Below are 144,179 nucleotides of genomic sequence, written 5' to 3'. Positions count from 1 at the left end.
TAATTATTTCCGGAAATCTATAAATGCATATGAAATGCATTAAGGAAAAATTAGAAATATTTCAGAAATATCGAAAATATTTGGAAATCAGAAATCTGGTGTACAACTTTTCTTCAAGTGGCTAACCCCTCGGGTGGACTAGACATATTCTTTCCATAATGACCCAAATGCATAGAGTGGAACAGAACTATCAACGTAAGTGCACGAATCTAGCCAATCAATATCTCGAACATTACTGTAAGGTGATATAATCATTATCACAATTATTGAACTAAAACAGAGGTACGTACACCTGTGATTCTTTAGTTCGAAATATTAAAAGTAAAACCTAATTTTAGTTCGACATACATCAAATATAAGCAACATTACTGATATTTTTTATAAAAAAAACTAGCACCGTGGCCTAAGTCATCGAGCGACTATTAAAGCCTTTAATTCAGGTGGCCGGGTTACAATGCGTAGTAGGGTGATGGCAAGCCCTGCAATCCACGCGAGCCAACAACTCCCTACACTAACGAGGAGACGACCCGAGGTGGTTCTCACCGATTTGGTTCAAAGTTGGAGGATTGTTAGACCTAGATGTAACATGAAACCCGTTAAAGGGAAAAGTTACGCTGGGCTTCCGTTTTGCCATGGCAACCAAAAATGTTTTTGACAACATAAAATGAGAAAAAGTCTATGTAAAATAACATGCAAAACTCCAATAATTCAAAAAAAAAAAAATTAAAAAAATTGAAAATTTTACATTTTTGGATTACTTTGTAAAAAAAGGGGGGAATAAAAACCATTTAGGGTGAGCTCGAGCTAATTTAAATAATTAGGTTGAAATTTTAGATATAATACAAAATATTTGTAAAACTTATGCCGGGATAACTGCCATATATTTTCGCCGATAAATCTTAAAATTTCTAAATTACATTATCTGAATGATGTAAACAGATTTTTAGATTTCGATAGAAAAACGACGCCATTTTATAAAATGGCGGATACAAATATAAATCATGGTGCAATAAGTTAGGTAATATATATCCGATTAACTTAAGATTTTACGTTACATTAACTGCCCGAATGAATTTGTACTATAGATTTTTATAGTAATCCGACACCATTTTGGAAAATGGCGGATATCAATAAAACTCATCGTGCGATAAGTTCCGTAAATATTCGTCGATTAATCAGAAATTTTCTACGTTTCATTATCTGCCCGAGTTAATTAGACCTATGGGTTTTCCAATAATAATCCGACGCCTTTTTGGAATATGGTGGATATAAATATACCTTATGATGCGATAACTGCCGAGATTATTTGTCGATTTACGTGAAATTTTCTACATTACATTATCTGACCGAATAAATAAGCCCCTTACATTGTGATAGAAATCTAACGTCATTTTACAAAATGGCAGATATCAATATCTCATAATGCGATAACTGCCGAAATTATTTGTCCAATTACTTTTTCTACTTTACATTACCTATTAAAGATAATCCTATTAATTTTAATAAGTTCCGTAATTATTCGACGGTAAATCAGAATTTTTCTGTTTCATTAAATGATCGAATAAAAAAGTGCTTTCTATTATGAAAGAATTCCGAAGCCATTTTGCCAAATGGCGCATGTCTGAGAAGTTCCGTAATTATTCGTCAACTATTCTGAAATTTTCTATTACTGACCGAGTAAATTAGTCCTATTTCTTTTGAGAGAAATAGTCCGTTTTTAAAAATAACGCACATAAATGTAACCCTTGGTGCGATAAATTCTGTATTGTTATTGTTAAAAAAATTATAGGAAACTTCAGATAAAATGGGTAAATTTTAATACATTTCGGCAAAATCCAATAATATTGGGTAAGTTCTTATATCATTGGATTAATAGAAAATAATTATGGTTAAATATATCATTTAGGCATAATTTGGGTAAATTGAAATATTATTAAATTAGTTCAATTGGCATTGTAGAATTATTGGTAATTCGGGAAATTATTGGTAAAGCAGAAAATGGTTGTAATTCCGGAAATTTTGGGTAATTTGGAAAATTATTAATAATTTGGGAAATAATTTGTAATTTGGAAAATTATTAGTTATTTGGGAAATAATTGGTAATTTGGGAAATATTTTGTTATTCTGGAAATTATTGGTAATTCTTGAAACTAATAGTAATTCTTGAAACTAATGGTAATTCTGGAAATTATTGGTAACTCGGGAAATTATTGGTAACTCGGGAAATTATTGGTAACTCGGGAAATTATTATCGCATTATGAGATATTGATATCTGCCATTTTGTAAAATGGCGTCATATTTCTATCACAGTGTAAGGGGCTTATTTATTCGATTAGATAATGTAATGTAGAAAATTACACGTAAATCGACAAATAATCTCGGCAGTTATCGCATCATAAGGTATATTTATATCCACCATATTTCAAAATGGTGTCGGATTATTATTGGAAAACCCATAGGTCTAATTAACTCGGGCAGATAATGAAACGTAGAAAATTTCTGATTAATCGACGAATATTTACGGAACTTATCGCACGATGAGTTTTATTGATATCCGCCATTTTCCAAAATGGTGTCGGATTTCTATAAAAATCTATAGTACGAATTCATTCGGGTAGATAATGTAACGTAGAAAATCTTAGGTTAATCGGATACAAATTTCCTAACTTATTGCACCATGATTTATATTTGTATCCGCCATTTTATAAAATGGCGTCGTTTTTCTATCGAAATCTAAAAATCTGTATACATCGTTCAGATAATGTAATGTAGCAATTTTAAGATTTATCGGCGAAAATATATGGCAGTTATAAGTTTTACCAATATTTTGTATTATACCTAAAATTTTGACCTATTTATTCAAATTAGCTCGAGCTCACCCTAAATGGTTTTTATTCCCCCCTATTTCTACAAAGTAATCCAAAAATGTTAAATTTACAATTTTTTTAAAAATATATATTTTTTTGAATTATTGGAGTTTTGCAAAGGGGGGACCCTTAGAATTTGTAATTTTCACATGTTATTTTACATAGACTTTTTCTCATTTTATGTTGTCAAAAACATTTTTGGTTGCCATGGCAAAACGGAAGCCCAGCGTAACTTTTCCCTTTAACGTGTATCATGTTACATCTAGGTCTAACAATCCTCCAACTTTGAACCAAATCGGTGAGAACCACCTCGGGTCGTCTCCTCGTAAGTATTACCGTTAAACTCAACCAGTTTTTAAAGAATGGGAAACCGAAGAACTCGGGAGGAAACCCCTTTAACCAGTGGGGAGTGAACTTGCACACTCAACGTGAAAGGAGTAGTTCTGAGTTTTCACCAGTGCCACAAGCTGGAATCGAACCCGGCTCCTCTTGCAGCGAGGCGAAAGTGCTAACCACTCCGCCACCCCAAGCTTAATGAGAATGCCTATCTGAATAATTACACGACTTTTAAGCCGGTTTAATCGCGTTACGAATAAATCAGAATATAAATTGAAATTTGGAATTTCTCGCTGGAATATTATATTTTCCAATTTGCTTTAATCTTTTTAAAGTAATTTTTAGAAAACAAAGAAAACTTTACGAGTTTAATATTTAAATGAAATTAAAAATACGAAAACTATCCAATCGCGAATTTACTATGGAAATGGAAAAATATGTATAATATTCTATCGTCAGAACAAGAATTTTCTCGAAGTACGCGCACGGTATAGTCTCGCCAACTTTTCGAGGTCCTTTAAAACTTTGTTAAACGGGGGAGCCCTTCATCCGTCATAGAGCCCATTTATCATCTTTGCCTCTCTCTCTCTTCGACTCTCTTCCTATACACGGTCGCTCCTCCACCTCCGATATTCTTCCTCCTTGAGAAAACGGTGGGATTCAATCTCCTTTAGCTCTCTAGCGTGGCTGGCCACCCTCCGCCATACGCCAGCCCAATGAAGGATGGTAGTAAGTCGGCCGTGTTTTCTCGAACGGGGTGGCCGCGCGCGCGGGGCCGTTCACCTTTAAACGCGTAAGCCCGCTTGTAGAAAATGCCCTCTTTCTAAACATATATTTATATATAGGTCTTCCCTCTTTTCTCGTTGTTTGTACTCCGGTCGGAGGGAGGCGCGTGTTTCGGCTGATGTCCGTTTCGAGTAAAGTCGATTCGCACGCTTGATTAATACACGATCCATCAAAATATGCCATACCCACTTCCGAACAGCATTATCAATTAACGCTGCCTTGTTGAAATCCAGAAACGGAGATTACGAGAGCCGCGCGCGAGTTTCCAAAGATTTATAGCCACGCGCCCCTCCCCCGCGCTTCAACGCGCCGCCCACAAGCCACCCCTACTCCTCCATCTTCCTTCTCTTCGACAGAGTTCCTTTTTGGAAAAGCAGCGACTTTAAAGTCCATCCTCTAACCTCCGGCGCGTGGTGTTCCCTTTTAATAATATGTACTTAGCGCAACGTCTTGGCCTAAATCGAGACTGGTAATGATCCTATCTCGGATCCTATAAACGTATTGACCCGATCGGCGACTGAAAGCTGCTGTGTCTGAAAAATTAATGGAACCTCGCGCGATATTCATTATAATATTCCTTATTATCTCGAGTCGCTCTACGCGTATACAATAAGGTGAACGTTACGCATTAAGACATGGCTATAGTGTACTCATCAAGGTCGTTTTCGAGAAGTAAATCACTTCCTTGGTTATCAAAACAGCCTCGGATGATTTAATCGTGATTAAAATGTTATCTGTAGATTAAAACTAAGTAAATCAGGAACACGCCAGGCTATTAGCTTTTCGGCAACTATCTTTACACGTATATTCCCAACGAAACTCTTTCCCCCCATCTAACGAGAGAAGGATCGATTTAGTCCATAAAATTGAGACATGTTTGTGATGGACACTATCTTTACGCCAAACCCGTGAAGCGTACCTTTACCGTGCGTATCACCGCGCTGACTACGTAAAATGTACACTGCTTAGGGATATTTATTTAGTTATAACCACATTACACCAATGTAAAGTTTGCTAAGTAATATGATTTCTTTCAAAGCATATTTCAAAAATAAAACTGAAGCATGCGATTGTAAATGTTTTCAGGAAGTATCATGAGCAATAGGCCTATATGAACACCTCTTTCGTAAAAGTCTAAAAGATATATTAGACTTCTTATTTTTAGATGTAATTTCTTATAATTTCCCGATGCGTAATATTCTACCGTAAATATAAACAGGACCACCTAAAAATAGTCTTTAAATATTGTGACATACCAGAATACTAAAAAATAGGTCTTATAAAAATTGCTCGCTACACTGCGTCGGATTATGAAACAGGCAATAAAATAAGAAATATACCTACTGGTTTCAAGCACAGGATCGCGTCAAAAAGGGGTTGCCAATCGCCAAAAAAAGTGACATAAGCTGCATCGTGAGATAAGCCTCATTTTTTAAAACTTTTTAGTACCATATAAACCGTGGCGAACCTACGAGAAACAAAATAAAAAGGAAATGAATTTTTGTGGAATTTATAGTGTAGCTGTCTCGGCTATACTGAAAGTTTTACTAGCAAACGTAGGTATTATTTGATCTCTCTTTTTGGCCATAATGAATAGTTTCGCTTTCTTTCCATAATTAAGGTAAATAGGCTACTCCCTTTGAGGCGGAAATAAGTGGTTTTGTGTTTCTAGGAAAAAAATAAGAGATGGCGCTGAAACAGGTCTCTTGCTGGTGTTGTCAATTTCACGTGATTTCATAGTACTTTACCAAGGGGACCTACTGAACCAAATAAATTGTCATTGGCTAGCTGCATAAGCAGCCGATGCCGGGATGGTGACGTCAGTGGGAAGCCAGAAGCTCAGATTTCCGCATTGAAATCCATGCTGTAGTATTGTCTTATCGCCGTATCTTTGTTATATTTTAGTAATTAAATGAAATTAGTATCCATTAAGACCATTTTATGATCACTAAATTATGTAAACTAAAGTAAGTAACCCAAAAATTCATTTAAATAAATGCAATATATATTTTTATTTGGTTTAAAGATCTTAGCCGGTAGTAAGCCTAGGCCAAAACAGTGACGATTTCACGATTCGAGGAGCTGAAGAAATTAGGAATAGTTAATCATTAAGTGATTGACTCGATTGAATAAAGTAAATTAAGCCAGTAAACGGATTAGAAAATTTAATCAAGATTTTTAAAACAAAAGCATGTTAAAATATTACTGTGAATCTCTATTTCAGATATAATAAAGATAATAATGGTAAACGTGTGTACTTAGGCCGCTCTTTAGCTCAAAATTCGTGCTTAAAAATTTTTCTCGTTCAGGTAGACTAACTTCCCTTAATTAGTCTCCAGTAAGAGATAGTCGTCTCTATCTTGATCTGGTTACCCTCTACAAGCTCCTCCATTATCCGAATCAATCTTATTTTTCATATTTGGTATCTACCTTCAGAACGAGAGGCAGTAGAGAAGGACTAAATATAAACCATTTTATTTCCAAGATGGCCGCCAAGATGGCCGCCATAACACCCCCCCAAAACACCCCCAAAATATTTTCCAAAAACAAAAATTTTTGGAAAAATCGAAAAACATATTTTTGTTTTCAATCTCAAATTTCACCTTGAAGATGGTCTTTGACCTCGACGCTCGAACACTGTCTACCACCCCTAAGCCTCGGTCTATCACCCCAACAAGTTGGGACACGATCGGACAAGGTCGGCCCGAGATATGGTTAGTAATATGTGACCCCACCGATTACATCAACTTTTTTACTTTTGGTGTCACTTTTTTCGTTTTTTCGTTTTTTCGCCATTTAAAATGCTAATTAGTAAATTGCGAGATGGGGAAACCTTCGCTTTATATCCTTGGCAACTTTTGGCCACACCCAATCACGTGATATCCAACTTACCCCTGTTGAAAATTAAACTTTATTTACTTTTTGGAAATAAATAAATAAACAATCAATACATAGTTTGCATCCCTACGTCATCAATGACGCAGTTCCAAGTATAGATATAAGAACCAAGAATAAATATTTAATTTGAGCTAGAATGAACGATTCTATGCCGCCATTTTGCCGGTGTAAATTTCTTAGTAAAACGGGAGGGTTAACAGTTTCAATCGTCTGTTTGCGGATTTTAATTATTTTCAAATGATTAAGAAATTAGTTTCACGTTAAAAATGGTTATCTGCCTGGTTAAAAATTGTTCGAGTAGTTCAATTACCAAGGGAGAGCGAAAATTGTTTATTTTATTCGATAGCGAAGGTAATTGTAAAAAGGATGACTGCAAAGGCCTAACTTTGATAAGCTTTGTCAACTTCTTTTCGTAGATATTTCTGTCGTAATTTGATATTTTATTTAAATAACCCGGCCTTAGAATCTTATCTGACTTTGTTTAGGGCCCATTTAAAATTTGAAAGCATAAATCTAATTAGTTTTGTAGCTTTGACGAGATTACCAACAAAATGGCTACCTATTTAGTAGCTACGCGCGAAATGGTTTGAATTTTTGATCGCCCTCCCAGTTTCCTTGGAGACCATAGGCCCCTCCCTTCGGTGCAAACTATGTATACACATTTTAAAACAAATTACAATGGGGCTGGTCAATATCCGCCCGAGATATAGCCCCTTATGTATAACCCCGGTCGAAATAAAATACAATTTAACTTACCCTGTCGAAATAAAATACATATTTTAAAACACAACAAATTGCAAAGGCCTGATTGGTCAATATCCGACCAATAACTTATGTTTTACCCCTGTTGAAATGAAACTTTATTTACTTTTGGAGATAAATAAATAATACAATAACGACATAATAAACAATCAATACATATTTTAAAAACACAACAAATTACAATGAATAAAAGCGGTATTTATTTAAGTAATTGTTTGTTTTATTTAAATAATAGGCTTATTCACTTTCAATTATTTAAACATTTTGCAATTTCTATTAAACTATTAGTTATTTAAATAAATATTGAAATATAGCCGAGCTTATTTTATTCATGGAAAAAAATTAATCGACTGCCTAACACTAACTTTTGCAACTCGAAAGACTATAATTTTACACAAATGGATGGCTGGTTAATTTTTAATAGTAAAATAATATATTCTAAAGTTGGAAAAACATTTTTAAATTACATAATCAATAAGAATTCCAAAACCATTTATTTAAAATAAATAAAAAATAATAATAATTAAATTAAAAATAGCAACATTGTAAATAGAATTTTCTCTGACTATACACAGTGAACGAACGGGTGTTTAACGGTGGCTAAATTAAAACAACATTAAGTTTAATAATTTTAATTATTTTCAAAATTACACATTACTTACTTTGATTTATAAGTTTATTTTTCTGCTGAACAGCGTTACCAGAAACACGCAAAGCTATCGATCGTACAAGACACGGTATATGAAATTCGGCCGGATTGCGAGCTATATCTTTAAATTCATAAATTATAATTACCTCTAGGATATAACTGGTTCAACATTCTATTGTATTAGCCTTGTAAAACTGATTTTATAACCACACCCTAATTATCGTCATGCGTAGAATTTATCAACTCATTACAACCTTGTAAAACTAGTTTGGATTTTTCAACAATTTTCTAACAAACGATAAAATTATAAACGCAGATCACGTTTCACAAGGAAACATTCAACAAAGCCAGTGAGAAGAAAAAACTGGTTTTTACAAACAAATGTTAGATATTAATAAAATATCAATTTATAAATCCTCTAATTTGAAAAAAAAATTGTAAATAAAAATGAATTGTTTTAAAAACAAAGCTGATTAACAATTTACTTTTTGAAGATACAATCGTTTATAATACTTAACAACTATTAGTAATAATAATAATAATAATACTTCTTTTGCAAAAGACTAACTGTATTGGCTACCAGGATATTTCAATAAATTAAATTTAATTATTAAAAAACGTAAAAATAAATAAAAAAGTATCATTTTTGTATTTTTATATTGTCAGCGTAGTTTCTATAAATCAATTATCTGTAAGAGCTTTTATTATAAATTAAGATAAAAAATATAAGAATCATTATGAAAAAATAGCAAGATTTGGAATGCCTCACTAGAATTAAGTGAATTTTCTCAAAAATACTTTTATCTTATATTAATAAATAATAAGTGTAACCTGGTACACTATCAAATGTTAATTATAAAACAATTTAATTTTATCGTATATGTTTTTATATAGAGGGAATTATTTACGTGTTTAAACAGGCAACGTAATTTGTTGAACTTGTGTGCTTTTTCGAACGTAGGGGCGCAACGGTCTTAGATTTTGTTATTCTAATAAAAAGATAAAACTAAACATTAATTAACACTAATTATATTCTGTTTTCAATCCAAGTTATCAGATTTCGAACAATTTAGCTTAAATTATTATTTACTAATTAGACGACATGTTCTACAACCTGTGTCATATAACCGTTTTATTTATGGATTTCAGTTTAAACAGCAGAACAGTTATCATATTCCCAATCACAAAGACAATTCAACTGTTAAGTACATAGAATTCAAAATAGAAATATTAATTGCAGAAGCATGTTCCTTAAAAAAGAGGATATTTAAATCGATTATTTTTTTTATTTTAAACCTTAATTACCGTGTCATTATTAATTCTGTTACATTCACAATGCGCTTCTGATTTCACCTGTCTGTTATTAAAATTTAAATATTCGGTTTTTATGTTTGCAAAGCGAATTTTACATTTTCAACTAATGTTAAATATGTTAGGAATTCTATTTATAAAAATATTTTAAAAATTAATTTAAATTTTATTTTTAATATTTGTTAAAAAAAATTCAAAACAACCATTTACTTTCATTGAAGATATTCAATAATAATTATAATTTATATTAACCAAAACGAACTTTGCAGATAAAAAAAGGATGTTTATATATGTTGGTAAACAAGACAGCACAAACAAATATACTAAATTAATATTGAGTTAATTAAAAAATAAAATTAAATTAAACCAAAAACAAAAATAAGAATAATAATTTAATAGAAAAAATAATCAAAAGATTCATTAAAAATAAGTTTGAGCTCTATTAAAAGAAAAATTAATTAGTTTATAACAATTTAAATAACAATGTTATAAATTCCTCTATCCGTAAATAATATTTGTATCTGTTGTCAAGTAGTTGAGATTTAAATTAAAAAAAAAATAAGTTTGATATTTTGAAACAAATGTTAGGTTGATGTTCTAAATAAAATAGCCTTTGTTGAATATTTCAATTTGAATTGATTATGATTTTGTTGTTTTTGATGTATAATAATCATTGAACAATCGCTTATAAACCCAATATCATTTTTCTTTATATATGTGCACGGTAACTTTCCACCAACTATTTTAAGTTCTATTACAAACATTGAAGATTTAAACAACATTAGCAATTGGTGGCTCAAGGTTTTAACATAAATAAATAAATAAATAATAATCAGCTAGGCTAATACCCAAGGCACCACCCTAGGCCTAAGTCATCGAGCGACTTTTAAAGCCTTTAATGCAGGTGGCCGGGTTACAATGCGTAGGAGGGTGGTGGCCAGCCCTTCACGCGAGCCAACAGCTCCCTACACTAACTATTACCGTTAACCTCAACATTACAACCATTTTTCGTTCCGAATACAAGATCTTTACGACGTTCTAATTCTATAATAAAGAAAATCTACAATTAACGTGGAAATTGTAGATATCCTTTCCAGTACCAAGATCCACATTTGGAAAAATTATAATTTTATTTAAAATCTATTTTTTTTGGACAAATATTTCCGTCATAGTCCTACAAAACTGTTAAATGTACACATAAGACAAGAAAATTTACACTTATACGAAATGTTTATTATATTTTCTACAAAAGCATGTTTGGATGTATTATGCAATAACCGTATGATTAAATCTTATAAGAATTATCGCGATGTTTAGTGTTATTTAAAACTTTGAATGCTTGAATTAGTAAAATATTTCAAACCAGGCAAGAATAAGTTCCACTTAACCGAGATAAGAGTATATGAATCGCAAAACACATTCTAGCCGGGGGCCACACTATTAATGGATAGGTAATTAACTTCTAGTCGTTTTACCTGTGGGTAAAAGTGATGAAAATGGAGTCAATCGAACCTCTGGTAATACTGTGATGTTATCATGTTGCCGAGCTTGTTCACCTTGGTATTAGGTATTATTTTTACGGTCTGTTATTGAACGTTTACAATTCACTTATCTGTGATTCAATAGGATTTATTGACCATCGCCTTGATTAATGTGTATTGTATGTTACAATTATTACAATCAGTTAAATTTATTCCGATAGTTGGATTTACCACATACTATACAAATAATCCTTTAAAGTTGATCATAGCAAATTTAACATATTAATAATGGTGTCCTAGGTAAAATATTTACATGCCAAAAGAACATTATTAGATAAATAGACCAAGCTTAAAGACCATTTTCAATATAATAATATATCAAATGGGCTTTGAATTTTAAAATGTAAAATATATTATAACAGATTTGACATACTATGAATTACATTATTTTTGCGGTATTTATTAAGATTATAGTAGAATATCGCATTAGGAAACATTTCCATAATTTTAGTTTTAATGTAGTATGAGATTGTCAATTTAAAAGTAACAGTCCATCAGTTTGATATTTAAGAACATTTTGCAAATTATGTGATTATTAAATTTTAGAGTCATTCCAGGTGAGATAATATTAAATTATTTTAGAATAAAGTCTTTATCTTTCAAGATTTACTGGTTCTATTAAATAACATGGAACAATGACAACATTTTTATCATCAGAGTAAATCAATCCTATTTCTTTTGAAAGAAATTGTGCACCCTTTTGCAAAATAGCGCAAATTAATGTATCTTTGTAGCGATAAATTCTATATTATTAGTGATTTGAAGAAAAAACCCATGGACAATTTCATATAAAATGGGTAAATTTGAATACATTTCGGCTAAATCAAATTAAATTGGGTAAGTTCTTATATTATTGGATTAACTGAAATTATTATGATTGACTTGATAATAAATTGAAAACTTTCGAATACATTTTGGTAAATTTTTGTATCTTGGGTTAATTGAAATAAATAAATTTAGTAGAAACAACATTGTCTACATTTATATAAATTTTAAGAAATTCAAATGTTATTTTTTATTTGAATAATTTTTGGTAAATTCCAATGATATTGCGTAATTAATATCATTTTGTTTACAGTCTATTAGTTTTGACTAAGTTCAATTTACAAAGTGTAAGTTCATTTACCATTGGGTGGTGCCTCAGGTATTAACTAAGGTGATTATTATTATTAATGGGAATAATATCGATACATTTATTATCTAATTAAAATATGAGTGCTTGCAACGAACAAATAGACCGAATTATTGAAGAATAACTACGGATTTTATCGGAACATGAGGTATTTGGTGGCAGGTGTTTTGAAAACAAATGGCATAATTAAGAACTAGCTCAAAAACAGGTAGCTGATTTAAACAGCCCTATAATATTACAAATCTTTGTAAAACTTTAGTTTTGGGAAATACCGCTAGAAGACACCAGTCACATTTAACCATCATGTGACTACAGCAACTTTTTCTTGATTTTTATAATCATCCAGCATTTATCAACGAATCTTTTCCGATGACTGACAGTCAGTAAAATACGTAAGAAATGCATTTTGAAAGTAAAAGGATAAAGAGTTTCAACTCAAATTTTAAGGCAACCCTTTTTAAATGTAAACGAGTTGGCAGTTGTAGAAAGGGTGATCATCCTTTACTAATTCATATACAGCGGTATCCGAATTGCAAATTTGTTCAGGATGAATCTACAGAAAATGTTCCCGTGCTACGCATAACGAACAATCCTTGGAATTTAAGCCCAATGCGATCTGAATTGGTACGAATACAATCGTTTAAAAATTTCCCGATCGATCACATAGACGTAAGAGATTTGGCACAAGCCGGTTTTTACTACACAGATTTCAAAGACTGTGTCAAATGTTTCTCCTGCAATGGAAAGCTGCTATGCTGGAAAAAGAACGATATTCCTTTCGAAGAACATGCAAAATATTACCCGAGATGTAAATTTGTTTTAAAGCAGAACTGTGGTAATATACCGTGCGAGTATCGTTCAAATCAAAAACCCTATTCTAGCTTAAGCGAGAAGGTTTTGGTCTATTGTTTAATTAATAATTTAATTAACAGTCTAGATCGAAAGAAATCTAAACCATTTTGTAGCATTTTATAATTAATTTTTTAGCAAAATATCGGTCGATCGAGTACTATAAAAAATATTATTTAGTTAACATTTAAATTAAAACAAAAGATAAAATAAATATTAAATTGTTTGTAATTTAGACTAAAAATATTACGTTGAATAATAAAAAAAGGTAGTATGAGTTTGAAAGACTTTTATTTTTGAACATGTTTTCAATACTTATAATTGTGTCTAAAAGAAAAGTTAACTACCGAAAAACTCCTAAAATTAAAACAGTAAAAATGTTTCAAAGTTAAAAAACCAATGTTTCAAACTTTAAAAAAATGTGTGTGGAATATATAAACCTTACGAACCACCATACAAGTTAAAGCAAGTGTTTTGATAGGTCACAAAACGTCAAACATCAAAGAAATTGGTAAATTATATAAACGGCAAAACTGACAATCAAATATAGAATTATACAAATAATTTCAATCCTTATGTGCAAAGATTTATTGAAAAGTTACTCCATCGGATGATATTACTGAAAGCACCCGAATCCAATTTCTACAGGGTTAACATCCAAGGAAAAATTGAACGAATTTTTTACACAACGCTATCAACATAATGAAAAATTGAAATTATTTAGAAGTTTGTAAACTTTTGAAATTACTTTGAATAATTTTTTTTTAAACCTTATCAAGCTGGCTTATTTCATATTTACTAAACATTTTGGCTGAGGCAAGGAGGTTTGTACTTTTTTACAGACAAAAATACATTTAAAAAATCGAGATTGTTAATTTTGTGCGACATTATCATTCGTCTAACTTGTTTTCCTCGAGAACGGTGTAAATGACTAGAACTATGCAAAATTGGTAGTTTGAAATGTTTTTCGTGACAGTGTGCTCAATTCGTGTAAGACTGTTTTATAAAACTTGAAACTATTGCGAAAATATAAAATTTGTTAAGTAGTAAATTTATGAAATTTTGTTTTAATAAATATTTATTTAAATGTGATGACAGAGAATACATTATTTATTTACAAGCTGAAAACACTTTTTAAATATTGTACGTCATTTAAACAATGATCCATTAATTCCCTTACGTCAAATGGGCAATAACCTATAAATTGATCCAAAAAATCTTCTTTCACTTGATAATCCTGTGAAATACGAAAGGCAGCGTAGATTTCTACGAAATCACAGAGTGCGTCTCGCTTTTCCAGTGGTTTATAAAACTCTTGAAATTTCGAAAAATTATCAACCTATACAGAAAACATTTGATTTACAGCAAACATGCTATTTCTTAACAGATTTAACTGTTCATCTATACGCAGTTTAAATTCGTCTAAAGCTATCACTTGCACTCTACTAAGTGAAAAACTGGTTGAATAGTTCATTTCGTATTCAAGATACTTTTGCGTAAAAGGTAATAATGACCACATAAATTTTCCACCATCGGAAGACACTTCAAAACTGTGATGGAAAGTACAATCGGAATAAGGATCAACGATCGGAATTGGCAGGTTAACTTTTTTTTTTGATGTAGAGCTTAGATTTTCAATAATTGAAGACCATGATTTTGTGAGGGCGTCCCATGTTTGCAAGGAAATGATAGTGCTTTGGTTCCCATTGGAAATGTAAATTCCGGGCTCTTTCCGAAAAATTGATACTGTTACAACTAGTCGACTGTCCGACCTAAATTTTAAAGATACTACAACAACAAAAAACAATTTTAAAACAATATAAGTTATTTTAAAAATACAAGTTTTAACGTACCCTTTTTAAAAACCATTGTGTATTTAATGAATTCTTCAAGAGAAATAGTACCAAAAATCCACTTTTTTGTGATCAAAATACACAATTTTTGCCGAGTTAATTAGAAATTCCACGAAACGGTTATAAAACACAGTAAATTTAGTTCTAGCTAGATCGAATAAAACGTGCAGGAATGGTTTAATAGAGCGCGGCGCGTTTCTCACCGTTCTTCCTTATCGTAAGGCTTTTTCTCCCGGTATACCCTGGAGTTGATGCGCGTAACGTTTTCCCTCACGCTAAGATACCCCGCCGGCTAAGACAGTTGGGGAAACTCCACCTTGATGAGGGTTGTTTTATCTGATTGTTTAGTATGTAATAGTATTATGTAAATTTATAACGCTACCAAGTAAAAACGGTTTTAAATGTGCGGTAGATGGCCAAGTCAAATAGCGATTTAAAATCCTCCTGTATTCATCCATATAACATATTATAAATATAACTATTAAAATATAACTTAACATTTTTAAAGACAATACAAAAGTAAATTAATTAAAATTTAAAAAATGCAGCCGATACATTTAAGCGATCGTACAAAATAGTAAGAAATCAATTACACGAAACATCGTTAATTTGTTTGATTTATAATACATTTTTAAGACTCGCTTTTACTGTCTGCTACGTTTTACAGTCTGTGAGGTTGATATGTTAATTTTTGGGTTTTAGTTCTTTAACAATTAATCTAGTTTACATCTAAAAAGACTAACTTATACCGCCAATGTCTTGCTTATTTGAATAAAATTGATAATAGAACTTTTTTTTGCAAAACTTTATTTTTAACATAAAACTCAAAAATGAATAATACAATGTTATAAAATAATTTTCAACTCTGAACCTGAAATTAAATATGTTTGTAAAAAATTGTTATAATTTGTTTTTAAATTATCTTACATCCTTCTACCTATCACACTCTAAAATTAAAAACTCTGATTTAAAATTTAAAACTTTATAAATATTTTACAACATTTTTTATTGACACAAAGGAACTATCGTTAATAACATTTAACACGCTTTCAATAAAAACCACTAAATCGTCTATCGCCTTTAAGAACCCAGTTTTTGGGGCTCCTTCCAAAAGCATTTCGTGAGAATTATGCTCTTTTTAGAAATATCTCATTCTTTGTGCAATCAAATCCATTTCAAGTCTTCGATTTAGATTTTTCAATTCTTTATTTAAATGTTTAATCAGTTCATAGTCCTTAAACGGTTCCTTATTTTCTTTATAAGTCATTATTCGCCAACAAAAATCAAAGCGAAACTAGTTTGTATAGAAAGCGATGTGGTTTGTTTTTTCTAACAGACCACGTAATATAAACTACATTAACAACCCGATTTTAAACAGGTTAGACAAAAATATTTTATCGTTACACCTTGAAATAAAAATTATAAATAAAAATTTTTTTAAAACTTTTTTTGTGATATTATTTTACATTTCCAATTTGGCAAGAATAAATGGACACAAATGAATCTGATTCACGCGAACTATTAATGGTACATCACAATCTTTCCGTCTTTCAACAATTAAACCGTAGAAAGGGCGAAAATAGCCCCAGGTGGATAATTCATCTTAACTCAATAATCTTTTTTCTTCCGAAATCCTTTGCAAATATTCGTTAGATAGGTTCCATTCGTATGAAAGGTAACAAAATTTCAAGGAGTATTCTCTCTGCTATATATTCCGCTTGAAGTTTTCGTTTCTGTTTTTTTCAATTCTATAATTGTATGCTGTAGTGACAACAATTCATTCTCCTTACACAATTCTTTATTTTGTTCAGCACTCATTTTTTTCGACTGTCGTCAACAGATTTTATTCTGTTATGTGTCAAAAGTAATGAAATAGGCAAAATCCATAAAAATCAAAATTTTTGGTATTTGTTCATAGAGTGCCGGTTTTAAATAAAATTCTTCTTTTAATTTCGTTTTCCATGAAACCTAACGATCGATTTGTCGTTATAAAATACCAACGAGCTTGTGAAAATGATAAATTGACTAATCTAAGTTATATATATTATATTTCCTGTTGCCAATAACTAAGTCTTTAAACAATCTTGTGACGTATACGCTAAAATGTAAAATAATAATAGATGGCTGTATGTATTAAAAATGCAATATACCTACATACATTTTTGTAACGAAATTTTCCATTATTTAATATTTGTACCCAATTAAATTAATTATAAATATAATTAAAATGAAGCATAAGCAAGCGACAATAAAAACCATTAACTGTACGCTTAATAAAGAAACCATTCAAATTAAAAATACAGCCTTCTAGAAATTATAATAGTGGTAATAATAAATGTAATTATAAATGTATTTCATAGTTTACACATAATATAGGTTGTTTACATTAAAAGACGGGAGATAAATAACTCCATATGTCATCTTCAAAACTTATTGTAGCCTATTGAACCAGAAAACGTACAAATACAATAAACAGACCAAGATACGATAAGAACGATTTATTCTTAATTTGTTACGTTTATTCAATACACGAAGAGAAACGTTCACGAATGCAAATTTTTTCACGCGGACAAATACATGAAATTAAGTTTTAATACGCTTATACTAGTTAAGATGCCTAAAAATTCCAGATAATAAGACGTACGTAAATTCTGGTACCTTACAATATTCATTTACCTAATTTTAAGTTTAATTTACGCTTAGATTTATCTTTGTTGTCAACTTATTTCAGAAAATTCAAACTGATCCCAGTTTTTTACAAACTCAGTGAAATATTTCATGCTTCACATTTATAATTTTTAAAGCTTTTAAATAATTTTGTGTGGCAATATAAATTTAGTTTGAGGTCGATGCTATCAATTGTTAATAAAAAATTATGCGTTATTGAGTTTTTATTACTAAACTTGGAGAGACTTATTTTATCAATAATTATATTCATCAAACAATCATAGAAGGGATGATCTGATTTAGAAAGAATTGGTCATATATACCCAGTTAATGTTTTAATCGGAATTGTATTTCTACATTGTTGTTTTCTTGTAATAAAATTATATTAACTCTATTTTAACAAATTCTATATATAATCATATATACCAACATTTTTTAACTGTTGGTTAAATATTTATTTAATTACTTTACATAAATTAAATTATAAACATTAAGTTGTGTTAGTTGGTTGAACCGAACCCATGACATCCTCTTTCCGTTTCTTTAAATTTCTGTTTAATAACAAGAAATAGTATATTATGTCAAAACTTTAGGTAAAGTCTTGGTTAAACATACTTCACACTCTACTACTGATGGATAAAATATTATCTCACAAATCAATTGCGCTATTTTATCACCTCTTAAAATTTTATAATCAACTTTCCCATGATTGATTAAAACAATACCAATTGGTCCAGTATAGTCTATGTCAATAACTCCGGCTAAAACATCAATTCCGTAATGAAGGGCCAAACCACTGCGAGGAGCTTTTTAAACATGGTAAATTAAGAACTGATTTCTTAAATTTTTACAACATTATGAAAAATTTTACCAATACGACCATAGGTGTTTTCGGGAAGTAAAATTTTTAAATCTGTTTCTATTAACAATCTGGCTCCAGAAACCAATATATAATCATATGCAGATTTTAAATCTAAGCCTGCTGAAAATTTGGTTGCGCGAACTGGATCGAAAGCATTCTTTGATATTTTTACAAATTTTATTTCCATTTAAATCTAGTTCACTTTTATGTAAGAAAAATGTTCAAACACTTGTCTTATTTGAACTACGTCCCCGGAACGAAACAAATTTGTCAGTCAGTGTGCTTTCCTACCATGGAAATGTCACCTTTTTATACAGAATGTTACTGTATGTGTAATACTATTAACCGTAATTTTTTTAATCTGGCAACGCCCTATTTTTATACAAAAGAATACGCATGTCTAAAAAAGATAATTAACATTTAACTATACTTAATGTTTAATATATCCAAGGTTAGGTTTATAATTTTAAAAATAAATATAGTTCGTTTTTGTTTTAAATTTGAAATCACCCTTTTAATATGTTTAAAGGATATGTATTTACGAGAATGATGTATTATAATTTACGTTTGATATTAAGTTAGAAGGTTACACCTATTATTTATAATTATAAGAAATTAATTTTTTTTGAGACATAGTTATTTGATTAATCATTTCTAGAAATGTTTTTTAAATATGTGACAGTATTAAAAAACTGTACCTTGACACAAATTTGATCAATATTTTTAACTCTCAGCATTCTAATTTAAATTCTTTACTAATTTATATATTTATATTTATCTCACAAAATAAATAAAAACTTGAGAATTTATCTTCAATTAGTTAATAGCAAGATATTTTTGGTTAAAACAGTTATAAGTAAATAGATATATTACCTCATTTTTTAGTTAAGAAGAAAAACTTCTACGAAATAATGTAATTATAATTATTTTTAATTATATCGTTATAATATTTCTAGTTTTTTACAACCATTATTTTTTTCATATTCCTAATAATATCTTTATTGGATGGTTTATTTTGTACAGATTTTTGGAATTGATTTATTATTAAAATCTTTATAAATTGTATAATTTATTTTGTAATTCTTCGCAAAAATGATTTTATTCGAGTAAAATTTTATTTATTTTAATCTTATTGAGTGGTTTGTACTAGGATGGTATTCGTTACCTATAGACTTTCTGTGGTCGCCTACAAATTTTGTCTTTGGCAAAATAAATATTATTAAATATTATAAAAATTGTATCTTCAAAAGTAAATTGTTATTGAATTTTGTTTGAAAGAAATCTTACGTAGGAAAATAATAACAGTGGATTTTATAGAAAAAAGATTTATTTACATGTTTTAAATCATTTTACAAGTTTTTTCAAGATTTTGCAATACTTCAATAGAAGTTTCCGCATTGTTGGGGATTAAAATTTGATTATTTTTACAATATTCTTCAAAATAAATAAGTGCTTCCAGCTGATTATCGCTCGGCATTTTCAAATCGTTTGTAAGCACAGGGTTAGACTCCATTAAAGAATTCAACGTTTCTTCAGCCATGTTAAGAATATTCGAATCTATACTTTCTTCTTTACTAGTTGGTTCAACATTTGAGTTCGAAGGTTGAATCTTACCGTCGATTACTAAATCATCGTACCATTCTTGATTTTTTACGTTAAACTCGTTCAAATAATCAATAATTTGATCGTCTAATAGTTCATCTTCAAGTGTGTATTTCTGGTGTTTTGAATTTAAACAATCACACACTCTTTTATTAGTGAGTGTTTTATTCGAAAAACTACATGTTAAATGGTTCATTAAATGTTGCTTAAAAATTCTCCTGTCTAGAAATAGATCTTGACAAATCCAAAATTTTTCCTTAAAGGTAAATCCCTCCATACTTTTAAACGCGGGTTTTAGACATGGCATGTCAAAATAACACGAATTATCAACGAGTGAATCGCATTTAAATTCTGGTTTCCCCATAAATAACTTCATTTTTTAACTTTTAAAGAGGGCGATTTTTGAGACATTTTGCGTTTTCACATTTCAACTGTGATATAATAAAAAAATTTACTCGCAATTAGGTTTTACAGTGATATTATACAACTCAACAAATAATTTATATTTTGAAAAATATTAAATTCCTCAAGGTTAGCAGGTTTGTGTATTGATGGGGGAAAGTACATTCCAACGATACGAACACCCTTTTTAATATATAAAAAGTACATGTATTTACGATAAATTTGTATTATAATTATCGTTTAATAAGGTTGAAAATAATTACACAATATAAATTATTTTTGAAACATAATTATTTGATTAATTATTTCTAAAGGTGATTTTAAATATACTATATTATGAAAAAAGATTTTACCTTGACTTATTTTTATATAACTTAAAATCTTCGGGTTTTTTAATTTATGATAATAGTAATATCTACACATACAGCATTTGTATAAAAACTTGAATTTTACCTTTAATCATTAGAAATATATTCGCCGTGTAAACGAGAGAGTTGAATATTAAGAAATACAGTTTTTCTTCAATTTTGGAGATAAAAGTATGTTATTTAGTAATTTTAATATTCTTTAATTATATTATTTTAATTATTTCTTCATTTTATATAGTGGACGAGAGTTCTTGCAAAAATTTGTTAGAAAGAGGTTCTGTTAAAGTACAAAAAGATGGTTTTATTTGTTGTCCTTATTGTTTTGGATATACTGAGTCGTTAGAAACCTATGGTGGACTCCTATATTATTGTTGGAATAAACAATGTCGATTTTACTACCAACCTGTTGTTTTTAGACAAGGCAATTGTTTATCAATGAGAATTCCATCGGATGCATTATTAATCTTTCCTCAACATTTAATTTGTATAATATGTGGTGTAAGAGGAAATAGAAGACGTTCGAGAGATACAGATTGTATAGAATCCGAATATAGTTCGGTATGTATTTATCCTCAATCTAAAAAAAACACTGTGTATAAAATGAAATAAATCTTTTTTTATAAATATTTCTTGTATTATATAGAGAAAAGTTACATAAACAACAGAGCAATACAAAATAAAATTGAATTTTTTGAAAAAAAACCGTTTTTTAATTCACATTAAATATATACAACGTTTGTTAGAGCAACCAGTTTTTTTTCTCTTTATAACGGGGCTCTGTGGAATGTCTCCTGGCAAAACGTGATTTGCGTTTATAATTTTATTGATTAATTCAATCTGGCGCGGAGATGCGAAAGTTGGGAAAAAATAGAGTAGGATCAATGATGCCAGATGTTAATAAACATTTTTGCGTTTAATTGATATAATTAGTCAATTGTTGAAAAATCCAAACTAGTTTTACAAGGCTGTAACTGTAGTTGATAGCGTTTACACGTGACGATAATTAAGGGTGGGTATCAAATTACTTCTACCAGGCTAATGCAATTGAACCTGTTCTATCCTAGAGGTAATTATAATTTATGAATTTAAAGATATAGCTCGCAATCCGGCAGAATTTCATAGAGCGTGTTTCTGGTAACGTGTTTCAGCAGAAAGTTAAAATTATCAATCAATGTAAGTAATGTTTAATTTTGAAAATAATTCAAATTAATAAACTTAATTTTGTTTTAATATAGTCACCAATAATCGGCCGTTCGTTCACTGTGTATAGTCAGAGAAAATTCTATTTACAATGTTGCTATTTTTAATTTAAAAAAGTTAATTATTTTTTATTTATTTTAAATAAATGGGTTTTGGAATTCTTAGTGATTACGTAACTTAAAAATGTTTTTCCAACTTTAGAATATATTATTTTACTATTAAAAATTAACCAGACATCCCTTTGGGTAAAATTATAGTCTTTTGAGTTGCAAAAGTTAGTGTTCGGCAGTCGATTAATTTTTATCCATGAATAAAATAAGCTCGGCTATATTTCAATATTTATTTAAATAACCAATAGTTTAATAAAAATTGCAAAATGTTTAAATAATTGAAAATGAATAAGCCAATTATTTAAATAAATACCACTTTTATTCAAATTAATGCATTGTCGCGTAAAAACATAAGTTAAAATGATATTCTTTTTCCCAACGTTTAAAAATAAATCGGAAAATTTGTGGATAATGAATAAACAATTGCGAACACTAGTAAAAAGTATCAATAAAAACAACATTGTATCTTCAAAAATGTAAGAATTATTTTTATATTGGTAAAGTAATACGTTTTATTGTAGGTGGATAACATTATACTTTTGAATGGCTAAATAAATTGAATTTTTTCATAATACATTAGCGACTATATCTCTGGCGGATATCGTTCGATTAAGCTCATTGTAATGTTTTTAAAATGTTTGTTGGTTGTTTATGTAATTAATTTATTATTTTAAAATAATTGCAAATGTTAAAAACAATGTATCTCCAAAAGTAAATACATTTTATTTTATTTATTATAAACAAAATTGGCTATATCTCGGGCGAATATTGACCAATCAGCACCATTGTAATTTGTTGTGTTTTTAAAATATGTATTGATTGTTTATTATGTCGTTATTGTATTATTTATTTATCTCCAAAAGTAAATAAAGTTTCATTTCAACGGGGGTAAAACATAAGTTATTGGTCGGATATTGACCAATCAGGCCTATTGCAATTTGTTGTGTTTTAAAATATGTATTTTATTTCGACAGGGTAAGTTAAATTGTATTTTATTTCGACCGGGGTTATACATAAGGGGCTATATCTCGGGCGGATATTGACCAGCGCCATTGTAATTTGTTGTGTTTTTAAAATATGTATTGATTGTTTATTATGTCGTTATTGTATTATTTATTTATCTCCAAAAGTAAATAAAGTTACATTTCAACAGGGGTAAAACATAAGTTATTGGGCGGATATTGACCAATCAGGCCTATTGCAATTTGTTGTGTTTTAAAATATGTATTTTATTTCGACAGGGGTAAGTTAAATTGTATTTTATTTCGACCGGGGTTATACATAAGGGGCTATATCTCGGGCGGATATTGACCAGCCCCATTGTAATTTGTTTTAAAATGTGTATACATAGTTTGCACCGAAGGGAGGGGCCTATGGTCTCCAAGGAAACTGGGAGGGCGATCAAAAATTCAAACCATTTCGCGCGTAGCTACTAAATAGGTAGCCATTTTGTTGGTAATCTCGTCAAAGCTACAAAACTAATTAGATTTATGCTTTCAAATTTTAAATGGGCCCTAAACAAAGTCAGATAAGATTCTAAGGCCGGGTTATTTAAATAAAATATCAAATTACGACAGAAATATCTACGAAAAGAAGTTGACAAAGCTTATCAAAGTTAGGCCTTTGCGGTCATCCTTTTTACAATTACCTTCGCTATCGAATAAAATAAACAATTTTCGCTCTCCCTTGGTAATTGAACTACTCGAACAATTTTTAACCAGGCAGATAACCATTTTTAATGTGAAACTAATTTCTTAATCATTTGAAAATAGTTAAAATCCGCAAACAGACGATTGAAACTGTTAACCCTCCCGTTTTACTAAGAAATCTACACCGGCAAAATGGCGGCATAGAACCGTTCATTCTAGCTCAAATTAAATATTTATTCTTGGTTCTTATATCTATACTTGGAACTGCGTCATTGATGACGTAGGGATGCAAACTAAGTATTGATTGTTTATTTATTTATTTCCAAAAAGTAAATAAAGTTTAATTTTCAACAGGGGTAAGTTGGATATCACGTGATTGGGTGGGGCCAAAAGTTGCCAAGGATATAAAGCGAAGGTTTCCCCATCTCGCAATTCACTAATTAGCATTTTAAATGGCGAAAAAACGAAAAAACAAAAAAAGTGACACCAAAAGTAAATAAGTTGAAGTATTTGGTGGGGTCACATATTACCAACCATATTTCGGGCCGACCTTGTCCGATCGTGACCAAACTTGTTGGGGTGATAGACCGAGGCTTAGGGGTGGTAGACAGTGCTCGAACGTCGAGGTCAAAGATCATCTTCAAGGTGAAATTTGAAAACAAAAATATGTTTTTCCAAGGACAAAAGTTTTGTTTTTGGAAAATATTTTGGGGGTGTTTTTGGGGGGGTTATGGCGGCCATCTTGGCGGCCATCTTGGAAAAAATGGTTCATATTTAGTCCTTCTCTACTAGAGGCAACAGTCGTAAGCTATGACTCCGGCACTCTAAATGTAACTCGTTAAAATTATCCTTTTTTCCTCGGGTTATTATTCCCTGGAACTACTTCCCAGATGACATTGTGTGCGCGGGCACTCTGGATGTCTTCAAGAAAAAATTGTCAAATGTCACTTTTTGTAATTTAATTTAACCACCCATGTGGTTTTCTATTTATATCTTAACTCTCGGGTTCTTCGGTCTTCTGACCCTAGCCCCCACCTGGACTCTTGAGAAAAAAGGATTTATTTATTGTTTTGATCTCAATCTTTATATTTAACTACATATAATTAGTAGTTACAACTCTACTGAAATTGAAGTTTGATCAATAGTTATTTGTAATATTTATATAATTAAGTGATTTCTAATAACTTTGTGAATAAATTTTCCTTTTATATTCTTAAAACGGAAATATTTTATTTAAGTTTAATAAACAATTATAATTAAATACTTTGATAAATGAGATATTGCTCGTTTTACATTGAATGGAATTATTAATACCGAGTTTTTCCCAAAAACAAAAATAGACCTTCCTCTTTTAGCCACCTTTAAATAATGAAAACTTCAGAGCATTTGTACTTTAAATAGTGCAAATCATTTAACAGACTATTCAGTTTATTAATTAGCATATGTAAAGGTAATTTTAATTGAAAACGATGCTTTAAAAAACCATTAAAGAAAGCAATGTCTACACACAGTAAAGGTTACAACAGGTCTTTAGGCTTCCCACTGACGTCATAGCTGGCGTAGAAGACCGAAGAGCAGACGACGGCAAAATGAAAACCCCGCTAAGTAGGCAACCTTTATTAGCGTATTTATGTTTTATGAACCTTGGTACTGTACGGTTAAAGTTGAGAGCAGCGCGCGCGCATTTATAAAACCTACTCGCGCTGAAATATTAGCTCGCGGAATAAACGATACTTCAGCGCGTTAAGCCCCATTTTCAATCACGATTTTTCCGAACAAAAATAACTCTTTGGCGTCAAAACCAACTGGGAGAAGCTTCTCTATCGGCTTTTTTGTCACGAGAAGCAGATATCTAAATGGATTTGATATAGGCTTATTTTTAAATAAAAGCGCGTCAAAAAAGCAAAAGCGAAAAGCCTGAAATTTATCGTAATTGAAAACGGGGCTTTACATTTGAATTTTGCTATTTTTTAAGGAAGTCGCTCATCAAGACCGTATCGAATTCACGCGTCAGTTAGCCTAACTAACTCAAAAATGCGGTTTCAACTGAATATAAAATTAGTTCCTTGGGCTAGCGGTGTCATTTTCAATCGCAAACTAGATTTATGTCAAACCAATTAAGAGCAGTTTTAATTTTAAAAATCGGTCCAGTTCTGATTATTTCAAGACAGCCAGTTTCCAAATACTATAGTTTATAATATATTTAAAAATAAATATTGAAATGCAATTCGAATATAAATCTTCAATTATTGAACGGCTAAGGTTTCTAAAAACCGAGGTTTAATATCCTAATTATATTATATATATTATATATATTATATTTATTATATATATTATATATATTATATATATTATATATATTATATATATTATATATATTATATATATTATATATATTATATATATTATATATATTATATATATTATATATATTATATATATTATATATATTTTTATATATATTATATAAATATTTATTACCATTTTAGATAAGTATTTTCAAGACCCGTCCATTACCTGAATTTGTATAACGTTTCTTTTTCGATATTTCTGTCAGAAGAGTAACTTTGGTGTTTATTTCTTTAAGTTAGCCAACACTCTGCCCCGAGTTCAGTTTGTGCTTCTTGAATTAAGAATCCTAGCTACTCGGAAGGTGGTTTTACGAAAGTTGTTAAGTTGCAACGGCTGAAACGAGATCGTTTAAGCCAAAAGGCGGTAACGTATGTAGAGAGAATGGGGCCTCTTTCCTCTTAAAGCCGAGTAATTTCCCCAAGGTCCGAACCTAAATCCACCCAAATGTATTTATTTTAATCTCGAGTTTTGTTTTTTCATCCGCGAAGAAATGGAGGGTGAATTGTATAATGTCTTCCGCGGCCTCTTTTCTTAAAACGAATCCCGAGTAGTCTCGCTTCCGGAATCTTAGGTAAGCTCATTAAGATAATCCAGAGTCGCTGAGTGCCTCGAGCGTAATGCTCTAAACATTGGCGTCATCTCGCTTTTTTGTTGGTTTTTGTTTAATGAGATGTGAGAAATTAACTAGTTTATTAACTGCGAAGGCAAAATACTCCTCGCCTCGTTTAATAAACCGGAGTTTTCGGTGTTCCGAAAAAGGTTTTCTAATTTTCCAACTCTAAAGAATGGTCGCCGGGACGTCTTTGGTGAAGTTTGGGGTCAGCGCGACTTTCTAATCCCGCGAAGAGCCGTGTCGGGTTAAGATTTCTGTCCTTCAAACGCCCGCGGAGTCTTCCGGACGCGGTGAACCCATTCCTAAAGACGGGGTTTAAGGAAGGCCAATTTCGGAAAGACATTGAGACTGACACGTGGCTCGGACATCTCCTCAAGGCGCGAAGATAAAAGCAACTAGGTCGTCTCTTCGTTCGAACTGACGCCGCGTAAAACAAGAGAGAGTTTAAATGTTCTTCGCGCGGAAATTAATAACAGCTTACGTCTTCTCCATATGGGCGGCGAAGGCTACGAGGGTGGGGTAGCTAACCCTTACCGACGATGGGGAGACGCCGCTTTCGTAGACGGAGACCATGTAACTTTGGGCGAAAGGACTCGTTTCGCTGCTTAGGAGATCATTCGTAGAGAAATCGTTCATCTTCATTGCTGTCATGTTTTGCAGAAGAAGTTTCTCCCTTCGTTCCATCCGCGGTAGTAAAAAAAGAGCGAAAAGCCAAACCGAGGGGTTTCTTTATATTATAGTCGAGTTCGCCTCACACTATACAACCCGCGGTGAACTGTACCCCTCGCTCTTTGACTTCCGATGGTGGTAAGTGCACCATACACATTTAAACCGAAGCGGGAGATAGGTAAAGTTTGGAGAGTACTCATTTTTGAAAGTTGGTTCTTATCTGAACCCAATAGTAAACTGGTGGTTATATCACCGACTACTATTACGGATACGGAGTCTTAAGATGGGTTGTAAAAAAGCATTTGGAGGTCGATATTGAGGGGTGCCGTGCCCCGTAGGTCGACCTTACCCAGGCCATTCAATTTTATTTATCCCATTTTTTTATTTAGGGACTGTCTTAAGCCACTTACGACAAAGACGGACAATTACCCTATTTTCTGGTGGAACGTCTCGCGCGTGTCTTCAAATTGGATTACGCGGAACTGTAAAAGCGGCGATCGTACAATGAGGTGGTTCCAAGCAATGAGTGAGGTCCACCGCGTGGGGGTTATGTTACGGAAGAAGCCGAATTCCATATTTGGTAATCTGCCCGCTCCCACTGGTAATGGAAGGCCATCCCACGCCCCGATAGTGGCCACCCGATATTCTCCGCGGCGGAGCGAGCGGGGTTTAGCGGTTCGCTTCACGGCCTCTTCTTATCCACTCCAGGCCCCCTCGACAAGTTCGGAAGCGAAAGAAGACCCCCTCGCTATCGATTCACTCCTGTTTCTTTTAATGTAAACGACGACCGAAAAAAAGGCATCCAGAGTGGGCTTATAGAAAGGGGGATTCGTTTTCACGGAGTCACGTCGGGATCGTTGCCAAAACCCGCTTAGGGGGGGGGGAGGGCCCCGTCGGCCAATTCGCCTAATACGCCCTCCTCGGGGCCCCTACTTCCTCCGTCGATGCTCGGGCTTCGTTACCCGGCGTATATCTTCCACGGCGCTTCTTAAGGAGAAAAGGAAATGGCCTCTCTTTTTTGTCGGCCTCGTCCCAATACCGAACTGGATGCTAGCGAATCGCTGGCGGCTGATATTGACTTCGCGCCGAATATATAGACAAGGTGCGATCATCGAGCCTGCCCTAAAAGAGTTAGAATGATCCGTCTTAAGCTCGCCTCCCGCCGCATCGTCCCAACTTTATCCTTTCCAGCTTCCCGAGGGCTTAGCCTCCGTATGTAGGTAAATGCCTCGACGAAAGTCAAACCTTGACGGTTAGAAGTTTGCCCTCCTAAGGACTATAGTTTACTTCAAACACTTTTTTCTTCCTTTTTTGTTGTTGTCGAGTTAACGCCTTTACTCACTCAGGGCACATACACTCCGGATAGTTGTATATTTTAAAATTCAGTCGGGAAACTTGGTCGTTTATTTAAGTGTATTGTCCATGATATACCTCGCGCGCGTTGTTATGGTTGCCAATTTTCCGAATAAAAAACAATTTCGTATATACAGAAGTGATAACGATAATGTTGCCCAATAGGGGCCGTTTCCAATTTTATTTCATTTTTTTTGATCTGGCTAAATATATATATATATATATATATATATATATATATATATATATATGTTTTTCAACCGCATTGCGTATTGTACTGCAGCCTTTTTAAAAAAAAACTAGCTTCATTTTTTTAAACGGAAAAACCACGTAATTAATTTACTTCCAAGAGAAAGTTCAGATTTTTCTATTTCCGGGACGGTTTGTTTGTATAGTTTTCCCATGGTCTTAGTTTTGGCCTACTTTTAATTACTTTTATCCAAGATTTATATAACGACTGTCTTATTAATCTTTTATAGCGGTGGAAAAAAATTAATTCAAATTTTTCCAAAAATCTAGGCAATCAGTTTCTCTCACGCTGCTAAATTTTCTATTTTTTTGGCATTAGAAATAAACGCGAAACAAAAATATTTGACCGGTAAAGAGCAATTTCCGTCGTGTCAACCAGGTTAGACAACAGTCTGAGGATGAAAAATCCCGCCTGCCAGACTAGTCAGAGGCAGCGCTGGCTGAGAGCCGAAATTAAAACGGACGAACGCGTTTCATTTGCATTCGAACGCGAAGAGAAATCCTAATTAACTGAGAAAAAGGGGCTTTGGTGGTAGTTTGTCTCTCTCTCGGAGTGGCAGAAGTCTTCCTTAACACCCCCGCCTCTTCCGTTTCCTTTCTTTCGAAGCTCGCCCAAAGTTCGCCTACCCCGCGGTAGGCGCAGTTCGAGATGATACGAGTGGCTGCCCGGAAAAAGGGCGATGTAAGGAAGAAAACTGCGCTGGAATTTCCAACAACCCGGTATAGGCGTAGCGGATGTAAAAAATGAATTTAATTATCCTTGTCAGAGTAGAGAGGAAAGGGAAGAAGTCGGGATAAGAAAAAAGGTCCCTCCTCGCGGCTGATACTAAACTAAAGAGAGAATAAGAGGGGGGAGGAACTCCCGATCCCCGCTTCCCTCTTCTAATGGATATCTTAATTTCGAGTTCGTGTCCCACCAACTCCGCGAGCCGTAAGCCCGCAGTCGATAACGGCAACTCCCCGACGTCTTTGACAGCGCGAGATGATGGCTCAGTAGGAAGGTGTTGGAGGTTACGTTACGGAGTCGCGTCGAGTGGCGGCCTTAGATCTTTGTACAGTATACCGAGTGACGATAAAAAATCCGCGTCTAAGCCTCGTATCTTGTTCTAACACTGATTACCTCGTAAATAGAAAAGACGATAGGCTCATTTGCTATACCGGGTTTGTGTATGGAGGTGACTATAGCCACGTTCACACGTACCCTCGAAAACGTTTTACCTCGATTCGATCTCGCTGAGGCTCGTAGCGTTTGGAAATTATCTGTTTTTTCACACGTTAGATTTCCAGTGAGATTTGAAGAAAATTGGTCATGCGTAGTATAGCTATATAATTAGGAGTTCGTCTGCTCACGCATTTGAGTGACGTTTCAAAACATTCTAATTAAAAATGAATGCACTCAGAAGAAAATTATTGTACAAATAGACAAAAGGTTGCGAGACATTTTCTTCTAAAAGGCATAAAAATTTTATTAGGCGAAAACAAATTCACTCATGGTTCGCAAAAACCGACTCAATGACGTCACGAATCGCTGCCAAAATGGTCAACGAAGCGGTTCAGCCGAAGCGATCTGAAACGCTGGGACGCGCGATGGTAACTGTTCACACGACGGGATACAAACGTTGCAGAGGGTATGTGTGAACGCGGCTTATACGTCGAGGGTTTTTTTCGCTTCAGCTCGGCGCGGGTTGGTTCGAGGATTGTACGGCTAATGAAGCTATTTTCGGGATATTGGAGATAAAATTCTACATTATACCCCTATTATTAGATTTTCAGAGGATAATTTTATAGCAGGGACTATAATTATTTATTTACAGAGTTAAAATCGTTACAGTTAATGAATGAAACGTTAATGGATGTATTATTCTTGATCCGTATTAAATGTCTGATTAAAATTTAATTTTAACCGTTTTGTTATTTAAGAAAACATTTTTCTTTGACCTTTTAGAGTACATACCGAAGCGAATTAATTAAAGCTTTCAACTTAAATGAATCGCGCCAATTTAAAATACGGCTTCTTCCGTGGAAAATAAAATTGTAGGCTAGAACCCTGGTAGTCGGCTCGTCCTTGGACAAGGGTGTCGCGCGAGAGTAACACTTCTACAGGGGCGTTTGGCCTACTTTTTTCCGAACTCCCGATTGACTCGTAATATTGACTTATCCTTTTGACGAGAGTTTATTACGAAGAGTTCTTTATAGGCGTTTCGAGGTACCCACCGGATTATTAAGGTTTCCTTTTCTTTGAATTGGGGGTAATCGATTTAAAAGGTCCTTAGCGGGTTTCACGTTTAAAGGCGCTCGCGATCCCGTTAAAGGGGCATAATGTCTCCTTTTTATCGTCGCCGGAGGAATGATAATTACGGGACTGGGCCGGCTAACAATGTGCGAAAAACAAAGTTGGATGTATTTTGACACTTGAATTGAAAAAGTTTTTGGAGGTTTGGTCGGGAAGGTTTTGCGGATAAGGGCTTTCACTCCGCCTTTCCCGTGTTTCGGTCGGGCCGGGTCGGGGCGGAGGCGGAGAGAACGCGGCCCAAAGAATGAATTGAATCTGTCCACATAATTGCTGGCCGCTTTTCCCTTTTCTCCTAAACACGCGGGCAGCCTCGGGCACCGGGGCATTTTTCCGCCAGGATCCCCCTCTCTCTTTTATTACCATTTCACTCACTTTTAATTTATACGAAAATCCCTCCCGTTCTTTAGCGTAACGTCCGCCACTCGCTAAAGAACGAGAATATTTCTTTCCCTTCCGGGTATTCTCAGCTTCTATTCAAGCTAGCCGCTTTTCGAATAAACCTTGATTATAAAATACGCTTCTTTGAATCATCGTTCACTCTACGAATTTAAGCGTTTATATTTTATTCGTTAATGCGCGTACGGACAGCGAGCTTAATGGCGAAGTACATTTTTTTCCTTTTCGAGCTGTGAAATCTGGTTTCTGGCATATATAGAGAGGCCACCTGCGATTTGTTCAACGCGTCTAACACAAAGTAACAAGCGTTAATGGTGTTGTTGCCTCCATTTATACCGAAAGCCTTTTCCCCGTTGTTAACCCAGTTAACCATTTTATAATATTTTTACTGACTTTGGAAATACAGGGCTGTTTTTAAACAACAACGTTTAACAGAGTAACACAAAATTTGGTTTCTAATTAACCTCTAACATATTTGAGCTTTAAATTTCCATATGTATAAGAATAAACAACTTATATATTTGTAAAATATTGTTTGGTTTGAATTAAATACTTTCTAAATTTGGTTTGTTGAATTTTGAAGTTTTGTGAGTCACATTAGTGCTTTAAACCCAGTTTAGGTTGGTTTGAATGCAAGTTTCGACCGCCGACGATAATTCTTTGTTCACACGTGAGAAATCGCTTCACCCGGGTTCGCTTTTAACCAAGGCTTAACGTCAATTCCAATTATGACAATACTAAAAGGTATTCTAAAACCGTTAGTTAATTATGTTTACTATATAAACAGTAATATTATCTGACATTAGAATTTTATTCGTCGTTTTGAAAGCGATTCTAAGCGAACCGACTTGAACGAGTTGCTTCCCGAACAAACACGAAGCGATTTTTCACTATTTATCAAAAACCAAGCGATTTTAGGGGTAAGTGTGAACCTGGCTTTAGTAACCTCCCTAAATAGGCTTTACCAAAGTGGTTTCTATGAAAGCTTATTAACCTCTTTTGAATATATTATACCATTTCAAACTAGGTCAAATACTAAATACGCGTAAATTGTCAAATTAACCAGGAATTTGGACGTTGTCGCTGGGAATATCTGAGCTGGACCATCAGTGTTCCTCGGAGCTGAAGGCTTTCACCTTGACATCCGTCTTCCAGGACGTTTCGGCGGTATTCGCGAACGTGTGACTCTCTTCGAGCGGTCTATCTCCGTCGTCATCGAAGGATCGCTATCGCCACGCGTGCGTTGCTATGGACGCGAATTTCTTGAAGTTCTAGATTAGAGAAGCATTTGTTATCGCAGTCGTCCATTACTCTCGTGATATCTTAAAACCGGGGTACAGCGGGGCCCTTTCCCGATTCGAGCGAATCCATTCGCGTCTTCAAACCCTTTGTATAAACCATACCCGCCAGCGATTACCTAGATATCACCGCGCTTCTAACGTTCCCGCCAGTGTCGCGTATCGCTCCATTCCGTAGCGCCGCCGTATTGAGTCAACTACGTTAACCCTCACTGGCGTGTACTATGGTCGAAATCACGACTAGCCTGATCCGATTAACTATTGAATTGCAGTAACCAACTGGAGTGGGTTTAGTGCGCTGCGGATAATTTTCGAGGAATTCGAGCCCTTCCTTACATCGCGATCAACCGATTTCTACAGTAAGCCGATAAACTATCGCCCGTATGTGTACGCTAAAGGGCGACTAAAACACCTCCGTGTTTGGCCCTCTTCGACTTCCAATTTCGAACAATTGAAAGCCGCGCTCGCCGCTTCATCGGTTTCATCCGTATACTATTAGTACCTTACAATCAAAAAGATTCGATTTTTCCGTTTCCGGGTTAAGACCGCGATTATTTCAGAAAATGAGCGGCTGAATTCGCTAGATAGCGTATTTCTCTTTATTTATGAGAGTATTTCTCTTTATTTACGATCGTATGCAAATTTTTAGGTTTGCTTGGTTGAGCGCGCTTTCCGAAGACTCCCTAATTCCGGCGCGTATCTATTGTTGAGGTGTTGTAAGACGATTATGATCCCGAGATATAGCGCGTTGCCGCGTTTATTTGTCCGTGAAACGGGCGGATGAATAATCGAAAGGGATCCGCGAAGCTTAAGTAATGGCCGGAGCCAATCCATTTTGGACGTAAATGCCGGCGGCTAAATCCAAGTGCACCCCTCGCCTACTCGCTCCGTCTCTCTGCCGAATGTTACTTTTCTCTTCGGCTCCTCTCTCTCTCTCTCTCTCTCTCTCTCTCGGCGCTAAAGTGGAGAGTCGAGCGTCGGGGTCGGCGGGCGCTCGTTAAGATTGCCCAGAGTCAAGAGACAAAAAAGGCTGGAAAGGGAAATCAGTTCAAAATAGGCCTTCTTCGCGACCTTAACTGCGGGACTGGGTTGCCTGACTAATTAACCTCTGTACCTGTCAAGTAGGATGCTACTTTCCTCCTGGCAGGGATTAATTATCGAGCAATCAATTACGTATCTCGCTTCGTGGGTCCTTCTTTCGCCTCTTCGCCAACTGCTCTTTTTGCTTGGTCTCTTTCCATCCCGCTCGATCCCTCCGGCGATTCCGCAATACTCTGAATAAAAACCGGGCAATTAGAATTCGCCTTTACGTCTCCGAGCGTCACTCCGTTTTCATCCTTCCACGGATACGTAGTTTTTGGACTGTCTAATTGCGTAGGACATTTAGTCCGTCCCTCCCGTGAGCTAAATCGTCGCTTGTTTCTTTGCTAGGTTTTTTTCTCCTTCGAATCGATCGTCTCGAGCGGAGAGTACCTTGTTACGGACGTTTCTTTGGCGAGGGGAACTTAATTTAGAAATTCATCCCTTTCGCGAGGGCTCTCATTTTTCTCGGTTAGAAGATTAGGGCTTTGAGAGCTTTTCTTAGAGTCTCGATTGTGCGCTTTCGTAAATTGGCTCATTAGCGAAGTATTCTCCGCCACCGTGATCCAGATTTTGTTAAATTTTAGATAATTTAAATCTTATTTTTAATTTTCGCTAGCGGTAACGAGCTTGCCTTTTTAACTACTTAAGAGAATCTTGCTTAGATGTCAACGTTTTGTGGCGATTTGCGTTAAAAGCGCTTGGCCAAATACTGAAGATTCCGAGAAAATGGGACCAAAAAGGTTTGGATTCCACCCAAGCTGGGTATTCATTTTTGGCTAATAGTAATAGTCTTTTGAAATTTAAGATTTAAATTTCATTAGCGTGTTTGACTTTCCGGCACTCGGCCGCTCTTTTATTTACCTTGAATATTTGAATGCTTATAATAGGAGTCGTATTCTAGATATACTTTTATTTATATATATATCGGTCCACGGAGAAAGTTTTACCAATTTACGTTTGCTGAAACTATTTAAACTTTTTAATGGAAAAATTCCCGAGTCAATATCGAAGTTGCAATGATGAGAACGATCCCCCCTCGATTAGCGAAATCCGAGCGGCAGTGGGACCTCAAAAAAAAACCCGATAAATTTTCACACGCGGGTATAATCACCTGGAAATGAAGTCGGAAACGTCGGGAATGCTAATATTTTCTACTTGAGATTCATGACTACCTTTTACTTTTTCCCGCGGGGTTCACGGGGAATGCGAAAATTTATTACCTAACCGAGAGTGGCTTTCGGCTCGCTTGACGAAGGTGCACGCGTGAAGGCGGGATGGGCACTCTATATATATATTCCTGACGGAATTTATGTAAGGGATTCCGGGCCAGCACGTTCTCCTAATCTCCGGTCCTCACTGACCTAATGATTAACTCCATCGGCCGTTTTCCAATTCGCGCTGGTTTATACGACGAGAGTGGGAAGGCGGCGCTTTGCCTTTATAGCGTTATAGATCGGAAAAGGCCCCTTCGATTCATCCTCAATATTAACTCTTCGGCGTTCCGCGCGTTCGTGGCCCGGCTGCCCCTTATAACTCGTTATATACAATATATATAAAAAAGAGACGTGCGTGGTCCGCCATACCAACTAGAAGCGAGGTGACGCGCGCGGCTATCAACCATCTCGATCTAATGAGCCGTATGATATCGTAGGCCAGCGCGTCTTCGAGGACCACTCTCGAAAGATTCTTCTCCTTCTCTAGATACGTTTTCTCGCGGAGAACTACTTTTTTCGGAACCCCTCGGGTGCGCGCTACTCGCTCGTCGCTGACGCTCGTAGTTCTCTGACCTTACGAACGAGCTGGTCTTGTCGAAAGAAAAATGGTTCGTGGAAGGGTTAAAGGGGGTCTTCCTGTATTCGTACCCAAGGTTGATCGGCCGTACGAATAATCACCGATCTCTCTCGATGAGGTAACCGCGGAACGGTAGACTATAGATGTCGTGGCGTAATGTACCCCAAATCAGGGAATGGATAACGGGCAGTAAGTCAAAGAACAAAACTGTTTCGACGCGATTCTACGTATTTTTTGATCATACCCTTTTGTTTTATAACCTCCTTTTCATGGGTTTTATTTTATATATAGGTGCTGCTAGATATTTCGGGAAACGTACGTCATAGAACGGATCAGTACGCTTTACCTGATAATCCCGTTTCTAATGGCCGGTCACTTTTTCGTTCCACCTTATTCCCTTAGACGCATTTGGTAAGAAGGATGGGGGATGGGGGATGGAGTCCGCGTTTTTTAGCCAGATGCGGCGCTCGTCGGCCATTCCTCTCAATGGAAAGCGATTACTCACCGAGGCAGGCGCCGTAAGGTTATAAACAGATAAAACTTTTATCGTCACCAAAAAATACATAAAGGAGCCCCCGTCCATTTTTTATATTGGTGGAAAAGGGGTACCAGTGATACGACGAGAAAGACCAGCTCCTCTATCACCGAGTACTCAAAAAATGGGTAGGGAACGACTCTCGTATAGCGAAGGGGTCGAAGGGGGCTGGAAGAGGGTGTCGGCTGACGGCGAAAGTTACATCGAACAAAAGACGATGGAAGCTTTCCGTTTTCTTTTAACTGTATTGCCTATATCATTATCCGGCGCCGAATGAAAGTACATAGGCTCTCTCCCGACTTCCTCGTCATCCACCCGTCTATTGCCAAAAATTCCTTATAAGACGACAAGCGATTTGTCACGCGCCTTAAAACTTCCTCTCGCAACCATCGCGTACGTACCCGGTTCCTTAAGACCCGACTTACGTTGACTCTCTCTCCCCGTAGTTCCATCGGAGCAATACGGTAAAACCCAAATCCTTTGATGGTAAAACCGAATTGCAACGGATAACGTCGCGTAAAGAGGGGTGGCTGGTAAAGTCTATTCTAACCAAAGACATCTCACTTTTACCGGGCTTTATAGCGAATTTAAACTCATAAGGGGGAAGAATTCTCGTATATGGCGTAATATAAAGAAACTGCGCTCGAATATATCGAAAAAGTCAATGTGGCGATTTTTGCAGCACTCCTTTTGCATTAGCTCGATTTCAGCCATGGATAGTTTCCATTCGCATATATCCGAAACTTTAATTTCGAAAGAAGTTTTTTCCTTCATTCTTATACCCTTTAGTACCCTTTTTTCTTGCCATCTTTTTTTGGCTAGAAAACTCGGCCAGATATCTGTTTCATAGAAAAAAAAACCCCTCGCGGAACTTGGAAAGACGGCGAATCTGTTTAAAGTGGATGTATCTTATTTGTAGCTCTAGGCAAAGGGTTGGGGGGAAAGTTCTTTCCCGTTCTTAAAAAAAATCTTTATCGATCTTGGAAGGTCTAAGATTTACATATCTTAGAGTGATAAAGTAATTTTTTTCTGAACTTTTCTCGAACGATATTCTCGGGGCTTCCCCGTATAGCGCTTGCCGTTTTGGGAGGATGATATTCACTCCCACTTTTTTCGGAAATAAGAAGAAAAACTATGTACGTATCTCGGTGATTTATTACGGATTTAGAAAGTTAGAGGAGAATAACGGGATACCGAATGAGAAGTGGTGTTAGTTGCGCTCGTCTTAGAGGCAATTTCTGGAGGAAATAAAGCGCCTTCAATTGGCCGACTGCGTGCCTTTTTTCACGGAATAATTCTTTTACCGTTTATGCCCGGCCTCCAGTTGTTTTTATTGTTTTCGCTGTATTATTAAAGCGGCAACCACCGCGGTGACCTCTTTCGCCCCGAACAACCGACGCCCACAGGTTCTAGCTGTTATAAAATTCTTATATTAAGGTCAGTCGCGATGGAAATAGCTACCGTTAAAAATAAATGAAATAGAAGGCTTTTCTTTCCAATTCTCCTTTTAAACAATAAACGTTAAAATAGTCTCCTCCTTTGGGCCCTCTCGTTTCTCAAACGGACGCTTTCTTCTCTTATCTTCCGGTAAATGAGTTTTCTTCCTTCCACGTTTTTAGGAGAATAGATCCGGTTCGGGATAGGGTTGCGGTATAAAAAAAGTTGACTTCGGATATATCTTCCGAAGAGTCTCGGTCCTTCTCCGCTACGATAACCGAAGAGTGGTAATGCTCTAATTAGTAGGCTCCGCACGACCGTCTTGGAAAAACATTGAAGCTTTTACACTTTTGATTGCTTTCACAATTCTCTCCTCTCGTGTCGCTCTCTTACCTCAGCCAGTGGCCCTCCTCTCCCCTTTTTCTTTCTCTCACAGTCTCTCCGGTCGTCTATTTACGGATGCAGTCACGTGTTTTCCCAATAAAAACGCCAGTCGCCGTGGGATATACGTCGTCCACTTGGCGAGTTCCCTCGTCGATCTTAGCTCCCAGCCGCTCCCCACTCGGATATCTTCCGGGATTAGCCCTTTTTCGCGCCACTGTCCCCGCGAGCGCTATATTAGCCGAAGCGCCCTCGCTAAGAGGAAAAAAGTGAAATAAGAAATCTCTTCGTCCTTAGAGAAAGGCGATCTAGCCACGTCGAGATGGTCGCGAGTGAGCTTAAGAGAGCTCCGCCTCTTCGCACCCCCGCTTTCTTCCATTTCTCCATTCTTCTTAGTTTTTCCCCTTTAAAACAAGATCTTATTTCTAGGAACGCGAGGGTAGACTTAAACTACGCGGTAGAGTGACTATTTGGTTCACCAGAGATTCCGCGTACAACTAATTTACCACTAATGAGTTTATAGATTCGGGGACTGATGTTTACGCGTCCCAGTTTCATTTTACGCAAACTTCAAATAAAATAAGCTTCGCCATTCTATTTACCATAAGCGCCTGGAAGAGCTGGTGCATCGAAGCCTATTTGTGGCTAATGCAATTTCTAGGTTAGCTCGTTTCGATCTGTTCGCGACAGCCTTACTAATTGTCACCTTTCGGTGACGGCATTGCTAAATTATACCAGTCTCCGCCGTAAATCCACTTGTTTTGAAGTTCGAGTCTCTTCCGAGTGAAATTAGGTCAACCAAAACGGTGCTTGTCGTAAGCACTCGCCGTTAAAAGTGGATATATTCGTCTAATCATCACGTTTCTATTAAAAAATAACTTCTAAAGTTACTGGTATATAATTATACTTTGTCGAATGTTTAGATAATGTACGTTTTATATTTGTCTTTATCGAACATGTAAATAAGGGCGTACCTTTATTTTTTAAATTTGAGTGATAAGTGTTGATTCTTTTTACGGAACCACCCCACTCCTATTTTTGTATCCCCCCTGATTAAAATTAGTAGTAACAACTCAATTAAAATTATTAAATTAAATAAATCCTAACCAATAATAAATCTAAAACCTAAATACCCTAAATATACATTGTAAGCCCAATTTAAAATTAAAAAACCATATTTCTTGGAAAATAAATATAGATCCAAAGGGCCAAAATCTAACAATGTAAAAAGAAGGAGAACATCCAGATATTGGGATGACACCGCCAAAATTTTCCAGCGAGCTCTGTTATTTCCACTTATTGAAAGCATATTGGTCATCGCTCGTTCATCGCCAATATCCTGCTCTCCTCCTTTCCCAACAACGATTCCACCAGTCTCTCAAACTAAACTTTAAAACTTCGACCAAAAAATAAAAACTTTAAACTTTATAAACTGTGTGTTATTTAATTTTTAATTATACACAACTGCCCAGATAATTATACTTGGTCGAATGTTTCGATAATATACTTTTTAGATTTGTCTTTATCGACCGTGTAAATAAGGGCGTACCTTTATTTTTTAAATTTGCTAGAGAAATTGTATCAAGTTGGGTGATAAATGACGTCATTATGCTCTTGATGGCATAGCAATGACTCTTTAGGAAGGGGGGGGGGATAAATAGTGTTTTTATTCCTTTAGTAAAACGTCGTCTTAACACTTTTTTGAATTTTCAACGTCGCCGCGTCGCCCCCCCCCATTCAACTGTATTTTTCTTTTAAAAAGTTCCGCTCGTGAAACCTTTCCGAGGGTACTTAAACAAAAGGGTAAAAAAATAAGCGCCGACTGGATAACGTTTTCCGAGGAACCCTGGTAGCAGCCTCTCGCGATTTTAGCATTCGCCCCCATCTCTTCCCCCCCGGTGCGTGGTGACATATTTAGCCGATGCTCTCGTCTCCAAACTTCTTCATCGAAAAAAAACGTCTATCTTTATCAGGCGCGCACTAAGTCGAAAGAAGGCGCAAAAATATGTTGAGGCAGAGGAGAAAGCCGACCCTAAAAGCTGTTTCTTGGCACTTTCGCGTATCTCAGTTCACTTCTTACTTGAGTTGATAATAACGCGAGCGTTTAAAGTGGCGCTTTAAGATGTGCCTGAAAAATCAGTTGGCTCCATGAAAAACGTTTTAACGAAAACATTTCAGCCCACCTTGACTGACTCTGCCACTTTGTGATGTATTAGTGGCGCCTGGTGAAAGGCAACGTACATACGTTACGGATTTCCGTATCGAGCGTAGGCCGCTGGGAGGGGAGGTTTTAGGTAATATTGGACTCTGCTCCGAATTTTATTTTAACGGCCTTTTAAATTTTGCCCTTGTTTTTCAACTCCATTAGGATCTCCCTTCCAAATATTTACTTTCTGAAATTTTCAGCTTTTTTACTTTTATTTAAATGTTTAACCTTCTTTACGATATATATTCCAATTTAGACAGTACGATTTTGCGCTCTAAAAATTTCTTCTCCTGGAGATGGTGTTACTAGGCCCCTTTTAAAGTTAAACTTCTCCTCGAACACCGGCGTGCTGCGGGTTGAGCGCTTCTACAGGCGTTTTAGTCTATTTCTCTCGGTCGCCTTTATTATTTTATTCCGCTTTAAGAATTTACAATTTAGGCTAATTTAAGGGGCCTTTTTTCGCGGTTTGGACGATAGTTAAAAGTGTCAGCTAATAACTTATCCCGAAGACAGATACGCTCTAGCTTTCTTTATCCGTAATTTCATAAAGGCGATTGCCACAGCCTGAGACATGGAATCGCGGGTGTCACATAATTTACGCGCCGAGAAAGAATGTCCCCCTTATAATACGGCAGCGGGGTTAGAAGAACTATTCCTTTCTCTTCTTTACAACATGTAGGAGCGGTGTCGTTTCCGACTCGTAATGCGGTAATATTTTGCATAGTGATGCGCGCGTGTTCCTGCTGTATTTCGGTGTCAAACGCGGTTTACTCCCTCATTTTTCAAGAAGATTGAAGGCTTCCCAGCCGCGTCATATAATACTTCTATCGGAGCCATATATATTACCGAGCGCTAGCCGGGCCACTCCATCTTCGAAATTCTCTCTAGCTCTTATTTTCGCTGCTGGCCAATAAGCTCCCAGAAATTAAAGCGAGAAACGCGATGTTCCAGCCCTGAGAAGAATCCATCTACGTGTCGCTCTCCGTGGCGTTTTGATTAAGGATATATCCGAAAATCTCGAAACAAATACGTCCATCGAGGCCATATCTGTTGAATATGAGTGAGAACTGCTTTTTCCAACCATTCTCAATACATTAAGGAGAAAAATTAGCCCAGTTAGCGTGGATTGTTTGAAAGGTGGAAGAAGTTAACCTGTACTTATGAAAAGGCTTTATCGAGCGCCTGGTTTTCTTTTGGTAATCGCTCAAAATCTGAACAGTCGGCTTGTCGAAAAACTTTACGCTCATCGCGTCTGTTGAAGATTATTGGTTTTGACAATAATTTATATTAATTCTCAGGTGGTAAAGAGGTTACGCTAGGGCTGTGCGAGTACTCGAACATCATCGAGTACTCGGCCTTTTTTGAGGTCGAGTGCTTGAACTCGACCTCGAATAAGTAATCGGAGAATACTCGTCGATTACCGAGTACCAAAAAATTGCATATTCGGGTACCCGATTACTCGAATAAGCTGCTCTCTAAACTCATCGAGTATTAGTTTTTTCTGTCTTCGATGCTTCAAAGTTCGAAGAGGGGTTTTTTTTTAACTTTTTGGGGGCAATAAACGGAACCTACAAAGTTGTAGAAACTGTGGTTCATTTAAATTAAAAGAATGTTTTTCAGCATTGAAAGTTACTTTATACTCCTTTTAAATTTAATTTCATAATTACTTGAATACAACCAGCTCCGAATCAAGAACTCGATAACCCGACTCGTTAAAAATGATTGTCGATGTTTTTTTTAGTTACTCGGCTCGAATAAGGGAAATTTTCCCCTTAACCAGGTACTCGATTACTCGACTCGACTTCAATATTACTCGACTCGAATACTCAATGAAAAAGAATTTGGTACTCGATACCCGACTCGAGTGCCTGAAACCACTACTCGCACAGCCCTAGGTTACGCTTATCAAAGCTAAGTAAGATAAATGTGTATTAACTTTGAATACCATAAATAGATAAACCTTTTTAGATTTTCCCGTTTAAAATCGAACTTAGCGATCATTATGAATATTTTGAAAATTGAGGTAAGTCGTTCTATCTTATTAACAACGGTTGTATACCAATACTATTTACACTTCCCGTAAGTATCACATATAATTTTATCGTATCACAATCGAAGTATATAATTTTTAATCGTTATTTTGAAAAAAATTTGACTGATGAGTTGCCCCCCGTGCTGATCAACTTGCAACGTACAACATTCTCTTTGACGAAATATATTGATTTTGAAACGGTAAAAACCCTTTCTTAACTTAATTTGGTAAATCGTGGCTCTCGTTTGGCATGCCACGCGGGCAGTCTTCGGGATCAAAAGCGAAGGACGTGTTTTCCCTTACGGTCGGCTCCGCGCAACCAAGGGCCGTCTAAATCCGTTCGGGGGCGGCTCGGACGAAAATTCTCCGGCTTAGCCAAATCAGAGTGTATGGGAAAGCGAAAAGGGGTAGCCGCTTTGGAAGGGGGAGGGTCCGGTCATATCATAAATCTGATTTGATAAATGTCTGGAATCGTTTTGTAATAATCGCCCCAAGGATTTTGGAAAGGTCTCGGTGATATTTTTGATACGAGAAGACATATTTGGTCCCCCGACAGTCTCCGAGGCCGACTTTCTCTTTTAAAATATCTATCCCATTCCACCGGCTTCATCCTAGCTTTCCACCTCCGCCCGGGAAAAAGAACGAAGAGAAGGTATTAAAGTAGTTCTAGGCCGTCGCTCGATCGGCGACATCCGCTGAAATGAGATTTCGTTTGCCCAATCGTTTATCATACTTCCTTAAGAAGGCTAAACGCGTCCCGTTGCTCCGGACCTCCCTGAACCGACTAAGAAAGAGAGTCGTAGCTCGAAATTCCCCCGAGATCCGAAAGGGAAAAATTCGAGAGACGGAAAAGTGAGCGAACGTGCGCCGTGGTGTTGCTTAATTGATGAAGTTGTTATTGCCATCAGACTTCGCGTTTTCAAAAAGAAAGGGTTTTGGAATAGGTAGAACGAGAATCAATCCGCCAATACGGTGTCCACGGGGGACTGGCTTTGAAATTTTCGATAATATAAAAGGAAATTTGGCGATGCGTAAAATTCAAGTTAGGTTTTTAGAAGTTTAGTATATGGCGGAGAGATTAATCACCGGCGTATCGAAACGAACAGCTCGTGTACTACTTGGCCAGCGCTTCCATTTATACGAATTTATATATATTAATAATTTCTTCCCGGCTAGCTTTATAACTCGGAATTAATCATATTTCCCAATTCTTCGAAGACAAACCGATATTTTTTAGTTTTATTAGCGGATTTCGTCGAAAACCCATTTACGATTTTAGAATGTTTTTAAAATTGCTACTTACGCAAAATGTAATACATTTGATTAACTTTTAAGTTTCCTTTCGCCGAATAAGGCTCTTACAGTTCTAAGTAAACTGACTTTCGCTATATTACTTTGTGCCAAATAGGTATTCAACGTTTCTTGGTACGAATTGGGGTTCTTAGGAAAACATAACCTATTTACATTTTGGCCAATTTATTTTACTTAAGCGTCAGGTTTTTTTTGCGGGCTACCTGAACCCGGAATTCACGCGAAATATCAAAAACTAAAGGTGAGATTGGATCGGATGAGTTTGTACATACAGCCCACAATTTAGTGTTTTTTTTTTCCGAGAAATGCAAACGTAGAAAAATATTCAGTGATTTCGCTGTTCGAGTTAAGAGCTGGTCCGAATTTTTCTTTCGCGGCACCGGGGTTCGTCTTCCGAGTGTTCTTCTTATTCCTCGCCGAAGAGTCTCGGCTTCGAGTGACTGCGGGGGAAGGAGCAGAGGGGAGCTTCTTGCTAGAGTGACTCCGTGACAACGTTTACGCTCGAATCGCTCTCAGGGGAGTGTTCAACACAGCCATCGCCAAACTTAAGTACTAGGAAGAGTCGCGGCTAGTGATTGCGCACCCGTTCCAGCCCCCCTACTCGCCTCCGCGCTAGACCCCAAAACATTAGTCGGGAGTTGGCCCATTATCACCCTGCCTCGAAAATATACTTAATGTATATAGTCGAGGGCCCGTGTATTATACCGCCAGGGTACGGGCTACGTATATAGATCCGCGGGGGTATAGCCAAATTTCAAGACGGTTTTTTGTTCGCTCAATCTGTCTGGAGTGAAATCGCGTAAAATGATACTCTCAAGGCGCCGATTAATTTTCCAGCCGATTTTTAAAGGCCTTTAAGCGCCACTGGCGGAACTTTATCGCCGCTTTAAAGATTTCTAGCCCGAGAATAACGAGTTATATCTGCCGCTCTTATAAAACGGTGGAATCCCTCGCATTGTGATAAATTACGACATCGGTTCCCAGTCGGTTTACGGCCGCGCCGGCGGGGAACGAAATAACAAAGTATACTAGCGCTACTGGTTTTTTTATAGATGCAAAAACTATCGGCGCGGATAAAACGAATCAAGTCGACGATTGCCCAATATATTAGCGTTTATTTGCTTTTCAAATACTCCCCCGCTAGATATAGGCCAGCGACGCTCTAGTAATCGTATAAAGTTAGCTCTCTTAATGATGTTTGCGAATATATTCTCTCGTGGGAGGTTTCCGATGTGAATATTAACCCCAGTTAATTTCCACACGCTTAAGAGCTTCGTATAACCAAAGAATTTACATCCCCGGAATGGAACTCGTAAAGCGCAAATTGTTGATCTCTCTTCACCAAAGGCCGAACGCTGTTGACTCGCTAATATCCGGTTCATTGGATTTGCTTTGCCGGAAGAGCTCGAGTCAACCCGAGAACCGCGAACAATCAAGTTCATCTTTCCATTTCTGGGTTTTAAACTTATCACCATTATCCGATTCGATATTGTACTAAGGTTTAACCGTATTAGCGCCAAAGTATTAGATGAATATGGATTGAAGCGCGTCGATCAAAGGAGAAAAATGTTTTTTTTTGGTTCCTATTGTATATTTTTTTGATCAGATATCATTGGTATCGATCCATTCGATTCTTGGGCCAGTTGCGCGGGTGGATAGATTGCTCGAGGGAATGAACAAGGAGCTTTTCCATCGCCGGCTCCCTAATCTTGTAGCGGGGTTATGTAGGAACCGATAGGTGGTATATATATATATCTATATATATCCTGGGAGCGGGGAAATACAACGGCTAGAGTCGGCGGAGACACAGATATTTTTATTCTTTCGCTTTTGACAAATTTATAGGGTTTTTTGCTCGGTACGTGAAGGCCCCCAGAGGTCTCCCCGAACGGCGGCGGCATCGGCCCAGCATCGCTTATCGATTGGCGGGCGTCGATCTTGCGGTGAGAACGTGTCAATATCGCGCTAGAACATCGGTTACGTTGAAAAATGAGGCCGTATAGACGGAGTCCTTCGCGGCTCTGCTCGGGATCTCCTCTGATCCTGGCGGCCAGATAGTAGAGAAAATCGCCCCCACCCAATTCTTCGCTTACGCGAGATCCATCCCTTCTCGTCTAGCCGAGGCCCGGTAACGAAAACTGTATAATACAGACGACATCAGACGCTGATGTATGGTATTATTGAAAAGACTGGAAAATCACCACCCATCAGTCCAAGAAATCGAATTACCCCGAACCCGTTTCTTCTCTTTCTCCTTCAACCGAATCTCTTCACGTGTCTAATCTCAAATCTCCCCCAACCAACATCCGGGCGCCTCTCCATCTCTCCTCGTGTCTGTCCGTCCGTCCGTCCGTCTATTACCGCTTACATTTCTCTCTCTCTCTCCTTCATCGACGCGAAACGATGGATCTCAATAGACGTAGAGGGAAGATCCGATTTGATTTTACCATCCTCCCGCCGCTGCGGCGTATCATCGCCATTATAATATCGTTAATGTTTCTTATATCGTTTGACGTCTAATCGGCTTCGCCTACTAATATGTAAATTTTTGGCGATTAAGGTGATCGGCGCGTAGATCAATTAAATACGACTCAGTGGCTCTTTGATAAATTGATAACCGTTTTCGCGCTGTTTATATCCTCGTCGATAAAAGATTTTTAAAGGTTTTATTCCTGACTATAAGGAAACCGAAGCCACTAGCTCCCTCGTTTTAACACTCGCCGCCCTTAGATAAATTTTACATATTTGAACTCGAGTTTTCCTAATAGCTTTCGACCTTTCCTCCTCCCAAACTCGGGTTTTTTTAACCGAGGAAGAATATTTTATCCCCAAACCAGCAGTACCGACGAGTCGGGACCAGCTATATAACGAGCCAAGCAAAGGGAAAAGTTTCCGGGAGTTTTATTGAAAACTTTGTGTCGCGTTTTTTCGATATCTGATAGCTTTTTTAGGCGTCTTTATGACGGTGTCAGAAACATAGGTGTATACCCAGTCTTGGCAAACTATATACCCGTACTGTAGTGCCCTCACTTCGCGACCAATATAAAAAATATCTTTTGCCATTTCCTTCAGAAACCAATAGCGTTTTCTTCGAGTCCCGGCGTTAAGCTACGTCGTTGAAGAAAAAACATTTTTTTTTTTGCGGGGGCACGTGTATGTGTGTCGGCTGTGCCATCTATCCGTTACTAAAAATATAAAAAATGGAAGGGTGAGAAAGATTGTCAATATTTTTTCTCGCCCGGCGAAAAGTCCGTCCACTTCTTGACAAAGAAAAACAACGAAATAGGCCTTCTTCGGTATCGTTTTTTCCAACTCGCGAGATTATATGGCTCTTGTTTTACAGTTTGTAGACTTTGAGTGGACCCCTCCGAAAGAAAGCCGAACCGTCGGGGAAACGGAGACTTTCTCGAAGATTTCCTTTTATCTTTGTAAACTTTATACATCCGCTACAATTTTTAATTTTTTCTTGGTAAGGTCCGGTTAGTTAAGTCCAGAAACTTTCTTTTTAGTACATTATAAATGGGGGTCAACGTAATAGATAGAATCCCTTATTGTAAGAACTGAAAAATGTGTATTCTTACTCGAGTCGATTTGAATCGCGCGACTGACTAAGTAGACTGCGCGCGTACGTACGGATGTTTGTATTTGATCATCGATGAACTCTAGTCTCTCGAGGATGTAAAAAAAAATATCGAATTAAATTTCAAGTTGCGGAGTTGGTAAACAATGGAACTTTTAGTACCGAAATCTTTTCGCGGAAAAGAACGGATAGAGAAAAACGAGGGAGGCCGGATCGTGATGTATCGAAGCTTTCGGGGCACCCCTTTTTGTTCGGATCGCCGTCGTATGTTTTTTCTAGGTTTTTTCCAGCCCGGGGAGACGTCTGCCCAACGTGATAGGCGACGGTGAGACAGGCTCTGTCGGGGAACCTCCATGAAGACGAAACTGAAAGTTACAGGCCGATTGTTTCGGAGCAGCGAAGCGCGCCAAATATATGGATCGCTTTCTCGAACCCGCTGGTTCGATGAGGCGACCTCTTCTGCATTGCTGTCCTTGTAATACCGGCGTCGGCTGCGCGCGGCGGGGGTGGCGGGGACGATGACAGCGCCTCTTAGGAGGAAAATTCTTTATCCACTTTGCTGGAATTGTAATCCATCCGTACTTGGGGACTAAGAGAGAAAATGCTACGAGAAAAAAGGCGCGCTACGTGGGTTAAAATATATATTTTACTTTTTGTGATCTAAACCCCTAGCGCTCTCGTATATAGGACAAAAAAGTATCTAAGTATTCCTCTTAGGGAACGAACATAAATTGAAAAAAGGCACTCCCTCGTAAAATGTTTCCTAGTCTCTTGGTAAACGACGATGGAATCCTAGTTTAGCCCGAGGAATAGAGAAAAAAGATTGGATGCTTTCAGTATGCATGGCTGATCTGGTTCCCGACCCATAATATTCTAAATCAGCTTTTGAAGGTTTTAAGGCGATTTTTTTCCCCACCCGACCGTCAGGTTCTCCTCCGGCCCCTTTATCTTCTCTTCTCCTTCTAATACCGCGGCCACCGGCCCCTCAGCACCCTCTGTTGAAATTCCTGGAATTTCTTCGGGACTTAGATAATGAGCTTAATTTTTTCCCTCCGAATAGTCTCTCTCGTAAATAAGATCTGCACCCGCAATTTTCACGCCGCTATAGTTACGCCCGTATATAAACCAAACTTCGGTCTGAGGGCGAGCGTTCGACCACCCGTTTGCCCGTGATACGCCCTTCATTTCCTGCTTAAATACACCAATATTCTAAAATGAAACGAAGCGTTATTTTAACGGATGAAATCTATAGATTCTTAAAATAAAAGTCAAAATTTTGATCCCCGTTCATATAAATTATAAATAAGGAATTTTTTGTTTCTATTGCCATCTCGACGCTTTATTTAAATATTAGCCGCTAATATAAGTTGCCTCTCAGGAGGGTTTAATTCTTCTACTTCCAAAAATGTACGCTCCAATAAACAAATTACCCGAGTCCCGTCCAGGGGTGGGTTTTGCCAACCTCTCCATTAGCCCACCCCGGACATTTGGCCGGCTCCTCTCCGCATTGCCCCCCCCCCGTCGGTTTCCTCCTTCCGTTGCCGGTCACTTAATCATCTTCTTAAGCTTTCTCTGTCAGAATATAACGAGCTTGGCAGGCACCTTTTCTATGGCTTTGCAACCGAAATAATCTCAGATAAAGCGGCTATTTTTACTCGTCACGAGGTAATCCGCTGTCCGCTATTCATTATGTGCGCATTAAAGAGGAGTTTGCCCTCCCTTTAAAGCCCCGCGACTCCCCGAGGTATCAGCCTTATTCCGCTCGTAGCCGATAACTTACGTAGTTTCCAGAATATATCGCCAAACTTGACCCGGATCTTCCATCACCATCTAACATCTCTGCTCTGTTTTAAAATGTATTAGCTTAGGTGTATGAAAAATATTTAGGACCGGATCCAATATCCGGAATATACTAAGAATAAATGGAAGCGAGAATTATTTTTCCCGTCGCTTGTGTCTGGGAAAGATTAAAAGTGCCTCTGTTTGTCCTATATTCGTTCTATTTTCGGCCAGATAGGATATGAAATATCGAACTGTCTACCATTTACGGAATAAATCCAGCCGAGCTGAATTCAACTTGAGAAATTTAAAGACGATGTATCGAATTCTCACGAGTCGAAATAACTCGATTCAAAATTTGATTATTTTTAGTTCAAGATAAGACTTAATTGTAAATTTTATTAACTGCGAATTAAAGTTATAGGCGAGCCTTAAATTAATAAATAAATTGACCATTTCCACGGGCCTCGATTTAAATTGTTTAAATCATTTTGAAATAATTAATAAATCACGATTGAATGTCTTTATATTAGAAGAACGTTACTTTGGTTTGAGATCAAAGGATAGCGGCTCATTCCGCGGTCAGCCGGGCGCCCCGTTGCTCTAACAGACGTTTTTTACAAATCTCTTTCCGGGCTAATGTTGCGGAAAGAATTTTCCATCGAACACCTGCTCGCGTTTATTTCCAGAAATCGATATACAGTTATAGAATAAAAACTTTTCTCGCTTTCTCCTTTAACGGCGGAGGCATATGCCCCACTCCCCCCGACTTTACTATCGACGTTTCTTTCTACTTACCTCTCTATCGACTACGCCATTTTTTCATCGGAATATTAAATTTTCTCAACGGGAAAAGAAAAAATTTCCGCTTGTTTCTCGTTTATTTGAACTAGAATAAGCAGTCGTTAGTTTCGACTCCCCCCCTTTTTTTTCCTACCACCAACTTTCACCGAATCAAACTCAATCGCGGCACCGTGAAAAATATATTTATGTTTTACGGTTTGGCGACGTATTCGCGTTTGGAAAGGTTCTTTTTCGCGATGACCCCGCTGACATTCCGCGACCATCCGTGGTCAGTTGGCGACTTTTCGGCCATATCGATTAGTCTTCCTTCCACCCCGTCGAGGTCAATCTTTTTTATCGAAATAAATGGAAAACGGAAAAGGGTTTGCTGGACCTTTTCCTCATTTCTCCGATTCCGTTTCGTCTCAAACCCGACCCGTCCAATTCAGAGTCCGACGTTGTAGCGCGTCATTATATTCGTAGAGGTTAAACGGGGTCTATGAATTCCTGGCGCCAACCGATTTATCGGGGTTAAATTTGCCAGACGGTTTTCCCTTCTCCGTGTCACCATTCTTATTTCTTTCCGCCTAACAAACTATCGCGTGTGGCTCGGCTAGTCCGAGCTAGCCCGCTCGTCGTATACTTTTGAGACGTCAGCCTCCTTCCCGGGACTTTTGATTTCGCATTAACGTTCGCCAATTTTTTCTTTAAACCTCGTTCGTTTCTCCCCTCTATCAAAGTCGAGATAAAACGAATTCTCGACAAAGTTTTTTTTTTTTTACTTTCGGGTCTTATTTTTTCGGAATTCGAAATCCGAAGCGAATAAAACAAAGCTTAAGCGAGTACATCGGGCCGAGCTGTGTTCTACACAACCGAGAAAATGCTCTGAATCGAGAGCTCTCGGCTAAATCTATCGAGAAGTACGCGAACATAGGTTTTGCCGGAGAGAGAGAGATGGCGAAATCGTTTCTTTTCTTACTATTTATTTCTATCTGGACCCAGTTCGAAAAGAGAAATCGAACCACCCTTCCCACTTTACCGAGTTTTATTTTTCTTATACGCGCCCCCTTTTAAAGTATCCGGCGCGCGCGGAGGCCTAAAGTTGTTTTTAAAGATGTTGACGTTCGGAAAATATTCTTTTCTTCGACGGATGCCGATTTCGGATTGTTTTTTAAGTCGTTCAGCCAGCAGCGAGACAAAAGCGTAGAGCGACAAACGGGCTGTTGTTCCGCATCTAGATTAAATATTTTAACGCGCGAGAGGTTCGGTATCGCCGTTGGTGTAGCTCGCCCCGAAGAGATTGTTTTTCCATTTCGGCCAACCTAACCGGCTCGTTGTCGCGCGCAAACAGGCTTTTCATCTTTCGCTTACTCGCTCGCTCCATCTTTTCCTTTCTCTGTCTTTGACAATTTCGAACAAAAGAAGCGTCGAAAAGAAAGGCTGCGGGAAAGTTTGCAAATTGAGCCTCGTTTCATTGTCGTGGTCGCCACTCGAGACAATCGAGTAAATATATATCGTTGGGCGGTAAATGTAAACCGCGGTTCTTGGTATAGTTGAACATTTTTGCGGAAAGAATTAGGTCTTCCTAGAAACGCGAGGACGTCGCGAAATGAAATTCAAGGTAGATAAAGGAGGAACGTCGCGACTGGAACTTCCGCGACGGTTTCTATCGCGCGTGGACAGGCGGAAAAGGTTTTTGGCCGTTGATAGTTGGCAGCTGCCGCTTTTATTTACAAGTTAATGAGGTCGTTAAGGAATACAAGCTGTTGTTTTCTTCTGGAAGAACATAACCGCGGCCGCGGTATCGCCCTTAATACACCTCTAGCTTTATCTTCCGTCTCTCGCTCTCTTTTCTTTCACAGTCACCAACTGTTTCGCCGTGTAGAAATTGCCCGTTAATGCTAATCGGAAGAGGAAACGCGCGGGGGGGATACGTTTCGCGCCTCCCCTCTCTTCCTCGAAAGCTTTAAGCTCCTGAAAGTCCTCCTTTATTCGACTCGGCTCGAAATCGTTCCCCCAAACCCTGGAGAACCAAAGCGACAATTTTTCTCTCAAATATGCACCTTCCTCCCGTCTCACTCTCGCCTCCTCGTCTTGATAAGCGGCCCCTTTAGGTTGTCTTCTTCCGAAGACAGTAGCCTTCCGTTTCGTTGGTACGACGAGCCCGGCCCCCGATGACCCGACGGCGTTCCGGCTCTAAACTTAAAACGTCGAGATCTTGAAAGAAACGGCCTAACGTTATAAGTTTCCGGGGAACTGAGATAAAGAATTGGCGGACGGAAAACCTTCCTTAGCTGTGGGCGTAAGTAAGGTGGTTTAGCTCGAAGGGGCTGGAGAGCTTTCGGAAACTTTTGTTTTGTCGCATTTCTCTCGCGACACTTAAACCCGAAGAGTGGCGGAGTCTCGAAACGTATGCACCAACGCTTTTGCTCATCATGCTAAAAAGGGGGCGCCTTTTTCCGTCGCTTCGCGGGTCTTCTTGGCCCCCACGGAAGAAAAGAAGCGCGTAAAAGTTCGTCCGTTTCCTGTTCCACCGCCTGCCGCGCTGTGTTTTTTATTCAAATTCGAGCGACTGGAAAGAAAAGGGAGACGACGGATAACTTCGAGAGAAAGAGTAAAACTAGAGGAGTCTGTGTACGCGCGGGTGTCCTTGTTGGCTCCAGATAGAGGCCGTACAAAACGACGACTCCCGAGAAGATATGATTAAGAAAGTAAAAAGTTCCAGAAAAGGGAAGGGGAGAAATATGTTAAACAAAATATCTACTCTCGTCCGACCGTGGTCTTTTTTTTTTACGTTTCTTACTCGCTTTCAAGACGGAATGTATTAAGATGGTGCAAAGTGTGACATTGAATATCTCAACAATGTTTAAATATATTCTTGTCACAGGCCAGCGCTCTTTCATTTTATTTATTCGTAAAACATTGTCCGACACATTCCACTCCGTAGCCCAACATTATATTTTTCCGCCATATTAGGCCTATACGGTTTGTTGTTACTTTGTAAAGTTTGGATGGGTTTTGGGGGCGTACGTGGCTTTGAATCTTCTTGACCACGTAATTAGATTCTCTGTTGAATTTCGGATAACACTCTTTGTTCCGTAGCCTCCGTTTCTGTCACTTTTCTTCGATATTCGACCCGTATCCCGCTGTCGAAATTATTCTTATATCTTCTCGATATAGAACGTCCATCCCGTCTACCTCTCTCGAAGCGGTTTCCTTTCTTTCCAACGATAAAGCGCATATTCGGGCGTTGAAACTCATCCCAGCTAGAGACGCGGTCTAGCTCTAAGCCCGGGCGAATACTGTTCAATAAAAATCTCCATAAAATATGCAACACGGTATAAAGAAAAATGAAAATAGAAAGGGGGTGAGTTAAAGGGAGAAGGGCCGAGGGACAGGGTATGTCACGCCGTGGTGTGGAGCCTTGTTTCCCACACCCCACACTCCTCCGCGCAATCCACTCCGATCTCCTTTCAATTTTTCCGGTGAAATTTCGCGAAAAGGAAAATAATATTTGGGGCGATACGACCTTTATATATTATAAGCCATCGCGAGGGATACCGCGCCAGAAAGCCGGCTGGACGGCGTAAAATGTTTGCGAAACTGTAATATCGATGTATCGTTTTCCGGTTTAGGGTCGCGTAAAAACATACTCGCGAATAATACTTTTCTGGTCCGCGCGGGTGCTATTTTATGTCTCGTATCTTCGAGACCTCCCAGTTGGGTGATACGCCAGATATACACGAAGAGGAAATGTTTAGATATGTATATCAAAACTTGGCACCGGTAGGCCTCCTATATAGTTAGGTTGTTTGTGAGCGGAGAAGCCCCTCTTGAAATTTCCGAGGGAGTCCCTTTTGCAGAAATCATTTCTTATTTCGCAGTTTTTCACTATCTCGCGTTGCCGCCGCTGCTGAATACTCTCCTCCGCTGGGATCGGCGACTCCGGGGCTCGCATGAGCGGTCAACCCGAAAACTGAGCTCATATTTCCATATTCTTGTAGCGGCGGCGTCGCCTCCCGGGGTTTTTTCCTCCGTTTCGAAACTATCGCTATTCGCTCTTCATACTACAACTGCGCCGGTCCCTCCACGCGCTCTTGTATCTCGGAAAACTCCCGCAACAATGCATTGTATAATTCCTCCTGGAAATAAAAAAAAATTCGACAACTTCCGCGAATGCTCTTTTCTTTAATACATTTTCGTCTCGGCTATCGTTCGTTTCTGCCAGAAGTTTTCGGACGACTTAAATCAGTTTCTACGACTATTATCATCGCAACGTGCCGGGCGTTTCAAATCTTTGGCGGCGAATTTCGCTTTTAAACTATCCCGCTGGCAAGATCGGAGCTTCCGCGCTGAGCTACGATTTCTAATTAGAGTTAAATCGGATAAACTCTCAGTAAGGCTTTATCTCTCTTCCGAGTATTGCTTAGCTGGTTATTTTCCAATTGATCCGTTTAGCGTTTGATCGGTCAGCGAATTGCCTCATCCTCTAACTTCATTATTAGTTTACTCGTTTCCGACTCGAATTTTAATCCGGATTTTTGCTTAATTTCGTCTCTCGTCGTAACGATATTTAATGATAATTTTCTGATAAACAAGGAGTTGACGTATTATAAAGTCCTCCGTTTAGTATTCAAAGCATCCCATTATTAGAAATACTTAATAAAATTATATTGTCTATTATTTGTCTACCGACCCCTGTAGAAGTGTTCCACTAGCAATACACGCGAGTTCAGGGTAAAGCTCACATTTTACGTTTCCTTTCTGGTTTACCATGTAAACTATTTGTTTATATTTAAAAAAAAACGTCTGCGTTTAAAGAATATAAAATCCAACGACAAAATAATAAAATTGTTTCCTTCTAATAAACATTGTTTAAAAATTGACTGTTCAAACCAATCAAGATCACTCGATTTGGATTTATACCTATTTTTTAAATATAAGTATCCTTTTTAATTACCTTTATACTTTTATATGATATTTTCGCGCAAATTAGATATGGGTCTTCACTTTGTTAAGTCCAAATCAGTTGGTTTAAAATAAATTGCCAAATTAAAAATGTACAACCGACTTTTTAGTCAGTCGGGGAAAAGTCCCAATTTATTCTTGTCCCCGTGTATAAGTACGTGGAATCCCGAGAGAGCTCAATTGATTAATATTTCATTAGGAATCAACCCACTTCTCTCCGTGCATTTTTTCCTCTTCATAAATTTACGGCGCATAGCTAGTTCAACTTTTTTTCAACTCCTCTCCTCGGGCGAGCTCGAAAGGCCGTCCCGAGAGTCGAAATTATCAATTAGGTCAAGACTCTTTCCCTCCCTCACGGAGGTTTAATTCGCTTGGCCAACCATGCTTTTCCCCTTCTAGGCCCTCTCTCTCTCTCGAACGTAGCCGCTTCTAACCCTCGTAATGCCCGAATATAAAAAAAAATATGAAGAAATAGATACGGAGTAATTCTTCTTCGTGCGTAGAGGAATTCATTTTTTCGCTTATATTTCTAGAGCTAACTATCATTATTCAAGGCGTAGGATAGCGGCGCTGCGCCAGAGCCTCCCGCCTTCGCGTAGGACATAAATTGATTGAAGCAACGCGGCTCAACGTCGGCCGAAAAGCAACGAGGCAATATTATCGTAACCCTAATTGTATTTATTCAGTTTGCGGGATACCTTTCTCGCGAGATCATAGAGCCGGAATGGGTGGTGGTGGTGGTGGTGGTCTGGAGACGTATGTTCCGATATATCTAATTATCGGTGTTAGAGATAAATATATCCCCGCCGTAGCCTCCGATGCTGCGGAAACAAATCTTTTTAGCCAATAGTAGGTCAATCAGGATTCGACCAATTGATTGTGTACGCCGCTTATACGTTTGAAGCGAGTGTGGGAACTAAACTGGGAGGAGTAAGGTTGAGAGACTGGAGGGGGTACGACATACCCCTTGATCTGAACCAGGAAATCGGTCTGAAATAAAGAAATATCCTTCGTCCCGTTGTCTCTCGGTGGCAGGAAGGAGTGAGTGGTCTGGTATGGCGGGCACTCCAGCGGCAGTTCGCCGACGGAGAAAAGACGCTCCGTTGACCCCGCGCCAACCGCACGCCTCCCCTCTTTCCTCGCGAGATTGGTTCCAGCATGCACACGCATGGACACCCTTGTAGCTGCTCACCGCCCGGAATTAGTTTTCTTTTTTTTTACTCTTTCCTCCCCGTTCTCCGTTCGCTATTCCTCCTACTAGCCTCAGCTTTACTTTTGTACATCGACTAAAGCTGAACCGAATTGTTTGAGCTTCGTCAATTTCGTTCCAAAATAAGATCCCGCTGAAGAGACGGACACTCGGATACCGCCCTTACAAACGCTCTATTTTATAGAGAGAGAGATAGCTCTATACATCCACGAACTCTTCGATAGATAAGGCAAATTGTTCTGTTCAAATTATCCGTACGGACCTAGACGATCTTTTTTTCTCGTAAATCCTCTCATTTTGGCCATCTATAGCTATTCCTTTTCTTAGTATTGGAATCTGATTTTTCCTTTCTCAAGAACAATATACGTCGTTGCTTAAACATCAGTTCTACTAGGGGATGTTTATTCGTGTTGTTTAAACCCGTGTTTGCTTGTGTTTGAAAGAATGTCCACGTTACGTTATGAAACTGGGGTTAGTTTGGTAAAAAAATTAGAAAAAAAAATTAGAAACCCACCAAAACAGACGCCGAATTTTTGCTTTTCATTGTCTTAGTTTTTGACGTGACCCGAATTCTTCATTTTGGAAGAAGCGAGCTCCGGGAAGATTCTTAGAAGCCGCTCGCCCTAAGAAGCGTCCTTTTATCCGTTATATACGAAGAATCTCCTCGTGAAACGAGTGGCGCTGGGGTGTCCGATAGAAGAAAAAACTCGACTCGTCTACACATTCATCGGCGGCCGAGGAAGAGGAAGGGCGGTCTATGAGGCAAGCTAATTTTGACAGGGCACGCCATTCCCCTGTTCCCCCAATCAAAAAAGAATTAATCAGACTTCCAGCCAATCTCTCTCCGCGGGACTCCGGCGCTTAGGACGCTTTTTGTACCCTCTATTTATTCAATTCCCGACGGAGATAGTGTAAGATTTCAACTGACGGAGAATTCTGTTTTGGGAGCCTGATTCTCGGAAGCGTAATTAACCCGATTATTTCACCGAACGGGAATGGAAAAACTTTGAAATTAAAACCAGTTTCACGTACAAGCCCCCTACTTCGCTAAATTTTTCTTTACGAGTGCCTGGAGAGTTTATTTTGCGACGCTAGAGATCTAGCTTTGCTTTGGAAACAACTCTGCCAGTTCGTTATTATATTCCTCTCATGTAAGGTTTCGCCTTTTTCCGACCGGAAGTAAATCGCGTTTAATTATCTTAGGATTCTCTTAGCGGACCAATGACCCGTTGCATTCTTTACAAACGGATATACTCCTTCAGTTTAATTTTAATTTCTTATCAGTTTTGTTTCTTCAAATTTGTTTAGAGTTATAGCTTTTTTATCCCTTTTTATTATGGACTAATCTAGTTATTCGCGTATTTTATAATCCTTTGCAATGCAGTCCATAGGTGGTTCGTTTTAACTTTTGTTCAGTTATGTTCGCTGATGTTAATAGAAGGTACCAATTTTTTAGGAAATATTACTCGCTAACATTTGCGTTTCGTCTTGTAACTATAATAGAATTTTCTTGTTCGGTTTCGTTGACGACTGTGTTATTTTGATTATTTTTCCTTCTCATCGCGGTTTTTGCGATAAATGAGGTCAGTTTTCTCCCTTGACTATCGATTCTTTTCTCTCATTCTGCCGAGCTCTGAAAATGCGCGGAGGTATTCGCCAGTTCTCGGTACACATTCACCCTCCCCTCTAAAGAGTAAACCCCCCTCGTATTATATTTCAAGGAATACCACCCTGAGAGTCGAGCCGAAGACCCCCAGCTCTGAGCCTGCCTTCGAACGAACTGCCAGTTGATTCTTGGTCGCGCGTATATATAAGTACTGACGTATCCTTACACCCTTGGCCTAGGGCCAAATGTTACGCCAGCTCTCCGGCGTAGAATGATCCGTGGGGGTCTAGCCGGCCCTCCTCGAAGGTATCCGCCAAAGCGTAGCTCCCCTTCTCTTTCTACCCAGCCAGCGTTCTTGTACGTGTATACAACTATATATTTATAGTCTCGGCGAGTGGTGGATGTCCGATGATCCAGCAAAGAGAACGGAGATAATAGAAAAGCTTCTCTTCCAAACAGACATTCCCATCGAGGCAGAGCCGTTTTTTTACTCTCGGCCGTTTTGTTTGTTAGAGTGAGTGGAGAAAAGGGTCCTCCTTAAAAAAGATCAAATGAAAACTTTTTGGCGAATCGAACGCAACGACGCTTCCCGATTAAAAAGAAACGGAACCTGGGAAACGTTATCTTTTATGTCGACACGGAACTTCGTTTTCGAGGCGCAGCCGACTGTTTACAAGCGCTTTCGCAGTTTTGCTTATGGGAGTATTTCCCCTTTACTCCGTGCGCTATTGAACTACGGACATCCGATGGAATTTCTGTATCGTTTTCTCCGACGCTGGACCCCCGTTTAGTAGATCGCTTTAAAGCTAGCCCGCTTGAAATCCCGGGCATTCCAATAGTGGAACGACGTTCTCTATGAACTCTGTCACCTTCCGATTGGTCAGCTTTCGTGAAAGAGACGCGCCGGACCTGTCGATTCCAACTTAAACGAGTTTGCTTTCCCGGAGAGAATGCACCCGCGCTATTATATTACGTATAAGACGCGTCCGGTATATCTATCTCGTCGCTTCTCGGCGAACGAGCCGGCAGTCTAGTCCAGCTGCCACGCTTCTAATGAGATTTCTAGTCAGCTAGGCATCCTGGCAGAAGAGCTAATCTTATAACGCGCTCTAGTCGCCAAGCTACTTAAGGGAAGCCATCCGAATACGAATATATCGCCTTCCTGCTTAGACCAGCGCTCTCCTCTTTCTTATTAATTTGATAAAAAATTAGTTTTCGAAAGAATCATAATAATTTCATTTTCGCGTAGTTTCTGATTATTTATCGACGTTATAATTTTAGATCCGATCTAGACCGGAGACTAGTTATTTTTCATGGCTGAAGTGTCGAGGGAACCGCTATAAATAATTTACGAGCGCGTTGACGATATTAGGTCACGCACGCCCAGAAGAAAATCCCAAAGATTCGGAGAAATCTCGCTTACGTCGCTCTCGGAGGCCTTTCGAACTTGCGCCGAGCGACTCTTTTCCTGTCTGAAGTGGCACGCGTTTTTCTCGAAGTCCCCCCACTTAACGTCGAACTGCTTTTGCCGGTCTTTCAATTTGTTGCTACTTGACTGAAGCTTAGAGCCAGAGAGAGTAAACCTCTTTGGGGCCGATCAATTTTGAAAATGGCGTATATCTACCGTAAGAAGGAACTCTCGAAGGAGAAGAGTCTCTCTTTTCTAAATCATTTATGACTCAATTCGTCTTAAGTGGCTCCTAGAATCAGCGCACGCCACTCTGGACTTCCCCTCCCCCCGCAAATACTCCCGTATTAACCGATTACCGCGTGCTTCCTTTCGCGTGTATTTCTCTTTTTCCGGAACCATCAGAGTCATCGGTTCGCTCAACAAGTTCCGATACAGAAAAACTAAAGCCGCGATGGAACCGAATCTCGTTCGAATACGCCGGTCTATCTCGAAAAAAAAGCTTATCAACGAGCAACGTAATAGGCTGTTCGAAAATTATATTTATTAACGAATTTCTCAGAATGGGCCGGTCTTGCAAACGTCTTATTAAGTATAAACGTGGATGATTTATTGATTTATCTTATTATTTAATCGAGATAACGGCAGCGTAAAAAGAGCGGCGTTTTTCATCTTTTCAATTCAAAATGAACGCTTCCAATATTCCCAGATTCTTTAATATATTCATTTTTTCGTGAATTTTATTTTTGAATTTGCCACTTTCAAACGCGTTTTGGAGCGGCTCTGCAGTTGGGTAGTGGTGACCAGGAATGGGCTTCGCGATATTTCGGAAAGCTCGCGGACGTAATTAAATTCGATAGATTGTCGTGATAAGTTGCTCCCAGCAGGCGAAACTCCGCTCTGGTCTCGGAAGCGAGCCCATTATATTCGCCCTATTCGCCCTACGAGAGAATACATAATTTAATACGTTTAGTGGTGAGTGGGCAAACCACGTTCTCTTTTCCTTTACTCCTTTTGTCTACGCTGTTTGGGCGCTCGTAGCCGGAAGAAAAGAGGCTGCGGATCACGGTACCAACTGGTCTTCGTCTATATTCCACGGGAGCCAACGTCCGATCCCTGTACTGCCACCGACAGTCGATCGATAATATATTAAAACTCGCGACTGGCAAGTTCGATTTGACTCAAACGTGAACGATCGTCGTGTACAGACTGGTGAAAATCTGCAATGCCAATGTGCTCCTCTCTCTCTCTCTATCTCTCGCTCTCCTATTGAGGTCATCCCTCCGTTCCCGTTATTCACTTCGACGGCCTAATTGATTTTTACTTTAATCTAAGTCGAGCCCTTTACGGTTGGAATGGCCGCCTGAATAAACCGTGTACATACGTAATCGAACCCCGAAATGTCGGTGGACTTGAAGCGCAACCCACTGATACGCCTTTGACCTATTTATCGTCTAACACGAGTACACCGTTTCCGTTTATCACCGCGTTTTGTTTAATATTAATCCTTATCAGTCGCGTGTGGCCGATCCGGAATCCGTTTAAGAAATGATTTTGATTATAGTACCGAAGGAGTCCCTCCCCTTAATTAAGGAAACTCCGCCGTTCAGGGGAGGTCCGGTTCACGGTGTTTGCTTTTTTTATTCCGTTAATTTCTTCGAATGGTCCCGTTTGGCGAGCCGGGGTCTAGACGCGTTAATTTAATTTGGGGTTCTGTCCCGGTTCGCCATTCGCGCGTCGTTTTAATTCGAGCGTCTGGCCATTTGTCGTCATCCAGCCGATAATAGTCAAAAAAGGGCCATTTGGAAGGGGCGCAAAAACAATGCTCTTTATGTTTACCGTTCCCTGGACATTAATTTAGTTTTAACGGAGAATTTCCGCCGCTGGCGGACCGCGATCTAGACTTATGACGGAAAACGAACCCCTCTCGAGTCCGTATAAGCAGTCTCGTTATCGTACCCGCGGGAAATAACCTTAAACGGAGTGGGCTGCCGACTATCCCTGCGTGGCTTATCCGTTTACGCGACGACCTTTTCTCGGAATAGACCGCGCTTTCCTCCTCCATTCTCTCTCTCTCTATTTTATACGACTCTTATAGGGATCCATTCCAGTCCATTGTCTTTTATTCGCTGGCTGAACATATTTAGGTAAAAGGCCCGCCGGTGGTGGCGCTAGTGGTTGCCCTAAATAAATGATATTCCAACTCAGATTGCGACGTTGTTGGACTTATAGATTAAAGAGGGTGATAACCGAAATTAAATAGCCTTTGGGATGGTGCCAGATATAATACGAGGACGAGCTTTAATATTTTCGTCTCGCGCGCGGTTCCGTCTTTTCATAAAGTTCCGCCTTCGGGGACCGCTGTTCGAGCGTCGTAGGCCTAACCTTCTCTTTCCAATATTCGCTCTTTATAAATTGATCCGTAACCCATCAATTTTCAATGTGTGTCCGACGTCAGGAATAGATAATTTCGGGCTTTCGTCTCCGCGCGAGTATATAAACAGCTTTCGGCTCTTGTCGACTTATAAATGATTTTGCTGAGGAAAATATATTTTGAGGCGAATTTATGAATGAGGATGGTGGTAGGCCAATCGGGACTCTCTTGAGCGATTACTCTCCGATGAATTTTCCGTTAAAACAAGAATAATAATTCAACCGCTGTTTAAAATAAGTCAACGCCCCCCTCCCTTCGACGACCGTTCGCGTCAAGGACCTTTGCTTCTTGTTTCAAACCTACAAAACGCGTGGGATTCATCATGCGGTAGATCAAACTTTAATTTTAGCTCTCGCTGAAGGTTTGAAACAAAAAGAGGAGGCTGTTTTCTGAAGTTAAATTTCTTTTTTTTTAATAATAGAAACTTGCGCTCTAAAATCTTAACAAATACATTGACGTAGAACGATAGTTGAACCAAATGTTTAGGGTGGAAGCCTCAGCCGTGGTCCAGCCTCTGTACTTCTCCTAGTACACCAGAGTACTGCGAGTGGAACACTTCTACAGGCGCTGGTAGGCCAAATATAGACCTATGGTAGATTGGGAAGCCTCAGCCGTGGTCCAGCCTCGGTCCTTTTCCTATTCAAAAAATAGACCAATGGGAGAATTAGAAGCGCATCTTACAAATGCTTTTTCGGGCGATTGGATAAAGATGCGCTTATAATTATCCCACTGGTCTATTTGTGGAAAACCAGCGCCTGTAGAAGTGCTCGACCCGCAGCAATCTGGTGTACTAGGAGAAGTACCGAGGCTGGACCACGGCTGAGGCTTCCACCCTGTATTATGTTTCGTAGGAGAGAAGTATAAAATTTGAACAGTAATTGGAGAAGAACCGCGAATGAAATTTGGCTGAGTAACCAAGCACGATGGTAAACAAAGTTAAGTTTGTATATATTTATTTGGGTAATTGTGAAATTGGTTTTGACAACTAAATGATTGCCAAAATGACCTGATTACCAATCTTATCCTAATTTTTGGGTAGTTCTAAAAAAAAACTTCAAAAAGGCACTGGTGTGTAAACATTATGCGACGGAAATTATAAAACACTTTTTTTTATTAATTTTAAATGATGAATTAAAAAATAACTTGTATTGGTATTAATAAGCCTTTTATAACGGACGATAAATCTTGAAATTGCTTTTAAAATCCGGAACACTGAGCGAAAATAAATTCCAAAATCTCAAAAATATCGAAAATTATTTTAAAATTAGTTTTGGATTTACCTTGACTTTCAAAATACTTGCATCCAATATTTGAATAAAGAGTTCTATTTCGACTTTCAAAATACTTCAACCCAATATTTGGATAAAGGGTGCTATTTCGACTTTCAAAATACTTGAACCTAATATTTGGGTAAATGGTTCTTTATCAATCTTACGTAAAATGTACGTATAGACGTGGAAGGATATGTAACCAGTCTACTGTTCAAAATATTTGTGTAATAGTACCCGTGATCGCCGATCCGAGGAAGTGATAATGGATATTCTGAAGCCTGGAAATTGTCGGCTTATATGTAAACCATGTGTGATAGACAAATTGAAATTACTCTTTTACTACGAAATATATATTTACCAGCTTAGAGATAAAAATACGTTCTCTAGAAGAGAGAAGAAAGGCTGGGTCTCCCTCTGAATCCAAATGAGAAGAAAACCCGCCAAGAAATCATAGCGAACTCAATCTGGTGCAAAAGCTAGCCTCATCGGTGACTTTACCCCGCTTTTTAACCCTTCGGGTCAGAGGTCGCCACTTTCGGAGAATTCCGAAGGTGGACGACGCGAGCGAGGATGAGTCATCCCAAAACAACGAGAGAACAACAAGGACAATTTCAGCCTTTACAATAAACGAATTTACTTTGGGAGGCACGAGGTCATTTTCAATAAGCTCGAAATATAAAAATTATAGTGATATTCATTTATTTTTAAAACAGATTTTAATATGATAGAGTATCTGCACATTTTTTTATTTCTGAAAAATATTTAAAAAACGCCTGTGCAGGTAACGTTTCAAGAGTTGTATATCGTTTTTCTGATGGAACGTGTTACCATAAATTAGATTCCGACACAGTAGCCGCGTTCACACTAGACACTTTGGAAACGCTTTAAAGCGGTTTCGAAATATCAAATTGTAAAATTTTGGTGTCGAATGTATGTATCGTATGGCTATTATTGCAGTTGACTCCGAAAATGTTGAATTTGATCTTTCGAAACCGTTTCAAAACGTTTCCAAAGTGTCTAGTGTGAACGCGGCTAGTGTGACGAAAATAAAACGCTTCGCCAACCATTTATATTTTGTTATTTTTATTTCAGATCCTGGTAGCTGGCTTCTATAGTTACACGGCTACTACGAAAACGATTTGTTGGAAGTAAAAATGTTGTAAATATTTGCAAAACTTAATTTTAAATCATCATGACGGTGACCTTATTTTATTAATAAGATTAACGTACCGGTAATCATATTTTATATTCGATTTTAGTATAATCCTCTAATGTTCGTTGTATACAAAATAGTTAAAAATACTTTAAACTGTAAAGGAACGAGAAATATTTTACACAAAAATAAAAATCTTGAAAATAACTTTTTTTGAAAGCAATATAAAATTAGCTACAATTAAAATTGCGCTTTAGAAAGTAGTAGAAGATATTTCAAAACTAATTTGGATCAAAAACCGCTCCAAAACTTAAATAAAAGTAAACTTCAATTATTTAGATTTTTTAAAAAAGAAAAGGAGAATTTAGCGTAATATTAATGGTTTAATATATGACCCAGTTCTTCAAACACCCAACATTCAAAACTGGAAATGATTTGTGTCTGGGCTTATTAAACGGTTCTTCTTGTCTGAGCACCTAATGTAGTCCTTATGGTTGGCCTCTAACGCGTAAGTACGCCTCGGATATATAAAAATTGATGTTTTTATCCCCTCTCGAGCCGCCTTATCTAATATGGAATAAAATAAAAGAGTATGCGGCTCGTTCTGGTCTTCATCACGACGTACAGCGGCGGACTTTTTAAGCGGGAAGGCTGGCACGTCTAATGTCCTCGGAAGGGACCCTTCTCACGTAAGGGCTATTAGCTCGTTCTAGAGGCGTACTAGTTTGGAATACGTAACGCCGATCGTCTTCGTCGCTGGCCAATCGAAGATTTTCTTCCGAGTTTTTTTCTTCCCCGAAGAGATCTCATTCTCTCTTCCTTAGCTTCTCCATTCGCCGTATTACTTATTCTTCCAATTATAAGGCGTTCTTATTTTCACGAAAGACGCGACGGCGGCGATCGACGTTATTTTCCCGTCATCGGTCATTTTGGTCAGCGACCTAGAGATGCCTCTCGAAATGGGTTCGCGAAAGCGCTTTCGGAGAGAAGCGAGTTTTCGAAAAGGCTAAATATAAGAGTCCCGAAACGTGTTCCATTGAAAAATGTTTATCGAGCCGTAGAAATGGAAACATTATTCTCCTCAAATGTGTGACACGACGTGTTGTATAAAACTCCCCGCACGTACGCGTGTAAAGTTATATTTTTTGCTTTTATTTGGTTTTTCTTTTCTTATTTCCTTGTCGTCTCCGGCAAAAAAGTAATATAAATGTGGGATATAACTGCCTTTATCGAACCAGAGAGTAACAGTCAAACAGGACCAAATATTCGCTCGTACGGATATAAATATATGTACTTTTTCAAAAAAGAAACGACAGAGAGAGAGAGAGAGAGGATGAAAAAGTCGATTTGGAAGGAAATTGCCGTCGAAACGGGAGTTAAACACGGTTTTCGTTATTGGCGGGTTTACATTCTTTCCTATCGAATCAATTCCGCTATTTTAGTCTCCAAAGCGAAGCCTTTAGTCTTTTAATTTCGTGTACGTACGAAAATTGCCCGTTTCGTTTTCTCAATTTTCCGATTCATAAATATTCATTAGCTCTAATCCCTTTGTTTTTATACGACGCCGACTCGAAGCCGACGGAAGTCAAATGGCCTTCGCTAAGGATATGTTAAATTATTAAACGGTTTCGTTCCCTCCGATATTGAAAAGAAAGAAAAATAGGTAATCTTTATTTTTTATACGTCCGTTTTGGGGCTCGCTTCTCTTCTTTTGGCCAGTGTTCGGACCAGTAGGCCTGGCTTTATCGTCTTGGAAAATATGATCCCGCGGATATAAGAGGACACGGAGGGCCGTAGACGCTGGGGCCAAAAACTGGGAGGACGGAGAGGGGTTTTCTTCGAAATATCTATTATTCGGGAAGAGGGCCCGCGGAGGAAGCTGCGCTATAGGGGCTGACGCGGTAGTTGGTAGCCAAACGGGAATTTGTTTGGCATCCTGCCAGCTTAGGCGCGCCATCCTGTAATGGAGCGCGATCTTACCTCGTTCCACGCTTAGAAACTGCAGGGTTCGGTACAGTCGAAATTCTCAGGCCTAGACGCTACTTTTCGACCATTCGCCCCCGACACTTTCGATCAATAATATTTTTCGCTAGAATCGAGGTTCGAGTCCGAAGTGGAAAACTGAAGTTTTCGATACGGGGGAACAGGCCCCGAATTCTTCTTTCGTGGAAAGACACGTCGAGCGTGGATTAACGAAGAATTTAATTTTCGATTCGCCCACACCCACGTACCCCTCCGCGAAATAATAAAATTTGGTGAATTGATCGTAGCGTGAAATTAATCAAAGGTTTTAATTTTTTTAATCGCTTTTTTTATTGGTAACAAAAATACGTGGAAAATCAGCCTTTACACAATGAAATCAGAAATGATGAACCGTGATTTTTTTTAAATATTTAACACATTGAAATCCGTTTAACAATCGCGTTATGTTTCATATTTGTTTTCCTGTCTTCTATCTACCTATGTAATGAGAAAAGCGTAGAGTGTTTTTTTTTGTATTTTCTATTACGTTAACCTATTTATGGATTTATATAAAAGAAAACACATTTTTTCCGTATTGTTTGTTTTATTGGTAGATAATCTTAACTAATATATAAATTCGCGTTATTATTTGGAATGTCTTCGTTTCTTCGACGTAAATTTCCCTTAACTGTAGAACTAAGTCCCATCCTGTTGGCCTATTGTTTTATTGGTTGGACTCGTTCTTCTCCGGGACTAACGTTTCTTCTAAATACAGTTTTACGTAAAACACTAAATGAGTCTTTTCGAAGGGCGTTCGACTTCCTTACCAATTGGCGATAATTGTACGCGTATAGTTCGGACTATAGATAGGAGGTCCTCTGTTTCGCTAATGGTAGACGGGACTTGATTCGGAAGGTTTATATTTGGAAAACGGGGAGTTAATGTCGCCGTCCATCGCCACTCCGTACGGAAGCAAAGCCATACGTAGAAGCCGAACACGTCCGGGTTACGGAATCGCGATGGACGACGCGTAAAGATGGAACAATCCGGTCTCTTCTTAGAAGAAATTAATTATATTTATATATCCAATTCGCTGAAGTTATATGTACATATTTTTGTCTTAATCAGACTCGTTTATTTTGGTGGGTAGAGAATGGTACGAAGACGTTTAAAACTCGATATATGGATTGGTTTTTGTTTTATATAATTTATACAAGCAGCGTCCAAACGTATACACTGTCGGTTCAAATTAAATAAAATTCTTCATTCAACATTAGCTTCCCGCGATTCGTTCGATTATCGCGTGTCAGAATGATCGTTCGTTCGCAATCGCCGGTCTTCTTCTCGAATCGTTTTTACCGTATTGTTTCTTCCACGTAAAAGTTTTTGTAATTGTAAAAAGGCACAACTAAATCTCTTTTATCATCGTTATTATTTTTTTTTGGCTCGCGCGAAATATATATATTTTCGAAATGTTTCGGAGTTATCGATGTGTGTGTGTTTTTTTTTTCATAATGAAACACGATTAATTTTATTCCTTTTGCGGGGAGGAGGGAGAGAAATCGGTTAGTTCTTTCGAGCGTTGATAAAAGATGAAAAAGCCTCGACAAAAATGAAGAAATAGTATGAAAAAAGGTCCGATTCACTCTCCGTCGAGTGCGCGAGTAAAGGGGGGAAGAGAGACGCGTGAGTCCTCGCTGTCACATCACCGGATCGATCCGAGTGTTGAAAATAGTTTCGGCTTGGGAACCCGCGACCATCGTCGACACTGTCCGCGTATATTGAGTAGGAATATCACTGCTGCGAAAATTCATCGCGCGGATGTTCTTCTTTTCATTTCTTTTTACCCTGTCGCTCTTCACTCGCGCATTTCCACATTTATATATTTTTTTCTTCTATATTTATATATTTGGCTCGCGTTAGGCTTTTTTTTCGGTACGTCCGTGCGTTATCTCGCTCATCGGTAATTCATATATCCGGCACAGCTGGTAGAAGTTTCATATATTTTAAATCATGGTGGATTTGATTCGTACGTCGTGACTCGGCCACGGAGGAACCTGCCGGAAGGGAGAAGAACGGGGTGGGAAGAGGGCTGAAAAATGTTAATTGAACAAGGCTGCTTTTTGGAGCGGAAACAATAGATTCCCCGCGTCACACGTGGACTAACCAAAAAATGATTTGTCTATTATTTTATTTTATTCATTTTGACTTCAAACTGAAAATTATTTCGATCCCATACCATACCCAAAAGTGCATTTATTCATACTTATATTAGGGGAAATTAATATTTTAGGATGATGTTTAACGTTATTTCACCTCACGGTCTACCAATAGTCTCCTCCCCTTAACAGACATTCAAATCATTGCGGTATCTCTCATAGACTCCATAAAAATTGCGAAACGCGGAAGGGTGACGTTTGAAATAAGAATTACAACAATGTCATATTTTGGGAGCTACACTATTTCGAGTTTTAAAACTTTGGGAGCTACACTATTGCAACTTTTAAGACTTTGGGAGCTACACTATTTCGACTTTTAAGACTTTGGGAGCTACACTATTTCAACTTTTAAGACTTTGGGAGCTACACTATTTCGACTTTTAAGACTTTGGGAGCTACACTATTTCGACTTTTAAGACTTTGGGAGCTACACTGTTTCGGGTTTTAAGACTTTGGGAGCTACACTGTTTCGGGTTTTAAGACTTTGGGAGCTACACTATTTCGTGTTTTAAGACTTTGGGAGCTACATTGATATTTCAACTTTAGTGAAGAAACTATTTAGGAAATGACGCTCGAACCATAGACCTTTTCGATGGTTTATGCCTCTTTTATTATCAGCCACGCAAACTCCCGTTATTAGTTTCAAAAATGCGTGATAGGGCGAGCTCTATATACCGTCCAGGTACTCACGTTCTAGCAGGTTTCTTTTATTTTCCCAAAATTTCGCTAAAAGCTAATATTCTCAACCCGAGTTTCTGGCCAAATATTATTTTTATCCCGGCGGAGAGAAATGAAAATCGCTCTTGGCTTAAATATTCGAGTATAACACGAGTGGGTTCGCGGAGAAATTCTTAATCTGCCCTACGTGACTCGCGACAATGCAAAATATGTCCCTTGCTTAATTTCGCGGAGGTTTGGAGGCATTTCAATTTCCCGGTAATCCGTTATAAATAATTCAATTTTGCGGTTGAAAACTGTAACGACCGTAATTTAAGAACGTTGTCATTTCAATCTCTTAATATTTTTTCGGAAATATTAAATTAAGTTCGACTTCTTCATTTATTATTATTTTATTATTTAAATGACGAAATGTACTTTATTTTGCGTGCTTGAGTGGAGTCGCGAAGTTTTTCACTCGGGTCTTAGAAAACACATAATTTAATTTTAGTTAAAAGACTCAGTTTCCATTATTTAGTTTTATTATCAGCAATAGGCTACAGCCTTCCCGCCGCGACTTGTTAAAGTTCTCTCCGAAGAGTCATTCGTCTTTAAGGCAGTCGTATTTCGGGAAGGGGGGGGGGGGTACTCTTTCACCCGTATCAGGCTCATTTCCAATTAATACACATCCAAACCCCGCTTTCCCCTTGTTTACGGAAAATTTATTCAGGACAAGTTTCCTAACAAACAAATTTCTCTTCCATTCCGAGGCGTTCGTTCCTTTTCCGACAGCGGCCGCCGAACGCCCGCAATCATCGTGGCGCGACCCTTGTTTTCTCTCCCGACCTTATTAGCTTTTCCGAAAACGGGTAAAGGATTACGGCACCCCTTCCCTCCGAATAACAATTTGTCACTTGAGAGATTTTGCCTCTTGATATCTCATATTTGGCCGCTTGTTGGCGAAGGGGGTTCTACTAGGGGGGGGGGACGACCGGCCGTGATTAATTTTGATTTATACGCTTATTCCGTCCAACGTTTAGGCCCCCCTCCCGACCTTTAATGGCGAATAAATACCTTCAATCACGTCCGAAGACTTATCACGCGCTCCCCGAAGAAATCTTTTTTTCTATACTGTCCTTCGCCGTAAAAGGGTTACGTCGGGTCTATCGGGGTTGACGGTGTTACGAAGGTAAGACTCACCTCCATTTCGTCGTAATAGGAGCTGCACGGTGTGTTGGTCACGTCGGTGCTGCGGGTTTGGCAGTAGCGCCTTTCGCTATCGACTAGCGTTTCGGGCCACTGGATTTCGTCCCTGTCCTGGTAAGGCAAGCGGTGCGCCTGGAAGCTCGGCTGTTCCACGTACAGGCGGTGATGAGACTCTTCCTCCGACGGAATCTCCTGGGAATCCTTCGGAAGAATATTTCGTTTTTTATTCCATCTTTCTTCTCCCATTTTATTTTCGGCCATTTATTTTTTATATCGAGGGACTTCGCCGAAAGAACACCCCACCACGCGATTTCTTTTTCTATGGGTCCACTATTTTTTCCATTTTATATACGTATACGAAAGCCTTTACGATTTTAGATATATACTGTTTCAAAGGAGCTTCGTCGTATTGGTTTGGTGATATTCTATATAATGCATTCCATTTAAATTTCCTTTGGTCACCGTTGAAACGTTTTACGGTTTTCGCCCAGAGACTCTTCCACCCGCCCGCGATATGTACGGGCCTATTACCCAAGCCCAATATCTCCGGCTTGGTTTATCGCGTAGAAGCCCCTCCAAAAAAGGAAAACCATTTTACCGGGGGACATGATATAACCAAAACTAATTTTGCGAGTATATTTGCGTTTACCGCGACTGGGGGTTTAAGATCTATTCCATTGACCGGGGTCTTTCGAGCGACGAGGTATCGTGACAGCGAGTGGTAGGCTTACGTGAAAGACGTTCATCTCCACTTCGTGGTATCTCCTATCGTTGGAATTGAGATTGTCGTAATACTTTTGAGTAGCTTTGACACATCGCACAGGATACCATTCCTGGTCTTGGTTCCAGTTATCTGGAGGAGTACACACGAAAGAACTGAATCAAAATAAGCTTCATCTTTTTTGCCCATTCCTTGCTAAAGCAAAAAAATTAGTTAACGTTCGGTACATGCCCGTTATAATTTTTCGTGATTAAAGTAAGCGACAGACATCATTTAATTATAATAAAATGAATAGGACTATAAATAAGCGTGATATTTCTATAAAGCAATATTAATTGGTGGCCATTTTCAGGAGGCTGAAAAATTAAGCTATTCAAAGAAGATATTTGAATGTCGCTGGGTTTGGAATTTGGGAAAAGTGGCGAGGCTAATAGCGTTCGGTTTATATCCGACATCGGTCGCCGGGGCTGTTTGACTTTGTCGGTTCTTGTAAAAGAGACCGAGCGTACAGGTTGTCGGATTTTATCGCGGTCCAGTTAAAAAGGAAACAAGCGAAAAGGGATCCGAAGGATTTTGAAACTCGGACCCTTATCGAAGGATTAAGGGCGAGAATTTTTGAACGAGCCGCGCCACGCTCGAGATCGGGGGTCGTTTGAAGGGAAATTCCAAAGCGAAAGAGGGTAGCGGTGGTTAGGGCGAGAGGGGAGGGTAGCTTAATTCCCGGCCTCTGCACTGATGGCTTACCATAATACTCACTCCTCAAAGGGACCACATCTGGACTGTTCTGAGAAGATGGAAATCCCTTCCCCTCCGATTTGACTTCGGAAGACGATCTGCCTTGAAGGGGTGGGAGAAACCAAATATATGGAGTAACCCGGGACACAGATTCCTTTCATTAACACACACACATAGACGTAGTAAGCCTACCGCTCCATTTATTATATCAAAGGTGCACCGCGTGTTTGGGGTTGGTCGCGTTGTTGGTCACACGTAACGCCACACTGTATACCAAAACGGAACAACGACGAGAGGAAGGGCGGGAGATTGTAGGCCTGGCAACGCAAACGCGTTTTAGAAAACTCCTAAAGCCGGTGGTCGCCGTGCTTCGGATACCCAGGGTTCCGAGACACGATTCCGGATTGAGAAGTTTCTCATTTGGGAAACATCGAAAATGACGGATACAAAAGCCAGAAAATGCCAATTCAGATTACTCACTTTCCCTCGTCACACGGGCTCCCTGAAAAGCCGAACGAAACGTAAATATATTTTTGTTTATCACGCGGACGCCGTTATTCGAGTTAATTGGAGGGATTTAAAAGCGACTGGCATGCACGCGTATGGACAGAGAAGCTCGTCGTTACGTCAGCTACGGAAAATAATATATTTACCTCTTTCCTTTTGCTGGCGCCGGTATCGAAGGACCACGACGATGATGACGGCGCCCACCACCAACGCTAAAATCACTCCCGTGAAAATTCCCAGAAGCGGACTTATGCCACTGTTAGTATCCTTCCCTGCAAATTGAAAGGTAATCGCCATTTATATTGACTCGCGCTATATTGACATCTAAGTGTTTTTAGGATGGGGCTATTCGCAAATTACGTAACGCGAAATATCAACTTAATAAATAAATAATAAAACAACGAGAGAACTCTCTGAAGTAAAGGGAAATGTTGTTAAAGACAAAGCCTACATTTGCGAATGCAGGTCGAATCTTTTCTATTCTCTCTTCTAGAGAAATTTACTTGTTACCATGCCTTGTAATAAATAAAAGAGTATTTTACAGTTTGACTCTCGAACATGGCTTAAACATAAGCCGACAACTTCCAAGCTTCACATAATATAGTTTTACAGCTCGATAGAAGGCGCTCAAAAACAGCCAGCCTTTTAATAAAGCACTAATTTAATTGGCTATTACAGTTGACTGCTGTTTTGAGATGAAAATGTTATGTCAAGTTTTATTATTTAATAATAATAACAATCAGCTAGGCTAATACCCAAGGCACCACCTTAGGCCTAAGTCATCAAGCGACCTTTGAAGCCTTTAGTGTAGGGAGCTGTTGGCTCGATCGCGTGGCATGCCACCACCCTCCTACGCGTTGTAACCCGGCCACCTGAATTAAATGCTTCAAAAGTCGCTTGATGACTTAGGCCTAAGGTGGTGCATTGGGTATTAGCCTAGCTGATTATTATTATTATTATTTTTTTATTATTAATTCAGGTGACCGGGTTCCAATGCGTAGGAGGGTGGTGGCAAGCTCTGCATGCCGCTTGATCGAGCCAACAGCTCCCTACACTAACTATTACTTTTAACCCCAACAAGTTTTTATGGAAGAGGAAACCCCTTAAACCAGTGGGGAAAGAACTTGCAAACTCAACGCAGAAGGAGTTGTTCCGAGTTTTCACCCAGTGCCACAGGCTGGGATCGAACCCGGCTCCTCTTGCTGCGAGGCGAAAGTGCTAACCACTCTGCCACCCCACCGTCATACTTTTTCAACACGAGTAAAAATTGACAAGAAATTAAGTAACAAATACTCAACCGTCCTTAATTATATCAAAGATAATATAGAACTTCCTACCCTAGATTCGAATTTTTAGAGCTTTCTGATTGACGTTTTTTTAACGAAGCGTTTATTTACTTCCGGCACGTGACTTTCGAAAAATAGGTCGCTATATTGTCCTATCACGGCCAACTTTGATGAACGCTGCAAGTGGGTAAGCGCTATTGACCACGCGCGAGTAAGTTATTACGAATCTATGGTACGAGGTTTATTTTATCTTTGATTATAATAGCAACATAAACCTTAAAAATATTAAACAAATTTTAAAATAAACCAATTTATTTATGGCATTACCTCTAGTGTTCTAATCATAGTATTATTAATGATAAAAACGAGTGCTACTTTGCAAGTGTGACTTAAAATAACGATATGCATTATAACAATTCAGTGACCCATCCCCTCTGTTACTGCATTAGGTCATTTCTGAACGGCCCCTATGGTTGTCTGTAGACTATAACTGACTTCTCCTAATTCCGAAAACTGGTGGTACTTTACCTACCCATTCACACCAATAGCTCGCGAGTTGTTTCGAGTCTTTTGAGCAAACGGGTTTTGTTTGCGCGTTTATACAATTTAAGTAAACATTTCTATGACTGGAAGATAGATAATTGTACAAGGGAAAACCGGGTATTTCACTTCTCTCTGAAGTTGTAAAAATCTAGGAATCTTTACGCGTTTGACCCTAGAGCCTATTAAAGTATTGTGCTAATGTAAAATTTACCGCTATGGCGCGAATTCGTAGCGCGAAATAAAGTGGTAAGTTCCCGGAAAATCCGCGTAAATAATATAGAAAGGCAGACCTTAAAAGCCTTTTAGATGAAGGCGCTGGGATTTCTGTTAGTTCGCTATCCTTCTCTCAATTAATTTCAAGCGACTAGTTTTGAGAAAGTTGTTGCATCGCTGGAACGTTTCGCGGCTGCAAGCTTCAGTCAGGTGTACTTTATTTTGATACAAGCCACACTGAAACACTGTCGCTTTAATAAGTAAAGCGTTCGGATTAATAATACTTCCCGTTAGAATAGTTTTACCCTCGCTAAATATTTCCAGATCGAGATTAAAATTGTTACGATGCGCAAATTTAACTAGAAGAGTATTACTTAATCAATGTCCCTTTTAGAACCCGCCCAAAGGAAATTATGCAAATTCCGGCTTTCTAAATAAAATATTAACTGCTTCTCGATTATGAAATTGAACAGACAATTATATTAATATTAAGGAATTCTTTATACCTTAACCACCATTGGAATATATTAACACACAGGCTGCGTTTAGAAATATTTATTTGCTGAAAAAGTCCGTTGGTCAATTTAACGTAGGATCTTAAGGCTGTTTGCGGAAAAACCTAAATTTAAAATATTCCTCGCTGTTTTCTGGTTTGTGGCTTTTAAAATTTAAAAAAGAAAGAAACAAAACTATCAGCAAGTCCAATATTTTTTAAGATTGCCACATTAATGATCTTGCCATTCTTCGTTTGTGGTAACCTCACTAATCCATTGAGCAACCATAATGACTACCGATGGCTTCGTTGAGCCAAGTGACGTGAAAACCCGACGCAGTGATTACTAAAAGATCCATTGAACACAGCCGAATAAGGGTTTTGAAATAAATACGTTTGTGCCAAAAATATGTTTTTATTATCTGATTATATAAAATGTAAAATTGTGGTAAATTTCATTCTTAAGGTATCGCGCTACTCCTGATCTTTTTGGATCGGTGTTTTTACTTGATGTTTTACGTATGTACAGGAAACCACGGGACAAAAAAACAAGTTCGGCAAGGAAAAAATCCCATGTCGTTGCCCCGTCCATTTTCAAAAGTGACATTATGAGCGCGTGTAAAAGGTTATAATCTTAATAATTTTTTTGTTAATATAAAATTTCGACAAAAATTCCAATATTTAACAATAGGCGCTAACATAAATTATTCGTGTCTTGTTCAACTTGTTAAAATGTTCCACGCGCTCTTTAATATTTTAGCGTAAAAGGCTCGCGCATTTTTTATTTATTTCAGGGAGCACCCGCGAATTCGCTCGAGCTCGCTTACGCTAAAATATCAAGACGCGCGTGGAACTTTTTAACAAGTTGAATAAGACATAAATAGAGTTTATGCTAGCGTCTATTATCAGGCACCCCATATTCCACATTTTGTCGCAGCGTTTGGCTTCTCTAAAAAATGGTTACGTCATTTTCTTATATATTTTCTAGCGAATAAACGGGTATATTCTATAAAGAGAATAGGCTACGGGTTTGGGTAATGTTATATACGTCGATAAGCTAGCGGTGACCAGTGTTGGAAATAAGGCGGTGGCGTCGGTCAAAGACCAGTTTATTTTGAGCTATGACCAGTAAATTAAATGGAATCTGGGGGTTTCACTGGTCATAAGGACCAGTTTATTTTTAATTAAAAGTATAATTCTATACCGAAAAGAGAAAATGATAAAAGCGTTGCGCTCTCAGCTTCTCACAGCCAATGAAATTGCGGATTTTTACTTATTTCTACTCCTAAACCGAAGGTATTTCCTGGAATCTGGCAGTAATGTAATTCGACGTTCTTCTTAAGAATATGTTTAAGAAACATAAGCGTAGAAGACATGGATGCCTATCCTGCAATTTCTTTATGGCTTTTAGGAACAAAAAGAAGGTCAGAAAGGAGTTAAACTGTTTTTATTCGAAGGGCAAGAAGATGATGAAATAAAAGATGTGATAAATAAAACTCATTATAGTTCCTAATTGCTATTAACAATTCACTTTCAAAGGTAAAGTAAAAGAGGGAGAGAGATAAGTGGTGGTAGAAAAGAGTGGTCATGACCAGTAAATTATGTTTTAAGTAGGGGGTATTGTGGTCACATTGGCCAGTACCTTTAAAAAGCTTATTTCCAACACTGGCGGCGACGGGAAGATGAAATTATAACCCACGCAGATTTAAGGGTCTAGGGGTAAATGCTGTGGCGCGTAGTGATCGGTGGCTCTTTTCAGATTTTGTGAGGAGGGACTTGAACTATGTTTGTCTTTCTGTTTTAAAGCCACTAATGTTTATAGAGCCTTGAACAAATAAGCTACCAGAATCATAAACCAAAACCCTTTTCTTCAACGCTCACCAGAGAATCGCGAAACCTTTCCATCCAAATTCAAATAACGTGCGTAAAAACTTTAGATTTTGAGGCCTAACGTCAGTCACGTATTATATTAAAACGAAAATGTTTTTACCAAAGCAGTTTTAAGGCAGATATAAGGGGGATGGAGTAAGTTGGGACCTATCAAAGATCCGATATTTATTACATTTCAGATTAGAGATATTTTTTTTGGAATAATTTAAAGTATATTTTAGTTTATTTCATAAATGTTTGAAAATAATTGTAGTAAATTTTAGTCACCTTTCCGTAAATTGATAAACATATTTATCAAACGGAAATGTATATATTTTAAAACCCTTTGCTAAAATTTGAGCATTGAAACCGTAATAGTAAATTGAGAAAATATTAAACTGTAAATTATTACGTGTTAAATAGCAGAATTTAACTTCGATACGTTATTAGATATTTTTGTTCTGATTAAAAGACATAAAATACTAAATTATCTATTTAAATAAAAAAATCTAATATCCTTCAGGCTATGAGTTTCGTGATCCAATATTTTGTTTTGCAATTTCATCTTTTATTCAATATCATGCATCCGAAAGTATAAAAAAATGTGAACTCTTGATTGAAAGATAACATTAACGAATAGAAAACGTTTAAAATATTAGTTAAAAACTACAGATTACTGGTAAGAAATTTTAAAACTATTCTTTAATAACACCAGTTAAAAATGATGTTATATAAAAGATATGATAAAAAACTAAACCTTTAAAATTAACTTTGTAACTTTATTTAACTTCAATACGTGATTAAATTTAAATGTAGTACTGTTACAAAATTTATCAAGTACGAAAATTAACCCATGAAATTATGTTATTGAAACGCATTAAGTAGCAGACGACTCCCCAAATGTCAACAAGAAAAGGGCCTAATATTTGCTTTCCGTAACATAAATATAGACTCAGAGTATTCTAATATGCTACCTATCGAGTTTGAAAAGTTTCTACAAAATATAAACATTTTATAAATTTACGGTTTCAAGGCTCAAATTTACGCTAAAGGTTTTAAAATATATACATTTCCATCTGATAATTATATTTATCGATTTACGGTAAGCTGACGAAAATTGACTACAATTATTTTCAAACATTTAAGAAAAAAACTAAAATATAAATTTTTTTTTAATTATTCCTAAAAAAATCTAATCTAAAACCAAATATAATAAATATCTGAACCATGATAGGTCCGAGCATACTTTATTCTGACCCACAGGTCATATTTTTGTCAATTTTCAAATTTATTCGTTCAAACCAGGAATATTTCGAAACCTGAAAAATGCCAGGGAAATTTTAAATAAAATAGAAACACTTGTGAGAGCTTAGAATAAAATTTTCTATGCGTGAGAATGATGGTAGCGAACTTCCTATTAAGCCAAATTATCTCTCTAGCTCTCATGCTAAAATAATATCAGGTTACTTGGAAACAGTGGAAAAACCTGAAATTCGAGAAAAATTGTTTTTATTACACTGTTTTAACCTTTTTTGCCCCGAATTTATTTTTAAATAATCCAAAGATTAAATTAAATATGATTTATTTTTAAGTTTCTCTAGGGGAATAATAGAGTTATCTCAAGTAATAATTTTGCGTATTTAATTAACCTAGCGAGTGAATCAAGGGACTACTAATAGACTTAAATCTTGCGTATGAGAGTTTTTAAGAGAACTACGTTTGTAGGTTTCGTCATATCTCCTTCACTTGGCTTAGATTAAAAATAGTATATTTTAACTCGCTTGGTCCAAAATTTGTATAGTAGATTCAACTAAGTTCTTGTAAATAATAAAGGGCCATAAACCCTTAAGAGTTAAAATCTGTACAGGGCTACGTTTGAATGCCCAAACTCTTTATTGGCATGAAAATGTACTCTATTTTTAGGATATACAATGAATGGAATTTCCAACAAACCATCTGTGGTCTAGAATATATTTTTTATGTCAAATTAAGTAAACTAACCCTAAAGCTTTATATTTTTTGTGATATCTTACACAGTGATTCTTCAGAAGCTCTTCATTAATAATCTTTAAAAATTATTACTTTTAACCAGGGTTGGAAAAAAATCCGGATTTTTTATGAATTGTCCAGACCAGTGGATTTATTCGGTTATATCCGCATTTTTTAGTACAAGGTGTGTTTTGATTATGCAGCAACAAAATTATCGTTTATTTTTATCGGTAGTGTTCCGTCTGCAATTTTCTCAATTGTGGCTAATATTAAATAGTTTAACCCATCCATCGCAACTTGAATAGAAGTTTGTACACAATACAGCTACCACTAAACTCCTAAAAATTATCCATGATGAGTTGCTAGAAAATACCCCCGAAGCTCTTCTCAAAAGTTTGGATGTTAAGGGGGAAGAATACAGTAAAAGCCTCTTTTTCGTTCAAGCTGAACGTGTCAGTTTTAACAATAACATAATTGAATTATATTTTTCTTATTAGGCTGAACCTTCCTCTAGTGCTTGAAATAATTTTGATAATTCTAATATTAATAGTTAACGAGATATAAGGTCCTAACTAAAGGGTAGTTTGGCCGCTTGCTCAACTTGTTTTGCTCCGGGGGTCCGAATTAAAACGTAATAACTTATTTACTTTTAAATTTAAAATTGTCAAAATTATTTTAGTCACTAAGTAAAAGGCTGTTCTACACTTAAATATTAATTTTGTAAGTTAAAATACAAAATTAAAAGAGTTAAGCTTGAAATAGCGCGAAAGTAGACAATGGCCACTGTAGTCTTCCCCCTTAACTGAAAGATGAAGCTCGCAGAAAATTTCTATAGTTTAGAGTTAGCTTATTGTACGCATTCTAAGCGGATCACGCGTCATCTTTAAATAATTTATCGTAAAAGCTAACAACTACTTCATTTTTAATTTTACCGATTTTCCTACAGTGGGAATTTTCATGGTAATAAAAAATAAATCAATTGTTCATAAATGACGTACTGCTTTGAAAATTGATCCAAATGTGTTCTTTCACATTGACCTTAATTTAACAGAAAATTAGAAGTGCTAAAGACGCAACTGAAAAAGTACATTAAGAAATATGAACTATTGGAAAATGTAATAGAATTTACTTGGGCATAATTGAAAATTAGAAATGTTTAAACTGGGGGAGGTCGATGACCGGACGGTTGTTCAAACGTATAAGAATTCTTTTTTCATTTGGCTTTCTTTGATGACCGAAGTCGGCGTTCTCCTACAAAACGTCCCTCGCCCAAATGTCCACGGATACATAGATGAGAATACATCGCCCTCCAGTGACAGAATGCCCACCAAATTTACGAAGCGTCTATAAGTCCTCTCTATTCGTATCTTGTCACGAAAAATACGTCACTAATTCACGCGTGGAGAGAGATATTTCTCGCGTTTCTGGCGGTGACGCCGGAAAGCCACTTCAACATTTGGTCGCAACTAAATGAGAAGACGCGTTAAGAAGGGGGTCGAGGTATAATCTTGGGGTCACATTCTGTCTCTGTCCAGGCGTGTAAAATTCAAAGGAGGGATGAGGGAGATATACCCGCGCGTATGTTCGCTCTCCCACAAATTATCTTTCATCAGATGGCTGTGGAAAAAAGGGGGCTGACTATAAGCGGGACAGCGCTCTTTGGGCGCTCGCTATCTTTCGAACGCTATGATAGAAGGCAGCGAGGGCGGGACTCGGCTAGACTGAAGCGCTTTATATCCGGGAGGTTACTCCTTTTGTTACAGGCGGCGGTTACCAAAGCACCTTATCTTCTAGACAACTAAGAATTATACAGCCTCCAGTCTAGAGCGATGGAAAAAAGAAGAGCTTTAAGCATCTCGTACGGAGGGTGTTGCGGGGAAGAAGGGCAAAAAATCGAGGTTCGCTTCTTTCCATCGCCCCCTTCCGCGCCATCCGCAAATAACTCGGTGGCGCGGCCAACCTCCCGAGAATTGGGGTGATAAAAAGATGAGGGAATTTCGGGGGGCAAGAAATTGCGAAAAGTATAATAAAAAAAAGAAAAACTGCGGGGGCCCCGGTAGATGGCGCGGTGTTAAAAGACGCGGCGGCACTTCTTTGTGCCTTATATCTTTAATCACAAACGTAATTTGGCCCTCCTGGAATTTCATCATAAAGTGTTTATGCTCGCGGACTTTATTTTCGCCAATACGTTTTTTTCCTTCCCTTCGCCGGGGTAGCTTATGGCCTCTTCGCTCTTCTGGATCATCATCTCGCGCGCGCCGGAAAATAGGGCCGTAGGCTTTGGACTAGCTGAGTTTCTGTTCCGCGCTGGGTTTTTTGATCATATCATAGAGCGCGCGCCTTCTACGGCGTATTTTTCGCCCTTTGAGTTATTTGAAACGAGTTTTGGGGCTGCGGCTTTGATCGCGCCCCCTACCGTTCACCGAGGAAATTACGATAAAGCTCATTTCTGCGGATCGAGCTCTACGACGTGAGCCTTCTTTTTTTAATTCCGTCCAACGTTTAAAAGGATCCTTTGATATTGGATCCGCTTTTTTACCAGTTTTTGGAATTTTGGAGTGCAGTAAAAAAAAACTCTCAAAATCGGGAAAACTGATCGAGGTGAAATTTTAAACGAATCTTTCTATTCAGGGAAATATGTTGGCACGCCTTAATATAAAAGAATAACGGGAGGGGGGGGCACCTTTCAAATACGTGTTTTTAAGGTATTCAAACCATTAACTTCTCTATTGTCTGATATTATGTGGTCTGCTAACAAAATGATCCGCGTTAAAAATTGAAATTTTACAAATAGAAATTAATATACATCCAGGGTGCCCTATATATATTTATATTAGTTTTACCTAGGAGCAACAAACACAAGGAGAACGCAGCTAGCCTTTAAACACGCTAACGAAGGGTTGTATACGAATTTCATTGGACGAGCGTCACGAGCGTTTACACTGAACGTTTTACGGGCGGGGGGAAAGACAATTTCCGAATTTCCCCCTTCCGACGGCAGCAGGTGCTAAAGCGTCTAGCCAATGAAAAAGGTACACAAGAAAATCCACGACTTTTGACGGGTTGCATTCTCCTTGTGTAGGGTGTTGTGTTTGTTGCTCCTAGGTTTTACTGATATCGGAGAAAAGCCAGAATTCCTACACACTACTGATGAGCCCAAAAAGGGTGAAACCGGTCAACTGTTGGAATCTCTGGCTGAAATGTTGAATTAACCATTAATGTTCAGAATTTGTTTTTATTAATGTAACAAATTTCAATTCAACCGGTTAATATAAAATATTTTGAAAACTGTAAATTGGAATATTCCAGAATATTTATGTAAAAATAGAGCTCGAGGTTTGGATAACTAATATCCGTTTTATTTGTGTTTATCCATAACCAAAAATTATCTGAATAAAAACCTATTTTTTGCATATTAAATCGATGTATAACCGCGAATAATATACAGAAACAAACAGTTAACCGAAAGTTTTTTGAATAATCGCAAATTTGGCGGTTATAATTTAGCTGTTCTGCCAGGTGCGTAGGTACGTTTCGGATTAAGGGGAGTACAAATATCATTTTAGCGCTCTATTGATAGGCTTTTGGCGCCTTTTTGGGACCAATTTAGCGCTTTTTCAAATTTTAAGGGGGTTTTATTTTACCCCTGTTCCTACGCCACTGTGTTCCGCCGAGTTCTATGTGAAAAACGCCAATTATGCATATATTTATATTTAGTTAGAATGACAATGTTGGTATGATTTCAATCAAATATCATCTTTTGGTTCCCTAAAAAGTAAGTTTCCGACGCGATTGCACGCACTCGGGTGACCTTATGTCATTTCTCTTTTCGTGCCGGGGGGTTATCATTAAGTGTCAGTGAATACATTCTTGTATAGGCCAAAGGTGTTCCTAGAGCCTCTTTATAATTTCTGTATATTTTAAACTGTTAGCCGCTAAAATATATTTTCCAGTAAGCACTATTTGAATATAATAGCGGGACTGAATATCGACATTTCCTAATCGCAGCGATTAATAATTATTTACCCGTTGGCAATTTGTAGTCGGTATTAGAGCAATTTAGATGTTATTTAAAGGACTAAATTTTTACAACCTTTAACAATTTCGGCGAGGCAATTTATCTAGGCATAAATTACGAGGGTTACGCGCCCTTAACAAGACCCGGCTGATTGATATCCCTAATCAGGATGTCATTTTAGAATAGATAAGTTTCCGGGGTACTTACCGACTTGCTTCTGGGCGGCTGGTTTGGTAGATACGGCCAACGTGACTGGCTCGCTCTTGCCTTTGACGTTGGCGGCGTAGAGAACCATGCTGAAGTGGGTCCCGGGAGGTAATCCATCCATGTGGAAATTGGGAGAGTCTGGCCGGGATATGTTTCGCTCCAGTCTATCGCTGTCCGTATTGTAAAGCTCGATAAAATAGCTCGGAGGTAAGCCGTTGTTGTCTCCCGGCTGGCACTCCACCGTAATGGTTTCCGTCGTGAAATTCGTCACAAAGCAACTCTCCAGCGGGTCCGGAGGTCCTGATAGTCGGAGAGACACGGAGGACCGAAAAGAAGAAAAAATCCCCGCCCGATAGCGGCTCGGTAAAGAAAAGCTATATCACGTATGAAGCGACGTAGGACGCGTAAGTGGGCGGACTGCGAAGGGGGCGAAATGAAAAAGGGGCTGGAAATAGATAAATATAGAAAGAGAAATCCCATTTTCAATTAGACTATATACTGGCGAGGGTGGCGACCGGGGTAACCAAACTCGCGCGCGGAAAGCATCCAAAAGATATCGAAAGCCGTTTTTCAGGAATGCCTCCCGAGAAAAAAAGGATTAGATCCTTTTGTCGCGCGAAGGACACCGAAACAAAAAAAAAGAAGATGGAGCAACCGAGAGGGGAGGGGGTCGCGCTGGGCAAGCGAAGACGCTGGCAGTGCATGGCAGCCGCGTATAAGAGGCCCGAAAGAAATAGCGGCAGTGAGAAACGGCGCGCTTAAAAGAAGCGCGGGCTGAAGAAGCCGCTGTAGTAGGAAAAGCGATTTCGCTTCTTCCAATTGTTCTTGTTGTTGGGAAAGACCTCGGGTTTGACACCTCGGCGCGTCTTTCATTCCTGGTAGCCCCGCACCCAAGGGCGTCTTCGAGGTGGCCGGTCCCACGCACGCACGCTTCGTAGGCGAGAGAAAAGCTATAAACGATCAATAGGAGCATTTTGACCTCCATAATACAACAAAAGGATGAAACGAGGGAGAGAGAAAACAAGAAAACTCCAACTCTCGAGCAAAAAATAGTCGGGCGACGATGGTTTGGGGACCTTTATATCACTCTTTCTATTCGGGGGTGTTCTACGCGGCAGTGCGCCAATGCTTCCGAAAGGGAGAAGAGCGGAGCTAGGCCTAGAAATAAATTGAAATGGTGTGTCAAGCTATTTCGGGAAATTATTCGAGAAAGAAGAGAGCGAAGAGAGGACGAGGCTCGGAAGCTACAGATCAAAAGATTCGCTTCGTGAACGCCCTTCAGCGGCGAGATGTGTGTTTCTGCATAAAAAGACACAATGAAGACGAATAATGGAGAGTCATTCGTCTATTCGTTCCTCTCTTCGCGCGCCGTGTAATAAAGAATGGCTCGCGTTAAAAGATGACCTTTAACGCGAAACCGTTTGATTTATATCGGGATTTAAAATGGTCATTGGTTAAACTTTCGTCTTACTTCGTTCGGAAGGGTTGTAAAACTTTATTCTTCGATAAAGTTACGATAGACCTAAGCGTAGACTTACCATCGTATTTCATATTCCACGAATATACGTTAAAATTATCGTACAATTTCCTTTACCTATATATATTTGGGCATAAACAACTGTGGTTAAATTTACGTGCGGATAATAAAATCTTTGGAGGGGAGATGTGAACGGCCATTTGTTTGGGTTTAGCTTTTAACGTCATTTCGAGGGATGATCCGCTTCGAGTTTGGTGGCTAATACTCGCCGAAGTAATTGTAAATTGTGGAAGTTACGGGATCGACGTTGTCCTGGATGGTTGGAGGGCGTCGCCATTAGCCTAATGATTCTGAACTTGAGATCTTTGGCCTACAGGACCGCGGGCTAATTCGATGATCGCAGTCTTTCATTAATAATAAGAGGTAGTCACGTTTCGTTATAAACTGGAATTCGGAAGTTTCTAAACTTAAACAGCGTTACGTATACCCGAAGCGAGTCGATCGATCGCGTTGATTATAGTTTTAGTCGTCTAGCGGGGCGCGTCTTAGATACGCTAGATGACCATCGATGCTAATTTCGTTAGAAAGGGGTCAAATTACCTGCGGGTAAGATGCTGAAGGTGCAGGGCGTTCGTTGTCTTCCCACGTAGTTCTCGGCCCAACAGTACATATTGCCGAAGTCGTTCATCGCTTTGGGCGTGTAGGTGGCGGTGCTTCGATGTTTGTGACTGGAGACGGTAATGATGTCTCTTTCGATCACCGTGTTGTTAAATTTCCACATGAATGTGTTCTCGGGGGGATCGCTCTCAACTTCGCACGTGACCTTTACCTGCTCGCCTCGAGCCGCTCCGAAGACCACTTTTAACTTTTGCTTGCAAACCGGGGCGACTGCACGCGGCGATAAATGAAGTAAACCTTTTATATCAGCCCGCAGCGGTATTAGCTATATAACGAGTAGTTGCCTCGATATTTGCTTAAACTGAACGGGTTTCCCCGGTTTTTGCGAACTAAGGCCCGCGCGTCTCCGGGGAAATAGCTCTCGAGTAACTTCGAGCTTGGCTGATTAGCTATTGAACTCTAATTTACTGGGCTAGTGATCTAGCCCAACCTTTCTATACACGCTGGAGTTTGCTTCCTTTTTGTTCAAACAGTAGAGATCCGAAGCGAAAAAAAACTCGGAAAAGCAAACTTGGTCGCGTCGAATTGATGCCGAGCGCTAAAAGAAAATTACGAGGCTATTTCCCCCGATGTAAAGAGACGAGATCAATTCCACTCACACAAAACTACCAGTACGAAATCGTTGCTTTCTCCCTTGCCCACGATATTGTTGGCCGTGCAGTGGTACACGCCCCTGTCCTTCCTGGTGACGTTCTCGAGGACCAGAGTCTGATTCTGCACCACTCGTCCCATGTTGGCGTTGCCGAACATGGGTTTCTTATTGAAGTACCAGGCGATATCCACGATGGATGGGTTGGAGCTAATGTTGCAGAAGAGCCTGATAGTAGCGCCTTCCCTGACGGTCGATTTCGTCTGGCCGTCGATGGCGGCTAAGGACATTTGAGGAGCGTCTGCGGAAGAACCAGAAAATGGCTAAAGAAGCCGGCTCGAGGGATATTAATCATTAAAAAAAATCCATTCTTTCCCCTTTTCTTTTTGATAAATGCGCTAATCTAATAGAGTCGTCGAAACATTAACGAGTTTCGCTACGAAGAGGGGGGAAGCAAGGGGATGAATTCCGAAGAAAATTAAATACGATACCCCTTTTTAAAATGGGCTCTTTCGCTTGTAAGTTTTCCCTTGGAAAAATGGAAGCGAATAAAATGAAAAAATACTGCCATCGCCGGTTTCCCCCACCCCTGGTGGAAGGCTAATTCATCATGTGTCTCTCTTATCTATCTATATATATATATATATATATATTTCTTTTTGTCTTCCTTTTTTCTTCTATAAACTAAGTGGTATCTTTTCGGGGGAAAAATAAATCAGATTATACTCGAGGATTGATCGCGCATCGGGACTTATAACCCCAGCTCCGCGTATTTAGGAGTGAGTACCTTTTTTTCTCTCCGCGAGCCAGGCAAGCGTCACTTGATAATAACCGCGCTGGCTCGCTGAAGGAAGCTAATCCCTTTGTCTAACTCTATATGGAGGTACTGATTCAGCGTTTCTTTTCTTTCGCTTCTTCGATCAGTAGTCAGAAACCTCTCCCACGGTCTATTCATTCGAGCATCTTCCGCGTATTATACGCGCACTATCGACTATGGAATGCTCTTTTCTTTCGCTTGAAATATCGGTACGATTTACGGCGGTAGAGTTATAGGCATATTTCGTCTAATGTTTCTGATTGTTTACGGATGTCTATTAGGAGTCATTTTCTTGCTCTTTAATGTTAAATTTCTGGTATTATTCCCGCGATATTTTATTCGTTTTTACGTCTTTTAAAATTTCGAAATGGGCCAGGAGGTTGCGGACTTCGCGGTATAGTTAAACCTATAAATCCTTCGCTCGCTTCTTTTTATTGTCTTTACCTAGTTTCAAAAATGGCTGGCTCTCAAAAGTGTATTCCCTCGGATAGCAGCGGGAGGAATATAAAAGTCTCCGTTATTTTATCAGAAAAGCGGCAGTTATTAAACACGAAGAGGTTCGCCTTTTCCCTTTCGCCCGAGCGACATTCGGCCCTTTGGCCTATTTTGGCCCCTTTCCGCTCTCTACTCGAATGTAATAATATTCCAACTTCAACGCGAGTGCTTATTTCTTTTTCTATTTCTTCCGCTTCCACCTTCGCCAGTATTCGAATCTCCCTTTTAAGATATTAGACGTATATTGCGCCCAAAGGCTATTCCAAAATAAGCAAATTTCTCAAAACACACTTTCTCCATTCCGCCTTATTCGCTTAGCGAGTAATTCTCCTTAAAAGGAAAAAAAAACCCGAATTCTTACGTACAAACCGTTATAGAAGACCAACGGGTAGAATAGCGATAAGGTATTTGCTCCAACCCAAAAAGGGAAAACTATTCGAAATTGAAAATACTCGTACGAGTTATAATCGGAGCGGCGCTTCGCTTTTCTAAAGAGGCCCGGATAAAACGACCGGAAGAGGATTATTTTCGAGCCGGTGGCTCCGTATTTGTCGCTATTCGAGCGGGGATGCTCGATTATACGACGAGCGACGATGATGAGAGAAAGGACGCGGTACTTACAGTGGACTTTCATGATGTATCCGTCTTCCATCAAACTGCTGGGCAAGATGGGGTTATCGGCTCGGCAACTGAGGTACTGTCCGTCATCCTCTTTGCGGGGTATAAAGGTCAGCGTGCTCGTGGTCAAGTTGCTGTCGATGGACGTCTCCTCTTTCACTTTGTGTATTTCCGTGCCGCCTTTCCTCCAAATGATTCTGGCTTTGGGTCTGGCGCCGTAAGACTCGCAGACGAATTCGGAACGGTCTCCGGAGATGAGAGGCTGTCGACGGCTGCTAATCTTGACATCCAGAGGCTTCACTGGCGGCGAAAGAATGACCAAATGGCCGAGACCACCGATGGATTTATGTAAGCGATCGGGATACGTTAAGAGGAAAAAATACGAGGAATCGTCTGGAATTAAGGGGATGGTGGTTTTGTTCGCCGCTATACCTATATAGACCATACATACAGTCGACCAGATCGAAGACACGAGCGAAAGAGATCGCGTTTTTTGGGTTCGGTGGCCGCTTGAAAGAGAAGACGGAAGGAAGGAGTGAACGGCGAAGGGAGGATGAAAAGAGCGTAGAGCGGCCGAGAAGGATCAGGAAGGGAAAACGATGCGCGTTGATTGACACGGACAGTCTGGCAGGAAATTACGGATCGTTGTTGTTCTAGCGAGCCGTGTTTAGGGCCCAATGTTTAATCTCGTGGCGGCTTTCTCCGTCGCCTCACTCTTTTTCCCTTCTGATTTCTTATTTCCGCCCGGGGAATAGCTTATAACGCCTTGTTGGACCTCGACGAGCCAGCCAGCCACAGAAACACGATAAAATAAAGAGAGAGGCATTCACCAGGTGTCGATGAAGATACTAGATGCCCCCCCGCCTTCTCGCGAATACCACGAAAAATCTTTAACGAGTACGGTCCTATACATTGTTCACTCGGTATATCTAAGTCTACTCTACACGCGATATCGTATATGGAAAATATAAGAGAAAGGCGAAATAGCGTATTCCTCGCGTAAGGAACGTTAGAAATATATCATTGGAGGCTACCGGCGGGGCGAGGTGGCGGGGCTGTTCGAACCCTCGGAGGGACTCTGGGATTGCGAAATCAATCTAAGCTGATAAATTGTACGGCATTAGGCGAGTTAGCCCCGTACTGCAAATCGATTGGCCCGCACTAAATCAAATTGGTTTTTTCTTCCCATCGCTTCTACGCCGAACTCATCCGGGGCTTAAGAAGAGACTCTGACCAAAAATATACCGCGATATTTTTGTGTAGAATAAAGAGAGCGAGATACTTTTATCAGCAACAAAATATACATTACCTTCTAAAATACATTTTATAACCTTAGATACGGTAATTTATTATCCGCCGTATTCCCGCTTTCCTTTTTTCGGTAGCAACATCCAACCACCGTGAAACCCTCTTTTACGTTTCCAGGAATTCGGGAAACCTTTTTTCCCCGCGCCTCTCTCTCTCCTCACTCGGAATTTACGGGCCGCCGCATTCAAACGCGCATTCTGGTCTATTAACTCTATTTGTCTTTACCGAGTTGCGAAGGAAATTTAAAATATGACTCCCATTAAAAGCGAGGGAAAATTTTACAAGTCCCGAAGAATTAGGTTATCTAATCATAACGCGGAAAAATCGTGTTTGGGAATAACGCTCGTTTTAATTAAAAGTTTGGCCTTCATTGACACGCCGGAGAGTCTCCGCTACGTTCTCCCGTCGCGAAGAAGCAGTTTTCCCCGCCGCCATCCTCCGACACGCCAGAACTTCGGGAGGAGTCACTCCATCTCTCTTTCTTCTTTCTCCCTTTCTGGCTCCGGATGGCTCGTTTCGAGATGGCGGTTCGTTTTAAAACGGCGCCACGCCAAAATGGAATGGCCCGCCTGAACGCGTAATTTTTCGAGCGATATGGTCCGCGTTATTGATCCTTCATCGAAAACATCCGAGGAAATTAATTCGCGAGACGCCCGAAAGGAACGGCGGCTAATTGAAAAAGCCGGAGCTAACGGGAGGGTGGTGCTGGGAGGCCCGAGAGAAGGAGGCCACACTCACAGTTAAGATCGATGGTCACGGAGAGGGACGTCGGCTTTGTCTCGTTGTTGTTGGCCGCTTGGCAGTCCATGGTGGTCATTAAGTCTTTTCGGTGAAGGTGATTGAAGAAGAAGTCGTTCTTAACGCTGCCCTGTTCCGTCGTCTCGTAAGTGTCATCCAGCTGTTTGCCATCGCGCCACCAGGTGACGCTGGGAGGCGGAATTCCTGCCAGAAGATAGTTCGGACGCGCGGAAACGATTAATACCGGAACTCACTCCTACTAACTTCTAGGGCAATTACGGAACGTTACGTTTTAGGCCACTTACGAAGTCGCCTTTGGCAAATGTCATTAATCAAAAGGCGCGCTAGTTAATAGGCCCGCGAGCGCGCGCTTTTAGTCCCGTGATTTATGAAACAAGTCGGACGCTCCATCCCCCACGGCTGCCGGCTCAGCTTACCGCGATTTGGTCCCTGGGCTCCGCCACCCTTTCTTTCCCGGCACGGTTCCGCCCGATCCCCTTAAAACCATCTTTCCTTCGAGAACCTTCCCAAAAGTTGCCTTTAATCGTTATTTATCGGGTTAAGATACGAAGGCCAGTCGATTTTAATAGCGGTTTTGGCCTATTATCCGGAAGGAACGAGCCACCTCCCCTTCGATTCTAAAGCTTTTAGCGAATCTCGACAACGTATTAGAAGGAGGTTTGCGAGGCTGTTATTATTGGAACAGGCCCGATTTTGCAACCCCAAAAAAGGAGTCCCACCCTATAACCCCCTAAATCACCAATTTAAATCGCTGGCCCGCTACGGTGTCGTTACTTAAAGAGGGCTATCAAGGCGCGAGCGCTGTTGGAAAGAAGAAGCCGAACCGAGGAACGTATCCCCGAATCTTAGTAGGAGCGCGGGATCGATGAGACTGATAATTGCTCATTTGCACTTTAAAGCTCTGAGCGTACCCGGAGTTAGCGGGCTGGACCGAGAGGATCTCTGAGGCTTGGCCGAAATGCCAGAGGTACACCACCCCCTTCACCCCTCTAGAAGGGATCGCCCCGGAAAATGTGAAAGGTAGACTTTTCTATTTTGGACACGGGGGAAGCGGCAAAATGTGCCGTATGACTAATTAGAGAGGCTCTTATTCCGGGGCTGGCTAAATGATGCGGTTTAATAGCTCAACACGACTTTCAATGCAAATGAAGAGCTTTCCCCATTCCCCCTCACCACCCCTGGCCATCGTTTTGGGTTCTCTCTCCTACAAGTTCGGCTGGGGGCGCCTAAGCAACATCGTCCTCTCGTCGGCTCCTCCTACGTATCTGCGGAGGGAGCTATTAAGGACGGAAGTTTTCCAACCACAGCAACGATTTCCCCGCGAACCGTCCGACAACCATCTATCTTCATACTCGTTTGGGAAAGCGATATTTCTCATACTTTCCCCAAAGACAGAACGAAAATCCGTTCGCTTTTATTCCCTTCTTTCTGGGCCGCTTTCGGCGCCCTCTTTTCGGATCTTAGTTTTGGATTCGAGACACGATATAGCAATCTCATATTTCATTGGGAATTTTCCTCGGAATGGCGATAAAACGTTTGACTTTTGATGTTTTTACGCCCATTTTGGTATTTTTCTATCATACTCACCTCCGAACGCTTCGCATGTTAGTTTTAAAGATTCCGCTTGGTTGTAAGGACCTATGACCCCGGATAAATGTTTGTTGCTGCCGTCGAATATGGCCACTTCTTTTGGCGGTACTGGAAATAAATTAGAAAATCGAGGGTAATGTAAAAGAATAAAAAAGATTTGATTAGCTGGAATAAGTCAAAATGTTTTTTGGGCCTGCAGCATCGTGTACAATGATAATACGAACTGCGATAGTTAAATATAAATACTACCCAATAGTGTGACTCTGTGTAACATTTACATAGATAAAATTTCAATGATACCTTGTTTCACACGGAATATACAATAAGTGTATACTCAAAACCAGAAAATTCTTATACTTTTGCGCTATTGAAGAGGTGACCATGGAAACGAAATCAGGTGATCGCGAGGCGCGAACTAAACTATAAGTTGCTAAGGTTAGAAATGAGGGAGGAATTCTGCGCGATTTCAAAACCCGCTTCACTAACTTCCGTTTCCCTTCAATAAAGTAGATGACACCTAGGAGCAACAAACACAAGGAGAACGCAGCTAGCCTTTAAACACGCTAACGCAGTGTTGTGTACAAATTTCACGGAAAGGGGGAAGACAATTTCCAAATTTTCCCCTTCCGACGGCAGCAGGCGTTAAAGCGTCTAACCCATGAAAAATGTACACAAGAAAATGCACGAATTTTGACGGGTTGCGTTCTCCTTGTGTGGGGTGCTTTGTTTGTTTCTCCTAGATGACACGTATTTCGTCACAGAGTTGAAAGTTATGTAATTTACGTCATATCTCGTGAACAAGTTTTCATCAAATGAAGATGCTTTTATGGCATACTATGAATGATTATGTACATATGTTGGTAGGGTCAGTCTCTCTATTATCGGACAACTTATAGAAAATTCATTTTTAAACTAAGGTAAACAGCAGAGAGCCTTTTTTAAACCTCAGAACTATGGAATATGGAACATTATTGACTAGATGCTTTTGAAATTGTTTTTAAAAAAATATGTAAATTAGTGCTAAATTGAAAAATTAATTGGCTAGTACGAGTACCTATTATCGGACATTTGGATAATGAATCGGACACCACTGGTCCTTTTATCGGACGATGTACGTTTGGTTCGGACACTAGGAGCTAAGAACCGGACACATGAACTTAAGTTTCGGACACCGGTGCCTTTCAACCGGACAAAGGGCCCTTAGGACCGGACATTATCTACATTTCCACTGGTTCTGACTACATCTAGCGTGTTTCGGGCCCTGTTAATAATAGAGCTTCGGTACTGGTCCTAGACATCACCGGGTTTCATTGCGGGCCCTCTTAATAAATGAGCTTCTTTAAGGCCCTGTACAACATAGGGCTTCGCTGCGGGCCCTATTAATAATAGTTCTTCATACCGATATCATGGGAACTCGTTACGAGCCCCGGTATCAGCGGAACTTTTTATGGGCCCCTGATATCATCAAACCTCGCTACGGGCCCTAGAAAGCTTTGAGCATCGTTGCAGGCCCCAGATTTTATCGAACCTTGTTATCGGGCTCCAGATATCAATTAAATCGTTAAGGGCCCCAGATAGCATCAAACCTCATTACGGGCCCCAGATAGCATAAAACCTAATTACCAACCCCAGATATCAATTAACCTCGTTACGGGCTCTAGAAGGCATTGGTCCTATATTTTGGCCCCTAGACATCATCGAGCCTCGATAATTCACCTCGGATTACAGGTATTTCGATGTAAAATGATCTGGTTCACACTTCTCAGTTGTAACTAATCTAATCGTTCTAGTAATAATTTTTAATGACCGTGACGACTTGGTTCAAGGTCATTGTATTTTCGTTATTCAGTGACCCCCTAAGCGAGCTATGCCACATGAAGAGTTTAGGTTTTTCGTGAATTTCAATATCTCTCGTGGTAGTGTCCTAAAGTTAAACAAAGACCAAATATTCTAGAGGGCGGTCGTTATCTGGGGGGTTTCACCCCTCTGACGTCGGAAAATGTCCCCCCCTTATTTAACTTTATTTAATGAATCGATTCCCGTTTATTTTCCCTTGTTTATAATTTTTTTTACGTTAAATCCTTATTTCCCTGAACTAATATTCATGATAGATGTCTGACAGGCAATCCGAAAATTAGTGTAAGACGTGTCCGATAATAAGGTTTTAATTACAATACGTAATCGAATTGTTTCTTTGCAATAAGAAAACGCAAAGCCATTTTTACTATAAAAATTTATAGTGAAATATTCAGTCTTTTCATTGATACCAAGAATGTATAATTAACAACTACTAAAGCACTTGAAAATAATATCCAAAAACCGGAGGGAAAGTAATTTCCTCTCCCCCTTCTTAATTTAAAACAAAGAAAACTTAGTGACCCTGGTTCGATGCTGCTTTCTTCTTGCTACAGGGGCCGGCGCCCCTGTTAACTATTCTGAAATATAAATGGAGATACAACCTATAGAAAAATGTATTTTGTTTGGTTTTTCTTTCGCGGGATTTTTTTGTATAATATTAAAAAGAATTCTGTCCGATAATAGGAGCGACCGATAATAGGGGGACTGACCCTACGGAAAGGGGGAAGACAATTTCCAAATTTTCCCCTTCCGACGGCAGCAGGCGTTAAAGCGTCTAACCAATGAAAAATGTACACAAGAAAATGCACGAATTTTGACGGGTTGCGTTCTCCTTGTGTGGGGTGCTTTGTTTGTTTCTCCTAGATGACACGTATTTCGTCACAGAGTTGAAAGTTATGTAATTTACGTCATATCTCGTGAACAAGTTTTCATCAATGAAGATGCTTTCATGGCATACTATGAATGATTATGTACATATGTTGGTACTTCTATCCCATGGAAAAACAAAATTATGCCTCTTATGACACTTGATACATATGGAAATAAGAATTACAAATTATCCCAAAATGGCATTTAGTTTAAATTATCAGGGATAGTTAATAATAACGATTTGCTTATTCGCTTCGTATAATAATTCGAAAGTTTTTTTGTTAAAACTTCGAAAAAAGTTTATTCTTTTTCTCTGGTAGCAAACTCGCGCGTGTGTATCTTGCTGGAGAAAATATATACTTTCCAATATAGGAAAGAAAAAAAGCTATTTAAGAAATCGAAAAGTCGGGTCGTATTTTTCTCCAGTAAACTTTTATACAAACAGAGTCAATTCGGTTTTACTCTTTCTGGGGGAAAAGAAGGCGAGAGTCCGGGAGCGGGCAGAAAAGTATTAGTTTGAGTTGGAGCTCTATATTCAATTTTCTCCGAGAAAAAGAAAAAGCCGTTTGTCGGTCCTAGTAAGGCCTTGTAAGTCCATCTCTTCCGCGGCTTAAGGTTTGAGAAGCCGACGACCCCATCCGTTTCTTTTCCTCCCTAAACGCCGCTATTGAACTCTTCGACAAAGTAAGAACGATAAATGCGAACCACGCGTAACCAGCGCGCCTACCAAAGCCTTCAGTCAACAAACCTTCCGCCTTTGCTTAGCTTCATATCTTATGAAATAGGAATGATTTATTTTGGCACGATTGCTTAAGCCCACATATTTATCTATTCTAAATTTTCATACACTGGACTTCCAGCGGGGCAAGATTTAGTCCGTGAAATGTCTCACCCCTAGATGATGCTAGGAGTTATAAAATATTGGCGCAAATCAAAAACCACATATAACAACTAGTGTTTGCGGTTTCAATCAGGTTCCTGTGGGGGCGCTGCTCATTTTGGGAGGTGGCTGTAGGGCTTGGAGTCCAAATTTAACTGTTAATAAGCGAGATGAACGATAGCTCTAAGTAATCAATTCTATGAGTAGAATAAGTGATAATGGCGTTCTGTTTCAAAGTGACCTAAACGACATTCTCACTTATTCTGTTCAAACAATTATGCTTTATATTAGCTATTTGACTCCAAACCCTCCAATCGGCTCCAGAAAGAACAGAGTTTGTCCATCACGGATTAAAGCTAAACTAAACTAAGAACCAAAATTAATTTAAAAAAGTGTAAATCTAAAACAGGACATAACTTTCGATAACATGACCATGGAGATATGTTATTTTTAAACTTCAATTTAAACAAAAATGCTTTTACCAAATCAGTTTAAAGGCAGATATAAGGGGGATGGAGTAAGTTGGGACCTATTTATTACATTTTAGATTAGAGATATTTTTTGGGAATAATTTAAAAAAATAAAGTATAGTTTATTTCATAAATGTTTGAAAATAAATGTAGTTCATTTTCGTCACATGCCGTAAATTGATTTGATATTCATATTCATCAGATCGAAATGTATATATTTTAAAACGATTTGCTTAAATATGAGCCTTGAAACGGTAATAGCAAATTGATAATAATGAAATTGTAAAGGAGTACGTGTTCATGGTTTTTATTTTGGTGAAACTTTTCAAACTCAGATTGTAGCTAGCGCACTTGCATACCAAAAACTATCCATACGCCCTCTTTTTGTGGTCATCGAAAAGTAGATAGGTAGTATATTAGAAGACTGAGTTCTAGATTTCTGTTAGGGCACGGCCGTCTCGAGATCTGCTCTCGTGCTCAATACGGCTCAGGCAATCAATCGAAAATCGCGTATGCGAAATTAGTTCAAAAGTTTCCCACGTCACGTTTTAGCGCTAGTGGAGCCCCCCTCCCTGAGAAATTACACTGGAAGGGGGGGGGGGATATAATGAAATTTGGAATTTCATTAATTATTACGTAATTTGTAATATTTGTTTACAAATTATTTTAGTAATCTTTAAGTTAGTTAATATTAAACAAGTAAAACACGTTTTGAGATTTTTGACGCAAAAACACGTGGTCTTTCTTATCAAGCCGTATTTTTGGTCTGATGGAAAATGGTTAACTTTAAATGAAGATTAAACGCTATGAATAAAGCTGGCTTGAAGAATAATGGATAATGTTTATATAAAATATGAATGGTGAAAACTTAAGAAGAAGGAATTGAACGCACTGTTGTATAATCACTCTTAGATTAAATTCAACCAATTAGCCTCCCGTAAGCGGTGTTATAGTACGAGAAATAATTAGTTTTCTAGAGTGTTTTAAATGTGTAGAGTCAGTGAACCTAGAATGTATGAACTAATATAATTTTGTGGCCTTATTTTTTCAAGGAGAGCAGAGGCTTAAAGGTTTATTGTTTCTAGAAAAGCAGAGACTTAAAAGTTTAAGATGGATGACAATTAAATTAATAACGGTGATGATAATTTTGATCTAAAAAATTTTATTAAGAGAAAATTTCCACAAACATTACCCATAACTAAAAGTTTATTCCTTCTGTTAAGTGGAATTGGAAAAAATAAATAATTTGCATTTTGGGGCGGAGCTGGTAAAACAACTGCACAGGCGCGAGTTTAAAGCCTTGCATGTAAAAATGTAACAATATGACCAAAGATAGTCAAAGCCTTTTATCTACTGTCACCTAACCAGAGTTAAGTTATGCAGTTTTATAACGTTTCCCGTTGAAGTCGACAGTAGTAATTAATACAAATAGTCCACTGTGTATAATAAAAAAAATTATTATACACAGTGGACTGTTTTATTTTCATTACTTTACCAAATTGTCTTCAAATAGCAGTAATTAAGGTTGTTAGCTTCCGGAATACTAAATATTCAGGATGAAAAATGCTTAATAAAAAATTAAAAGTCTAAATTTGTTTAGCGGTCACTCAGACTATGAATTTTTCAGTTTTTAGCTGTACTCATTTTCACCATAGAAAAGTTCGCTGAGGCTTTATATAACCATGGACAGTAAATTAAGAGGACAGGTTTTCGATACCCTTCCACAGTGCATTTTATTTATCCCCGCGTATCAATCAGCTCGAGAGACTCCGAGGGAGTCTTGCGAGGTCGTTTGTACCACGTGATTTTAAAATTTCAAAATGGCAATCTAAAGCGGTCGATATTGTTACGTAATTTTTTGCGCTTTATAGTTTAGTAATTTTTAATTTTGGTTTTTTATTTCAATAAAAACTATCAACTGATATTTAGTATATCATATTTAATCTATAAAAACGTGAAAAAATACCTTTTGGCGTAAAAATGTACTTCGTGTTTATCTTTTTTCTTTTTTCGAACAGTATCGTCCACTCTTAGCGATACTTGTTTTTTTTTCAAATAACCTTGGACGACTTCCTTAGTGTGATTGGTTTACGGGGGCTAAAAACCAGGCTTTTTACCGACCCTCTAAAATATACTATCCATGATATAACTCTGCTATATCGCGCAGAGTTTATAGTGTAGATAATTTTTTATTTCTACAACTAACAATTGTAAGTTCATTTTGATTGTTAAATTAAATATGATGAAATTTGTGAATATTTTCAATGTACTCAACGAACTGGATTATGTGTTTAAGCGTTGGTGAGATGAGTACAACCACTTGAATCCATTATAAGCTGGCTGACTAGCCCAGCAGAAGCAATATCCATTCGGTCGAACCAAGAGTGAGAAAGTCTTAGCTGTAATCCTAGTGAGAGAGTCCGGTACTTTCGAAAGAAAAATTAGCAAGATATGAGGTGAGCATAAAGCTGATGGTCTTTCATCATTATTAATTGTTATCAGAAATCTTCTAGAAAATACAAAACTCCTAAACAGTTTTTATGTGCCCTAAGGGAGAAAGTGCTCTACTATTGCAATTTTTGGCTTAAATCTTGAATTTAATACCTAATAAAACTTAAATGGTTTTTAAGGTATTTTTTACATATTGTTTATGTGTTATAGTTTGAATAAGGGCTGTATGTTTTTTTTGGAACTTTTTAGGTTTGTAGATTTATTTTTTTGGTGTTTTGGTTGTTTGCTGCTCGTATTAGGTTTGTGGACTTAGGGTTCCAGGTTTAAATTAGGTTATACACTGTATTAAAGCTGTGGGTTTTTAGATTTGTAGCTTGTTTTACGGTTTTAGGTTGTAATTGGATTATACGTTGTATTAAAGGGGAACGGTCAAGCTTTAACCAGTTAGATAGCCCTATAGCCCATTAAAAACTAAAATTTATGGCGAAAACCGCATCAAAAAATATTGAGTGGTTAATTTTTAATAAAATAAAGAAATTTCGGGAAATCGAAAAGCGCGTGCCCGCCGCGACACCTGCTGAGAAGTCGGTGAGACAGAAAAACAAAGTAAAAGCGCGCGCTGCTGAAGACGCAATAAATTTGTTTTGCACGCGCGGTGCGTTCCACTTATAAGAGACCTAAGCCTAAATTGCGCGATTTTAAAAGTTAGGATAGTTCGCAAATCGCTCGTACGGGGTTATAGGCGCTGGCGGCAGCCCCTAAGATGGCTGCGAAAATTCAAACCCAAACACCTGGCGTTATTTTTCGTTTCAACTTTTTGGGCCAAAAACTATTTTTTCAAGACAAAAAAGGTACGTGTTAGTATATTGAACGTCTTGTTAATTTTTTGATACGAAAATAAGGCCATATTTGAAAAAGCTTGGCCGTTCCCCTTTAAGGTTGTGAGTTTTTTGGTTTGTAGCTTTATTTCATTTAAAGTTTTTTTAGGTGTATACAAATTATAGATTTTAATGGAATTATTGGTTTAATTTAGTTAGCAAAGGTTTAATTACTTATATAGCGTAAAAAAATTACACTGCGAATAAGAAAGATTTTTCCGAGTTATATTGAAATATCGATCATTTTTTCCTTTAATTTAAATGTTTGGTCAATTTTTCTTATTTTGTTAGTTTCATGTTGTTAGTAGGTGATATGAAACTTGACTATAGCCGCGGTCACACCACAGTGACAAGCCACCAAGAAGTGTGTAACTGATTTCAGTCATCGAGGCACAAAACAGGTAGCGTAATTACTAGCTATAACTTGAAGCAGTGCGAGTAGTTAAAACTATAGCTAACTATTGTGATAAACCAGGATACACGAAAAAAAAACAGTGATTAGACAATACTAAAGAAGTGGTAAAAAGTCCATACAACTGAAATTAATATTTTCTATTTCGTCGTGTACCCTGTTTTTCTAAATAATGCTAGCATGACATCCGAACAAATAATTGGTGTTGTTTAGAACTCGTGTGAGGTACTTTGAACAAACTAGCATTGAAAACTTTTTAATAGCTAATTTTAGAGTTGTTAATTTTCCGGAAAAATAAAATGCGGTGAAATTTCCAGGAACATTTCCAGAAAATTTTCCGCAAGTCGAAAAAAAAATTGAAACATACATACTTTTTAAGGGTTGTTATTTTAGACTAGTCTAGAGATTTAGTTTTACTTTTGGATTCAAAATAGTGAAGCGAAATTTAAATTGGTGAAATATATTAAGCTAATCATGAAATGAAACCTTTTTTTTTTGGAAAAATACGAAAGCATTTCCGGAAAAAAGGCTTGAGTAATTTTCTGCAAAATTTTCCGACTTACAACTCTAGCTAGTTTCATACTCGGACCGTGTTTTAGGTATATTTTCTCAAAGGTGTAACTTAATCCGAAACATTGAAATGTAATTATTTTATTCCTTCATAAGGACGTAATCCTTATTTAAGATCAGTTTCATAACAATTTTACGTAAATTTATTATTTCTTAGTCTGGAAAGCCTCTTGAAATATGCACTATCTATATACTCTCCCTAAATTTATCTGCTGGTTCTGCTAGAATAAATCTTCTTTGTATTACCTCTGGAGTGTCGCCTCATTACCGAATTTATATAACTATCTTTATGGTAGTTTCAATTAGAATTTTGGACGTCGCCTGAAATCGGTTGATGCTTTTTAAACAGTTTTGAAAATTTTAAAATGTAAAACTATAGCAGTAATTAATCTCAAACTCTGTAAATTGTGTGTTTTTTTTATATTAAGAAGTTGGGTTTTGGAAATACTGAATAAGCTTCGCGTCAGTTGAGGCCTGTAAAGTTATTTATTTGCAAAATATTTTATCTGAAGTATTCACACTAGAAACAAACGACAAATTACTTTTTAAATGATTAATTACAATTTGTTTGCTTTGTTTATATTAATACGCACTCGTATAATTGATAAATTGTTCATACATATAACGAGGCTAACGTTTTAGCCGCAGCTTCTTATTACAGAAACGTTGCGCTTATGAAAAACGTGTTTAGATACAGGTTTGTATCGAGGTTAGTGGTACCGAGAAAAATGTTTTTTTTTAATAATTGCCATCTTTAATAAATTATCGCATTATTCTAACGAAGTTTTTACAAAGTACGTGTTTCTTATACCATGCACGAGTGTAACTATACAGGGTGTTTCAAAAGGTTATGAAACAATTTTAAGGAGCTGTAGGGGGTGAGTTGAGAAGTATGCCTGTTTTTCCCCCATTTTCCTACGATGAGTTAAAAGAGCGCCAGAGAGCTTCAAAGTGTGGCCTACTAGCCCCTGTAAGTAGGCTGCAACAAGCGCAAGGCCAAGTAGCAGGGAAACGCGAACATTATGGTTTGGGTTCGAGTGATAGGTAAAAAAGGACTTTGTAAACTAATCGAGGTAATCAGCGTAAAAAAGTTAACTTAAACAGAATTTATAGTCCCTGCTGCTTGGTTTTGCGCTTGTTGCAACCTACTTCCAGGGTCTAGTAGGCCACACTTTGAAGCTCTCTGGCGCTTTTTTAACTCATCGCAGGAAAATGGGAAAAAAAACAAGCATACTTCTCAACTCACCCCCTACAACTCCTTAAAATTTTTGCATAACCTTTTGAAACACCCAGTATATTTGATGGATTCGGTGACTTACCAATAACGGAAAGCTTTGACACGGTGCTGTGCGTCCTCGCGTATCGGTAGTCGACCCTGCATCTGTATTGGCCAGCGTCGTCCTCTTGAACGGAGGTGAGTTTCAAAACGGCACTGTTACCCGATGCCTCGAAAAAGCCTCGGTTGAAGGATTTATTCAAGAAATGTTTGGCTTTGTTAATCTGTCCGTTTCGAGCGTCGATGCTGTAGAAAGGCGGTCCCGAGTGCCCTTTGTACCACAGGATTAAGGAGATCGCGTCATCGGCCGCCGGGACTGTTATATTGCACGGCAGCTCGACCATGCCACCCAAAACCGCCGTGAACTCCGGCAAATCTTCTTGTATTCCAGTTGTAAAGCGATTTTCCATCCATTCATCCATTGGGAGATCGTGGGCGTAGGAGCGGGAATAAAAGACGATACCGGAGGAAAGAGGAAAAGAATCGTGTTAGTGAGAATACACGGGAAAAAGAGGATTATTAAAGACGCGGCTCAGTGGGCCAAAGAAAATTGTTTATCCATCTTTAATGCGGTCCCATTCGCCTCTGTCGCCGCCTAGCAGGGAATAGGGTTTTTTGCGGAAATTGGATTAAAAGAGGACTTTGCCGGCCCCGGCTTCGTCCCGTTAAGAGTTACCTATTAAGGGATAAAAGCGAGGAGAGAGAGAGAGAGAGTGGTGGCCAGGGCCAGCCAGTACCCCGAGTCCGGCGACCTCTTTTTCTCTATTAAGAGCGGCCATTAGCAGAGACAGAGCGCTTTTTATCGCCTCTTTTATAAAGGTTAAAAGGACTCGTAATGTTTAATTATGTTTTTACGGGCCTCGTTCCGAGTTGGCCGGCGCGTAAGCTCGTACGCTAGCCTCCGAAGATATTGGGTCGTAGTTTATAGCGGACCTACGCTGGCCCCGTTGTCGTATCTTGTTGCTCGCTCTCATTGCGGCGCTAGATAAATTTTGCGGTTCGCTAGGTAACCGGACGTGACGAGCCCGAGTAAAGCCCCAGCCAGCCGACCAACGTAAATGATTCGCATTTTTTACACGTCGTTGCTAAAAACTTTGATATTAAACACCGTAAGCTGTCACGCCTGTTCATTTCCTTTTTTTCGGGGGACCATTTATTTTAATAATAAGCGAGGCGTTTCACTTTTTATATCAATTTCACCGTTTATTCGAGTCTCTTTCTCCCCTTCCCCTTTCGTAATTACGCGGGTAAGATTTCGATCAAATTTTCCATATATTTTCCAAATTAAACCGCGACCTTCAACGCGAAAAAGCTACAATTTAGTTGAATTTAATATGCTAGAAAGAAAATTAATCTTCATTTCGTCGAAGCCAGTGACAAGCTCGGCATTTATCCCGGTCCGACTCGACCCTCGGTTATCTCGTTTCTATAAATAATTCAACATTACTACTTCGACAGTTATTGCTTGGCGGCTCCGATGGGGCTACCCTAAATACACCATCATAACGGACCGAGTTAGTTTTTCCTTCGCGCGCTTTTCTCCGGGAGAAATAAGCTTTTGATCGCGTTTCCAAAATAGCGCGGACCTCCTAATCCTTCCGCGGCGCGTCAACGGCGGGGGACTTGGTTCGAGTCTCCATATTCCACCGTGAATAAAATATTAGACTGCAGGAATATTTTAATCTTTAAGCGAAACCCTTCTCTTTCTCTTCTCCGCGTTATAGAAATTTTCAACGAGGTGCCCTTCTACGGAAGGTTAGATAAGGGGCGGGGAGCTACATTGATCTCAATAACAACTCGGGACCTTGCGGGGAAAGGAGGGCGACGCGCTGTGGGGTGGGTGTAAAAAGAGGGGTGGGTGTAAAAAGAGGTAATTGAAAATCTGTTTATCAACTTCCCTCGAAGAGAGAGAGAGAGAGAGTCAGCAAGCGCGGGAGTAAGGAGAAAAAAATTGAGTTTTTTCGCTAAAGGCTTTAACCAAAAAAATATATAAACCCAAGGAGAAAATTGGGACGAAGAGTTGGGTTGGTAGCGGCGCGTGTCACGGCAAAGATCGACCCGCTTTCAGCCTTCACTCTCCACCAGTAATCTTGTTTTACGTAAAGAAACTTCTTAAAGTATCCAATCTCGACTTCTACAGGAGCCTAGCCCGACGTCCGTAGACCAAATACTCGACTCCAGCGAAAGCGCGAAGGTTACGAAGTTGCGTTTTGTGGGACTAGTTTTATACCGCTACTATATAAAGCGTAGGAGTGTCAAATTCACGCCTTCATTTTATTGAATGGCGTTCTCTCAAATCACTCCCGAGATTAGTTTATTTTGCACTCCCGATTCAATCGCTCCTTTCAAAGGGGCCGTCCACTTACGATCGAAAGACTAATCGTCTCCATTTTTCTGGCGGGATGGTCCCAAAACGGCCGAGGATCGACAGCGAGGGTCTTATACCTTTTATGGCGAACGAAAGTATTAAAAAATATTGACGGTAGTGGTGGCTCGGTGCCGGCTTTTCCGCTTCCAACAGCAATTTTATATTTTGATAGTTACGCGGTACCTCTACGTATTAAATGGAGAATCCGGGCCAATTGCCAGTTCCGTCCAAGGAGGGGACACGGCCAAAAGTTCCATCCTCCGACTGCACTCGTACGACGATTCTATACAGGGTGGAAGCCTCAGCCGTGGTCCAGCTCTGGTACTTCTCCAAGTACACCAAAGTACTGCGGGTGGAACACTTCTACAGGCGCTGGTAGGCCAAAAATTGACCAATGGGAGTATTAGAAGCGCATCTTCCAAATACTTTATCGGGCGATTAGATAAAGATGCGCTTCTAATTATCCCATTGGTCTATTTGTGGAATACCAGTGCCTGTAGAAGTGTTCGACCCGCAGCACTCTGGTGTACTAGGAGAAGTACCGAGGCTGGACCACGGCTGAAACTTCCACCCTGTATAGTCACCGTTCGCGGTTTGAATATAACGACGCGAATCTATGTCCGGTGATCGAAATAAAAATCTCCAAAGGAAGGGGAAGGGGGCGGGAGTTAAAAGCGAGCGCGTTCCGGTCGATATATCGCGTGTTGTACTAAAATGGGCGCACTACCCCGCGGAAAAAAGGATAATATTCGACTTTTTAGAAGCACCAGTTATAAAGAGTGTATTCTAAAGTCGGTGTCGCTCCGCACTTTCTTACCGGCTAAGGCAGTGCTGGTTGTGATGGGAAATAACAAGACCATGTAGGAGAAACTGCGCAGAACACGTAGAATCCTCCAAAGGCGGCTGGCTAAGTGCATAGCCACAGCTGGGTCCACTCGAGTTAAAAACTGAAAGCAGAAAAATATTTTTTTATTACCAATTATGAAATAAGCCTTTCTATAAAGTCATTACTCTTGCCGAACTTGTTTAGATGTATCGCTTTCGTCACGAGATACGTAGGAGTTCAGTCTTAAAGGTTAGATCTTTATAAAAAGGGCGACTCGTCGAATTTTAATTCGTGTCTTGTTCAACTTGTTAAAAATGTTCCATGTTTAATATTTTAGCGTAAAATGCTCGTGCTATTTTTTTTTTAATTTCAGGGAGCTCGCGCGAAATCGCTCGAGCCCGTTTACGCTTCAATATAAAGACGCGCGCGTGGAACTTTAAACAAGTTGAATAAGACATATTAACTAGAGTGTATACTAGCGTCTATTGGCTATCATAAGGAAACGTCACTTCTACGTCACGAGTGACGCGCCCGATACATCTAAACAAGAAGGCCAATGTTACTTTATAGAAAGGCCAATTGGTTCGCAACAGCTAAAGGCAAATTACAATTATTATTTAATTTATTACTATATTTAACTTTTTACTGGCTAATTTTATTAAAAAATATTCACACCACTGTTACACAATAAGACGTGTATTTAAAACGCATTTATACGCCTGACGACGGGAAGTGCGAGTCGTCCCGAAACAGCTGTAGCGTTTTAAATAAACGTCTTTGTGATTATTTTTTAAATTAATTTATTACACCCTAACTTATTATTTAAATTAAGTGTAATATTAGTATCATAGCTAAAGCGACCCAACAAAATCCATCATTTGTCATAGAACTTGGTATTATAGGCCTATCAATGTACACCGGTGTACTGCGTGTGTAATACTTGTACAGGCGGTTGGTCTATTTTTGTCTATTTTCATATTTTTTTCAAGGAGAACGCGGCTAGCCTTTAAACACGCTAACGCAGTGTTGTTTACAAATTTCATTGGACGAACCTTTAAGCTGCACGTTTTACGGGCGAGGGGGGAAGACCATTTCCGAATTTTCCCCTTCCGACGGCAGCAGGCGCTAAAGTGTCTAATCAAAGAAAAATGTACACAAGTAAATGCACGACTTTTGACTTGTCGCGTTCTCCTTGGGTGGGCAGTGCTTTGTTTGTTGCTCCTAGGTTGATATAACACTATTTTCGTCAATAAATAAATAGTTTTTGAGCTCTTATTTAAAAATGTATACGAGGACTGCTATTTCGTGGATTTTAAAAGCATTTTAATATCAAAATTAAAATTTAAAATTTCTTGGGAGCTTTCGAAGCGTGGTCCTTCGTCAGCCAGTACACGATTATTATTTAATCAAACTTTAAAATATGCAAAGTGAAACAGACACTACCCCGTTATATATATATATATATATATATATATTTTATATATAAAATATATATTTTTAAATAAATTGTAAAGTTACCATGGATCTAAAGAGTTTTATTTTAAACTCTTAACTTGTATTAAATAATTCAATTTGTAATAAAAAACGGTTAAGTAAAAACCATTTAGGGAAAAGTAAATTTCTAAAGAAGTACTGCAACGACCTTTTATGTATATTTCACAAGCATTTAAATTAAATTTCTTAAGATAGAGAATTGGGCAAGGGCCGTAGGGGGGCGCATCAAATACTCCTCAAGCTCCCACCCTATTCAATTTCCTTATTGGTAGAAGATTTCTACCGTCGTTGTTACATCTCCCGGAAGGAGCCCCGCTATCAGCAACCACCGCTATAATAAATAGCCAGCGATGATCGGAGACTTAGTTGGTTGTTGTGGTAATCCTTCCCGCAGGCCTATTACAAGCGCAAAAACTAACACCACAAGGGAGTTATTAAAATCATCTCCATACGAAGCTCGGAATTAGTGAAATTCCATAAGGAGTATAAAAAGAAAATTAGTACTAAATAGTGTGGCGATAAAGGGCTAACCCTTTTTAAATAAGTAGTTAATTTCTGGCTATAACTCGTCTATAAATATCATTATTTCATAAACCATAGAAAATAATATTCCCGGGGGTCATTTGCATATGGTTTAAGTTAGCTCGCTTTAAAGTATAAATTCGGTTAGGAATTAAGAATTTTATATGTTATATTATTTAATTTCTTATTAAAATTAGTTTTTAATTATCAAGTTGAAATTCTCTGCCTTTAATTTAATTTTAACTATGTTTTAAATGTCAACAATACCGAGGGTTATATTACTAACAATTTTAAGAGTAAAGAATTAGTACAGTACACTGTGATTAAATTAATATTGAAGTGAGACGGTTTTTTAATCCTCATTGCGATCTTTCTGGAAAACGAAGTTTTATTCTAGGTCATTGCTTACGTACGCTCTTTCTCTACAGAAAGTGAAAAAAATTGTTGTCTCAAGGTAAATTAAACCTTTGAGATCAAAGCACCAGATAAGTATCGAAAGTTTAAAAATTTGGTTCTAATTCCCAAGAAGCATTGCATTTTTAAAGAATGAAGACTAAGGTCTGAAATTGGGAAAAATCCCAAAATTTTCAGAGCATATTATCTTTCTCTAAGTCATAGCCATGATTAAAATATTTCAAGTATGTAAGAAGAGCTACCTTAAGAGAAAACAAGTACTGTAGCATTACTTACAATTACGTAAAGAGTTTGTTCAAAGTAACCAAAGATTTACTAGTCGTGGTGTATTTGTTTCCAATTATGAAATAGTATAAATATTGAGAAAATACCTAATTTTTCAAAACACGAAAACGTCTGCGTTAATTTATGAAAAAATATACTAAATATAATTTAACGAAACGTTCTCACTAAATAAAGATGGCTTTCCGAAATCAATATAATTAATATTTGAAATAAGGTGAAAATATTGCTTTAGAGGTAAACAAATCAAATATAAATTTTGTTAGTATTCCTTACTATACCTATATGGCTAGCATTGCGATAGTTTCACAATTCAATTTTTGAAATCATGCGCTTTAGCTTGATAAAAAACGCGAATAAGTAGAATAGTAAATAATGATAAAAAAGCTAAACCCTAAACATATTGGAATAAATTTTAAAACTTAAAAATAGCTCGTACCAATAGGTCTTGAAGCAAACAAAAAGACGCGAATAAAATGAAATTAAATGAAATAGCCAGAAATTCCTATTTGGGACTCAGCAGTACCGTGCGGGAAATCTGTCTTGCGACTATTACACCGAAAAGAAAAACTGAGATTAAACATTATAAATTTCAAAACGCGTTACGTTGCAACGGAAAGCCAAAATGGGTGCGAGCTATTTGTAAGTTTTAAAATTTCTTGTCGCAATCCAGATTTCCCGCACGGTACTGATGAGTGCTAAATCGGACGAAACCTGTCTACCGTTGGAATTTCTGGAAATTTCATTTTGTTTTGATTTTCTCTCCAAGATCTATTTGGTCCGAAATTCCCATCTTTTTGTTTTAAAATTTCTTCAAATTTGTTTAGGGTTTAGTTTTTTTTATCCTATTCAACCGATTCGCGTGTTTTATCACTCTTTGTATTGAAGTCCCTAGGTAGTTCCTTTTAACTCGCTTTTGCTTGGAATTTTTAAGTAATTTTTGTAGCTAAACAGATACGACACTTTGAGCTTATTCAAAAGATCCTAAAACTGTGCAAAAATATTAATTCATATTATTGAACACGTTAAGCCAACGGTAGCAAACGTGTAGAGTAAAAACTAAGCGAAATTAAGCTAATCATACAAACATACACCTTGGATTAATAATAGTAGTTCCTACCTGGATATACAAATTGGGGAAAAATCTGACCAGCAATTGGCTTTTGCGACAGCAGCGCCGCTTCGGCGAAGTTAACGGATAATTTTCGAAACTCCCGTAACACGTAGCCTTCTACAAGGCAGAACCCGTAACAAACACTTAGCAAATGCACGCGGAACGATAGAGTGATATATCCAGGTAGGAACTACTATTATTTATCCAAGCGTAAACATTCCCTAGCACAGCCTTAACCTGCCAATTAAGGATAACTATTAATAGCTTAATTGGATTTTTATTAGTGAATCTTTAAAATATGAACCAGAACCAGCCAGCCAATCTTGGCAAAGCTTAGAATTTCGATCTCAAAAGTAACAAATGTAAGAGGCAATTAAATGATACACCTAAGAATCAGGATAAAAAAGCAAACCTTTAAAAGAATCTAGCTTTATACGAATTTCACGGGGGATTTTATTTCCTGACTATAGGCTATTTTTCTTAGGCGGACGGAAAAAGGAAAATCATTATTGCTTAAGTTGCTTAATTGAACCGAGGAAAAGTCAACATACGAGGCTAGCTTCGTAATTAAAAGAATCTAGGATGTGACATCGTAGTTTGCTTTAAGCGCCGCCTGGCGGGTATTAAATAAAGTTAATCTTTCTTCGCCATCCCCCCATTTCGTTGAACAAATGGCTCAATTTAAAATGTATCTGCGATTGAATAAGCCGGAGACAGTTGGTCTAAAAATTGAATACCGGAGACACATTTTAAAGACTTTGTAAAAAGGAAGTGACGTTTTCTTTTCACTCTCGAAGCCAAGGCCTAATTTTGGTTTTCTTTCTGGAACAAAGGGAGCTTATTCGTTACAGCTCTTTCACGCGTGTATCCAAGCTGTTTCAGAGAATTAAGAATGGCCGTCGGCGATGAAACATAAATGAGAATTGAATTTAATCTTTTTTCTTCGTCTTTCGGAAGCGGGCCATCTGGATGTGATATCAAAAGAAGGCCGAAAACGATGTCACGACGTTGAAAGAAGGAAGCCGACCAGAGTGATCGATAGTTAAACAGCGCGAGCTTGTTTTTTACGTCTAATTAGCATTTTTTATCGCGTAACTTTTGCCTTTTGTCCGCTCCTATAGTTAGCGGCGTTAAGCCTTTTGCCCTCAATTTTCTATCTCGGTCGTAATTTTTGCCTAAATAAAGACGCTTTGGTTTTCAACCCACGCGGCGGTCGTTATGAGAAAATCTGACGCGTTATAGTTTGCCTCGACGTTTGTCACTTGACAGCGTTACCACGTATTGTTAAGAGGGTGAAGGGTGCGTGATGTTATTTTATTCGCCTTTTTCCCTCGAGGAATAGGGCTTCGACGCGTTTGTAAAAAAATATAGCGACGTGGGTTTGATAAATTGCGGGGAGAAGAGTCTACGCTAATATCCCTTCGCGTCGCTTTCAAATAAACTTATTCAAAAATGAGAAGTGACGGCTCATTTACAAAAGCGATACCGTTGAGAATCGATTCTCATTTCTGGCTCCAGCGACTTTTTCTCCGTTCTTTTTAGCCCCTAGACTAGTTGACTACTCGCTTCCCACCACGTAATTAACGGTACTTTTGGATTTTAATTATAAAGCGAAAATTGTCGTTATACATTTTTTCTCCCGTACTTTTCAATTACTAAATTATTTAATAGATAGCTCGATTTTTTAGTAATATTTCTATATATTCATATTTATTTAATGGCCAAATTTAATTTGCATAATTAAGACGGTTTTGTTTATACGAAAGTTGAAGTTGATCTGATGCCATAAATTTTAACGCGGGTCGTATAATTTTACCCTAAAATTGCGTTTTTCCGTGGTTATAAATATCCCTTACAATAGCGTATTGTTCGCGTATTACTTTTGATAGTTATAGTTTCGCAAATTAATTGTCGGACTCGCGACATCATTATTTAATGGTTTTCCCGAAATAGTAATTTTGGCGAATCTACTTGACTGGATCCTCGCCTCGCCGCTAATGGAAAACACCCGAAACTAATCGCTCGCGATAAGTTCGATTGGAAGTCATATTTTCCAACGAGTGTTCGAGTCAACAACTCGATTCCAGGCGTCGTTATCTGCCGTAGCTCCGTGTAGCGTCGCGAAACCCCGCCAGTTGGACCTCTCCTAATCGAATGTCCGTAGCAATCGTATATATTACGGAGTTACCTAATCGCGGAAACCCCTTTTGAGGACCACGGCCCACTTTTCTTCTCTCGGTTCGCGAAAAATTTCGGACGGAAAGATAAACGCCTTCTTTATAAGATCACTGGGGCTTGAAACAATTTGCTCTCCGTTATTAGTGTCATTAACGAAAACGGCAAGTTTTATCTCTTTACCGGCGCGTTCCCGGCCTTCTCCGCTCGAGAGAAATTGCATCGGGTTTAATTATCTGACCCGCTGCTATAGGCGTCCAATTTATTTGACGCTTGTTTTCAGTTCGCACGCCATATTTCGCCGTCTTTTTCCTCGCGAATATAACGCTTCGTTCATTTCGTCTTTTCTTCTTCTTTCGCGTGTACGTATAGAGGGCTCGTAACAAAAATCTCATTAAAGCCTTTTCGTGAAGGCCCGCGGAGACCTCTACTATACAGGAAGAGGTTGACGGTATGGATAGGGTGTCTATACTATATCGGGAGATAAGAGGAGGAGGAGGAGACAAAGCTCTCGCGTTTCCTTTTTGCCCGGATAGAAGGAAAGCCTAGATGAAACTCTGGTTATTGATCGGCCAAACGAACCCCACTCGAGTACGACCGAGTCAACTCGCGCGAGTTAAATTAAGTTTACCCGAAGAAATCTTATCCAAGTTTATAAACCTTATTCTAATTCGGAGTAACGACGAGCCCTTGTCAAAAATATTTGGAGACGCGCGTCGGGCAACGAGTAACGACATTACTCCCGCGCCTCCTGCCGCCCATCGCGCGAACTACAACGTGTCATACTGGAAAGGCAACTGTTCGTTTTCAAACTCTCCGCGCGTCGAATGATTTCGCTTTCGGAATTCAAGCTGACAGTTCAGAAGCGCCTTTTAATTAAATATAATTGGGGGAAAGTCTGGATGACTAGCCGCGCTGGCTGCTTCCATCCGGTTCTTCGTAACCGAATCTCGACTGATCCGCTAAAGCGCGATTCCTTCATTCGATCCGCTCTATTTCGCAAACTGAGAAACTGGAAATAAGCTACGAGCCTCAATCTTAATAAGTATTATTTTATTAAAAGGGATAATTAGTCCCAATTCGAAAGTTATACGTTTTCGTCGTTCTCAACTTTGTATTCTTCGGAACTCTTTCTTTCGCGAAACTTTGTTTCTTAATGTCAATGTCACGTTTGGAAAATACGAAATGACAAATTTTCGCTCTGGTAAAAGTTAATTAGAGAAAGTACGCCTCCCGCGTTGACTTACAACTCGTAACGCGTTAGTTTGTTAACAACACGTAGTCGATTTTCTCGAACATTTACGTCCAATATCGTTGTATAGAAAGACTCGGAGCGGTTGTAGTTTGTTTCGATACCCGAAGATTTGCCGTTCCGCGCTAAATCGACTTCTTTTATTCCCGTCGTCAATAGCCAAACACGTTACTAGAAAAGCGAAAAGCCCATCTATAGCGTATCCCCTTTTTCTTCGTTTGATCGTCCATTTGGAGGTCACCTTTCCGCAATTCGCCGTTCCCAAAGGCGCAACTGCTAAAGCATTAAACCGCATCTAAACTCTTTGCTTAGTAAGCCGCCGATTTCGACTTCATTCGCGTAGAGGAACAACGGCCCCATTTGCCTCGTTTCTTCGCGTTTTAGCGCGAGCTCTAATTACTGGAACCTCGAATGTTCGAACGTTTATGTATCCAGGCTGCTTCCGTCCCTGCAAAATGAGCCTTTTTCACGGCCCGGCCTCGCGCGCTACCGATGGTCTCGTCTATACGGACGACTATAATCATTGTTTTGCTCGCCTCTTTTCCTTTTTGAGAGGGATCCTTTGTTGGGCCAAAAAAAGAGCAACGTGGAGACCCCCCTTCTCCGTTCTTTTCTATAGCTACTATTACATCCAATTTGCCTCTGGTCTTTGTTCCTGAAAGATTATCTCGATATCTAAGAGCGCCTTCTCTCCTATACCGCTCCGTTTTTTATCATTCTGGCCTTTTTCGTTTGCTTTCGCTGGCGGCCGAGTACCCGGAGTAGTTATCCCCGGTGTTATTCTTTCGTCGCGTAAATGTATATGAAAGATCGACGGACCTCGGAGCCGCTATAGTCGCGAATCTTGTATATTATACGTTCGAGCTCCGAATCGGGTTGGGGAAAGGAGAGGGGAGAAATACTATCTAGCCCGCGGCCGTTCGGGAACGGAACAAAAGCTTTTACGCTCCCCGGTGTCTCTGTGACATCAAAGGCACTACCACTAATCCCTAGTCTCGGAGATGATTACGAATTTTCTCCCCTCCCACGGGCCGTCATCGTATCCGCCATTTCGTTCGCGAATATGGTTTATTTATAGTCAGGTAGACGAAATATTTGCCTGTTTTATATCAATGTTTATTCGTTTTGGATTCCATACCGGTTTCGTTGGAATTTAACTGTCAAAATATTTACCCGTTTGTAAATCCACCAAACGGATACGTTCCCGGTTTTATTTGTGGATTCTTTGAAAGCTTTGTCATACTCGCCTCTACGAAGATATATATTTTATATACGCGTTTTACCAAATTTTGGTAATGGAGGTTGGTTTATAAATTGAAAAATATAGATTTTACAAAACTTTATCCTCGGCGCCTATATCGCTTCTCTTAGACCTACCAAAGAAGAGGAATAGCGAAAGAACAGCGATGATATAGTGCAACGGCATCAAAGAGTATTTTTTTCCCTGACGAAGGAATATTGGGCTACCGGCGTACATCTGAGACTTTTGCGATTTCAAATTTGGTCGGGATTTCTTCCGAATTGACTTTTTTCCTTTTCCTTCTGCCCCCTCTCCCCCCCCGCTCTCCTCTCACTCTCTTTGGCCTCACTTCCTCCCTCCTGCTCCTGAGCTGCCTCCGGATCAAAGAACGTGTATAATTTCCCCGACGTAAGGGTAATGAGGCGAAACGCTGATTCCAGTCATAACCACTAGCTGCTCCAAACGGAATTTGACGAAACCCTCTCGCTACCAGCATGCTTGCTGTTGTAAAAAACATTGCCACGGCGAAGGTAGTTGAAGGGAAAAACTGTGGGGAACATATTTAGCTTACTGAGAATCTAAGTGCCTATCTTCCAGTCCCGCCAGCGTAGGTAGTTGAAGGGAAAACTGCGGAGAACATATTTAGCTTACTGAGAATCTAAGTGCCTATCTTCCAGTCCCGCAAGCGTAGGTAGTTGAAGGGAAAACTGCGGAGAACATATTTAGCTTACTGAGAATCTAAGTGCCTATCTTCCAGTCCCGCAAGCGTAGGTAGTTGAAGGGAAAACTGCGGAGAACATATTTAGCTTACTGAGAATCTAAGTGCCTATCTTCCAGTCCCGCAAGCGTAGGTAGTTGAAGGGAAAACTGCGGAGAACATATTTAGCTTACTGAGAATCTAAGTGCCTATCTTCCAGTCCCGCAAGCGTAGGTAGTTGAAGGGAAAACTGCGGAGAACATATTTAGCTTACTGAGAATCTAAGTGCCTATCTTCCAGTCCCGCAAGCGTAGGTAGTTGAAGGGAAAACTGCGGAGAACATATTTAGCTTACTGAGAATCTAAGTGCCTATCTTCCAGTCCCGCAAGCGTAGGTAGTTGAAGGGAAAACTGCGGAGAACATATTTAGCTTACTGAGAATCTAATTGCCTATCTTCCAGTCCCGCAAGCGTAGGTAGTTGAAGGGAAAACTGCGGAGAACATATTTAGCTTACTGAGAATCTAAGTGCCTATCTTCCAGTCCCGCCAGCGTAGGTAGTTGAAGGGAAAACTGCGGAGAACATATTTAGCTTACTGAGAATCTAAGTGCCTATCTTCCAGTCCCGCAAGCGTAGGTAGTTGAAGGAAAAACTGCGGAGAACATATTTAGCTTACTGAGAATCTAAGTGCCTATCTTCCAGTCCCGCCAGCGTAGGTAGTTGAAGGGAAAACTGCGGAGAACATATTTAGCTTACTGAGAATCTAAGTGCCTATCTTCCAGTCCCGCAAGCGTAGGTAGTTGAAGGGAAAACTGCGGAGAACATATTTAGCTTACTGAGAATCTAAGTGCCTATCTTCCAGTCCCGCAAGCGTAGGTAGTTGAAGGAAAAACTGCGGAGAACATATTTAGCTTACTGAGAATCTAAGTGCCTATCTTCCAGTCCCGCCAGCGTAGGTAGTTGAAGGGAAAACTGCGGAGAACATATTTAGCTTACTGAGAATCTAAGTGCCTATCTTCCAGTCCCGCAAGCGTAGGTAGTTGAAGGGAAAACTGCGGAGAACATATTTAGCTTACTGAGAATCTAAGTGCCTATCTTCCAGTCCCGCAAGCGTAGGTAGTTGAAGGGAAAACTGCGGAGAACATATTTAGCTTACTGAGAATCTAAGTGCCTATCTTCCAGTCCCGCAAGCGTAGGTAGTTGAAGGGAAAACTGCGGAGAACATATTTAGCTTACTGAGAATCTAATTGCCTATCTTCCAGTCCCGCAAGCGTAGGTAGTTGAAGGGAAAACTGCGGAGAACATATTTAGCTTACTGAGAATCTAAGTGCCTATCTTCCAGTCCCGCCAGCGTAGGTAGTTGAAGGGAAAACTGCGGAGAACATATTTAGCTTACTGAGAATCTAAGTGCCTATCTTCCAGTCCCGCAAGCGTAGGTAGTTGAAGGGAAAACTGCGGAGAACATATTTAGCTTACTGAGAATCTAAGTGCCTATCTTCCAGTCCCGCAAGCGTAGGTAGTTGAAGGGAAAACTGCGGAGAACATATTTAGCTTACTGAGAATCTAAGTGCCTATCTTCCAGTCCCGCAAGCGTAGGTAGTTGAAGGGAAAACTGCGGAGAACATATTTAGCTTACTGAGAATCTAATTGCCTATCTTCCAGTCCCGCAAGCGTAGGTAGTTGAAGGGAAAACTGCGGAGAACATATTTAGCTTACTGAGAATCTAAGTGCCTATCTTCCAGTCCCGCAAGCGTAGGTAGTTGAAGGGAAAACTGCGGAAAACATATTTAGCTTACTGAGAATCTAAGTGCCTATCTTCCAGTCCCGCAAGCGTAGGTAGTTGAAGGAAAAACTGCGGAGAACATATTTAGCTTACTGAGAATCTAAGTGCCTATCTTCCAGTCCCGCCAGCGTAGGTAGTTGAAGGGAAAACTGCGGAGAACATATTTAGCTTACTGAGAATCTAAGTGCCTATCTTCCAGTCCCGCAAGCGTAGGTAGTTGAAGGGAAAACTGCGGAGAACATATTTAGCTTACTGAGAATCTAAGTGCCTATCTTCCAGTCCCGCAAGCGTAGGTAGTTGAAGGGAAAACTGCGGAGAACATATTTAGCTTACTGAGAATCTAAGTGCCTATCTTCCAGTCCCGCAAGCGTAGGTAGTTGAAGGGAAAACTGCGGAGAACATATTTAGCTTACTGAGAATCTAATTGCCTATCTTCCAGTCCCGCAAGCGTAGGTAGTTGAAGGGAAAACTGCGGAGAACATATTTAGCTTACTGAGAATCTAAGTGCCTATCTTCCAGTCCCGCAAGCGTAGGTAGTTGAAGGGAAAACTGCGGAGAACATATTTAGCTTACTGAGAATCTAAGTGCCTATCTTCCAGTCCCGCAAGCGTAGGTAGTTGAAGGAAAAACTGCGGAGAACATATTTAGCTTACTGAGAATCTAAGTGCCTATCTTCCAGTCCCGCCAGCGTAGGTAGTTGAAGGGAAAACTGCGGAGAACATATTTAGCTTACTGAGAATCTAAGTGCCTATCTTCCAGTCCCGCAAGCGTAGGTAGTTGAAGGGAAAACTGCGGAGAACATATTTAGCTTACTGAGAATCTAAGTGCCTATCTTCCAGTCCCGCCAGCGTAGGTAGTTGAAGGGAAAACTGCGGAGAACATATTTAGCTTACTGAGAATCTAAGTGCCTATCTTCCAGTCCCGCAAGCGTAGGTAGTTGAAGGGAAAACTGCGGAGAACATATTTAGCTTACTGAGAATCTAAGTGCCTATCTTCCAGTCCCGCAAGCGTAGGTAGTTGAAGGGAAAACTGCGGAGAACATATTTAGCTTACTGAGAATCTAAGTGCCTATCTTCCAGTCCCGCAAGCGTAGGTAGTTGAAGGGAAAACTGTGGGGAACATATTTAGCTTACTGAGAATCTAAGTGCCTATCTTCCAGTCCCGCCAGCGTAGGTAGTTGAAGGGAAAACTGCGGAGAACATATTTAGCTTACTGAGAATCTAAGTGCCTATCTTCCAGTCCCGCGAGCGTAGGTAGTTGAAGGGAAAACTGCGGAGAACATATTTAGCTTACTGAGAATCTAAGTGCCTATCTTCCAGTCCCGCAAGCGTAGGTAGTTGAAGGGAAAACTGCGGAGAACATATTTAGCTTACTGAGAATCTAATTGCCTATCTTCCAGTCCCGCAAGCGTAGGTAGTTGAAGGGAAAACTGCGGAGAACATATTTAGCTTACTGAGAATCTAAGTGCCTATCTTCCAGTCCCGCAAGCGTAGGTAGTTGAAGGGAAAACTGCGGAGAACATATTTAGCTTACTGAGAATCTAAGTGCCTATCTTCCAGTCCCGCAAGCGTAGGTAGTTGAAGGAAAAACTGCGGAGAACATATTTAGCTTACTGAGAATCTAAGTGCCTATCTTCCAGTCCCGCAAGCGTAGGTAGTTGAAGGGAAAACTGCGGAGAACATATTTAGCTTACTGAGAATCTAAGTGCCTATCTTCCAGTCCCGCCAGCGTAGGTAGTTGAAGGGAAAACTGCGGAGAACATATTTAGCTTACTGAGAATCTAAGTGCCTATCTTCCAGTCCCGCAAGCGTAGGTAGTTGAAGGGAAAACTGCGGAGAACATATTTAGCTTACTGAGAATCTAAGTGCCTATCTTCCAGTCCCGCAAGCGTAGGTAGTTGAAGGGAAAACTGCAGAGAACATATTTAGCTTACTGAGAATCTAAGTGCCCATCTTCCAGTCCCGCAAGCGTAGGCAGTTGAAGGGAAAACGACGGGGAACATATTTAGCTTACTGAGAACCTAAGTGCCCATCTTCCAGTCCCGCAAGCGTAGGCAGTTGAAGGGAAAACTGCGGAGAACATATTTAGCTTACTGAGAATCTAAGTGCCCATCTTCCAGTCCCGCAAGCGTAGGCAGTTGAAGGGAAAACGACGGGGAACATATTTAGCTTACTGAGAACCTAAGTGCCCATCTTCCAGTCCCGCAAGCGTAGGTAGTTGAAGGGAAAACTGCGGAGAACATATTTAGCTTACTGAGAATCTAAGTGCCTATCTTCCAGTCCCGCAAGCGTAGGTAGTTGAAGGGAAAACTGCGGAGAACATATTTAGCTTACTGAGAATCTAAGTGCCCATCTTCCAGTCCCGCAAGCGTAGGTAGTTGAAGGGAAAACTGCGGAGAACATATTTAGCTTACTGAGAATCTAAGTGCCCATCTTCCAGTCCCGCAAGCGTAGGCAGTTGAAGGGAAAACGACGGGGAACATATTTAGCTTACTGAGAACCTAAGTGCCCATCTTCCAGTCCCGCAAGCGTAGGCAGTTGAAGGGAAAAACGATGGGGGACATATTTAGCTTACTGAGACTATAAGTGCCTAGCTTCCAGTCCTGCAAGTGTAGGTAGTTGAAGGGAAAACTGCGGAGAACATATTTAGCTTACTGAGAATCTAAGTGCCCATCTTCCAGTCCCGCAAGCGTAGGCAGTTGAAGGAAAAACGACGGGGAACATATTTAGCTTACTGAGAACCTAAGTGCCCATCTTCCAGTCCCGCAATGGTAAGTAGTTGAAGGGAGAAACTGTGGGGAACATATTTAGCTTACTTAGAACCTAAGTGCCTATCTTCCAGTCCCGCAAGCGTAGGTAGTTAAAGGGAAAAACTGTGCGGAACATATTTAGCTTACTGAGAAACTTAGTTCTCATCTTCCAGTCCGGCAAGGGTGATCTACTATCTAAATTCTTATCTTTTCTACAACGGAAACTATTCAATTTCCAAATTGTGTAGTGCCACCTATAATTTGTCGTAATAACGTTTTCTTTTATTTTTCGAAAAAAAGTTTATATTTATATAAATATAAGTTTAACTATTAATTAAGTTCGTAATAACTCTAAGTTTTAAATTAACCATAGCTAGTAAAATAAAGATTATTGGTCATTGCTTACTGTTTTAATTTTAATTACGATTTTCAGTCTAGCACCTGTAAGATACAAACAATGAAGTCTAAGAAGCGATACGCAATTCAAATTCGCGAGTCAAATTAAAATTTAATACGCTACGATGGAATCGGAAGCGAAACCATGAGTCCCCGGACCCCAGGAACTCTGGTGAAGCGATTCGTTTACCTTGTACATTGGAAACAATTGTCCAAAGTTTTGAAGCTTTCAGGCAAACGGTATGGGCGCCTAAAGCGGAAATATATATTACATACAAGCGAAATGAGAGTATTTTCTCTAGACCGCTTGTGAAACGGTGGCATTGTAAACTGACTTAAGACGCGTCGAAAACTCAAATATTTTTATTGATACAATTTTGATATTTCACGAATAATGGATGGGCAATGAAAGTTTATCTTTCAACCCTTTGAATTCCATTATTCCTGGTTGATAAATAATTATAAGGGGGTTTACCTTCAATAGCCCGAAGGGACTTTAAACTATAGCTTCTATGATTCCGCTTGTAAAATCTTAAGATTTCGCTTCGGTTATCATCATCAACAGACCAGTGAAATTCCGCTTTGAAACATTTTTTTCTTGTTCACAATGAATTAGCGCTATTCAGCAGACCATTTTCAAGTATTTTGAAATTATTTTTTTATGAAAATTTTGCGTTTGGAATACGGATCTTGGCTCCGGGCGATACACCTTTCGGGGCCAGCTGGAATAACACTCCAGAAAAATTTAATTTCACTTTTTTCTTTCTTTCAGCACGGAAAAAAGGGAGATTTACGGGATTTATTTTTCGAGGAAGTTTTTTGAAAGTGAGAAGCGAATCATAGGAAATTCATTTGCCATTTTCCAACCGTTGAAATTTATTAATACGGTATAAGAAGCGTAAACACGCTTCAAAAAAAGCCACCTTACTACCCGCTTTTAGATTTAAAGAGCATTTTTTTATGGAAAAGTAGAACTGTAATTTAAAGCAGTTAATTTATCTCGTTTCTTTTTAAATACTTCTCTGTCGAACTCTTTCGCATATTTTAGGAATAAATAAAATTAGCCTTAAAGTTCGTTTCCCCATACACTTTAGATTTAATCTTGACCTTTTTAGTTTTTTCGTTAGATTTTAATTCAAATTTGTGAACGGAAACTCGCGCTATTTTCGAGATCTAGTAAATAAAGCGTTTATGTTGATATATTTATATATAAATATATATATATAAAATTCAGGGAGCTTAGTAAATACGTATTAGACGTCTAGCTCACCCCAGTCAACCTCTCCTTCGGCCCCATCCGGATGGATTTTACATTTAAATTTTATCAAACGTCTCCCTCCGGATTTTCGAATTAGATGATTCGTTTTTAAAAGCAACCAATCGAACTGTGTGTTTCCGGAGTTCGGAGGCTAAAACTCTCACTTAAAATACGTTTGAATATAGACGAAATCTCTCGATGCGTAAAAATATACGCCGCGTCTGGAGGAATTTATAGTCAAATAAAATATTTAAGCATATTTTTCGGTACATATTCCGTTAGAATAAACATCGAACGAAGTCCCGATAGATTTCCCGCAGTTTGTATAAGTTGGGGCTTGGCGCGGGTCGAGGTCGAGGAAAGTTTTGTTTGCCCATAGGCTGCGGATGGGTCTCGCGTACCGACAGTTGGTTGTAGCCCGGAAAGGGCCTGACCTCGCGAGACTTCAATATCCCCGACTTCCGTTCGCTTTCGCGTTGCCGTTGACGCTTACACGCCAAACAGCTTTAACTCGTCCGCGGTACTCGCCGATATTCTCGAGATCCTAGCAAAGAATGCGGCTGGCTTTTATGGGCAACTTTTCTTTTCCGCCGCGGCTCACGTTCGACTCCTCTCCGCGATTTTTCCCGGTATAACGAGCCTAGTTAATTCCGTCTGGCCCTTTTATCTACGAGGAAATGCCGAGGTTTGCCAAACTCGTTTTAATCTTGGGTTCAGATTTTTCATTTTAGTCGATATAAATAACCGAGGCAGACGGGCGCAATCTGGATTTTGCAGTCAGCGATAAACTTTGATTTTCAACTTAATTGCTTTGTTAAGATTTCAGCTGGTTCGGACGGAAAAACCTTCCTCGTATCGCTAACGGTTAATCTGAATTAGAAATACGAATCGGTAATTTACCCTGGTAATTTACGCGGTAAATTACCCTGGTAACAGTAATTTACAATTTTCTCAGGTAAATTACGAAAATGGTAATTACCCTGGTAATTACCAGGGTAATATAGGCGTAAACCGCGTAACGCACTAACTCGAAGAGCTAGGCACCGCTGCGCCACCTAGATTCATTTTGGTTGCGAATTTCCAAGCAGTCGAAGGTCGTGTTAGAATAATATGATACGTTTAATAGGAAGAATACTTATGTCTAGCCCGGTTTATACCGGTTCAATTAACTATCGATGAATCTGACGAGGATGAAAACGATAGTGAGTATCCTGAGGAATATGATTATACTGATAATGCATCTCAAAATGAAGATAATTGAACATTTTTGGGCATTCATAACCTATTGTGGTAAATTATAAAATGTATAATACCCAACAAAAGCGTTTCTTCTATGTATTCCTTGTTTTAATCGTAAAAAAACCATTTTTTTTAAATTACCGCGTAATTTACTGATTTCCTAAATTACGGTATTTTAAGAACTCTAATCTGAATACGAACTTTCCCATTTAATTATCGCTCGCATTATAAAGTACGCGTTTGTTCGATTGAAACTGTCTTCTTTATTTGACGTAAATTTAAAAAAACGACGCTCCTGATCGCGTCAAGATCAAGCGATAACGTAATTAAACGCAAACCTCTTTTCAACTAGTAGCTATTTCAAAACGCATACTTCGACTTTTCCCAACCGAACAATGAATCAATTTAAGTATTTTCCGCTGATTATATCGCTTAATTTCCTCGCGTGGCTCGAAAGGTTGCGACGGGGTCCTTTCGTCGTTAATGCCGAAAGGCGAGTCGCGTAGGGAGGCAGAACCGGGTGTGTGGGTGTGTGTATATATAGAAGAGGAATATAGAAAAATGTGAACGCCTGGGCGCGTTTCTCCATCCGGAGCACGTATCGTCGCTTGATTATTTCGAAGGAAGAAAACTCGTCCGAAACTTCTAATGAAATATTTATTTCTTTCGGCTGGATGCGCGTTTTAGAAGGAAGGATGACTCGCCCGTATGGCCTGCCCGCCTTTCATGGTAATTCCGCCATCATCTTTCTCCCGCGCTACCCTTCCTGTCGCATCCCCATCCCCCCCATCCCATCCCCATCGTCCATCCTCTCCTACGTTTGTGGCTTTCTCTCGTTAGCTCCCGGATTTTGGCATCTTTCGGTCTTCGGGGAATCGCTACCGCCGAGGAATCGTTAAACCTCGAGGCCCTTTGCCACCGAAAAATGATACGATTAGGCCGTGGCTTTTGATAAATCGAGTTTAAATTTCCTTCATTGTATCTGGACGAAATTTCTGATGGCCATTTATTTTTCCGCCTCCGAGAAATAATTATGATAAGTCTCTCCACGGGCGGTGCCAGAGTCTCGTTTACACCACTGGTTGTCACTATAGGCTGTAATATTGCAATTCAATTCCCGTTTAAAAAGCAATACCAATTTATTTAAAAATTTAAGCGTAGCTTTCTTAACACTGAAGCAAATAGTTGGGTTTTTTTTAAATAATATTTTGTTGTTTGATTTTTCAATAAATATATTCTAAAAACCAATTTATTAATTTAAAATGAACATATTACTCATATATTCGGATTTATTACCAGTTGTCATGGCATTTAACATAAGATTCTGACCAATAGGAATGTTGCACCGGCAAACCATTGTAATAAAATCAATTAGTCACGAAAAATAACGCAAAATTTATGCTTTAGTAATCGTCCTTAAGATAAAGGAACCGTAGAAATGAGATGTGTTTCGAAAATTCTTTTGTGATATTTTACTTTTCTCCCTCTCATATATGTACCGTAAACTAAAATAGAAATGAAAAAATTATATTGTTCAGATCCGATCTGGAATATGTATTCTCGGATCAAAATTTAATACCGTTGGATAAAAAATTTTATATGATTAATTTTGGATCCAAATTTCATTACGTTTTCGTAAGAGACCACAAATCACGTTACCAAAATAAATAAAAAATTTCGTAAGCCGATTTAATTTCCTAGATTTTAATTATTTTGAGGCTTAGCACTTTTAAGTGTTGGTTAAACCAGACGGTTCAAACCCTAAAAGGTACGACTTTTCCAACCTCAAACCGGAATCAAATTCGTCAAATTTGATTGTTAGTGGCAGTGCCAGGATATGCATATCAATAAAACTATTCCACTATCCAAATCGAAAAAGCTGAAACATCAAGCGATTTGAATAAAATTGGGAACCTAACCAAAACGGACGTACGCGGTTAAAATTAGTTCTCTAAGACTCTAGATTTGACTTTGTAAAATTTTACATTAAATATCTAAGTATTTTAAAAATGTGAATGTACTCGACGTAAGTGGTTTAATATGCTTATCTAAAAATGGGAGCTTCCACGCAGTGCACCCAGCCCGAAACAAGCCACTGCGAAAGCGAGGCGGTTCGATTAGCGTATAAGATTAAGCTTCCGTAATTTTATACCTCTGGCTCTACGTCGCTCGTTCGCGACTAATAAGTTTTGTTAGACGACAACTTTGTTAAATCGGAGTCTCGTTTGACCCGTCCGTTCTCCGTCAACTCTCTCGTATAGGCTGGAACGATATAGCTTAGAGCTATATCGTTCCAGCAAAGCGGGCTTAAGTATTTAACTCGGCTCTCGGGCATTATTAATTGGCCGCGTCGAAAGGCCGTACTTCACGTACGACGCGGCGCTCGCCGCTCCGCAGTCTTCCAAATTAGACGCGTATTCTCGACGTTGTCAGCTTTCGTCATTTCTGGACTTAAGTACGCCCATCAGCTGATAGCGTCGAATTTCGATTGTCCGCCGTACTCCGACGTGGCGAATATATTCATCCGCGGAGCCATTCATCCGCCGAGTGCCAGAAAGCGTCTAGGCCCATGATTTTAAGCAGTCCCTTTTATCGGACTAGCCTCGTCTATAAACTACACGCTAGATATTCAATATATATAGATAGAGGGCTGTTGACACTTTAGCGGTTCTGAATATTTATTAGCTCGAAATCAGCATCTCTAACGGCTTGTTTTAAAGCGTTGCAATTTTAGTGGGGACACGTCGTCCACACTTAAGCGGAGCCTTTATGGCCGGTCGCGGATTTTAGAGAATCAAGTCGGTGACCGCCGCCAATCGCGCGCTCGGGGCATTTCGCTTTATTTAACGACAAATTTTCCTAGCTTCCAATCTTATTGGGTTATTTATTGTTTTTCCTGGGCGATCCTCCCGGGGTTCAAACTTTTAGACGTTTAAAGAGCTCGAGGGGAAGTTTGGCTTGATCCGGCCGCTCCGTCGCTCGGAATATAGCCCGCCGCTCGAGTACACCATTCAAGGTGGACGGGAGAAGAAAGTCCGTTCGCTCAGGACTGACGCCGCTATAGAAAGAGAAAATACTAGCTCCAATTCTCGGGAGTAATCAATAGCTTAAAGGGTGGCTCTCTGGAAAATCAAATTAGAAGAGTACGTAGATAATCTAATCTAGCCTTCATTCCGTTGACTGTAATGAGCGGCCTTAGAAGAGGCCTTAGAAGAGGCCTCGGAAGGTATTCTACGCCGATTGAGAGCGAAAGAGGAGGGGGGGTAGAACAACCGACGGTTGCCTACTTTACAACTCCTTGCCGTGTCTGAGTTGACTTGTAAACTATTAAGCCATTACGTCCCTTTGTTGAAGTTATACCGAGACAGGTGCTCCCAAACCTGGGTAAATAAAATACTAGCTCGAAAATAATAGGCCCTTATAACGAGACTTAACTAGATTAAAACGGCGACTAAATTATTTAGGGAAATTAGGTTAATTTCGGGTACGTTTTTACATTCCTTTTAATTAGTAGTTTATTACGCTTTGTACAAGAAAACATATTTTTCGAAGATGTTAACCATTGAGTTGGGAATATTAATCTAGAGATCCAATCAAATCTGCTCCTCGCGAAACAAGTTTTTGAAAATTACGAATGTGCCGTCTCCTCTAAAATGACGATAAAACGTTATCATATGACCCGTGGCGCCATCCATTATTTTTGAAAAAATAATATTTTTTCCGGAAAACGCGTCTTATTTGAACGAACCATTGAGAGATAGACGGCGCCACGGGTAGAATGATAAAGTTTCCTCGTCATTTGGGAGCAGACGGCAGTACTCTTATTTTTAAAAACTTGTTTCGCGAAATACTGAAATCCGACGTTTTGATTGGACCTCTAGATTAATATTCCCAACTCAATGGTGTTAACTTACTTTTCGTTTACTTTCGTCGCGGAAGGGGGAAGTTAGTAAATTTATTCTATCAACCGAGGTTTTCGACAGGATAAATATATAATTGGGCGCGTAAAATATTTACGTTCTACCGTCATAGAAGTCTGGCTATATAACGACGGTGGAAATCGAAAAGTTGACAAAAGTTAGTGATAGGTTGCCCCGAAGAAAACTAAAAGGATAAAAAATAAACGCGAGTGGGTCAGGCTAGAAAAAGGGAATGAAAAGAAGGTAGAAACAGGGCTCTAAAAAGTGAAGAATCGGGAAGCCACCTATATAGTGTTTATCTTTCGCCTTCAGCGACACCTGTCTTAAGTTTTAAGGAGTTGCGGTAGGGCCCTTAAAGTTATATAGCTATGGCGTGACTAGTAGTAATCTATATTTTCCCGATGGAAACTATACGTTCTTGTACCTTTGATATAAGAAATTGAAAGTGTCGAGGAGGGCGAAGTGAAAATAGGCCCACGCGTTGGTGTACATATTGACAGCGCAGCGCCATCTGGTTCAGATTAGCTTACCCATCTCTCTCTCTCTTCCCGCGGAGAAAAATGCCTTTTTACAATGTATATTATTTGGGGAGTAAATTCCCATTTCCGTCCACTCTTAGTTTACTCCCTTGTGGCCGCTTTTCAATAATTTAGTTATTTTAAAACTTATTAAACTTTGTATAGAGGGAGTCAATTTATTCGCTGTAGCTAGCGTATCTCAAGATTTTTTTTCTTAACTCGCATCTCCTCAGGGGCGTGCCGAAGAGAGTACGTTGGGGGGGGGGGAAGGGGGTAAGTGAAATTTGCCAAGTAAAAAACAAAGTTTGTCAAGTCGTCTAGGTTTGGATTGTTACGGTAGATTTCAATTTAAATGTTTTATTAAAATTATAATCAGTGGCGCCATCCGCTGTTAGCTATGAAAATGAATTAATAGTACTAATGTACTTTGAAAGTTATAGATGGCGCCACCCGTATAATGATAGAGTTGACGGCTGAGTGCGCCGACTCGAAATTTCAGAATTTGTTTCGCGAAACCACGACTACCGAACAACGCGCCTATGTTATTCTAGCGGTACTATTCTCAATTCAATGGCGAAAACCGCTCGTGGTCTAGTTATAGTGAGTGAATCATTTGCATACTCTCTGTATACATAAAGCGAGATACACGATGAAGAAAAAAGAGATGAAACGATACTCGAGGGGCTGATCAGTCCGCGTAATCGGTGTACAGAGCCGTACCTTTGACTGTACTAATGGGATTACGCGCTAATCTAAGCGTAATCCGGCGTAATCGATGTACAGACTTTCTAAGAGTGGTTTGCCTCTCGACGATGCCACAGCAATTTAAAAATCCCATCAAACCCGCTTACTATTTTCTCATCGTGTATCCCGCGGTAGTAAAAAATAGATACATTTCATCCTGACGAATACTAGTTGTTGTTTAACTGAACTGCTTTGAATAACTGGAATTATTCATACCCAAATATAACATAAACAATTCAAAACTTATTACTGAAATATTAACGTAAGTACAACCGACACTATATCACACGTTATCTTTACCCAACGCAAATTCAGGAATAATGGCTTGTAAAATTTTCACTTTCCTAAAGAATATCACTATAATATTCACGACTTACCTAATTTACCCTAAGTAAAAAAAAACTGTAACAGCTCCTATAGAAATTAAAACTAGGTATTTTTATAAATTTTAAACAGATTGCCAAATTTAAGGTAGAAAATTAACACTGAAATAATAACGAACAACCGATATTCTCTATCACGCGTCTATCTGCCTTTGAATTTTATAAGGTGCTGTAGGAAAAATGACTATTTAAAAAGCTTTTACCACAAGGCTGAACTAAAGTTCCGACACACTAGCTGACTAGCATAGAAATCAGGTCTTGTAAGTTATACATAATGAGTAGCAACTACATAGAAATCTCAAACATAGTTAATGACTTTAGGGAAGTAAATTGCTGGGAAATTCTACAATCGTTTACAATCGATTTAGTAGTTTTTTAATTTAATTAACTAACATGTTTCATAATTTTCATTTTGCCAAGTCCACCTCGATTAACTCTACAAAGCTTTGGGGCATCTCCTCATCAGAGGGAAATGACAACAAGACCATCTCTTACTGTCATGGGGACAAATACCTGACAGCCGATAGCTTGGCCCAATCCCTTGATTCATTGCTGAACTATTAGTTAACTGGATTCTAGGGTATGAAGTTTTAATACATCAACGTAACTTGAGCGAATTGTGAAATTATTTTCATAGATTATGATACTACCTTCAGCTGTGAACTGTGGAAGATAGCAAATTATAACCCGGTAAGCTAAAACCCAAGGCACCACATTAGGTCCCAGTCGTTTAGTTGCAATTAGATCTTTTTTCTATAATTAAGAATAAAATGTGTATTTAACAATTTTGTGTGTTATCTCTCTCATGCTTATAATAATATTAATTACTGTAATTTATGTTCGTCAGTTTCTCGAATAGTGTTTAGATAACGCGAACCATGAACGGCCAGAAATTTTCTAATTAAAATTTTCGGAAGCCAAATATTATTTTTTAATTAACCATCGATTTCCAAAAGAGCCTAATTACGTTTTGAGCTTTCTTCTTCTTTCGAATACGGGGCCGTGTTATTCTAACCGAGACTCTCGTATAATTTTCGTCTGGAGTGACGGGAAATAGCGAATATACCTCGTGTATAACACCGCGCGGACGACCTGGGAAGTAGATCCTCGAAAAAAAACACAAAATTTCTTCGCTAATTATTTCAAAAAAGAGCCTTTAACGGATCGAGATAAAAAACTGACTATTATTTTATTCATCTACAACTTTCTTTCCAATAAGGGCTTTAAAAAAAAAGGGAGACTGCTTGCCGATCGTGTAAGGCTTACGAGAACATTTCCAGTAGAGGGCAGTTAGGACTCGCGGATAAGGGCAGAAAAGCTCTTGGTCAATTTAATTAAAACGATGGATCAATAGACTCATTTCAAGATGAGCCTTGGTTTTTTACGCAGCCCCTTCTATCTAACGATCGACATAATTAAATAAGAGAAAATGTTTTTCCAGCCCGCGTGGAGAGGAAAACCCGTCTTTCCAGCAACGTTGTTATCTCAACTTTTTCGGACCTCTCATTAAGTTTTCCGTGGATGGTTTTTATTCCCTTCTATTTGGGACAGTTTACTCGAGCGAAAATAGGTCTAGGCGAGCGTCCATTCCCTCTTCTAGCCAATATACCAGCCCTGAGAGTGACGTCGCAACGTTACTAGCTCCGGTGACGTCACGGTGAAGGTTGTAAAAAAATGGCGACCGCGTGGGGTTTTGATGGTGCCGAGGGCCCTCCTTATTATACATCATTCCCCTTCCTAATCGATTCTCCCCCCCCTTTTTATTTGCTTCTCGACCTCCGCCCATTCGTTTCTTTCGTGGTGGAGTCATTACGCGTTATTATTTTTCGCGCGCCTTCCCTAGTACAGGCCTTCTAGCTGATTTATTTCCTATATTGTCTCTGCTTACATTCGTATTCTTTTTTTCCTCGTTGGTCCACCATATCCGTGCCGAATGTGCGGAGGGATAGTGGGAAAATGTTTTTATCAATTTGTTTTGTTATTTTAGCTTTATAGAACCTTTTGGAAATTACCCTCGTTGTTCGCGGCAGCTTATCTCTCGGCGCTTTGCATTAAGGAATGGATTTTAACATCAGCTTCAAAAGGCGCGAAATATCCCCGCCCTCGACGACTCCGTAATTACGCGTACCTCGCGAAGGAATCTGAAATACAACGTTTAAATTAGAGCGAGGCTTCGTTTTGTTCCAGGTTTACGCTGGCGCGTCTCTTTTCGATTCGCACGCGACTTCATTTCATATCGGTATAGACGCCAACCCGTTTCGCGCAACTGCTTACCCGTTCTTAATTTCTATTCTCGCTAGTCCGTTTAAAGCGAAGGTGCCAAAGTTAGGGATTTGCAAGGGCGGCGAATTACTTATTCAGTCACGCCTTCCCTTTCCCTTCGCCCGATCTATGAATAATGTTCCGTAATATCGGGCCTTTAGGTAATATCTTATTTGACATGATTATGCAAATTCAGACGTTTCCGTTGCGAATCTTAACCCGTTCGAACTATAAATAGTCCACGTTGTATATTCCCTCGAGGATTTCTCGTTTAATTCTCTTCCTTATAATTTCTTCGAATGTATTCAGATATCGCTTATCGTTTAGCTCATAAACGAAGCCGCCGCCGCTAGTGATAAGAGCTCAGCGTTTGAATTTCGAGTAAGCTCGAGAAACTTATCGCGTTTCCGAGTTTAAGATAGTTCCAAAGCTCCGACTCCGCCTTCGCCTACTTCGACGAAACGCTTCTCTCGCTTCGAAGGGCCCCAGTCCCCCGCGTAGATCTACTCCCCGAACGCCTCAACAAAACATCCAACCTCCGAATAAGCTCCTCAAATCTGCAAAACTGCAACACTCAGTCCACTTCAACATTAACCACCACTTCCCCGGTATGCCTTCGCCAATGACGCGCTCGCTGAGGCTGAAGCTCCAGCGAGACGTTAGCTTTATATCCAAGTCCAGTAATAAAGTATAGCCACTCACGTTTATCAAGGTTAAATGAAATTTAACGCTCCGGAAGCTGTCGCTGATACCTCGAAATAAAAGGTCAACAGATGGCACATTGCAACAACAGGAAAGATAAAAAAAATCGTTCGCAATGGGAGATTTATATTCACGAAGTGTTCTCTCGTAAGTAGCAATGACGTAACTGGACCATGCTGTATGGAAAAGGGCCCTTGGAAGAAAGTTTCAAACAGCTAAGATGGCTGTCTATCTTTTTGAAACAGAAGCCAATTGATGTAACCTAGCCAGCTGAAGTACACCAAGTATCCATCTATTCTCTCGTAAGAATGACGTAGCTCGACCATGCTCAAGAAACTGTAGGGAAAGTTTCAAACAGCTTAGATGGCTGTCTATCTTTTTGAAACAGAAGCCAATAATTGTAACCTAGCCAGCTGAAGTACACCAAGTATCCATCTATTCTCTCGTAAGAGTGACGTAGCTTTACCATGCTTAAGAAACTGTAGGGAAAGTTTCAAACAGCTAAGATGGCTGTCTATCTTTTTGAAACAGAAGCCAATAATTGTAACCTAGCCAGCTGAAGTACACCAAGTATCCATCTATTCTCTCGTAAGAATGACTTAACTCGACCATGCTTAAGAAACTGTAGGGAAAGTTTCAAACAGCTTAGATGACTGGTATACTTCAACGGTTTCTATGGGACGGATGACTTATTTGAGGATGGCTAAAACGAGAGAGTGACAGATGGCTGTGGAAAAGCGATGTCAAGAAATAATACTACCACTTCTTAAACAAGCCATCGCTAAAGTACTTTTACGGTAAAGACCGAAGGAGACAATTGTACGTTTCGGCAAGCTCTGGTGCTTTCCAACCGCGGGTCATCTTCACGCTATTGGAGAATATGATCCGTGGTCTCCTCCTTTGGTGGAGACACCTTTGAGGATGTGGAACAACCTCTTTGGCTACGCGGTCGATCACGTTGGGAACTTTCCTTCAAAAACAGACAAATCTAGTATCGATATTCGGGTGTTGCTGGGTTTTTTCTCACCGATGAGCTCACGCTCAACTGGGCTCTCACAAACAACGTCAAATACATTTTACTACGGTGTAGTCAATTTCGATTAGTACCGTTATTGCGTATAAAAATATCAACTTTATATTTGGTGATCGAGACCATTTAAAATATTTAAATAATTTGGAAAGTGTATATTTTCATACTTGATACTGATAAATTTTACCTCCTTTTTGATACAAAATGGAAAATATCTTTTGAAATGTCGAAGAAAAAGTGGCCAATGTCGCTTCGTTCTAACAAAGTTTTCTTAGTTCTATTTAGTACCCTATCTTTATTATTGTAATTAATTTATCCTTGTTTTAACGTATATTTTACGAAGTTAGAAAGTTGTTCAAATTAGATAATCGATTATTTTAGGTCAAATGAGCTATGTAGCAACTGTTAAGGAAAAAAAAGTAACTTGTTTGGTAATTCACTTTGTAGGAGTCTCTAATGGGCAGTTCGGGTCGGTGTAAAGCGCCGACTTTGTTCCTTAACCCAATTCCAGCTAGTTTGAATGGGAAAAGGATTTAAAGAGGCGAGTCTCCCGAGGCATCCCGGACAATGTAGTAGGTTTCTCCGCCGCGTTATACGAGAGGCTTTCGATTATCTCGCCTTATATTATATCGAGAAACCGTGTTCGGCGTCTAGTGTACACGTGTCTATCCATTCGTCGCCTTTTGTCCTCGCTGCCTCGGCGATACATTCGAAACGAATTAAGGAGCTCGGTTTCGGCCAACGGATTCATTCCGGCGCGATTTAAAACCTCGGCCCAAATTCGACAATGACGACGAATATTCAAAGGATTTTTGGTGAATGAGCGACAATTTAGCTAGTCCTCCGCGTTATGGCGCTAGAACCCGGGTGTAGAGCGGGAAAAGGACCCTTGTTTCCATACGTTTATCCCGCGATGTTTATCGCCTTATCCGCCCTCCGAGCTAACCCGGCAATTCGTACCGGCCGTACGAAATAGTCGTCGCGATATGAATAGCGAAAAATACGTTGTCGTAGCCTGACTTTTCTCGAGATACGCCTTGACTAAATAACGGTTTTGCTTCGGCGAGCTGTAATAGAGCGTACACTCGCGTCAGGACGACTATTGCTGGTTCAACTAAATTTCCCATTTCACGCCCGGTTTCTCGAGAGTCGTAGTGGCCAAATGAAGGAGAGCACCATCGTCTTTCCCGGCACGCTGACCCCGGAGTTTGTCCTAATCCGGGCTTAATTAGGGACTCGGGAGAAAGCGGATGGCTCCCGGCGCGCCATTCCGCAACCATTCTAAAGCTTTAATAACGCCTATTATTATATCGGCGGCATTCCAGGCGCAAAGTTAAATATTATCGGTGACAAACGGCGGAGGCGCTGGTACGAGGAGAGAAGGGCGGAATCTTCGGCTCTTGTCGCGATCCCTGGAACGCGGATCGTCGCGAGCTATTTATTAAGCGTAAAGAGAGCGGAGACTTATAAATGTTTAACTTTTGAAGGGTTTGACGTGTCCACACCCCGCTAGGCTACGTATCTCCGCGCCGCGTATTACGAGAATGAGTGGAGATTCTTGGCGGCCATTTCTGGCGTGTTTAATTCGCTCGGTTCGTCGGAGAAACGGTTGTTTACCTTTCTTATCCCCCGCAGAGATAAACAGTGATTAAACGAGGAGCCCAACTCGAATAAAGTTAAAAAGCATTTGGTTTAATCGTGTACCGCCCGCCACGTTGTTTGCCGTTGGTTATAGAGCGTGTTGAACGAACAAAGGTACCGTCTCTCTCTCTGCAAAATTTGTAGATTGCTCGCAGCGCGAAACCGAGACGATCCGGCCGGACGCCACGGTGTCGAGTCGTAAGCCTTTGTTATGGCCCCGTAAAATGCTAGAAAACGGAAATTAAAGCAACCCCGGTCGTGCTTAAATCAAAGTGGCTTTAATTTAATTTATCCCGACTAATAAAAGATTTCGGGTGGGCGGCTAGAGACGGACCAGTAGCCGACCCGCGTTCGGTTGTTGGTCTGTAAGTGCGGTTTGGAGGGCGTCTACTTTGAATTAATACGGTGCCCCGCGCTAAAACTGCCTTTCAATTTAACATTTCCCAGGAAAATCCCAAGGCCCTCAGTTCCTCTTTGTTAGTCGAATTAAAAGAACCCTTTTCGAGGTGAAAATCGACACCAAAGAAAGTAAAATGAACCCACCCCTTCCGCACCCTTTTCCCTTTTCGCGTTGGTTAGAGAATTTTCTGTTTGGGAGCTTTAATTTCATTTGACTCTAAAGTAGTGAAGTGGTAAAAAAAACTCCAACCATCCATATCGAGGCACTCGATTTATCGCTGATTTCAGCGAGAAAAATGTCTCGGATGGGAAATATATCTCTATCTATACATATATATATGTAGTCGAAATCGAAACACGAGCACATACCACTTTAAGTCTGTAAGTCGGGAGATAACTATATTACCGCGGATACGCGAAGGATGAAGAGGACACTCTTAAGGGATCGGGACTGCTAACCCGCGGAAAGATTATAGACGCTGTATGATAAGCGTACGTGTTTTACTGGCAGTTTTTTTTTCAGGGACACGCGGAAGCCCTTTTCTTTTTCCGTTAGGTTTGCTGACTGCGCTAGATAATTCACCGCCGCTGCTACCCTTTGCAAAATATGCGCGGTTTTATGTCTGAACAATCTTCGATCGAAATTTTCAATTGCATCAACGTTGCACCGCTCATATAGTCTACGAAGCAAACGCTTATACCACAGACAATCAATGCGGTACTTATATAAATATTTACCCTTACTGTTATCGATTTAGTTTGAATTTCCTAGCATTTAACATTTTAATCGACATAGTTCATTACACCCGCAACAGTGTACATTGTGTATTATAAATCACCCATTACGTATAGTATTTATTTGATTATTTGGTTAATATTTAGCGTACATTTTAAGTGGTGCTCAATGGTTAAGTTAAATCGTTTTCATTGCCCGTTGCTTTGCTTTCAAATTTAATTGCGGTTTCTTTGAAGTTTCTTAAGTAGGTAAATTCATATACCGGTACTAATCACTTACATAATTTTTTAACTTCTTAACTTGGAAAATATATTTCTTAAGCTAATTTACTTATTCACCACTTTTCCACGTGTATAAAACTTGAACTGAATCAAACAGCAAGAGTTTTGTTTTTCAAGATGTATTTAATCACTATTAGATGTCGGGGATGGTTAACTTTTATTCAATAGATAAAGCTCTCAAAATTATTCGTAAAACGTTTTGATCAAGTAATTTATATTTCTGTATTATCCGATTAATGTTTTGATAAATCTGTAAAATTAATCGGAAAAACGACGTTTTTTCGATAAAAAGCCCAAATTTTACGAATAATACATGTTTTTTAATCATTTTCCGAAATATTAACCGGTAAATTTCTTTGTTTACATTTTTCAATAGATAATAAAACTCGATAGATATGATAAATTTTCCAAAGGTATTTATACCGTATTTATACGTGTAAAGGCGTTCGACGAAAATAAATTTTTCATTTGAGGAGAAGTGCCAAAATAAGAAATAACGGCAAAGAGACTTATCTACATAGGTAGATGCGCGTGTCAACGGCGGCCGAGCCAGAACCTATAAGCCGAAACGTCGATAAAAGGAGAGTACGTCGGAGAAAATTGAAAATTTAATATTCTTGGGATATTGTTCGCGACGTGCCGGGGACCCCAAAGCCGATCGAAATGAACAGTCAACTATCAGCTCGAAATCGAATAAACCGCTACGAGTCAATTGTTGCCGCCAGAAGGCGGGTAACAAAAAGAAAACGCACGAGAGAGAGAGAGATTAAAAAAATGGAAAACGAGTCGGCACTTTGTCTTGCCGCTAAAGTTGTTCGCTAAAAACGGAGGATGAAGATAACGTCCGTAATCGAATAGTAGCGGAAATCAAGAGTTTCCTGGTCGCATTTGAGTCCGGATTTCTATTCTTTATTCTACCCCCTCTGGCTGGCTGCTGTCTCTCCTCCGCGAGTCCTTTCCCCCGTTGCGCAATGCGGGGTTCGTCTGAGGAACCGCATTCCGAGTGCGCCCGTGGGATTCGCTTTTTGCCGTTGCCGCCTCACACTCGCCCGCCCGCGCTTCTAATGGGCGCAGACTACCAGGGAATTGCAAACCGCTTCAACGCGTTTCTTAGGAAAACGGACGAAACCAAAGAAAAGACGCGTCGTCACACATACGGATCGGCTCTATACTTGATAGGCTACCTGCAAAGCGTCTGCCCTTCCGTCTATAAGCCGCGAAAGCCTCGGCGCCAAAGCTTACTGAGAAAAAGTAACGAACGCTCCGAGACGAAACGGGCGCTTTTCGTTTTTCACGCGAAACTAGGTCCGGCCGACTCCAAAATCGTCGGCTGCTCGAACGGCGCTGGCGACCTCTTTCGGAGCGTCACGTAGAAACGGAAAACAGCCACCCTCCCCCCGCTCCGTTCGTCTTCGTCCTAGACCCGGAAGGACACCTTTTTCTCTCATATTCCAGATGGAAAGCGTCGAGACATCGTCCGTTGTCCCGCTTATATAGTGGCCATATCTATATATAAAATAGAGAATGGAAGACACGTCTTCGACCTCGGATTTGTTATTGCCATTCGCAGTCGCGACGAAATAGAACGTCCGTGAAGCTGATTTGCGCGCGAAGGGTGTCGCGAAGACGGACCTACGTACGTACGTATAGCTCAAAAAGACAAATGTTCTCTTACGAATGTAAACTAGTAGTATTGGCCTGTAAATAGAACATACGATTCGTAGGAAAACCGTTCAAAGCAGTCAAATATACCGAATTTACGCTACTTGGATAAACTTCATATGGTCTCGCGATTGATAGGAAAAGAGGGGGGAAAACATCTCTCAACAAATCTCGGTCAAACTAACCATATCGATCAAAACAAATGCGTATATAGAAAAATCCTTATTTTCATACCCCATTGAGGATTGAATTATACCGTCGAAAGAAAAGTATTTCGTACCTCCTTATTGTCCCTCTAGAGAAACCTCCTTTTCTTTTCCCCGGGATGAGGATAAAGATACTACACGGGGGGCATAAGAAAAGACGGTATTTGCCCCCTCCTATTTGCGGGACTGATAAAGTAGCGGAAGAGTGAAGTGGAAATTGAAAATTCTTTTCTTCGAACTTAACAGCCCAAAAGGTCTTAAAAACACTCTCTAAACCGCTTCTTCTTCTTTCAGCTGCATTTTTTTTGTCCTAGCCAGGGTGTGACGCGAAATATCCCGTCCCACGACTAAAGGTTTTGTCAAAAATCGCCAGTTTAGAATGAAATACAGCGCCGACTGCTTTTAGTTGACTCGCTCGTCTCGCTTCCGTAATTGAATTTCGGGGGGTGCTATATACGTTTGTGTTTTACGTCGGCTGACGAAAAAAAATATAAACAACAATGTCCGAAGAAGCATAAATAAATGTAAAGTAAGACATCGCTGGAATGCATTATTCAGAGTCCGTTCGGTCCCTTCTTTTACATTTTTCAACCTTTCGCTTTTGTCTCGGCGAGGGACCCTGAGCGCCCCGCCACGTCTCTATAGCGTCCGCGAGAATTTCGCGTCTTAAACTTTGTAGGAAGTGGACTGTATTGATAAAATTATATCGGAGTAACGGAATTGAATGCGAAATAGGGTCGCTTGAATTATGGAGCGTATGTTAGAAGGAGAGAGGGAAAAGATCGAATCGTGCGTTATAGTCCCTCAAGCCCGTTTTATATTCCTCAGTCGAATGACCCCAGGATTTTTGACCGTTAAGCGTTCCCTACTATAAAAGGCCGAAGCATCCTCTACGCTTTTCTTTTGGCAGGCCAAATACTACCACCAACCCGGATTTTTCCCCTCAGATTTCTTTCGAACCTGAACTGTTCTCTGCCGTCAATCTCCGTTTTTGACTCCGACGTTATGCCTTTCACTCCATTTTCCATATACTGACGGCCCGCGATAGCGACTACTTTATATATGCTGGTATTCCAGCCGCCAAACTCTCCACCGTACCTATCACCAAAAGCTATGGTTATTCGAGTTATTTATTGCGCATGTTTATATACTAGATGTTTATATACTAGAAAGAACTAAAATTAGACACAAAAATAAATTGTTGGGTCTAAATGTGAATAACTCTGATTATTTTTTTTTATTTATAAATTTCGTATTCGAACCACATTTAAACTAAATTTGGTAAAACTTACAAAATACCTAATCTCTGTAAGAAAATAATATTTTTTTTTGGATTTTGCAATGGGTATTACGCTGACTTCCCAAAAACTATAGTTATTCGAGTTATTTATTGCACATGTTTATTTACTAGAAAGAAATAAAATTAGACTGAAAACTAATTTTTTTTGGTCTAAATGTGAATTTCGCGTTTAAACTAAATTTTATAAAACTTACAAAATACCCACTCTCTGTAAGAAACGAATACATTTTTGGATTTCAACTACTATTATATTGCAATAGATATTATTTGTGAGTTACAGCTACTATAATTCAATTATTACTACCATTACTAAACTAACAAAATACCTACTCTTTGTACGAAAGGAATCCATTTTGGGATTTCAACTAATATTATATTACAATAAATATTATAGGTTGTAACTACCATTACTATTTAGTAAAAATGTGTATTTATTTTAAAGTGATTTTATAAAATTTTTAAATATGTAAATATGAAATATTGAAATAGGAATTTGGGCAAATAAACGATTTATTAATTTTCCCTGTGTAGATATGCGAGCAATAGTTTTAGGAAATATCGATAGTTAAAAGGAAATATTTTGAAATTATATCTCATTACTTTGTAGACCGACTCGAAATGCTAGTTTTAAAATTAGGAAAGGTGAGTTACATAAATACACGGCATCGCTTTTAAAGTAAATAGCTAATTTTCAACCTCGAGTGAGAAAATCTACAGGTATATACGTTGGAAAGCGCTTAAGGAAAGCCGTACATTTTCAACAACGCTTTATATCGCATGCCGCGAACCATTACCGGACGACTTTGACCTTTTTACCTACATTTTCGAAGCTCATATTTGTACTAAGAAAGTTATTGAATTTCGGTAAAAGGGAAAATATAGACAATCGAGGGTGAAATATCCTTATCGTACACAATCAATACGTTTTGGAGGTGTCAAAAACGCGATAAATTTGTATATGCACGCGTAGAATAAGGAAAAACAACATACCGAATATCTTTTTCCTCCGTTATCTTCGGGGAGCAAAAGTCTTCACGTGCGAATCGATGCCGGAAGCGCCTTCTGTTTCGCAGCTTTCTTCATTTTAAACATTAATATCCGTCTTTCTCCCCAGCGAAAGTTTTGGGATTATACCAGCTGCGATTACAAACGTTCTCACACTCTCTACGGGTATTTTATTTCTTCGTCGTTTACCTCTAATATTATTAATAGGATGCCTCGAAAGCAAAACTATACTTGGCGATCACGAACGTTTTAAATATTTCTTTTAAAATCGAACGTTTATTAGTCGCGAGTTTCCGAAAATATCGCGTGATTTTTTAGTTAGATCATCGTCGGCGCGAGTCGAGTCCACGTCGGTCGAATCTCAATAATATCGAATCGTCGAAAATTAGATGTGATATTAAGAGAATCGCGACTGGGTTGAGAGGACGAACGAGCTCCGGGAACGCGTGCGTCGGGGCTTTTTCCGCCAAAACGGGGGGAGGGACCTGGTCGCGGCGCGCGTAAAGCTCCTTTCCAAAGGACTGCTGAACGAGCAATGCGGGAAAGAGTCACGAGCCTCTTTCCAGGCGACCCCGCCGGTTATTAGGAATTTCGCGGCTCCGCTTCGAGATGGCGCTACCAGACGGTCGGATAGTGTTCTTATACGTTCCCCTCTTATTCCCCCCAGTTTGAAAGGCCCATTCGTCCTATCTAGAAATTCGTTCTGTTTCGGGGAAAAGCCTAAATTGAATATGGGAATTCTATAGTTTTCCTAATTATCGAAGATATTCTTCCAAATTCAAATCGATAAAGTGTTTCGGCTAATTTCTGAATTAGAGGTGCCATTACAGCCTCCTATATCCGCCAACCGTATTTAAATTCATTTCTCTAATAATAGGGATATTACCGTCCGTCCATAATCACATTTTGCTCATTAAAGGTATAAATATATTGTGTCCATTTTAATATTTATAATTGAGTACAATGGATGTTCATTTTTCCTATACCCTATAAAATTAAATTCGTTGTCTTTGGAAGAACAGTAACAACGTTTATGGATATGAGATCGTTAAAGAGATTTCTTAAGCCTTGGTATAATATTGGCGTATTCCTCGACGTATTTTCCGTTCGTAAACTCCGTATTTTATTTGTAGTCTTTTCCGAAATATTTCGATAGCATCGTAGATTCGTAGATAAAAAGAAAACACTATTTTAATATCGGAAGATTATATACACATGTGGCCCTATCGGTATATTCAATCTATCCGGGTAAAGATATTAATATCTACGTTTCGAAGGCAAATATTTACTGAAGTAGAGGTTATTTGGATAGGGGACCTGGAAAAGAAACGAGATTTTTGTAGATTTACTACTAAGTTGGAATTTAATATCTTGATGTGGATATAGTACAATACTTTTAGAGTAATAATTCGGTAATTTGTTTTGTCATAACGCACTCTTGTTTCCTAAATATTTGCCTTTTCGTAGATTAGTAAACAGCCTGGAAGTTGGCCGATTTTGTATTTTGTGTAGAACACTTCTACAGGCGTCTGACCTACTTTTGAACTATTTTCATAAATGAGTATAATTAAGTTTTTTGCTTTTTCCTGTCGAGCGCAATTGCTATTAATAACGGAATAAACTGCGTTATATTCCGATTTTACTTTTATTAGACCAATAGATTTCATAAAAGACGTTCAGGCGAAATATATGCCTTATGATTATTACGCGCTTCTTAAATTATTATCTGGGTTCGTTTCTTTGTTCTTTTGGAGGGCCGGAGTCTTATGTATAAATGCAACGAAATCTGGGTTAGATCTTCAGAATTTTTTTCCGTATTAAAACTACGCGCACGCGAAAAACCTATTTGGCCGATATAGGCGCTCTCGATTCTAACTTTTGCAAGTTATTTTGCCTTTTTAATATTATAGATCTATCCATTAGCGAAATTAATCTTTTTTCCCCCTACTTTAAGGGAAAATCTCGCGCGCGTTTAAGACCGTTAGCAAAATGATGCATTAAATAAGTAGATATTGCGTACGGAGAAAGGAAAAAAAAAGAAGTTTGTTTAACGACGGGAGGTCCTGTGTATGAGCTCCACTCCTCTTTCGGTTGGCTAACATTGGTTACCCTCTTCATCGGTTTGGGGGACTAATTGGCGACATTTCTAAAGCGCGGACTTTGGTCAAATTGACCCGGCTCCCCCCTCCCTCCCGTCGTTCCGCTACCATCCTCTCTTCTCCCTCCCAAGTACTCGTTTAAAGGTTCACTGAAAGAATCAAATGGATCCGTAAGACCCGCTTAGCAGAAACTGTATATAGGGTATGAAGGCGTACTTAGTTGGCTTCGTGCACCCCCTCCCTCCTCTATATATCCCGACTTTCGAAGTTAAGCGCACTAGAGATTAAAAAGTAAACTAAAGCAAAGTGTTTCTTTTCCGAATTATTTCGAAAGAAATAGCCCTAAGAAGTGGTTTCGATAGAATCCTACGCTTTACCACTATAATTATTTACAGACTTGGAAGCGGAAAATTTCGTGGCCCATTAAAATCCAAATATTTTGCCAAAATTGATCCTAAACGCTTTAAAACCCACTTTATAAAAATATTTGGTTTTAACACATTGGTTTAGAATATCACGTAATAATAATAATAATAATAATAATAATACTAATCAGCTAGGCTAATGCCTAAGTCATCGAGCAACTTTTAAAGCCATTAATTCAGGTGGCCGGGTTACAATGCGTAGGAGGGGTGGCAAGCCCTGCAAGCCACGCGAGCCAACAGCTCCCTACACTAACTATTACCGTTAACCTCGTTAAGAAAGTTATCTGCAACGGTGGGGCAAAATGCTTCTAAGAGTGTAATCGTATTCTCAATTGAAAACTAAAGCTATAAACGAAGCTGATAAATGGTGAGCAGTTCCGTTTTCGCCTACTAACCCTTTGCCCTATTCGTTTGAACTGTCTCACTCTTTTCGAGGCCATTCCGCTTTTTTGTTTATATTTCTCGTGAGTTAGTACCCCGATGTAGAGTATTTTTGTCTCCATTTCCTTTTCGACACTTGATTAGCCTCCGGATATTTTTAGTTTCAGCGTCTACGTTACGTCGTATATCGTTCTACGGAATACGGAAGGGTATAGGCTCTGATGGACCTCCCGGGTACTCTGGGCCCATAAATTTGGCCGAGGGAATCCTTCTCATTGACGTAGGAACATATAGCGCCCATCCACCCGTTATTCTTTCCCGTCCTTTTAGGATGTACTATCCCCTCCTCCTCGCCTATCTTTAAGCCAGCCGTTCTTCGCTTCAACGTTGCGTTATTCCTTACCGGGACCTATACCAACTTATTTATTTATCCAGGGTTACGTCCGGTAGTCGCGTCGAACGGCGAGCTCTATCGCGAGCGCTTCTCACATCTTTAAGTCCGCTCTATCCGGAGCGTTAAAACACCCGCAGACCCCGAAACCTTCTTAAGCGCCTTCCTTTTGCAATGGCTGCCGCGAGATAAACCCGCTGAGTAGAGCGAGAAATGTTTTATTTTTTCTCCCCGCCCCCCTCGCGGCCATTCTTCTCGAACGGACTAGAAGGAATGGAAACGATTTTTGTTTGCGAGGGGAAAGAGGCAGCCATCCACCTCCCCCGCTATTCTCTCTCTACAGTCAATGTCTGACAATGGCTTATAGTTCCCTCGTTGGACTTCTGAGACGCTATGGGATGTACCATTATTGGAGCATCAAAAACACGAGTGCCGTAAATCGCTATATAGCGGGCCTCTCCGCAACGCTCCTAGCCGCCTTCTTACCCTCTCGCGCGCGATCCTGTTTTCTCCGCATCCTTCTCTTTCCGCGCGCACTCTATATCTTCTCTCTCTCTCTCTCTCTCTCTCTCTCTTTTGTAGGAGCTCCCTCTCGTAAACGCTTCCAATTCTACGTATCTCCTCGTAAAGCGGCTACCCGAAATGGTCTACTAGCGGGACCCTTTTTCTCGCCCATCACAATCATAACGCGCCCGCGCGAGCTTAGCTAGATCTCTCATCCTCCCGGCCACATTCCCATCCTCATCCGCCCCCGCGGAAAAATTGCGCCGATTTCGATATGTTCTAGAATAGCCATAAGTCATTTCGGGCCATCACCTTTTTTCCAGATCCCTCCGTTCGCGTATTCTAGAATTTAGCATTTCACGCTTTACTTTTTTCCTATCCCTACTCTCCCGAAGGAAACCCCGAGTTTATTCCTTTTTACCATCGATTAAATCGCTTTGAGAATCGATCTGGCGTTTTGTTTGCTATACGTAGGATTTGATAAAAATATATTCTACATTCTCTAACAGCGGTTTGTTTTCGAAATACCCCCAGTGCTATTTCAAATTTCCAGACTCGGAAATGGTCTACCGTAATATATTTTTAATATCCGCGCTGTTTTTTAGTTTCCAACATTTATTGACGAATATGAAAAATGTCGACTACTATCGAAAGAAATAAGTAACTTGGTCGTTTGGAGATTTTATATTGTTTCAATATACATTCCATTACGTTACATATCACTAATACAACCCGCTAATATCGTTGTTTCCTTGAAAGAGAGTTAGAAAAACTTTGTATTATTTGTTTCCTTTCTCTCTATTGTTACTTTGTTCCCTATTTTACACTCCGAACACGAAACAGGGCGCGCGAGAGGAGAAAAAAAAAGGTCCCGTTCCGAAAAATAAAAGTAAAAACAATTTGAGTCTCGCCTTTTGGCGCTCAGTTTTCGGAGGTAGGCCGCGTTTGAAAATAAGGCTAAAAGTTATTTTTGGCTCAAGGCTCAAATTTTCTATTACGCTGGCACCTCCAGTTTAGCATAATATGAGCCACCAGCGAAACACAAGAAAATTTTTACCGGCTTTTCTCTGGTTTTTTCTCTTCTTTCTTCGGAGTCTTTTAAAAAGAAAAATAAATTGTATTTTAGGGGAGTTTTTAAGACTAACGTTTTCATTCCACGAGGCGGCCGGAAACTTCGCCTCTTCGTACGTATTTCTTGGGGCGAAAAAAACAGTGAATTTCAATTTAGGAAGATTACTAAAGTATAGGCGTGGAACGTAAAAACTTTCAAAATAACCAATCCAGCTTTGTTATTTGATTAACTCACCCTAACTGAGTTTTATTCCTCTTTTGGAAGAAGCGAAGGTTTTATTTTCTTACGAGATGAAATGGGATGCGTATTACGTAGAACGCGAAAGCCTCGGTTAGGTGTATTCCGCGTAATAAATAATAATAATCAGCTAGGCTAGGCTAATATCCAAGGCACCACCTTAGGCCCAAGTCATCTAGCGAACAGGTGGCCGGTTAACAATGCGTAGGAGGGTGGTGACCATTGAATTGGGAATAATACTGCTAGAATTACAATTACGATTTCGGTTGCTATGGTTACGCGGGACCTGTTCTGAGAAGACTGTACGAAATTCATCTTTATAATTAGGCGGTAGCGCTATCTAAATTTTGTAAAGTTATATGGCTAAAAGAAAAATTATTCGCTAATTCCCCGTAACTTGTGTTAAAAAGGATCGTGTTGAGTTAATAAAATTATTTTTAAACAAGTTCAAAGGTTTGTTTGTTACGAGAAATCATACATTTTAATTTCGCGTCAGATTCGCGCAAAAATTCAATTGCCATATAGTGGCCACCACCAAAGACAGATGCCGCCACGGTAGAACGATAAAGTTGATAAAGTTTCCTTATTGAAAGAAATTGGTCCCACGCCAGCCAGATTTAGTTGTACCTCTATTTATTCCCAACTCAATGGTGGTGACAAGCCCTTTATTTCAACGGCTCCCTACACTTACTATTACTTAATGTTTTACAACACTCGTAAATATTACACAAAAATTTAAATTTGATCGTATCTATAAAGAAAAGAGTCAGATGGTATGGGTAACTTTTAATAGGGATGATACGGTAAAACAATTTATTTATCTTTCGTTGCCACTCGAACTGTATACGTATTCGGCGATAGGAGTAGGGCACGTAGATACTCAATTGACCATTAATCTTGTCGTCAAAGCTCTCTACTTCTTGATACGAAGGGCGAACGTGATAAGACGATAGTTGGCGCTTCTTCTCGTCGAGGTCTGCGCGGGAAAGAAGCTTTATTGTCCTCGAATATCCGCTATAAGGAATCGGTCAAAAAGAAGAATGCTTAACGAGAATAGTTGGCGAATATTACCTATCGTAACGGGGACCCGGGCTTGTCCGTAAAACCCTAAGCGAGCTCCAATACCGCCATCAAGCGGCCAAGATTGAAACTAACCGAGATAAATCCTCGCTTCCAGAACCTCTGGCGCGTGTTTCGTCTGAAAGAGGCGCGTTTTGCCATAAACTGAAGCCGGGATTAAATCCCTCTTTTCGTATATATTATAGATTATTTCCGATCTGAATAATTAATAACTCGTAAATCCGTATAGGACTATAAGCGAGTCGTGAGAATGCGAAACACTTGGTTCGGAGAAGGGTCTTTCGGTTAATGATAAACCAAGTTTGCCTTTTATCTCTCCCGCTCTGTACTAATATTCTCGTTCCCCTCAACTTCTCACCCCCCCCCCCCCCACCCTCGTTTCTTTCGCGTGCTACCTATCAATCGATAGCCGTATTAAAAGAAGGTAAAAATCGGCCCATCACGTGATTCGGATTCTCAAGTGGAATTATTGGTGACGTAATTACGCCGTATGAGCTCGCCAGAAGAAAGGGCCTCGCCCCTCGTAATTAGCGGCTGCGACTTAAAAAATCTACCTAAAAAGGGATTCGCGTTTCTTTCCCAACTTCTTGCACGCTTTTTTTCTAAACCATAATGCTCCGTCTCTTTTTCACTTCGTCCTTTTTACATCTGTTGGAATTCGTCTTTGCTTTACCGCCCGCGGTTTTGACAATGTGTGGTTCCTTAAGCCTAATTAGCACTAACATTTCATTTCACCGG

At 39.2% G+C, this 144,179-nt stretch overlaps 1 protein-coding gene across 3 annotated transcripts; it reads right to left on the bottom strand.

The window, feature by feature from the left end:
• Window positions 1–66,380: 66,380 nt before the first annotated feature.
• On the bottom strand, window positions 66,381–137,294 carry LOC149932473 (kin of IRRE-like protein 1). 3 transcript variants are annotated; one of them, XM_090156139.1, is made up of 15 exons: window positions 137,238–137,294; window positions 103,842–103,971; window positions 100,700–101,035; window positions 90,990–91,100; window positions 89,382–89,585; window positions 87,339–87,635; window positions 85,416–85,706; window positions 84,739–85,026; window positions 82,662–82,961; window positions 72,190–72,315; window positions 72,017–72,038; window positions 71,558–71,634; window positions 70,812–70,933; window positions 70,075–70,281; window positions 66,381–68,090 (listed from the first exon to the last, which is right to left on the bottom strand). In XM_090156139.1, exons 2-15 carry the CDS (start codon window positions 103,939–103,941, stop codon window positions 68,010–68,012), a joined length of 2,562 nt encoding a protein of 853 aa, XP_090012265.1. In that variant the 5' UTR covers window positions 103,942–103,971; window positions 137,238–137,294; the 3' UTR covers window positions 66,381–68,009. The 3 variants fall into 3 exon arrangements, with proteins under 3 accessions (XP_090012265.1, XP_090012266.1, XP_090012267.1); XM_090156141.1 differs by lacking the exon at window positions 66,381–68,090 and having other exon boundaries at window positions 70,166–70,281; window positions 70,812–70,956; XM_090156140.1 differs by lacking the exons at window positions 71,558–71,634; window positions 72,017–72,038.
• Window positions 137,295–144,179: the final 6,885 nt, after the last annotated feature.

Source organism: Leiobunum rupestre, chromosome 8, assembly GCF_980474605.1.
Source record: "Leiobunum rupestre chromosome 8, qqLeiRupe1.1.hap1, whole genome shotgun sequence".
NCBI lineage: Eukaryota > Metazoa > Arthropoda > Arachnida > Opiliones > Sclerosomatidae > Leiobunum > Leiobunum rupestre.
Note: the sequence above shows the minus strand (reverse complement) of the source record. Positions and strands in the feature narration are given on the sequence as shown.

Excerpts from the sequence above, each read along its gene's own strand:
- LOC149932473 (XM_090156139.1), bottom strand. The coding sequence starts at position 103,941 with ATGCACTTAGCCAGCCGCCTTTGGAGGATTCTACGTGTTCTGCGCAGT. Across the intron at positions 72,316-82,661 it reads AGCCGCCCAGAAGCAAGTCG|GGAAGGATACTAACAGTGGC; the intron begins GTAAGTACCCCG and ends TTCAATTTGCAG. Across the intron at positions 68,091-70,074 it reads CCTATTACGACGAAATGGAG|CCCTCTTCCCACCCCGTTCT; the intron begins GTGAGTCTTACC and ends AACATTTTTCAG.